Genomic DNA, 144,179 nt, shown 5'->3' on the forward strand with positions numbered 1-144,179 from the left:
ACAGTAAGTATAATCACCATCCTCCCTACACTGAATAGAAGAGGGCTAGGTTCAAATCCCGTCCATGACGTCAGGAATTTTTATAGGCTTTTTCACCGAATGACTCAGTTAGCCGGTCTCATCAAAGTTTTTCGCCCGTAAACCTGAGTTTTTCGTCCAATAAACAACCGTTGATGATTACGATGAGAGCCTTGTCAATCAATTCGGCCCTGGAGGGACTGTAGTAGTGGCATGTGATGCAAGAAAGCAAGTGTATGAGCTTATGCAGCATCAGCCAGAAAAAATAAAAAAATTACAAAACAATTCCATCTAAATGTTTGTCCAGTTCCTCCTTAAATTTATTTAACCTATCAACTTCCACAACGACAGATGGAAGTTTATTCCAGCAATTTACCACCTGCTGGATAAAGGTAAATTTCCGCACATCTATTCTACATCTGTGTTTCTTAAATTTGAATTTATGCCCCCTTAGATTCGTAATCTGAACAAGTGGAAGAATCCCATCAGAATTCAGCGTGCTCAACCCATTCAAGGCCTTATGAACCTCAACCAGATCACCTTGCAGGCGCCTAGTCTACAGCCACTGCAATTTGCAGAACTTAAGCCTTTCTTGGTAAGAGGATCCCTTCATTCCCCTCACCAATCTTGTTGCCCTTCTCTGTACACGCTCAAGCAAATCTACATCCTTCCTAAAATGAAGCCTCCAGAACTATACGCAGTACTTAAGGCGTGGCCTGACCATTGCCTTATACAGAGGGACAATCACCTCCTTTTCCCTGCTAGCAAAATTCCTGTATATCATTGACAAAACCCCATGACCTGCCCTGGCAGCCTGTCTGCATTGCTCAGAAAACTTCATATCTGACTACACAATTACTCCCAGGTCTTTTTCATTTTCTCCCACCTTGAGTGCTGTACCACGCAGTTGGTACGTTTCTCTGGGGTTACTTCTACCCATATACAGTACTTTGCATTTGTTAATGTTAAACTTCAGTTGCCACTTCTCAGCCCAAATTTTCTAGATCCTGTTGCAGTAGCCCACTGCCATTACTGTCATTAACAACCCTGCCAACCTTTGTATCATGGGGAAACTTCGATTGTGCCCTTGAGTACTGCGTACAGTTCTGGAGGCCTCATTTTAGGAAGGATATAGAGTAGCTTGAGCGTGTACGGAGAAGGGCAACAAAATTGGTGAGGGGAACAAATGGGTTCTCTTACCGAGAAAGCCGCTGCAATTTGCAGCGGCTGGAGACCAGACATCTGCGAGGTGATCTGACTGAAGTGTATAAGGCCTTGAATGGGTTGACCACGCTGAATTCTGATGGGATTATTCCGCTTGCTCATATTACGAACCTGAGGGGGCATAAATTCAAATTGAGGAAATATAGGAAAGACAATAGCTGTGTGTAAATTTGCCTTTAGTCAGCGGGTAGTTAATTACTGTGACAAACTTCCATCTGTCGTTGCGGAAGTTGATAGCTTAAATAAATTCAAGGAGGAACTGGACAAACGTTTAGAAGGAATGGTTGTGTGAAATTGTTTTTTTTTTTTTTTTTTTTTTTTTTTGGCTGATGTTACATAAGATCACATGCTTGCTTTCTTGTATCACATACCTCTATTACTACTACTATACGAAGAGGAAAATCAGCCACAGAATACACGCAGTTGACAGACATAATATATTGACGCCTCAAAGCCTTAGTTGGTTCGGCGTTTAACATACACATAACATAACCTAACCTAATACGGGAGGCTTTAGTACCCAAGAAAATGGCAACTCGTATGTAATTCTATATCTAACCTATGGAAAATCTGAGTGTCTTCAGAATATAGACTGAACCGTATTCAGAATGTACAATTCTAGGAAATTAGATATTGATTTGCTACCTCATTATAAATAATTGTAAAATTTAATAACTATTTAAAACCAATTAAAATATTGCTTGCTCTTAATATAAAATATTTACCATTTCTGTACAGTATTAGGTGGAGTCAGAAACACCATTGATTTTGAATGTCTCTTTTGGAATTTGTGAACGGTGTCTAGCTGACTAGAACTAGTAGTAGAAAAGAGTAATTTTTCTTTACCGATTTTTGTGATCAGTCTGTTGGTAGTGTTTGTAATTTATTTATACAATGTCAGCTTAAAATAACCACAAAATTTTACTGTAAAATACTAGTTAACTGTACAGTGAAAAATGTTTATCAGTGTTAAAATTTTGCAAGGAAGAGAATGCACAATTGAGGTACAGAAATTTTTCATTATCACTATTGATAATTCCTTCATTACAGTTTAATCGTGTGCAGATACAGTAAATATATTCTTTTTTTTTGACAGTTACTGTTGAAGGTGCATTTTTATATTTATAACAGATGATTAGGAACAGTACTTGAGAAAATAAAAGGGCTAATTATGTCGATGTAACGTCCTTTTTCTCTTTGCAAATTGTTCAGTCGTTACGAACCCTCGGGATGATTCAAGATCAGAAAGAATTCTTTTGGCGAATGAAAGATTACTAGACAACACCTATCCTTTATTAGTGACATTTAAAACAAATTATTATCCACTTTAGCATTAACTTTCAATTAAAAATAATTTTGTATACAAGTGAACCGTTTCAATTCGTCAACATTCGATATTTTATTGAATACAATGTATGTAATTTCATCGTTCTAATTAATCAGTGAGTAGCACTTCTAAAACTTTGTAGTGATCCCTTATATGGTAATATAATGATCACGCTTCATTTACAGCACGTATGAAAAAGGACTGCTCGTCAGAAATTTGAACATGATTCATCATTGCACTTAGTTTATTATTATTATTTAATTTTTAGTGTGTGAATAGCGTCACAAACTATACAAGAAATAAAAATAACAGACTTTATCTACCTGATGCTGAAATATAAATAAATAACTTTTTCTTCCCTGAATGGGCTCGTTACAAAATCTTCCCACTACCGAAATGCAAAAAACACTAAAAGCAACAAGGACATTAGGCCAATATCAGTTTCATCTTATGTCTTAAAACTACTGGAAAGATCAATCCTTCCAACAATTACGAAACAATTTTTCCCAATGCATAATAATCAGATTCACTATGGAATTAATGGCAGGTCCACTTTGACCAACCTACTCCGACAGTTTTTAAATTCTGTACAGTGGGATAAACTGACGATGTTACCAACAGTAAATTCTAAGTGGGAAGCATTCAAGGAATTACTCGTGGAAGCTACTAAAAGTTTCATACCTATTAAGAAATATTGTTCAAGGTTTAGCCCTAAATGGTTATCTAATGAACTAATGAGACTGACACGAACATACCTATTAAGAAATATTGTTCAAGGTTTAGCCCTAAATGGTTATCTAATGAACTAATGAGACTCGTAATAGAGAAGAAAAATGCATGGGATGCATATAAATTATCAAGCAACTCAGAAGCCTATGGCAGATATAAGCTAGTCTGTAATCAGGTGACAAAGGAGGTTAGGCAGGCGAAGGCAGATTACGAGATATCCTTGGCAAAAGATGCTAAGAAAAACAGCAAGGATTTCTTTACTTATATAAACTCTAAAAGGAAGGGGATGAATCTGATTAGTCCACTTGACATTGATGGTTCGACTGTTGATGATCCTGCTCAGATAGCAAACAAACTGAATAAGTATTTTGCATCTACATTCACACATGAGGAATTATTAAGGTTTGAAAATGGCAGAAGGTTATCAAATTGTAGCAGGATACTTAATGATTTTGTAATAACTGAAAGTAAAGTTGAGGAGAAATTGTTGAAGTTAAACATAAGAAAAGCACCTGGGGTGGATGGGATCTATCCAGTTATATTAAAGGAGGTGGCAAAGCAACTAAGCAAACCCTTAGCCATAATTATGAGAGCGTCCTTGGACTCAGGGGAGGTTCCCATGGACTGGAGATGTGCAAATGTATCCCCAATTCACAAAGGGGGATGGAAGGGTGACATGAGTAATTACAGACCAGTTAGTTTAACTTCTGTTCCGGGTAAAATAATGGAGTCACTGGTTAAAGATGCATTGCAGGATCATCTAGACAAGACTGCAGCAATAATTCAGACACATCATGGGTTTGTTAAGAGAAAGTCTTGTCTAACAAATTTGATAGGATATTATGATGTGGTTACAAAGGAACTGGATGCAAAAAATAATTTTGATATCATATATTTGGATTTCAGGAAAGCTTTTGACACTGTTGCACATAGTAGTAGTAGTAGTGGCATGTGATGCAAGAAAGCAAATGTATGAGCTTATGCAGCATCAGCCAAAAAAAAAAAAAAAAAATCACACCATTCCCTCCAAATGCCTGTCCAGTTCCTCCTTAAATTTATTCAACCTATCAACTTCCACAACGACAGATGGAAGTTTGTTCCAGCAATTAACCACCCGCTGGCTAAAGGAAAATTTCCGCACATCTATTCTACATCTGTCTTTTCTTAATTTGAATTTATGCCCCCTTAGATTCGTAATCTGAACAAGTGGAAGGATCCCATCAGAATTCAGCGTGCTCAACCCATTCAAGGCCTTATATACCTCAATCAGATCACCGCGCAGGTGCCTAGTCTCCAGCCACTGCAATTTGCAGAACTTTAGCCTCTCTTGGTAAGAGGATCCCTTCATTCCCCTCACCAATCTTGTTGCCCTTCTCTGTACATGGAAGACTATTGTACAGATTGGAGCAGAATGGTATTAAGGGTAAGTTGCTACAATGGATAAAAGGATGGTTAAGTGGGAGAAGACAGAGGGTGGTAATCAATGTGTGCTGCTCTTCTTGGACTAATGTTATTAGTGGAGTCCCACAGGGTTCGGTGTTAGGTCCACTGTTGTTTTGTATATTTATCAATGATATTGATGAAGGTATATCAGGCTTAATGTTGAAGTTTGCAGATGATACAAAGGTTGGCAGGGTTGTTAATGACAGTAATGGCAGTGTGCTACTGCAACAGGATCTAGATAATTTGGGCAGATCGGCTAAGAAGTGGCAACTGAAGTTTTTAGCATTAGCATTTAGCATTTAGCATTAGTAGAGGCATACGATGCAAGAAAGCAAGCTTATTCAGCATCAGCCAAAAAAAAAAAAAAAAACCCACTCCCATTTCACCCCTCCGTTCGTTCGAAATACCTGTCCAGTTGAGCTTTAAATTTGTTTAGGCTATCAACTTCAACAACAAGTGATGGAAGTCGGTTCCACCAACCAACCACCCGCTGGCCAAAGGCAAATTTCCGCACATCTATCCGACATCCGTCCTTCCTCAATTTGAATTTATGCCCTCTGAGGTGATTATTCTGAGAAAGATGAAGAATCCCATTGGCATTGAGCATGCTCAAACCATTCAAGGCCTTATACACCTCTATCAGATCACCTCGCCGGTGCCTAGTCTCCAGACTCTGTAATTTGCAAAACTTAAGCCTTTCTTCGTAAGAGCAACCCTTTGTTCCATTTACTAATCTTGTTGCCCTTCTCTGTACCCGTTCCAGCAGCTCTACATCCTTCTTGAAATGAGGCCTCCAGACCTGTATACAGTACTCAAGATGTGGCCTAACCATTGCCTTATACAAGGGAATAATCACCTCCTTATCCCTGCTAGAAAAATTCCTGTATATCATTGACAAGACACCATGAGCTACTCTTGCAGCTCGTCTGCACTGCTCAGAGAACTTCATATCTCCCTGCACAATTACCCCCAGGTCCTTTTCATTCTCCACCACTGTCAGTGCAGTACCGCAGAGTTGATACGTTGCTCTGGGGTTACCGTTTCCCATATGTAGTACTTTACATTTGTCAATGTTAAACTTCATTTGCCACCTCGAAGCCCATCTGCTCAACCTTTCCAGATCCTGTTGCAGCAGCATAGCGTCAGTAGTGTCCTTAACGACCCTGCCAACCTTTGTATCATCTGCAAACTTGGACATTAAACTTGATATCCCATCATCAATATCATTCATAAACACCGAAAACAACAACGGACCCAACACTGAACCTTGAGGAACTCCACTAATAACATTAGTCCACGTTGAGCAGTGTCCATTGATTACCACTCTCTGTCTTCTGCCACTCAACCATCCCCTTATCCATAGTAGCAATTTGCCTCCAATGCCACACTGCTCCAATTTGTGCAGCAGTCTTCCATGTGCAACAGTATCAAAAGCCTTTCTAAGATCCAAATATATAATATCAAAGTTATTCCCTGCATCCAGTTCTTTTGTGACTACATCATAGTATCCAATCAAATTGGTCAGGCAAGACCTGCCCTTAACAAAACCATGCTGCGTCTGAGCTATAACTGAATTCTTGTCTAGATGATCCTGCAGTGCTTCTTTAACCAGTGCCTCCATTAATTTACCTGGAACAGAAGTTAAACTAACAGGTCTATAATTACTTGTGTCAGCCTTTGATCCTCCTTTGTGAATTGGGGTTACATTTGCACATCTCCAGTCTATGGGTACCTCCCCTGAGTCCAAAGAAGCTCTCATAATTATGGCTAGGGGTTTGCATACTTCCTTTGCTGCCTCCTTTAATATAACTGGATAGATCCCATCCACCCCAGGTGCCTTTTTTATGTTTATCCTCAACAATCTCTCCTCCACTTTCCTCTCAGTTATTACAAAATCATCCAGCTCACTGCCAATGTTTACTTTACCTACATCATTCTCCTTCCTGAATAACTCCTCATGCGTGAATGTAGATGCAAAATACTCGTTTAGATTGTTAGCCACCTGAGCAGGATCCTCAACTGTTGAACCATCAATATCCAGTGGACCAATCTGATTCATCCCTTTCCTTCTCGAGTTCAAGTATGTAAAGAACTCTTTTCTGTTTTTCTTTGCATCCTTTGCCAAGGATTTTTCGTAGTCTGCCTTTGCCTGCCTAATCTCCTTTGTGACTTGGTTACAGACCAACTTATATCTATCATAGGCTTCCATGTCACCCATTAATTTATATGTATCCCATGCATTTTTCTTCTCTGCCACATGTCTCATTAGTTCATCTGACAACCATTTAGGCCTAAACCTTGAACAATATTTCTTAGTTGGTATGTAAAGCCTGGTAGCCTCCAAGATTAGTTCCTTGAATGCTTCCCATTTTGAGTTTGCTGTTGGTAACATCATCAGTTGGTCCCACTGTACAGAATTTAAATACTGTCTCAGACCATCATAGTCGCCTTTACGAAAACAAAAACCCTTCCCTTTACCTCTGATGGTAGTTACCTCCTTGAGTAAATCCCACTTCAACACACTGTGATCACTGCCACCTAGTGGTTCATTTATCTGCAGGTTCTTAATGCATGAAGAGTCACTACTGATAATCAGATCAAGAGTATTGCTCCCTCTTGTTGCCTCACGAACATGCTGATGTAGAAAACAATCATCCAATAAATCCACAAAAGCCTTGCTAGTGTGCGAGTGACCAACCCACAAATTCCAGTCAATATCTGGGAAATTAAAATCCCCCATTATAAGACTCTCTGATTTACTGGCCCACTCTATTTCCCTGTACAATATCTTATTATACTCATCAGAGTCATTAGGCCTATAGCACACTCCTACTCTCAATTTTGATTTCCCTATGCTTATGTCACACCAAACTGATTCGGCACTGCCCTGTCCATCGATGTCAACTGGCTTCACTTCCTTGGACTTTATGTGTTTCTTAATTAATAGCATAACCCCTCCTCCCCTCCTGTCCTGTCTATCCTTTCTATACACATTGTATTCCCCAAATTCCAGTTCCGCATTACTTATATCTGTGTGACACCACGTCTCTGATATCCCAACAATATCTGCCTTTGATGTTTTGAGCAATACCTCAAATTCATCAAATTTATTTACCAAACTCCTAGCATTGGTGTACACGCAGGTATACATGCACCTGTTTCTATTCTTAGCTACCCTAACACAACCCATGTGTTTACTTGTACCGCAATGACTACCAGCAGTCTCTGAAATATCCTGCATCTTGTTTTTCAGACTTCTGCTCATATCAATAGAAGCAGTGCAAGAATCACTTCCACCTCTGCCAGTGGCTACTGTTAATCTATTAGTCCTTGTATCCCCCCCAACTAGCAGTTTTCCGACCCACCTTACACTGCCTCGACAGCATCAGCAAAAATTCTTGCACCCTTTCTATTTAAGTGTATCCCATCCCTGTAGAAGCAATCTCTCCTGTTAACAAGTAACAAGTACTTGCATTTATCAAGGTTAACAAGTTTAACCTTGATAAATGCAAAGTACTGCATATGGGTAGAAGTAACCCCAGAGAAACATACCAACTGTGTGGTACTACACTTAAGGTGGTAGAAAATGAAAAAGACCTGGGAGTAATTGTGCAGTCAGATATGACGTTTTCTGAGCAATGCAGACAGGCTGCCAGGGCAGGTCATGGGGTTTTGTCAATGATATATAGGAATTTTGCTAGCAGGGAAAAGGAGGTGATTATCCCTCTGTATAAGGCAATGGTCAGGCCACGCCTTGAGTACTGCGTACAGGTCTGGAGGCCTCATTATAGGAAGGATGTAGATTTACTTGAGCGTGTACAGAGAAGGGCAACAAGATTGGTGAGGGGAATGAAGGGATCCTCTAACCAAGAGAGGCTTAAGTTCTGCAAATTGCAGTGGCTGGAGACTAGGCACCTGCACGGTGATCTGATTGAGGTATATAAGGCTTTGAATGGGTTGAGCACGCTGAATTCTGATGGGATCCTTCCACTTGTTCAGATTACGAACTTAAGGGGGCATAAATTCAAATTAAGAAAAGACAGATGTAGATTAGATGTGTGGAAATTTGCCTTTAGCCAGCGGGTGGTTAATTGCTGGAACAAACTTCCATCTGTCGTTGTGGAAGTTGATAGGTTGAATAAATTTAAGGAGGAACTGGACAGGCATTTGGAGGGAATGGTGTGATTTTTTTTTTTTTTTTTTTGGCTGATGTTGCATAAGCTCATACACTTGCTTTCTTGCATCAAATGCCACTGCTACTACTACTACTCGCAACAAAACTTAATCAATCTAAGTGCTCTTTATTCTAAAAATCAAATTGACATAATTTATGCCGATATTAGCTCTGTATTAGTTCTGCATTTGATGTGGTCTCAATAAACTCTGCTGAATCCCCTTGAACAGTTTTACCTTATCAATGGAAATCTATTAAATCTCTTTGCTAACCTCCTGAATGAAGGGGTTCTTGTATCAAACTTCAATAATACATCTTATCGCTCCGTGTGCTCTTCTGGAATCGCTTAGGGTGGGACACTAATTTTCTCTGCAATCCAACCTTTCTTATAATCATGATCATGTAATTTCTCATAATCGTGTAATTTCTTAAACATATGTTAAAATCATTGCCACCTCAAATTCAACTCGGTCATCTATCATTACACACAAGATGTTATTTGTAATACTTTTGAAGAATTCTCTTCATACCTTAATTCGTAATCTTTCTCTCAACCCCTCAAAATCTAGTCACCTTCAATTTTCTCTTAGAAAAAATATCTTTCCCGTTACCACCCCTCACTCAGTTCTTAAACCATTCTTGTATCTGACCATAAGGATCTTGGAATTTTCTATGACTCCAACTTCTTCATTTATTGAAATTATATGTTGAAACAACTCACAAAAGCCATTTGGTCTGCAAAACAAAACCTAAAACATATCCATTCCACCCATATTATCATCCAATTTTTCTTCAAAATGATCACGCCAAAAATTCTTTATGCTTCTCTTGTTTGGCCTGGTGTTGCCAATGCAAATTTCAAAATCTCTGCTCTCGAATACTGGTTTCTCAAAGGGACATTTTTTGAAATTCCGCTATAAACCTGTTTCTTCCTGGTCTTTCTTGGTTGACTGTTTTAACTATTCTGATTTTTCTCTTTCAATTTGGTACAACAATCTTTCATTCTTTGCCAAATTGTATAACTCTATCAAACCTAAACCTACCCTTTCCCCTTTATTAACCAGACTCTGTTTAACCAAAAACCACTTTCCCTTCAATACTCTTTTCTTTGTCAACTCATTGAATTTAGATCTTATCTTAATAGTTCACAATAAAACTCTTCTATCCCAGGCTGATAAACTAATACTAACAAATCTCAACCAAACGAAAAATGACCTTCACATTACATCCTTTCTCTCCTTCCGCCCAGACTTTACAGTTTAGACATTAGTTTAGTCACCATTTGCATATTGTCTTTCTGGTTTAATTTCTTTAATTCCATATCATTCATTAACAATATTTTAAACCAGTTTTTAAGTACTTTGAAAATCCTTTCAGTTCTTATTTCGTGAGACACTTCCCAAATGTGACTTAATCACTGTTTACTCGCTCAACTTCGACATTTACCTATGGGCTATTGACAAGTCATATCAATATAACATCTTGGCCAATCTTACTGTATGTAAAGGACAGGTGTACAAGTGCTGTTCCTAGGATGCTGATGTCATTTTATGTTATGCTTAATTTGTAGTCTTTTTTTTATCTTAATTACGATTGTTTTTTTCTATTCTGATATTTTGTTTTTAATGGTTATGTTGTATGGTAGCTGAACTTTGTATTTCTGTGCTTGCTTGCTTGTATAGCAGATGTTTTGTAAGATTCCTCTGGTTTTCTGTTGTTGTTGTTATTTGGTGTTTAGGAGCATTAGCAACTAAGGCCATATTGCTCCGAGGATATGCAGTGGTCATTTCCTGACCTTTCCGCATCCTCCATATTTGGTGGTCATGGGCTTGAACCCCAGTCTAATCAAGAAGCGTGTGCTACGCACTGCCACTCCTGCCCACCTGACTACGGAGGCACCCTGGTTTTCTGTGTATGGAATCACAAATGTATCTATATATATATAAAATGCCTAGGTATGCTGCCCAAATTTTCCAACTGTAATTGTTGCCAGTGCCCATTCACACGGTTCACCTCGCATGACCACCACATCGAGCATTTTTAAATTTTTGTACTAACATTTTTCGACTGAAAAAAGGCATCCTATGCCTGAAAGCTATCGATGTGTTTAATTTAACTGTTTCTTTTCAATTTTAATAAACTGTTCTAAGTTTTAAGAAGTGTAAAAATGGTTGAACAGTGTAAGAACTTTGAGAAAATGTAGAAGAAATGCTAATGAAACATGAGAGAGAGAGAGAGAAAGAGAGAGAGATAATAGACTTAAGAGACCGAAACGAGACTCTGACTACGAAGATGGACAGAAAACATTGAAGAAAGAGAAGCAAGATTGGAAATGAGAAGAAACCATAGGACTAATCAAATAGAAGTACCGGATGCAAATAATCAACAAGCTGTAATTAATGTGGAAGAGCATAACATAGGAAATATATGTTACAACTGTGAGATTGCAATGCAAGATATTGGGAACATGAGTTAAACACGTCGAACAAATACACTAAATGCTGTCGTGATGGAAAGGTTTCACTTTGACCCAGTCTGAGACACCTATTCTATTACAAGAGCTGCTTACAGGGGATATACATGAAGAAAATTACTACAGAAAACATATATGAGAGTACAACTCAGCAATTGCATTCGCATTAATGGGTGCAGAGATTAAATCACTGCCTGGAAATGGGCCATATTGTTTAGAATACACAGCCAGATTTACCATTTGGTCTCACCGCTATATCCAAACAAGGCAAATAAGCCAGGATATGGACAACTTTATATTTTTGATTCTGCTGAAGCAACAACAAAACGATTTAAAAAACAATCAAACCAAGAGCGTATGGCTGAAGTAATGCAACAATTGGACGAGATGGTTAAGAGACGATATAATGCACCTACATCCAAAACGGAGGTAGTAGTAGTAGTAGTAGTGGCACATGATGCAAGAAAGCAAGTGTAGGAGCTTATGCAGCATCAGCCAAAAAAAAAAAAAAAATCACACCATTCCCTCCAAATGCCTGTCCAGTTCCTCCTTAAATTTATTTAACCTATCAACTTCTACAACGACAGATGGAAGTTTGTTCCAGCAATTAACCACCCGCTGGCTAAAGGCAAATTTCCGCACATCTATTCTACATCTGTCCTTTCTTAATTTGAACTTATGTCCCCGTAGGTTGGTAATCTGAACAAGTGGAAGGATCCCATCAGAATTCAGCGTGCTCAACCCATTCAAGGCCTTATAGACCTCAATCAGATCACCGCGCAGGTGCCTAGTCTCCAGCCACTGCAATTTGCAGAACTTAAGCCTCTCTTGGTAAGAGAATCCCTTCATTCCCCTCACCAATCGTGTTGCTCTTCTTTGTACACGCTCAAGCAAATCTACATCCTTCCTAAAATGAGGCCTCCAGACCTGTACGCAGTACTCAAGGCGTGGCCTGACCATTGCCTTATACAGGGGGACAATCACCTCCTTTTCCCTGCTAGCAAAATTCCTATATATCATTGACAAAACCCCATGACCCGCCCTAGCAGCCTGTCTGCACTGTCAGAAAACTTCATATCTGACTGCACAATTACTCCCAGGTCTTTTTCATTTTCTACCACCTTAAGTGTAGTACCACACAGTTGGTACGTTTCTCTGGGGTTACTTCTACCCATATGCAGTACTTTGCATTTGTCAAGGTTGAACTTCAGTTGCCACTTCTTAGCCCATCTGCCCAAATTATCTAGATCCTGTTGCAGTAGCACACTGCCATTACTGTCATTAACAACCCTGCCAACCTTTGTGTCATCTGCAAACTTCGACATTAAGCCTGATATACCTTCATCAATATCATTGATAAATACACAAAACAACAGTGGACCCAACACCGAACCCTGTGGGACTCCACTAATAACATTAGTCCACGAAGAGCAGCACCCATTGATTACCACCCTCTGTCTTCTCCCACTTAACCATCCTTTTATCCATTGTAGCAACTTACCCTTAATACCATTCTGCTCCAATTTGTACAGTAGTCTTCCATGTGCAACAGTGTCAAAAGCTTTCCTGAAATCCAAGTATATGATATCAAAATTATTTTTTGCATCCAGTTCCTTTGTGACCACATCATAATAACCAATCAAATTTGTCAGACAAGACTTTCCCTTAACAAACCCATGCTGTGTTTGAATTATTGATGCAGTCTTGTCTAGATGATCCTGCAATGCATCTTTAACCAGCGACTCCATTATTTTACCCGGAACAGAAGTTAAACTAACTGGTCTGTAATTACTCGTGTCACCCTTCGATCCACCTTTGTGAATTGGGGACACATTTGCACATCTCCAGTCCGTGGGAACCTCCCCTGAGTCCAAGGATGCTCTCATAATTATGGCTAAGGGTTTGCTTAGTTGCTTTGCCGCCTCCTTTAAAATAACTGGATAGATCCCATCCACCCCAGGTGCCTTTCTTATGTTTAACTTCAACAATTTCTCCTCCACTTTGCTCTCAGTTATTACAAAATCATTAAGCACACTGCTACAATTTGATAACCTTCTGCCATTTTCAAACCTTAATAATTCCTCATGTGTGAATGTAGATGCAAAATACTTATTCAGTTTGTTTGCTATCTGAGCAGGATCATCAACAGTCGAACCATCAATGTCAAGTGGACTAATCAGATTCATCCCCTTCCTTTTAGAGTTTATATAAGTAAATAAATCCTTGCTATTATTCTTAGCATCTTTTGCCAAAGATTTCTCGTAATCCGCCTTCGCCTGCCGAACCTCCTTTGTGACCTGATTACAGACTAGCTTATATCTGCCACAGGCTTCTGCGTCACCTGATAATTTATATGCATCCCATGCATTTTTCTTTTCTGTCACGAGTCTCATTAGTTCATTTGATAACCATTTAGGCCTAAACCTTGAACGATATTTCTTAATCGGTATATAAAGTCTAGTTGCTTCCACGATTAATTCTTTGAATGCTTCCCACTTAGAATTTACTGTTTGTAACATCGTCAGTTGATCCCACTGTACAGAATTTAAAAACTGTCTGAGACCACTGTACTCCCCTTTACGGAAGCAAAAACCCTTTCCTTTACCCCTGACTGTAGTTACCTCTTTGAGTAAATCCCACTTCAGCACACTGTGATCACTGCCACCTAGTGGTTCCTTTATCTGCAAATTCTTAATACACGAATGATCACTGCTGATAACCAGATCAAGAGTGTTACTTTCTCTGGTTGCCTCTCGAACATGCTGCTGCAGAAAATAATCATCCAATAACTCCACAAAAGTCTGACTAGTGTGTGAGTGACCAACCCACAAGTTACTGCAACATTTGTTGGAGAAAACGGGGGTGGAGGGGGGGAACCAACTGCAAATAGAGACATATGCATATATCCCAAAGGAGACTGATGTAGAATTATATCACCGCTAAACAAGAATTGTGAAGACTGAAGGATCTAGATTAAACTATTTACGCCATAATCAGAAAGATGGCATATGTTATGCCGGGTACATCTAGTATGATTTAACTTATTAAAGAATTTTATTATTATTTACTGCATTATTACTATTATTCTTATTACTTTTAGTTTATTATTATATTTTAAGTTTATTTTCTGTTGTTATAAGCCCCTATAGCTGTTTCATTGGTTGTCCCGCGGCATGCTTATCATTGTAAGCTTAATTCTGGTCATTATAGGTGGTACATCCGAATAAGGCTATGTCAGTCTGTCATTATGTTAATCAGGTGTCCATACAACATATGGACACCTGATTAACAGCTAATAAACGGAATTCATCATTATCATCATAAACTTGGTCTGGCTTAGATCTTTTAAGACCTGTTCTGTTGTAGCTCTTGGAGGTGGTCTTGATCTCACCATTGTTGTCTTGGTTGACCCACATCTCTCTTGCCTGTAGGTTTGTAGTTAAAGGCTTATTTTGGGATCCGTTCTGGGTTCATTCTTTCTATGTGGCTGATCCATTTTTTCTGATACAGTTTTATGTCATTTACTATGTTATCTACTTTTAATTTTTCACGAATATCTAAATTCCTTTGGTGATCTAGTCTTGTAAAGCTTAATAATAGTCTTAAAAATCTCATTTGTGCTGCTTCTGGTTTTTGTGCATCTTTTTTATTTATGACCCAAGTCTCACAGCTGTAGAAGAGAGCTGATTTTGAAGTGATGTTGTGCAGTTGTAATTTAGCCATAATAAATGGAATTTATTATTATTATATTTGAGTATTACAAATGGAGTTAATTTAATGGTAACATCTGTCATACTTGTTTTACCTTGAGAATGAAATCGGTCTAATATGGTATGTGCAAAATGATTCTACATTAAAAAAAAAAAAGAGGCTGTTGCCAAAGGAAATGCAATTAATTATTATTAGTTCATGCATCAACTTAAAATAGTTTTCTTTATTTATAAATGAATATACATGATAAAAAAAAATAAATAGATTTAATCTGTATAATTAATGAATTTTTATCTTTGTGCTTCAAGAGTGCATCAGTTATGAATGCAGGTCAGCAGTCATATATGAATAAAAGTGCAATTTATCTGTGCAAGTAGGGTAGCATTATTGTGTTATCACATAATATTCAAATACCAAAGATATCACTACATTCATTTCATATACAGGGTGTCTCAAAAATATTAGTACAAACGTTTAGGGGAGGTAGGTAACATCTAAAGGAATGTGAATCGCATAGAAACCCATAACTGGAAACGTCACCGTAAGTTGGTACACGGCGCTGTTTATCAGTTCACGAGAGGGAAAATTTCTGGTTTACTCATTCAAGCAGTAGTCACCGCACGAAGAGCATGCATTGATATACGAACTGTGAGCTGGCAGACATGCACCTAGTGTATGGGTTAGCAGAGGGCAATGGACGAGCAGCTCAACGAATTTATAGAGAATGCTTCCTAGACAGACATGTACCGAACCACCGTTTGTTGGCGCATATGCATCAAAATTTGTGCGATTATGGGTCATTTAGAGGTAACAGGAGTGGTGCGGGCAGACCACGTTTGACACGAACTCCCGCCATGGAAGAAAGTGTGTTGAATGCCATCCAGAATAATCCTACTACCAGCACACGTGCTGTTGCCTCTGCCTTAGGAGTGTCTCGTTGCAGTGTACAGAGTGTCTGGCACAATGATTCCTTACGTCCCTTTCATCTCCAAAAGGTTCAGTTACTGCTCCCCCAAGATCATCCTGCACGTGTGGCTTTTGCGCAGTGGTTTCTCCAAGAAAGTGTTCAAGACTTGAATTTTGCAGCCTATGTTTTGGTCACCGATGAGGCTTATTTCACTCGGGAAGGCTTATTCAATCAGCACAATGCTCATGTGTGGGCTCACGACAACCCACACGGTGTGCACCCCCATGCGGCACAACATCGCTTTGCAATAAATGTGTGGGCAGGTATGGTCGGTGACTGCTTAGTCGGCCCATACCTGTTACCATCCCGCACGAACTCCGCTAAATATCAGATCTTTCTTGAACAAGTGTTTCCAGGGTTACTTGACGATGTTCCAGCAAATGTGAGACGCAACATTTCGTTTCAACATGATGGGGCGCCTGCCCATTATGGAAAGTGTGTTCGTGACCATTTGAACAGGCATTTTGGGCATCGATGGATTGGCCGTGGTGGACCCGTTGCCTGGCCCCCATGCTTACCTGATTTATCAAGCCTTGATTTCTTTCTGTGGGGGGCCCTCAAATCTATCGTGTATGAATTGCCTGTGGAGACAGAAATGGATCTCGTGGCGAGACTCATCTGTGCTGCTGCTACTGTCAAAGAAACTCCAGGTGTGTTCGACCATGTCCGCCAATCCATGCTGTGTCGATGTCACGCATGCATCCCGTCTCATTTTGAAATCTTCGAGCATCTGTTGTAACATCATGAAATGCATCCATCTCGTACTCCATTGTTAATATTATGTCAAATAAATGTTGCTACTAATTACTGTCTTGTGTCATTTCTGCTTCTTGTGCCTCTGCTAGCCGACCGGGCTAGCCATGTGGGTAAAGTGCCTGCCTAGCAACCCAAAGGTCGCGGGTTAGAATCCCGCCTCGGACTTGAATCACAGTAAAATGCAAAAACTCTGGGAGGTGCATTATGGCCACAGAAGCCGATGTGCCAACAACTAACAAAAAAAAAAAAAAAAAAAAAAAAAAAGTGCCTCTTCTACTACTTTCTCGTGACGTTTCCAGTTATGGGTTCCTATGCGATTCACATTCCTTTAGATGTTACCTACCTCCCCTAAATGTTTGTACCAATATTTTTGAGACACCCTGTATATTATATAATATTAAAAAATGACATTAACAACACCAAACTTTCCTTTTTTTTTTTTAATAAATGTTCCACATAAATGGTTCATTTACGTCTCTGATTATTTTAACAAGGACATGGTTGGTGGAAGAACCTACCTCCAACACTGTAAAGGTTGGGTAATGATTTGAAAGGAGAAGTAATGGTTTCCCCCTAATGGTTTATACACTTTCTGATGGAGTTAATTCAATGGTATTAAGCATGAAGGAGGTATATTTGTCATCCTTGTAAATTAGCATTAGCATTAGTAGAGGCATATGATACAAGAAAGCAAGCTTATACAGCATCAGCCGAAAAAAAACAAACTTCCCACATCACCCATCCATTCGCTCCAAAGGTTTCTCCACTTCAACCTTGAATTTATTTAAGTTATCATCTTCCACAATGACAGATGGAAGTTTGTTCCAACAATCACTACCCACTAGCTAAAGGGAAATTTCTGCACATCTATTCGACAACTGTCTTACCTCAGTTTCAGTTTACACCCTCTCGGGTTTGTAATTTGAGCAAGAGGAAGAATCCCATTAGCATTGAGCTTGCTCAATCCATTCAAGACCTTATACACCTCAATCAGATCACCTCACAGGTGCCTAGTCTCTAGACACTGCAATTTGCAGGCCTTTCTTCATAAGAGCACCACCCCCTTGTTTCCCTCACCAGTCTTGCCCTTCTCTGCACTTGTTCTAGCAACTCTATATCCTTCCTAAAAGGAGGCTTCCAGGCCTGTATGCAGTACTGAAGGTTTGGCCTGACCATTGCCTTATACAAGGGGATAATCACTTCTTTATCCATTGCCTTATACAAGGTGACACGGGCGTATTCAGGGGTGGGCAGAGAAAGCGTATGCCCCCCTTAACCAAAAAATTTGAAATTAAAGAAACAGAAGGCGTTTTAAAAAATCTCAAAAGCCTGGTCGTAATGCTTCTCCCCCCCTTACGATGTTACCTGGATATGCTACTGCATTATCCCTGCTAGTAAAATTTCTGTATATCATCGACAAGACCCTATGACCTGCTCTGGCAGCCTGTGTGAACTGCTCAGAAAACTTCATATCTGACTGCACAATTACCCCCAAGTCTCTTTCATTCTCGATTACCCTGAGTGTAGTACCACCCAGTTGGTATATTACTCTGGGGTTGCTGCTACTGCTACCCATATGTAGTACTTTGCATTTGTCAATGTTAAACCTCAGTTGCCATTTCTCAGCCCATCTGCCCAACTTTTCTAGATCCTGTTGCGGTAGCATACTGTCATTACTGTTATTAACAACCCTGCCAACCTTCGTATCATCTGCAAACTTTGGCATTAAGCTTTATATACCTTCATCAATATCATTGATAAATATAGAAAATAACAATGAGCCCAACACTGAACCCCGGGAGACAATGCTAATAACATTAGTCCACGAAGAGCAGTGTCCATTGGTTATCACTCTGTCTTCTCCCACTCAACCATTCTTTTATCTATTGTAGCAACTTTCCCTTAATGCCATACTGCTCCAATTTGTACAGTAGTCTTCCGTGTGACAGTATCAAAAGCTTTCCTGAAATCCAAGTATGTGATATCAAAATTATTTTCTGCATCCATTTCCTTTGTCACCACTTCATGGTATCCAATCAGATTGGTCAAACAATACTTCCCCTTAACAAACTCATACTGTGTTTGAATTATTACTGCAATCTTGTCTAGATGATCCTGTAATGCTTCTTTAACCAGTGACTCCATTGTTTTCCCTAGAACAGAAGTTAAACTAACAGGTCTGCAATTACTCATATTACCCTTTGATCCCACTTTGTGAATTGGAGTTACATTTGCACATCTCCAGTCCATGGGGTCCTTCCCCGAGTCCAGTGATGCCCTCATAATTATGGTCAAAGGTTTGCTTACTTCCTTTGCTGCATCCCTTAACATAACTGGATAGATCCTATCCGCCCAAGGTGCCTTTCGTATGTTTAACTTCCTAACAATTTCTCCTCCACTTTAATCTCATTTATTACAAATTCATTAAGCTCCCTATTAGAATTTAATAAGCTTCTGTCCTCCACTTCCCTATAGAATTCCTCATGTGTGAATGTAGATACACAATACCCATTAGTTTGGCAGTTATCTGTAATGCTGTAAACATGTCCCAAAAGTCTGTTTCAAGATATTAGACATTAATCATAAATTTACAAAACCATATAAAATGGAAAACATTTTTATGAAATTTATTTCATAAATTTGAGCACAAATGACTGTATAAAGTGAGTGTTAAACAGTACAAAGCATGCATACTGATGCTGACATGAATAGTGTTGTTCATGCCAATTATTCAGTTGTAACCAGTGCAATGGATTTCATAGGTTCCACAATGACAGCCCATTGCTTAGTGAACTGCATTTGTTAAACTGATATTCTGTATGATACTGTAAATTTGTTTACTTTTTCCAAGTTAACAGATAAGAATATTAATTTATTTTGAGGTTTATAAAACTTCCATAGCTGTTCTCATTTATGCCAAACATTCATAATGATTTTCTCCTCTGACCTTGGAAGTTTTCTATTACTATAAAGAGCAAAACATTCTGTATCAGCCAATGTAGTATGTGCTACCAACACTTAGTGGAAGTTAGATTTTGTGAAAACTGAAAGGATGCTAAAACAGACATTGGTGCACATAAATGTGAACCAGCCACCTGGAGACTAAGAAGTCTATCCAGTTATACTAAAAGAAACAGAAAAGGTGGTAATTGAACCTTTAGCTATAATAAAGAGTGCATTCTTTGATTCAGGGGAAATCATTTTGGTTGGAGATGTACAAATAACAAAGATAAATATGAGATCCTTGAAATTTTCCAGCATGCCCTTTGTTTAAAGCAGAATCTTTAAATGGGCCCTGATTTTATCTCTGTTATAGATTAAATAGGCTTTTATGGGTTACTCTAAAAAACTAGCACTATTTATAATATTGTTTCCAGGGGTTGAAATGGAAATTTTTACAAAATAAAATACCCATTAATAAAAATTTTATTTTTAATGATCAAGTATATACATAATATTACTGATGTGTATGATGAATTGGAATGGTATTCCAGTGCATCTTAATGATCAAGCCCATTCCAGGCTGGAGGGAGATAGGGGAAATATAGTGTAGCCATATAGTGCACGGTAGCCGCAAGATTTTTCTGCAGTGGCCAAAAAAAAAAAAAAAAAAAAGAGTAGATAAGAAAATACAAATTATTTGCTTCCCTCCTCACATAGATAACTATCCAGTTGACCTTTGAATTTACTCAAACTGTCAGCCTCAACTACCTGTGAAGACAACCTGTTCCAGCAATCAGTGACCCACTGGGTAACTTCCTACAATCTAGTCTAAACCTCTTCTCCTGTAATTTGAATTTATGTCCCCGGGTTCTGGAATTCTCTATAACAGTAAAAATTCCGCCTTCAGTCATTTTACTAACCCTTCTCAGATTCTTATAAGCCTCAATCAGGTCACTTCTGAAGTGACTGGTTGCCAAGCTCCATAGCCTGCATATTCGGAGTCTTTTCTGATGTGGTCACCCTTTTGCCAATCTCACCATGCGATTTGTTTGTCTTTGGACTCTTTCAAGAAGCTCAATGTCTTTTTTCAGCTGTGTCCGTACTTGAGCACAATATTTCAAATTATTTCAAATGTGGTCTTACAATTGCCTTGTACAGTGTGACTATGACCTCCATATCTTTACTGGATAATGTTCGATAAATCATCGATAGAACACTATGGGCTTCCCTGGCTGCCTGTTTACACTGCTCAGAAAACTTCATATCTGCCCATATTACAACCCCAGATCCCTTTCTTCCTCTCTACTGTTTTTAATTCTATACCATCAGGTGTATAATTTATTTTGGGGTTGCTATTCCCCAAGGTCCCCAATCTTGTATTTTGCTGCATTAAAAAATAGTTTTCACTTTTTTGACCATTCTTGCTGCCTGTTCAAGTTATCCTGAAGGAGCACTGCTTGTTACTTCTTATTAACTACTTAAGCGATCGTTACGCTTTCCGAAAATTTTGACATAAAGCCTTCTATCTCATCGTTGATGTCATTTATAAAAATCAGAAACAGTTGTCCAAGAACTGATTCTTGGAAACCACACTTCTGACTTTACATCAATCTGAAGAATATCCATTAATCACAACCTTCTGCCCTGCAGCCGGCCAGCAATCCATCTTAGAATTTTTCCAGTAATCTCAATATATTCAGCTTATACAATAACCTGTAATGAGGGACTGAGTCAAATGCCTTTCTAACATCCAAATAAACTATGTTGAAATTGTTCCTTACATCCAGCTCATCAATAACTGTGTCAAAATAGCTTAGTAAGTTAGTTAAACATGATTTTCTCTTAACAAAACCATACTATCTAATTGTCCCTGGATTACACTCGTAATCATTGCTTCTAAGATTTTCAGTTTTCTCTGGGGTCAGACTGACCATTCTGTAGTTGCCATCTTCACTCTTAGAACCCCCTTTATGTTTTGGTGATACATTTACACTTCTCCAATCCAAAGGAATCTTTCCCAAGTCCAAAGATGCTCTCATGATTAACTTCAGAGATTGCAAGCATCAATCAATATGGGGGGGGGTAATTTTCTGTAGGTCAAAGCAGCGGGTCTGATTCTCAACTCCCAAAGGAAAAAAATCCTTAGTGCACACCTGCAGTCATTTTTTCTCTGGAAAAATGCACTCAGAACAATTGGCTTAATGAATAAAGTTGTAAATACACCTAATTCTGTTTTTGCACGAACTTTTTTTACACGAATTTGATTTAACACGAATTCAAAATAAATATTTCATTCTCTTTTTACGCGAGTCATTTTGATTTAACACGATTTCAATGAATTTTTTTTGCCTAAATTCTAAGAAAATTTTTTTTTTTAATTTGTGGCATATTAGTATCATTTCTATTTTACACGCACCAATAGATTGGATAACAGCTAGTGTGTGCGTTTTGAAACGCGTGCTTTTGTTTACCAAAGTGTACGTCTAGGTATCTATGAATCGTCAACGTTTTTATTGAATTTGGTGCGCATCTACGGTATTTGTGCATTGTATCTTCGGAAGACATTTAGTAGTACACTCTATTTCAAAGTGAAAGAATCTTTAGTGAAATTTGTGCACATAAAAATTTATTAATTTTGCCGATAGTCAATAAATTGTAAGTTTACAAATTTTTCATACCTTTTTTTATTAATTATAACTGAGATATTTTTCGGTAGCCCTTATATAATGTCGAATAATTCGCCTATTACCAAAATGAAAAGGAAAGCGATTTCTTTGGAACTTAAAATTCAAATTTTAGATCGTCTTGCAACTGGACAAGGGGCTACGTCTGTAGGAAAGCATTTTGGTGTACATGAAGCTACCGTAAGAACTATTAAGAAAAATGAAGCTGCAATTAGGAAGTCGGTATGTTCTGGAACAAAAGTAAGTGTTAATTCATCGTCATATACAAGAGATATTGTCAAGGAAAAAATGGAAAAGGCTCTGGTAATATGGATAGAAGACCAGTCACAAAAAAAAGTACCAGTAGATGGAAATGCCATCAAGCAAACAGCACTAAGAATTTACAGACAGATTAAAGAAAAGGAGCCAAGCACTTCATCTCAATTAAACAGAAAGTATGAATTTTCTGCTAGTACAGGTTGGATGACAGGGTTTCTTAAAAGGAATACTCTTCATAATATAAAAATTAAAGGTGAAACTGCATCTGCAGATGAATTAGCTGCTAAAGTATTCCCGCAGGAACTTGCAAAAATTATTGAAGATGGAGGATACACTCCTGATCAAGTGTGGAATGCAGATGAAACTGGTTTCTTCTGGAAACGAATGCCGAACAGAACGTATGTAGTCAAATCGCAGAAAACTGCTGGTGGTTTTAAGGTAGCCAAGGATCGTGTGGCCTTATTATTTTCCTCTAACGCTTCAGGAGATCGTATGTTGAAACCACTGCTGGTAAATCGAGCCCTAAACCCACGTTCAATGAAAGGTGTAGATATCGATAAACTGCCTGTTCACTGGATGGCAAACAAGAAGGCCTGGGTGACTACTGCTATCTTTATAGAATGGTTCAACAAATATTTTGTCCCAGAAGTCAGACGTTATATGAATTTGAAAGGTCTCGAATTTAAAGTTCTTCTGATTCTTGATAATGCACCCAGCCATCCTGTCTTGGAACACCCAAACGTACAAATTTTATTTCTGCCACCTAATGCTACATCTTTGATACAACCGGTAGACCAAGGTATAATTGCGACAAAACATACTACGTAAAACGAACATTCCAACACGTTTTGGACAAACTGAATGATGAAACACTAACAGTCATTGATGTGTGGAAGAAATTCTCAATTATGGATTGTATCAATCAAGTTGGATTAGCATTAACTGAATTAAAACCAGCAACTTTAAATGCGTGTTGGAAAGCGGTTTGGCCACAATGTGTAAAAAGCAAAGATCCCATCATCCTTAATACGACCGCATTTCCCAACATCATTACAATGACACACAAAATTTGTGGAGAAGGATTTGGTGATCTATCGTTTGAAGATATTGATGAATTGTTAACCGACAAAGCCATCATCCTTAATACGACCGCATTTCCCAACATCATTACAATGACACACAAAATTGGTGGAGAAGGATTCGATGATCTATCGTTTGAAGATATTGATGAATTGTTAACCGACAAAGCCCTAAGCAAAGATGAAATATTAGAGATTGTCCTTGGGACTCCTTATCCCACAGAACGTAGTGATAATGAAGAAAATGATCCTGTTCTAAATGCAGATTTAATAAAAGAAGGTCTGGAACTGGCCAGAAAATTAGGTAATCATTTTGTCAAACATGACCCTAATGAGGAACGCGCTGAGAAGTTTCAACTTGAACTGAAATTGTTGACAGCCTCTTACAGAGAATTATATAACGGCCTAACCAAAACACGAACACAACGATTAATAACTGAATTTGTTCGTAAAACCGGTGAAACATCAGCACCAGGGGAGACTCGTGCTGATTTTGCTCAAGAGATCACAGAAAGAATTTCATTAATAGAGGAAGAAGACGATGTCCACAACATTTCTAGTGATAGCAGTGATATTCCAGTCGTACGCAAACGTATGCGCCGTTTATTATCAGAAAGTGAAAATGAATAAAATTTTGTTATGTGTAAAACAGATTTTTTTTGTTCATGAAGAATTCATTTCATATGCATACAAATTTACTTTAATACATTTTCATTACATATTATTACATGTGTATTTTGTTGAAATAAAATAATAAGCTTAAAAAGAATATTTTTATGTGTTTTTTTTTTTTAATTATTTTTACTGATTTTTTAGATCCGGAACCAATCTTCTTTTCTTCCATAAATACAATGTATTTTTTTACACAAATTTTTTTTACACGTATTTTTCAGGAACGTATCTATCGTGTAAAAACAGAATTAGGTGTATAATAAAATGAGAAATCTAAGCTAGAAAAAAATTTTTCAAAATTTCAAGAATTTTTGAAACCTGATATCATATCCACTCTTCATGTAAAAAACCAAATAGTTGCAAAGATGGTGGTGACTTACCTGACAAGTTCTTGAGCCCAGTTTTTATACAAAAACCTAAAAATAATCACTTTAGAAACCACTGCACTAAAAGTTTGACCATATTTAGGAAGGTAGATCAAATTTCAAGTTTTTAATCATTGACGAGGAATGCCATTTTCTGACAAGTTCTTGAGCCCAGTTTTTATACAAAAACCTAAAAATAATCACTTTAGAAACCACTGCACTAAAAGTTTGACCATATTTAGGAAGGTAGATCAAATTTCAAGTTTTTAATCATTGACGAGGAATGCCATTTTGACGATCACTTGTTAGGTGGCCTGCCATCACCAGTGGGTTAAAGAAACATTTGGGAAAGGAAATACGGATGAGGAAGACTTGTATGAGTGAAGATGGGGGAAGATTATTGAAAGTGTTAGATTTGCAGATAGATGATATAGCACTGGTGCAGATTTTGAGGTAAGATTGCAGAAATTGTTTAATAGGCTAATGGAAAGTTGTGATAGATTTGTAATAACAATAAATATTGAGAAGACAAATGAGTGGGAAGAGAAATGTGCATGTTAAATATTGAAATAGGATGAGAGAGAATAAAACAGGTGCCAGTGCAGGTATTTGGGACTCTTATGGTGGAAGCAGCAAACAGCAGCAGAGAAATAAGAATAGTGATGGGTAAAAAAGCTTTTAAGAAGTGAAGAAGAATATGTGGGAGGTTGGGAAGAGACTGATATGATGTATGCCATGGAGCGTAGTATTTTATGGAACAAAGACATGAGCTGTAGGCAGGGGTGAGAGTGACTCTTGCACCGATTCTATTGAAGTGAGCAGCAGCCTGGAAAGCAGGGTGCTGGGGATTTCCAGGACTGCTGGAAGTTATCATGTAACAAGTAAATACATGGGCTGTGTTAGGATAACTAAGAGTAAGAACAGGTGCATGTATACTTGCATTTACACCAGTGTTAGGAGTTTAGTAAATAAATTTGATGAATTTGAGGTGCTGGTCAATATCAAAGGCAGATATTGTTGGGATATCAGAGATGTGTCACACACAGAAGTGCAGAATTGGAATTGGAGGAGTACAATTTGTACAGAAAAGATAGACAGGGTAGGAAGGGTGGAGGGGTTATGCTGTTAGCTAAGAAACACAAAATTGAAGGAAGTGCATCCAGTTGACATGGGTGGACAATGTAATGTTGAGTCAGTTTGACATAAGCATCGTGAAAGCAAAATTGAGAGTAGGAGTGTGTTATAGGCCTAATGACTCTGATGAGTACAACGAACAGTTGTACAGAGAAATAGTGGACCAATAAATAAGATTGTCTTATAATTGAGGGAATTTAACTTCCTAGTGTGCAAGTGAGGTAAGATTGCAGAATCTTAGTGTGCGGACACTGACAAGACTTTTGTGGATTTATTGGATGATTGCTTTCTACAGCAGCATGTTTGAGAGGCAACTAAAGGGAGTAATACTCTTGATCTGATTATCAGCAGTGATTCTTCATGCCTTAAGAATCTGCAGATACAGGAACCAATAGGTGGTAGTGATCATGGTATGTTGATGTGAGATTTACTTAAAAGATGTAACTACCACCATCAGGAGTAAAGGAAAGGGGTTTTGCTTTCATAAAGGTGACTATGGTGATCTCAGATAATTTTTAAATTCTATACTGTGGGACCATCTGATGATGTTACCAACAGAAAATTCTAAATGGGAAGTATTCAAGGAAGTAATCTTGGAAGCTGCTAGGCCTTTCATACAAACTAAGAAATACTGTTCAAGGTTTAGGCTTAAATGGATGGCATATGAACTTATGAGACTTGTAGCAAAGAAGAAAAATGCATGGGATGTGTAGAAATTATCCAGTGACACAGAAGACTATGGTAGATAAAAGCTAGTCTGTAAGCAAGTCACAAAGGAGGTTAGGCAAGTGAAGGCAGATTATGAGAAATATTTGGCAAAGGATGCAAAGAAAAACAGCAAAGACTTCTTTACTTGTGTAAACTGTAAGGAAGGGGATGAATCAGATTGGTCCACTTGACATCGACAGTTCGATTGTTGATGAACCTGCTGAGGTAGCTGACAAATGAATGACTATTTTGCATCTACATTCACACATGAGGAATTCTGTAGGGAAATGGAGGACACAAGCTTATCAAACCCTGGCAGGGAGCTGAATGTTGAAATTGAACATAAGAAAGGCACCTTTGGTGGATGGGAGCTATCCTTATATATTAAAGGAGGCAGCAAAAGAAGTAAGCAAACCCTTAGCCATAATTATGAAAGCTTCCTTGGACTTGGGGAGGGCCCCCATGGACTGGAGATGTGCAAATTTGGTGTGACATAAGCATCGTGAAAGCAAAATTGAGAGTAGGAGTGTGTTATAGGCCTAATGACTCTGATGAGTACAGCGAACAGTTGTACAGAGAAATAGTGGACCAGTAAATAAGATTGTCTTATAATTGGGGGAATTTAACTTCCTAGTTTAACTTCCCTCGTTCACAAAGGGGGATCAAAGGGTGACATGAGTAATTACAGACCTGTTAGTTTAACTTCTGTTCCAGGGAAAATAATTGAGTCACTAGTTAAAGAAGCAGTCCAGGATCATCTAGACAAGACAGCAGTTATAGATCAGACGCAGTATGGGTTTATTAAGGAGAAGTCTTGTTTGACAAATTTGATTGGATACTATGATTTGGTCACAAAGGAACTGGATGGATAATATAATTTTGATATCATATATTTGGATTTTAGGAAAGCTTTTGATACTGTTCCACATGGAAGACTACTGTACAGATTGGACCAGTATGACAATAAGGGCAAGTTGCTACAATGGATAAAAGGATGGTTGAGTGGGAGAAGACAAAGTGGTAATCAATGGATACTGCTCTTCGTGGACTAATGTTATTACTGGAATCCCCCAGGGTTTGGTATTGGGCCCATTGTTGTTTTCTGTATTTATCAGTAATATTGATGAAGGTATATTAGGGTTAATGTCTAAGTTTGCAGACAATATGAAGGTAGGCAGGGTTGTTAATGACAGTAATGATAGTACACTACTGCAACAGGATCTTGAAAAGTTGAGCAGATGGGCTGAGAGGTGGCAACTGAAGTTTAACATTGACATATTTAAAGTACAGGCAATTCCCATATAACATGGTACTTCTACAACACGGTTTTGCTCTAACACGATTGATAAATTGCAGCAATCCTTACACAACATGGCACTTATATAACACGGTTTAGCTCTAACACGGTTAGAGAATCTCGGCAAACCATGCATCACAGGGTATTTTTGAACTTATGTTTATGTAATTTTTTAAAATTTCCACTCTTTTTGAATCCCCGCTGGTGACATACTAGTCAGAAAAAAATTATTGAGAAATCCCTGTATTTTATTTTGTTGGGAATTTCCCGTAATATGTTCTGTGCTATTGAACTTGTGGAAAAAATTCAAAGTTTTATTACTATTGGATAGCACGTTAGGCCATCCAAAAGATTTAAGTCATCCAAACGTTGAAGTTGTTTCTACCACCACTGTTGTACTAGGTTAATACAACTTCTTTCATTCAGCCATTAGATCAAGGCAATTATATCAACCTTTAAAACTCATTACATCACAAAATTGTTACAATGCATTTTGGAAAAAACTGGTTCCGAATCTATTGAAGTAATAATGGAGGCATGGAAACATTTCTCAATTATGGACTGTATCAGAATCATAGCTTTATTGCTGAAAGAAGTAAAATTGTCAACATTAAATGTGTGTGTAAAAATGAATGCCCAGAGTCAGTTCATTCAGGAAATTTAGTCAAACAAGCAGAAAAGGGAATTGGTGCAATAGTAGAACTTGCTACGTTGGTAGGAGGGGGGAGGGTTTTGATGATATGACTACTGAAGCCCTCGTGGGTAGCACAGTTGGTAGAATCGGAATCCTCCCCGCACCGGGTGGAAAAGATCTGAGTTTGAATTGATGACTGGAGGAATTTTTATGGGCATTTTTCACAAAGTGGCTGAGTTAGTCCGGCTCCGCCAAGGGTAGCATGGTTTTTCTCCTGGAAACTCTAGTTTTTCATCCAGCAAAACAGATTTGACCTCAGAACACACACATTTAATTTATAGACAATATACGCAGAGCACTGTGGCCTTATTCGGTGATGCTCCTAAAAAATAAAATATATGATTACTGAAGACGTTCAAGAATTACTGGTAGAAAAAGAGGCTGGATAATAGCAGATAATGGTGTATTTCCGCAGATGAAGATTTTAAACTTCCAAATTTTACACTAAAAAGCATACGAGAAGGCATAAAGTTACCCGAGCAATTAGAATCTTATTTTTTAAATGCAGATTCTTGAATGAAAGAAGCCCAAAGTTCAAAAGGGAGCTTCAAAAATTATTAGTTCCATACGATGAAGTTCAGAACGATTTATCAAGCAAAAGCAAACAAAACCAGATTACTGAATTCTTAAAGAAAGCAGAAGATACACAAAATCTAGAATGGTGTATTTTTGTTAGCTTTTGGAACATAATCCCTCCTTTTTGTACTTTTTCTTAGTCCTGTATAACACGGTTTTACACAACACGACATTTTAGAGGAACCTAACTATCGGGGGATTTTAACTTTCCAGATATTGATTGGAACTTGTGGATTGGTCACTCGCACACTAGCAAGACTTTTGTGGATTTATTGGATGACTGTTTTCTATAGCAACATGTTCGAGAGGCAACCAGAGGGAGTAATATTCTTGATCTGATTATCAGCAGTGATTATTCATGCATTAAGAATTTGCAGATAAAAGAACCACTGGGTGACAGTGATCACCATGTACTGATGTGGGAATTACTTAAAGATGTAACTACCATCGAGGCTAAAGGGAAGGACTTTCGCTTTCGTAAAGGTGACTACAGAGGTCTCAGACAGTTTTTAAATTCTGTACAGTGGGATCAATAGATGATGTAACCAATATTGAATTCTAAATGGCAAGCCTTGGGGGACTTAATTTTGGAGGCTACTAGGCTTTTCATACCAACTAAGAAATACTGTTCAAGGTTTAGGCCTAAATGAATGTCAGATGAATTGAGGCTCGTGGCAGAGAAGAAAAATGTATGGGATGTATATAAAGTATCAGGTGACACAGAAGCCTATGGCAGGTAAAAACTAGTCTGTAATCAAGTCACAAAGGAAGTTAGGCAGGCAAAGGCAGATTATGATAAATCTTCGGCAAAAGATGCAAAGAAAAACAGCAAAGAGTTCTTTACTTATGTAAACTCTAGAAGGAAAGGGATGAATCAGATTGGACCACTTAACATAGGCGGTTTGACTGTTGATGATCATGCTCATCTAGCTGATAGACTGAATGATTATTTTGCCTCTACATTCACACATAAGGAGTTATTCAATGAGCGGAGTGCCAGAAGTTTATCTAACTCTAACAGGGAGCTAAGTGATTTTGTAATAACTGAGAGCAAACTGGAGGAGAAATTGTTAAAGTTAAACATAAGGAAGGCACCTGGGGTGGACGGGATCTATCCGGTTATATTAAAGGAGGGGGCAAAGGAAGTAAGCAAACCCTTAGCCATAATTATGAGAGCTTCATTGGATTCAAATGAAGTCCCCATGGACTGGAGGTGTGCAAATGACACCAATTCACAAAGGAGGTTCAAAAGGTGACACAAGTAATTACAGACCTGTTAGTTTAACTTGTGTTCCGGGGAAAATAATGGAATCACTGGTTAAAGAAGCATTGTAGGATCATCTAGACTGCAGTAATAGTTAAGACAGCATGGGTTTGTTAAAGGGAGGTCTTGTCTGACCAATTTCATTGGATACTATGATGTGATCACAAAGGAACTGAATGCCAAAAATAATTTTGATATCATATACTTGGATTTCAGGAAAGCTTTTGATACTGTTGCACATGGAAGACTGCTGTACAAATTGGAGAGGTATGGCATTAAGGGTAAGTTGCTGCAATGGATAAAGGGACGGTTGAGTGGGAGATGATAGAGAGTGGTAATCAATGGATACTGCTCTTCGTGGACTAATGTTATTAGTGGAGTTCCCCAGGGTTTGGTGTTGGGCACATTGTTGTTTTTTATATTTATCAACGATATTGATGATGGTATATCAGGTTTAATGTCAAACTTTGCAGATGATACAAAGGTTGGCAGGGTTGTTAACGGCAGTAAAGACAGTATGCTACTCCAACTGAATACTGATGGCATTCTTCCTCTTGCTCAGACTAAGAACCTGAGGGGCCACAGTTTTAAATTGAGGAAAAATAGTTGTAGAATAAATGTGCAGAAATTTGCCTTTAGCGAACAGGTAGTTGATTGGCAGAACAGGCTTCCATCTTTTGTTGTGGAAGCTAATAGCCTAAATAAATTTAAGGCTGAGCTGGACAGGCATTTGGAATGAATGGAGGGGTGAAATGGGACAATTTTTTTTCCTGGCTGATGCTGCATAAGCTTGCTTTCTTGCATCGTATGCCTCTACTAATTCTAATGCTAATTTCTGTTCACTAACATTTGTGGGTGGAGGTTAAAATTTAAAGCAGTAAAAAAGATAAGCAATCAATAACAAAGAACACGGCACACACAAATTGCAAGTAACATGATACGTGCAAGTGAGAACAGAGTAATAAGTTATGTAGCTTAAAAAATAGGAATGAAGAGAAGATTCCGAAAACTTATTTTTTTATATGATTGAAGATTTCATGGAAGTGTAAACACATTTCACCATAATAACGTAAAAACCCACAGAATGTCAGTATTCTCACAAATTCAATAAGATCAAGTTTACTATCCGTTTATAGATTGCACTAACAGAAGAGCCCACTAAACCAGAAACTGCTAATTGTTTTATGGTTGTGACCTCCAGAAATATGACCGGACAATGTATGGTCGGAGGCAATCGTAGGGTAATCTCGAGAGCTGCGATCTCCTGCCCTGATTAAACAGCATGTTGTCCCAATTAAGCGAAGCAAATCCTGGCAATTTTTTCGATTTGGTTTTGTTCTTTAAGATTTTCCCCAAATAAATGGCTGCCCAGATTAACCAGTGGCCCAAATAACCGGAATCCACTGTATTTACACACAAAATTTGCTCAGGCATTGTCTGCAGTAGACGGTGAGAAAAATTTTACGTTAACAGACTTTTGGAATTCTTAAAATATTTACTACGCCATCTTAAACATTAATAAGGCCTGGGTGGGATTACTAAAAGTTGTTTAAATGGCGCATGGAAGAAAATATGCCTATTGCACGTAAAAGACTTTGAAGGATTTGAAAAAGACAAATCGTATAAAGAGGTTACAGATAAGATTGTAAAGGTTGCAGAGCTACTTCAGTTGGAGGTTGATACCAAAGACGTGGAGGAGTTAATAGAGAAAGTAGAGAAGGAATTATCTAACGAAAAACTTACTGACTTGCAGGCAGTGATGATAGTGAAAGAAGAAAATGCTGACAAAGCTCAAGATGAACCAAATGAGGAGCCAAGCCGCTTCATCACCAGAGAGATGGCAATGGCGAGGTTTGAGAAGATGGATCCTGACAGCGAATGATTCTTAAAAGTTAAAAGAGGGGTGAATTATCTGCATGCTATAAAGAAATCTACGATGAAAAGAAAAAGCCACCATCCAGTCATCCATTAATATGTTCTTTCGTAAGGTTGAGCGGTGGACCCCTTCTAAATCTCCACAGCCCTCAGCCTCTGCAGCAGCATACTTATCAGCTGAAGATGTCGATTCTGGCAGTGATGCTTAAGAGGTAAAACTTACTGACGTTATGCCTGTCTCTTCTCTCTTTTTTTTTCAATTTTATAATTTTGAAATATTTTTTTAAATTGCACACTTTTGTAATTTTTCCTGTGCATGAGAAATTGAATAAATACAATAAATAATTCTATTTGCATGTTCGTCGAACATTTCTTTTTCTGATTCAATCAATTCAGCGAGCACAGTTGCAAGTGCTGCACAAGCATGGGGGAAATTCCGACTTACGTAGAGTTCCGCGGAATGCAACTCTTATGTTAGTTGGGGAGTTGCTGTATAGTATTTAAATTTTAAAAGCATGAAGCATGGTATAGTAATTTTTATAAGTTAAATGTTACAGATATATATATCATAATTCAAATCAAGCAGATTCTGCTGGCAGATTATTTACAGATTAGGCACCTGTGATGAGATCTGACCGAGTTGTATAAGGCCTTGAATGGTTTGAGCAAGCTCAATGCTGATGGGATTTTTCCTCTTGCATGGATTACGTACCATGAAGAGGCATAAATTCAAATTGAGGAAAGACAGTTGCAGAATAGATGTGTGGAAATTTGCCTTTAGCCAGCGGGTGGTTGATTGCTGGAACCAACTTCCATCTGTCGTGGAAATTGACAGGTTAAATAAATTCAAGGAAGAACTAGACAGACTTTTGGAGGATGGATTGGTGAAATTTTTTTTTTTTTTTGGCTGAATGCTCTATAAGCAAGCATGCTTTCTTGCATCATATGTGTCTCCTAATGTTAATGCTAACCATGTTATATGAGGGTTACCTGTATTGCATATGGGTACCAGAGTAACATATGAACTGGGTGGTACTGCACTTAGGGTAGTGGAGAATGAAGAGGACCTGGTGTAATTTGTGCAATCAGATATGAAGTTTTCTGAGCAGTGCCAATAGGCAGCAAGAGTAGCTCTGGTGTCTTGTCAATGATATACAGAAATTTTGCTAGCAGGGGTAAGAAGGTGATTGTCCCCTTTTATAAGGTGTGGTACTCAAGGTGTGGCCTGACCATTGGGTCAGGCCACACCTTGAGTACTGCATACAGGTCTGGAGGCCTCATTTTAGGAAGGATGTAGAGCTGCTGAAACAAGTACAAAGAAGGGAAATGAGATTGGTGAGTGGAACAGAGGGTTGCTGTTACTAAGAAAGGCTTATGTTCTGCAAATTGCAACATCTGGAGACTAGGCACCTGTGAGTAGGCACTGGAGACTAGGCACCAGTCTCAAAATGTCAAAATCTTAATACCGGTATTTTGCTATTTTTAATTTATAAAACTGGGATACCGGTATTCCAAAAACAAACGTTTTTCTCAATAAATTTTGATGACAATTAGGTGCAATAAAGTAAGGAAAAAAACAAGTACTGTAATTACTTGAATTCATGTTTTAAATAAACTTTTATTGCAATAATAAATATTCTGAAAAAAATCATTAAAATACAGTTATTCTAAAAACAAAAAAAATACATATTGTTACTGCAAAGTTTAGTTATGTTTAAGCATCCACACTACCTGTCGGAATAAAGTGAGCTCTTAAGAAACATAAGCAATCAATAATATGATCGTTTAAAATGGATCTAATTTTGGTACATATTTGATTAGCAGCAGAAAACGCCCTTTCAGATTCTATTCTGGTACTGAGATAATCATAGGCGATCTCAGTCCGTATTTTCCAGGCTTTGAACTTTTTTAGCAAAAATAGTTAAAAGTATTTCATTACTTTCCGACTCAAGTTCATCTTTTAAAATCTCATTGGAGTCAGGCAATTTCTTATTTTGAAAGAATTTGCGGAACACTGATGTTCTGTTCCATGTTGGTCTTCCCTGGTTGAATTATGTTCATCACTTTCTGAAGAAGAAAGACGTTTTATTAAGTGAAGTATAATTTTCACTATAGTATCTTTACTGAGTCTGAGAGAGAGCAGATAGTGGGGATAAGGAATAAAGAAGAGAGCAAAGAGTGCAGTTAAGGAATTCTTCACATATATAAATGCAAAGAACAGAAGGACAAATCAGATTGGACCCTTATGTAATGGACGTGAGATAGTATTACAAATAGATAGCATAGCTGAAGTTGCAGATGAACTCAACAGTTACTTTGCATCGATATTTACATAAAAAAAACCCTTTATGTCAATGAGATATTATGGAAGTGAAGTTGAAAAAAATGTAATTAATGATGTTGAAATTTCAGATGATTATTTAATGAGAACTTTTGCACCTACAGGCAAGTAAGGCTCTTAAAGAAGGCAGCAAGTGAGTGCATTGAACCATTAAGGCTAGTTATGAGAGCATCACTGAACAGGAGAGATTCCATTGGACTGGTGTAAATTGGAACATAAAGGCGGTTCTAGGAGTGTAACGGGAAATTACTGACTGGCCAGTCTAACTTCAGTAGTAGGGAAAATCATGGAAGCAATGATCAAGGGTGGAATTCAGGATCATTTAGATGGAAATGGAATTCTATAGGATACACAGCATGGTTTTGTAAAGGGAAAATCATGTTTAACAAATCTGGTTAGCCATTTTGACAGGTCAGTCGTGAGCTGGATTTAGGGAATAATTTCGACATTGTTTATTTGGATTTCAGCAAAGCATTTGACTCAGTTCTACATGAGTAGTTACTTTATAAGTTGGAGCAGGCTGGAGTCATAGGGAAAATTCTTAGATGGATAGTATGGTGGCTCGAGGGCACCAGGCAGTTGTGATAAATGGTTATTCCTCAGATTGGGTTAAGGTAAGTAGTGGGGTTCCCCAAGGATCAGTATTGGGACCACTATTGTTTTTGATTATCTTAAATGACATCTATGAAGGGATCGAGGGCATGAGGGTCTAAACTTGCACATTATGTAAAGATCAGTAGAGTAGTTAATGATTGCCACCAAGCAGATTTTCTTCAGAGTGATCTAGATAGACTTCTGGGATGGTCAGAAAAGTGGAAGCTATGCTTTAATTCAGCAAAATGCAAGGTCTTACACCTGGGGAACAGCAACCCCAAAATAACTTATACACTTGGTGGAGTTGAACTAAAGCCAGTAGTGGAGGAACGGGACTTGGGAGTTAAGATATGGTCAGACATGAAGTTGTCTGAGAATTGTGGACAGGTTGCAATGTTGCATGGTGATTTATTGAACATTTGCTAGTAGAGATAACGACGTCATAATCACATAAAGTTGATTTTATAACCTTTATATGTGATTAAATTACAAACAATTATTTTTTTAAAGTAGTACCGAAAAACCAGTATTTTTTGTATCAATACCGCTATTTCAATATCGGAAGAAAGTGACCGGGATCCTGGTATTCGAGATCCTGGTATTGTAAGCCCTACCTGTGAGGTGATCTAATTGAGGTGTATGAAGGCCTTTAATGGTTTGAGCAAGCTCAGTGCTGATGGAATTATTATTAGCTCTATGGTGCAAGGAAGCCTGAGGCTTATGCTGCACCAGCCAAAAAAAAAAAAAAAAAAAAATTCCCAAGTTACCCTGAGAGAGAGAGAGAAGTAGAAAGGAATCACCAAAAAAGAGAAGAATGATGATATCCAGCTGAGGACCCTGGGTTTGCCAAGCCCATACTCACCAGATGTGAGCCCCTGATTCTTCCTCTTGCTCAGATTACTCACCTAGAGGATATAAATTCAAATTGAGAAAAAACAATTGTAGAATAGATGGGTGGAAATTTGCCTTTAGCCAGTGGGTGGTTGATAGTTGGAACAAACTTCCATCTGTTGTAGTGGAGGTCAACAACTTAAGTTCAAGGCGAAACTAGACAAACATTTGGAGTAGATGGATGTGTGAAATGAGAAGGGTTTTTTTTTTTTTTTGGCTGATGCTATATAAGGTTGCTTTCTTGCATCATATGCCTCTACTAATGTTAATGAGTGCTGAGAATGCAAGATATTAAAAGAAAGTTTTGAGATGTGGGTATCGAGGTTTGATGGAAAAGATAAGATCAGTTGTTAAAGTAAAAAATGAGGTTTTGAGAAGGGTAGGTGGAAGAGAAATTGGATTAGAAATGTTTTTGAGGTGAGGGATTGATGAAGGATGTGTTGGAGGGAAAAGTTGATGATGGGAATAGGCCAGAGGGAGATGAGGAAAACCGTGATAGATGAATTGAGAGGGGATGTGGGTATTGGCGAGATAAAGAGGGGAGCAGCGTTTAGGAAGATATAGAGTAGTAAATTTTCTGTTTATACTCCGGCACAACAGCCAAGTCAGTAGAGTTTACAATAAATCTTCAATACAAATATTTATTGTATTTAGTAGTCACGGGCTTGAACCCCGGTCCACTCAAGGAACTCTCACTCCTGACCACTAGGCTATGTCACCTGCCCTTTTCAGAATAGTAATGAACTGAGTGCATCACACATTTTGTGAAGGCCCTTCGCTGTAAGTATACGTCGCTATACACTTTGAAGCAAAATGCAGACAGCTGGTAATGAAGGGCCTTCAAAATATGAGATCAGTTGCATTTGGTAGTGAACATAGTTTTTCTCAGTGCTATGCACCTGACTGAGGCTATGTCCTACTTGTACATGGCATTTGAGGTCTTTGCCCAAATTTTAATTTTAGTTTGTTTGTTTGTTTGTTTCTTATTTGGTTTTTAGGAGCATTAGCAACTAAGGTCATATTGCTCCGAGATATGCAGTGGTCATTCCCTGACTTTTCCGCATCCTCCATATTTGGTGGTGACGGGTTTAATTTTAGATCAGTACCTATAATCAAAAAATGTGAAACCTGCGTTGCATGGTAACTAGCTTTGTTAAAAACCCTTGAGGTCAAAGTAATTTTTTTATCTCTTTCACAATTATTTTCAAACCAAGCTGGCTGCTGTGCAGTATCCATATTTTTGATTACAGGTTTGTTTGTTTATTTTTTATTAAAAACACACACACACACACACACACACACACACACACACACACACACACACACACACACACACACACACACACACACACACACACACTTCTTTTCCCATAAAAATTTCCTGCTGGAATGAGTACAGAGAAGGGCAACAAGATTAGTGAATGGAACAAAGGGTTGCTCTTACGAAGAAAGGCTTCAGATTTGCAAATTACAGTGTTTGGTGACTAGGCACCTGCGAGGTAATCTGATTGAGATGTATAAGGCCTTGAATGGTTTCAGCAAGCTCAATGCTGATGGGATTCTTCCTCATGCCCAGATTAATTGCCTGAGGGGTCATAAATTCAAATTGAGGAAAGACGGTTGTAGACTAGATGGGCAGAAATTTGCCTTTAGCCAGCGTGTGGTTAATTGCTGGAACAAACTTCCATTTGTCGTTGTAGAAGTTGACAGCTTAAATAAATTTCAAGGCAAAATTAGACAAACATTTGGTGTGAATGGATGGGTGAAATGGGAAGGGTTTTTTTTTTTTTTTTGCTGATGCTGTATAAGCTTGCTTTCTTGCATCATATGCCTCTACTTTTTTTTATGTAAACCCCAAACACTAGAGATATTAGAAACTATAGTACTTAGTACCATGCTTGGCTTGCAGGTTGAGAAGACGAAAGAGGATATTTGTTGACATTGGACTTGAACTTCCTGTAGATTGTAATTTTCAGGAAATATGTATGAAGGAAGGTTGTTCCAGAAAACGGCAGTTGAATGAATAAATGAAGAAGATGAAACGTTGGTTCTGTGGGTTTGAAGTTGGAAAGAAAATGGATGTTAGCTGGTGGCGGCACATGTTCGAACTGTTTTGAAAGAGAGAGCGGGAATTATAGAAGCCAATTCAGAAGAACAGTGCCCATGGAAGTATCTGTAGAAGAGGCATGCAGCAGAAACAGTAAGTCTATGAGAAAGTGAGTGGAGAGACTCTGTTAGAGATGAATCATTAATTAACCTAACTGCCCTCTTCTGAATGGAATCAAGAAGCCTGAGAGAGGTTTTGGAGGCACCACCCCAGATGTGGGAACAATATTCCATAGCAGAGCGGATTTGCGATTTATACAGAGTGAACAACTGTTTGGAAGAAAAGTAATGCCGAGAGCGAAAGAGAAAACCAAGTTTTTTTAGATGCAGAGGAAGCCATATTTGTAATGTGCTTGTGCCAAGAGAGATTAGAAGTCAAGGTAATCCCCAAAAGAGATATATCATTTTGCCTAGAAATCGGAGTGTCACTAAAGATAAGCATAGGAGCAGAAGAATCCTTTTTGTGATATATAAGACAAGACTGAGTTTTAGAAGGGTTGAAATCAACTAAGTTGTCTTTGCCCCACTGGAGAATTATCTGAAGATCGGCATTTAAGGAATTGGTAGCAGATTTTCGAGAAGTTGAAGCTGATTGAGCAGAACAAGGTTTCTCAAAGTGGAAAATGGAATGCAATGTGCTATCATCGGCAAAATATGGATAGGATTTCCAGTCAATGGAAGAAGATCATTAATATACAAGAGGAAAAGAGTGGGGGAAAGAACTGAACCTTGGGGGACACCGGCATTAGTGGAGAAGTTAGAAGACAGAGAGCCATCTACCATCACCCTCAGTGAGTGATCAGAGAGAAAACTGGATAACCAATTACTAAAAACAGTTGGCAAACCATAAGATGGAAGCTTGTTTAGAAGACTTTTATGCCAAAAACGATCAAAAGCCTTTGAGATGTCAAGAGCAACTACTTGTGTTTCACCGAGCCTTTCCATTGAATTAGTCCATAAATGGGTAACATAAGCTAGAATATCACCAGTGGATCGACACTGATGGAATCCATAATGGCAATTGTTGATCAGACAGAAGGTTTCTAGGTAGTTTAAGAGTTGGTGGTTAATTGATTTCTCCATTACTTTAGAAAGAGTAGAATTAATTGCAATGGGACAATAATTGGATGGGAGGGATTTGTCACCCATTTTAGGAACTGGCTGGATATGAGCAAATTTCCAAGCAGAAGGAAAAACACCTTTGGAATAAGAAAGTTAAAAAAAGGCAGCAAAGAATAGGAGTAAGTTCAGGAGCACAGGTTTTGAGAACAAGTGGAGAAATACCATCAGGACCTGGAGCTCTCTTAGCATCAAGATTCATCAAAATCCTTCTGGTATCCTTTTGACGGAAGACCACAGGAGGCATTGAATGGAGCGTGTTGGGAATGGTGGGAGGTGTTTTACCAAGATCATTAATACATGAGCTGGAAGAAAAATGGGATGCTAGCAGGTCAGCTTTATCTTTGGCTGAAGTGACAACAGAACCATCTGGTTTGGACAGAGGTGGGAGCAGAGATGGGCAAAAGTTGCGGCCAATAGCTTTGGCAAGAGACCAGAATGCTCGTCTACCATTGGGGCAAGAAGCAAGTTTTCTACTCTTAGCCTGTTCAAACTCTAGTTTGGACTGATTAATAACTGCTTTATAATTGTTGCGAGCTTTGGTGTAGGCAGAAAATGAAACTGAAGAATTAGAAACAAGCCAATTACGATATGCAACATTCTTCTCTTGAACAGCTTTAGCACATTTATTGGGAAACTAAGGTTTAGATAAAGGATGAGATTTTAAAGTGGAGTGTGGGAGAAAGGATTCCATTCCTGCAAGAATAATTTCACTGACACGATCTGAGCAAACGTTGACATCAGAAGTTTTGAAACAGTAATCCGACCAAGGAAAAGAAGAAAAGAAGTCTCGCAGGTCATCCCATTTTGCATTCTTATAATGCCAAACAACACGAGGTTGGGAATAGCCATAAGATAAAGGTTCCATTGGAGAAGAGACAATCACCAAGTTGTGATCTGAAGTGCCTAAAGGACCTCTCACTTCGACCGTGTACTTAGAAGGGTTGTTTGTGAGAAAAGATGCCAATGCTAAAAAGAAACTAATGCTAAATTCCTCATAGACATCAGCATTAAAACAAACCAGACTTATTGTTATTGAACCTTTTTCTATTTTCGAAATACTGTAGTAAGCAATGTCATAAAATTAACAACTCCTAGTAACTGAACTATCCTCCACCCCATCTGTATTATTTATTTTTTGACCCTCTCCATATTGACTTCCTAATTCAGTAGAGAATTCCATTTTTTGTAAACAGTATTTGACAGAGACTGCATATGTCATTTAGTGTTCAGTAACAGAGATAGATTTCAGGAAGAGAGTGAGACAATCATTTATTGTTTGTGAAATGTGTATATGTAATATATAGAAATTGGACCCTTCATTAGCCACAAGGCTAGGAATATTATGTGATATCCATACAAAGGTCAGTAATTTGAGTCATATTTTTGAAAACAGAAATCTCTGCACAACTTACGCTTTTAAGATAATGCAGTAGGATGGAAAAGATGTTTATATTTGTATGCTAAAATTTTATAATCTGTACTTTTTTTTGTGTATACATGGTTCAGTACAGAAGAACACAATTATTGCTCTCACCTCGTGTAAATCACATGGGCAGATCTAGTAGTCAATTAAGTGGGTGTTAAGCACCAAAGCAGCTGAGGCCACGAGACATTAGTATATTGTGTCTCTAATTGCGTGTGTATTCTTTGATTAGTTTGCTATATGAAAAACTTAAATTTTGGAAGAATAAATCTGAAACCTTGCAATGGTTTGAGCATGCTCAATGCTGATGGGATTCTGCCTCTTGCTGAGAATAATCACCTGAGAGGGCATAAATTCAAATTGAGGAAAGACAGATGCAGGAAAAATGTGCAGAAGTTTTCCTTTAGCCAGCTGGTAGTTGGTTGGTGAAACAGACTTCCATTCTTTGTTGTGGAAGTTGATAGCTTAAATAAATTTAAGGCTGCGCTGGACAGGTATTTGGAACGAACGGAAGGGTGAAATGAGAGCGGGTTTTTTTTTTTTTTTGCTGATGCTGCATAAGCTTGCTTTCTTGCATCATATGCCTCTACTAATGCTAATGCTTGAGCCTGGCTAACTCAGCCATTTGGGAAAAAGCCTTTAAAAATTCCTCCTGTCATTGACTGGATTCAATCTTCGACCTTTTTCACATGATGTTGGACAATGGTGATTATAACATCCTGTTATCTGTGAGGAAATATTGGCTGATACCAGATTTAGTTATTCTTGGGTCCCTTGTACACATATGTTTAGCTGCCCTAAAAATAATGTCATGTGATCCCTGTAGCAATAATTGCATTGTTCTACAATCCGCTATAGCCATTGGGACTCTAGACAAACCGTGCTCCTGTACTTTTACCTTGCTAGTGCCTGGAGCTGAGGTAGGGGATTTATTTACTTTCTACCATCTCAATGAGGTACTCCTCAGTACCTTTATACCAGGGGTAACCAGTTAATTTTCTTTGTGGTCCATATTAGTAAAAAAAAAGTAACTGACGTGTTCCAAATCCGTTTTTCAAAAGTAGCATAGTAGATTAAGGGAACTTACAAAATTCGCTACTAAAATAATTACTTGCAAAAAAAGATATTCACTTGGGTTTGGATCACTTAGTCTGTGCAAAGTCATTGGCACTGTCTACCAATTGGTGACTCCTTTTTATACATATGTATTTTTAAAATAAATAAATTTTCTGTTTATACTCCGGGACGACCAAGCGGTCAGAGGAGTTCACAAGATAGAATACAAGAAACAGCACCGTATTCAGTAGTCATGGGCTTGAACCCCGATCACTCAAGGCACGTGTACTTATGCACCTGCGCGCCTGACCACTAGGCTACAGCGGCCTTTTTTTTTTTCTTTTCTTTTTTTTTACTTGTTTTTAACACTTTGAAGATTACTGTGCTTGTTATATACAGTAATTAAAATAAATTAACAATTATTTTGCATTTTATAATACATGTTGTATTTACATTGTTTAAATGGAAAATGAAATTTTTTTTTCCCTTATTTTATTGGCATAATTGTTGTTTTTTGCCCTAACTCCATATTTTCTATAGAACCTTAGTCTTGCCAACTGCATTGTTGCCAAATGTGGTACTTTTCAGGAATGTATCTCCCGTGGTTTATGAGGGTTTTCTGGGTTTTTTTTTTTTTTTTAACCATTAAAAATATCAGTGTTTTCCTCTTTGAGCTTTATGAGATTTTATTTATGTTTTACTTGGGGAGGGAACCAGCCTCCTGCACAACCTCCAACCTGGAGGATCAGTGTGTTACTCTTCATCTGATCCCTACCCTTTGACCTGTCTGGCTAGGGTGACCCTACCGGTAGTCCAGCTACCGCCAGCATAGCTCTCTGGGTCATCAGGATACTCAAGCCTCCTCACCGCGACAAGGTGGTAACATTTTGGGGAGGTGGTATCAAGGAACAAAAATAGTAATAGATACAAGCAATAAATTACCAGAAGAAAGTATAATAAATCAAGGAGTTAGACGGGGATGTAGCTTGTCACCACACTTTATATATATCGAGGATATGATATGTAAATAGATAGAAGAAATTAATACAAGTATATATTTAAATACAAAGAATAGGATTAATACACTGTTGTTTGCAGATGATCAAGTAATTATTCAAGATAGTGAAGATGATTTACAAAGAGCAGTATTTAAATTAAACCAAATAACAGAAGAATATAAACTTAAAATATCAACGATGAAAACTAGAACAATAGCTTTTAAAGGGAAAAATACAGTGAGAACAAAAATAGTTATAGACAATAAAATATTAGAACAAGTAAAACATTTTAAATATCTAGGATGTGATATAACTTACGATGTCGAAGAAGATATGAACCAGAAATTGGTGAAATTTCAAAATATATGTGGAACAATAAAAATAACTCTGGCTAAGAAAACAAGTAAAGAAACACAATTGAATTTTACAAAGTAATAGCAATACCAACACCAGCACTTCTTTGTGGTTCTGAAACATGGATACCTAAACAAAGAGACATTAATAGAATACAAGCTGCAGAAATAAAAATTTTAAGATATGCTAAAGGATGTACAAAATTAGATAAAATACCAAATGTAAATATTAGAAAGGAATTAAAGATTTACTCAATTAATGGAAAAATTATAGAATATAGACAAAGATGGAAAGAATGGAAGATAATAGATTCCCTAAAAAAAATTAGCTTATGCATATAGAGCAAAAGGAAAAAGAGACAGAGGAAGACCAAAGAAAAGATGGGCAGACCTTTTTGAGATTGGAACAGGCGGATTGCCTAATCCATGAAGGAAGATAAGATAAAAAAAAAAATATCAGTGAAAGAAGCTTACAGCATGTTTAATTTAAAGAAGGCATAAATGATCAAAGAAATAAGAGAATGGCGCGAATCAGAAATGTGACACCAAGAAGGAGTTAGGGGTACTAGCCAGAATATTATAAGGTTTTGGAAAGCTGCAGTGAGAGTAATTCAAAAGAGATTTTATGTTAACAGTGAGGATGTTGATAACTGTCTTCTAAGTACACGGTCGAAGTGAGTGGTCCTTTAGGCACCTCAGATCACAACTTGGTGATTGTCTCTTCTCCAGTGGAGCCATTATCTCATGGCTATTCTCAACCTTGTGTTGTTTGGCATTACAAGAATGCAAAATGGGATGACCTGTGAGATTTCTTTTCTTCTTTTCCTTGGTCAGATTACTGTTTCAAAACTGCTGATGTCAATGTTTGCTCAGATTGTGTCAATGAAATTATTCTTGTGGGAATGGAATCCTTTATTCCACACTCCACTTTAAAATCTTGTCCTTTATCTAAACCTTGGTTTTCCAATAAATGTGCTAAGGCTGTCCAAGAGAAGAATGTTGCATATCGTAATTGGCTTGTTTCCAATTCTTCAGTTCCATTTTCTGCCTACACCAAAGCTCGCAACAATTGTAAAGCAGATATTAATCAGTCCAAACTAGATTTTGAACAGACTAAGAGTAGAAAACTTGCTTCTTGCCCTAATGGTAGCCGAGCATTCTGGTCTCTTGCCAAAGCTAGTGGCCACAAATTTTGCCCACCTCTGTCAAAACCAGATGGTTCTGTTGTCACTTCAGCCAAGAATAAAGCTGACCTTCTAGCATCCCATTTTTCTCCCAACTCATGTATTAATGATCTTGATAAAACACCTCCCACCATTCCCAACATGCTCCATTCAATGCCTCCTGTGGTCTTCCATCAAAAGGATGTCAGAAGAATTTTGGCAAATCTTGAGGCTAAGAAAGCTCCAGGTTCCGATGGTATTTCTCCACTTGTTCTCAAAACCTGTGCTCCTGACTTACTCCTGTTCTTTGCCGCCTTTTTTCACTTTCTTATTCCAAAGGTGTTTTTTCTTCTTCTTGGAAATTTACTCATATCCAGCCAGTTCCTAAAAAGGGTGACAAATCCCTCCCATCCAGTTATCGTCCCATTGCAATTACTTCTACTCTTTCTAAAGTAATGGAAAAATCAGTTAACTGCCAACGTAAGAGTTGGCGGTTAATTGATTTCTCTGTTACTTTAGAAAGACCTAGAAACCTTCCATGTGAACAATGATTGCCAGTATGGATTTCATCAGTGTCGATCCACTGGTGATATTCTGGCTTATGTTACCCATTTGTGGACAAATTCAATGGAAAAGTTCAGTGAAACATAAGCAGTTGCCCTTGACATCTCAAAGGATTTTGATCGTGTTTGCCATAAAGGGGTTCTAAACAAGCTTCCATATTATGGTCTGCCAACTGTTTTTTGTAATTGGTTATCCAGTTTTCTCTCTGATAGCTCACTGAAAGTGATGGTAGTGGCTCTCCGTCTTCTAACTTCTCCACGAATGCTGGTGTCCCCTAAGGTTCAGTTCTTTTCCCCTTGTATATTAATGACCTTCTTCCATTGACTGGAAATCCTATCCATAGTTTTGCCGATGATAGCACATTGCATTCCACTTTCCATTTTGAGAAACCTTGCCCTGCTCAATTAGCTCCAACTTCTCAAATATCTGCTATCAATTCCTTAAATGCCAATCTCCAGGTAATTCTCCAGTAGGCAAAGACAACTTAGTTGATTTCAATCCTTCTAAAACTCAGTCTTGTCTTATATCTTGCAAAAAGGATTCTTCTGCTCCTGTGCTTATCTTTGCTGACACTCTGATTTCTAAGCAAAATGATATATCTCTTTTGGGGATTACCCTGACTTCTAATCCCTCTTGGCACAAGCAAATATTGCTTCCTCTGCATCTAAAAAACTTGGTTTTCTTTTTCGCTTTTGGTGTTACTTTTCTTCCAAACAGCTGTTCACCCTGTACAAATTGCAAATCTACCCTACTATGGAATATTGCTCTGACATCTGGGGCGGTGCCCCCAAAACCTCTCTCAGGCTTCTAGATTCCATTCAGAAGAGGGCAGTTAGGTTAATTAATGACTCCTCTCTTACAGAGTCTCTCCACTTGCTGTCTCATAGATGTACTGTTTCTGCTGCTTGCCTTTTCTACAGATACTTCCATGGGCACTGTTCTTCTGAATTGGTTTCTATAATTCACGCTCTCTCTTTAAAAACAGTCAGAACACATGCCACCACCAGCCAACATCCATTTACTGTCCAACTTCAAACACACAGAACCAACTTTTCAACTTCCTTGTTTATTCATTCAACTGCCGTTTTCTGGAACAACCTTCCATCATATGTCTTTCCTGCAAATTACAGTCTGCAGAAGTTCAAGGCTAATGTCAACAAATATCTTCTTTCATCGTCTCAATCTCCAACCCAAGCACGGTATTAAGTACTGTAGGTTCTAATACCTCTTGTTTGCGGTTTTCATAAAAAAAAAAAAACACGGTTCAATCAAGCAAGAGTTAACATCCCAGTACTGGACAGTTTGCTTTCGTTTAAGGCTGAACCATTTGGAAAAAAGACTAGCCTTAAAACTTTGAAGCAAGTACAGGGTGGCGGATGGTTTCCAAAAAAATTAAAAAAAATTGATGTGACTTTTAAAATCTGGAAAATTGGGTTCAGGAAACAGCAACCGTTCCATGATTGATTCAGAGTTGTTAACTCCCATGCCTACTCAGGGATATGAAAGAGTTTGTTTATGTATGAGTTGCATAAATGAACTCCTTCATACGTGATGAAGGAGTTCATTCCCCAGGCCAGTGTGGGACAGCTGCAAAAAGCATGCTCCACCATAGGAGTCCCCTTCCCCCAATCCACTTCCCGCCACCCTGTGTGGCCCTACCCCCTTTTTCCTGGTGGCTCACTCTTCTACCCAATTTCAACTCCCAACCTCTGAACCAGGATGAGCATCCTGTATCAGGAGTCCCCTTACTGTCTCCCCTTTTAAATCAGGTGAGTGTCTCAGCATTGCCCCCTCTGTTTGATATTCCTTTTATCCCACCTCTTCCTATTGCCCATTATCTCCTTTTCAATAAAAAAATTTTCTTTATTTATTATTATTATTTTTTGGCTCACCTTGGATGCCCCCTGGTGCTGCCAGACAAAAAAACAATGTTAGTGTGATCGACATCTAATCAGGAAATGACCTATGTAATTATTTACCTGTGCATTTGTAGTGCACGGCATTTTCAACATTGAATAAATTTCACTGTATAATTATTTACCTGCGTTCACATAGGTCACTTAGGAAAAGGCCTTTTGCTTCAGGTTCCCATAATGCACGAAGAATATTGTTGCATCCGAAAGAGCAGGAATAAAATATTTAGCTAAAATATTTAAAATATTTATAAATGACTAAGCTACTTACAAATATACAATATTCATTAAAATACAAAAAAAAGTTACAATGGAACATAAAATGTTAGACAGGGAAGCACGTGGCATGAGGTTGGTGAAAGTTATGGAGGCAGTTGTCAATAACTAATTGCATTTTTAGTGACATAATTGCCTCGCTCTCTTCTCCCATTGGCTCGAATAAATATCGCTAGGAGGAAGACTTTTTTAATGTATAGAGAAATGACTAAACAACTTTTGTGGTGATTCAGGTAATAAACTTTTTGTATACTCTAAGACATGTTTATTCATTTATTATTTGATATTAAATGGCCAGTTCATGAAAGCAAAAGGGGAGGCCAATTCATGGAACGGACAAAAAATTTTCCCATTTCATGAAGTGGTTAAATTTCACGATTTACTTTGATGGAAAATCTTATTTCCCTAAGAGTGCTGTTGGAGTTAGAGAATCCCTGTGAGCACTTCATCTGACTTTCACATTTGTAAAACTTTCAGAAGCTTGCAATTACAGATAATGTTATATCCAGTGCCAGTAACAGTGTACTAAAAGGATTTGAACAGAACTAACCTGAAATACAAATTGTTTTATTATTTGCTAAATTGAATAAATTAAACTCTCATTAAAATTGATTTGAGACATATCTGCAAGGACACCAAACAAAAGATTGGCTGAGCTTTTATCTCCAGATAAAAATTTATTTGTATAATTTATACATTCATTTTGTTTGAAAGTTTCACATATAGCTACTTTGAATTTTTCATAGTTGTAAATTATGATCAAAAAAGCAAGTTGGAACACCTTTTCTTCAGATATGTATATTTTTTGAAGCTGTTTTTATATCCTTAATGGAAATCATTGTAAGTATTAAATGACAATAGAAACAATTTTTTTTAATATGAAGGATGAATGGAGCCAACATGGATAGTGTAGTGGTCACAGAATATAGAAAAGATTCCTTGCCCAGTGTGATCACGATTTTGCATTTTAATCATGATGCCAAAGTTTTGTAAGGGTATCTACATCAGGAAAAAAATTTGTCAGTTTCTTAGTTCATAGGTATTTGTCTTTAAATGCTACCTTTCTAAGTTAGAAAGTTGTAACATGTGCTGTGTGTATGAGTATGATAATAATCTGTGTGTGTCATGTGAGAATACTGTTGTGATAGATTAAAAAAAAAAAAAAAAAAAAAAAAAAAAGTTTGAAAACCATTGTCTTAGACAATATTTGACAATCCTTTTCCTCATTAATCTCTGCCAGAAGTCTTAACAATATATCAGTGCTTTTCATTGAATTTCTGAAATTGGTACTGATTGCAGTGATTATTCTGGGAATTTGGTATCTAGCAATCTTTATATGAGGGTTCTCCAGTGCATGCTAATACTATTTATTTTATTTTATTTATTTTTATGTGAAATGCTTGCTACAGTTGATTATACATTTTGTCAGTCTTTTTATCTTAAGACACTTGATTTCTTAAATAAAAATATTTATTAAAAAGCTGCAGATTAAATACTTTATGATATGACAGAAGAACCAAGTAAACAGTAGCATACCAAAAATTGGGTTAACCATTCTCAAGTTATAAGATAGATGTAAAAATGATCATTGTATAAGGCAATGGTCAGGCCACACCTTAAGTACTGTGTACAGGTCTAGAGGCCTCATTTTAGGAAGGCTCTATTAGTTGCTAGAATAAATACAGAGAAGAGCAACAAGATTGGCAAGGGGAACAAAGGGGTGCTCTTACCAAGAAAGGCTTAAGTTTTGCAAATTGCAGCATCTAGAGACTAGGCACCTGCAAGGTGATCTGATTGAGGTGTATCTCAATCAGGTAATCTTGCCTCAATCAATATGAATGGTTTGAGGAGGCTCAATGCTGATGGAATTCTTTCTCTTGCTCGGATTACGCATCTGAGGGGGCATAAATTCAAATTGAAGAAAGACGGTTGTAGAATAGATGTGTGGAAATTTACCTTTAGCCAGTGGGTGGTTGATTGCTGGAACAAACTTCCATCTGTCATTGTGGAAGTTGATAGCTTAAATAAATTCAAGGAAGAAAGAAGTGAAAAAACTTTTGGAGAGATTGGATAGGTGAAATGGGAAGGTTTTTTTTTTTTTTTTGGTTGATACTTTATAAGCTTGCTTTCTTGCATTGTATGCCTCAACTAATGCAGTATGAAATAAATGAGCATGTTTTCCACTTATTATATCACTAGAATTTGTCATGCCTAGTATATAGGTCTTTAAAATTTATTAGTCACATTTTAAGACATTCTGCTGGTTTATTAGGTTTCGGCAAGTTCCTCTATCAGTGCTGTAAAGAAAATTGTTGCTCAAGAACTTCAAATTCCTGTTGATCAACAGAAGCTTGTTTTCAGAGGGAAAACACTTTCTGGTAAGTAATAATGCCAAGAAAGCTTGTTAGTCATATAATAATTTACTGTGGTTATCAAAGCCAGGTTGACATTTAACTCTTGGTGGTCCAGCATTATTTCTGCTGTCTTCCCATTCTGGTCCAGCAAGAAAATTTTCTTGTTTGTTTAGACAAACAAGAAAATTCAAATAAATGAACTAAAGTTCATTTATTGAAACCAAAACCCAGTCACTCCATATGGAAGTGATTTATCTGGAATGGAAGTAACTTATTTGAAAGAATTTCATTGACATAATTATTTGTTTCATTCAAAATTTCTTCAAACAAAGAATCAGTAAAACAAACAGCTGAAAATATTCAAGTTCAGTTTTTGGAATATATGAATTACTCAAACAAAATCCACAGTTTGAAACAGAAAAAAGAAAATTTTGAGTGAAACATCATTTATCTTGCTTGGTTTCCAGTTTCCATACCAGCATTAGTTCATAGGCCATCATCGATTTCTTTGTCAATGCTACAAGATATATCATTGGGATCAAAAATAGCATCATCGTCACTATCAGATAAAAGTAAATCAAATTTAAAATGGTTAGGGAAGGACGTTACATTGTTTCTATCTATTTAAATTATAATATATCTAAATTACCATGAGTTTTGATACATTTTATTTAGTTGCTACCTAAACCAATATACATTGAGTAACGTTTCGGGTACCTTGCCGATACCCATTATCAGGCCTTGCTGTTGGGAGATAAAAAGAACTTATTTTACATTGAGCAGATCTAAATAACAATCAACTAAGCTGCATTTACATATGATCAATTCTATTTTACAGAATATAGATGAAAAGTTCTAGGTTATAATAACAAATTAGCAGTTAGCATATCTAAGTTATGATTACAATCTAAAGGACCAATTCTATGTTACAGTTTTGTTACAATGATCTATTTTCAGTTGCATTATGGTTAACCTCATCATCATCATCAGCCATTTTCAATCCACTTCAGGATGAAGGCCTCTCCGGCAACTTTCCAGTTCCTTCTGTTTTGAGCACTGGCCATTCATTTACTACCCACAAACTCATGAATTTCATCTATCCATCTCCGCCTTTGTCTTCCAGGTTTTCTTCTAGCTCCCCTTAGGTACCATTCTGTTATTTTCTTAGTCCATCTGTCATCATGTCTTCGAGCTATGTGGCCTGCCCAAGACCATTTTAGTTCTTTAGTTTTGATAAGCATGTCCTTTACTTCAGTTTGCTGCCTAAGCCATGTGTTTCTCTTCTTATCTAACAGTCTGATTCCTAATATAATTCGTTCCATTCTTCGCTCTGTAGTTCTGAGCTTCTCTTCCATTCTTTTGGTGAGTGCCCAAGTTTCACTTCCATAAGTCATGGTGGAGAGTATACATTGGTTCATTATTTTACGTTTCAGACAAACTGGGATATTGCTCTTCAGTATGTGACTATATTTCCTGAATGCTATCCATCCAAAATTTATTCTTCTCTTCACTTCCAGCCATTTATCATTATTACAGCTAATAACTTGTCCCAGATAAGTATATGACTCCACTTTTGCAATTACTGCTCCTTCAATCATTATTTCCCTTTCTGTGGCATACTTGTTCATCATTTCTTTTGTTTTAGCAATATTCATCTTTAGTCCAAAATCCTTACTAACTGTGCATAACTGATTAAGATTTTCCTCTAATTCTTTGGGATCGTGGCTTATGACCACAATGTCATCTGCAAATCGTAAATGGTTTAGGTACTCTCCGTTCACATTGACTCCTTTCTGCGACCAGTCTAATCTTCTGAATGTTTCCTCAAGGGCAGCAGTAAACAGCTTCAGAGATATTGCGTCTCCTTGTCAAACTCCTTTCTCGGTTTTAAATTTCCTACTGTCTTTGTCTGGTCTAATAAAGGAGGTAGCATTCTCATATATTTTCTTAAAAATCATATGTGGGGTATCTATGCTTTGTCTTTCCAGTGCCTGAAACATTGCCTTATGCTGTATGGAGTCAAATGCCTTTTCATAATCCACAAATGCCAGGCATAATGGTGTTTTATATTCATTTGCTTTCTCCTTTAGCTGTGATATTACGTGAAGGTGATCCATAGTTGAGAATCCTGTCCTAAAGCCAGTTTGCTCTTTCGGTTGATTCTCATCACGGTTAACCAATTTTTAATTAAATAAATAAACTTCTTACCTGCTGACCGAATCCTCATGCTGGACGCTCAGACCTAAATGGGCAAGAGGCTCGGTCAGCAGTACATTTATATGTAAGGTATTCATATAGCTAGCCAATAAACCCCAGGGGCTCACATCTGGTGAGTATAGGCTTGGCACACCTAGGGTCCTGAGGTGGATATCATCATTCTTCTCTTCCTTGGTGATTCCCTTCTACTTCTCTCTCTCTCTCTCTCTCTCTCTCTCTCTCTCTCTCTCTCTCTCTCTCTCTCTCTCTCTCTCTCTCTCTCTCTCTCTCTCTCTCTCTCTCTCTCTCTCTCTCTCAGGGTAATTCAGAAATTTTTTTTTTTGGCTGGTGCAGCAAAAGCCTCAGGCTTCATTGCACCATATGGCTAATGATAATAAGAAGAATAGTGCTGGTTGCCTATGCTGAATCCAAGGTGCTTGTGCGGTGACTTTTGTTCTCTTTCTCTGGTTCCAGGTTGCGGTGTAGAGGATACCTGAGTTGACCTTTGCTCATCAGGTGTGTAGGCTGTGTTTCTGGGGTCTGGAAGAGGGTGTAAGCTGTCTGCTCTTCTGGTTGATTCGTTTCTTTTTCTTTCCTGGAACCTTATTTCTTCACTTATTTTTTCTTTAAAGAGATGAATACACTGTGGGTTGAAATCAACACCCTGTTTTCTATTGATTGTTGAGGATCCAAATAATTTGATAAGGATGGCTTCTTTAAATTTTCTTTTGTTATACTGTATCTGTGGAAATGGTGCTTGTGTTACTGAAATTCCAGGTGTCACCACATTGGAAGGCGTGGAGAGCTGTATCGGATTGTTGAATTCTGCCATATTCCACATCTTTTTTGTACTCTTCTATTCTACACTATAGGCGTTGGTAATATATTTTTTTTTTTTTTTTTTTTTTTTATCCAGTAAGGCTCGTAGTTTTCTTTTTAATTTTTTCTTGAGGTTGCTGGTGGGATCTGTTTTTAACACTTTGTAGGTGCTTTTAGAAGCTCTTCTGCTTTCTCGATGTAGTTTTCCTTGTCAATAATGACTTTTTTTTTTTTTTTTGCATTTTACTCTGATCCAAGCCTGAGGCGGGATTCGAACCTGCGACCTTTGGGTTGCCAGGCAGGCACTTTACCCACCTGGCTAGCTCGGTCGGCAATAATGACTTGTGTTCCCTTTGTCTGCTTTAGATATGTGTATATTTCCATCTTCTTTCAGGTTTTTCAATGCTTTCCATTCTTCTGTGTGGATAGGTTGTTGTTCTTATTGTAGATCTTCTTGTAGTTTGAGCTGTATATTAATTGCATGGCTGTGATATTGATCTTATCTTTGGCTAGATTATCCTGAACATGCTTTAGACTATTGTGGATGTGAGCTAGGAAATCTAATGTGGGGATATGGTTTGGTGTCGGTTTAAAATTAAGCTGTCTGGAATCATGGCACAGATAATTTACAAAAATTCTTTGAAGCTATAACAGTCACCACCAAAAAATTTATTTCAAAATGGAAATCGAGAACAACGGCCAAATTCCGTTTCTGGACATCCTTTTTTCAAGAAAGACCAAAAAAGCTACATAGGGATGCTTTCAGAAAATCCACAGATACCGGCATCATACTAAACTATAAATCCTGCCTTTCTTTACAAAAATAGGCGTTCTAAAGTCTTTCATCCAGAGAGCCTATAGTATTTGCAATGAAGATAATATACAACTAGAACTAAATACAATAACCAAGGTTGCCTTAAAGAACGGATATCCGATTCATGTCATCAATAAAGCCACCAAAGACACCTCCTAGTCCATTACACAACCACAACCTAGCATCAACAGAAGCACCTCCATATGTATAACATACATACCTTCAATCAGCTCTAAAATAGCCAAAGAAGCCAAGAAATTTGGGATCTTCACCTTCTACAAAAGTTCAGCCTCCATCAAACAGATCATAAAGCTACAGTCCCAGATAATCCTAGAGGTGCTATATATAAGGTAGTGTGGATGTGGTAGTATATATATAGGGGAATCATACAGATGCCTGCAGTGTAGAATAAAAGAGCACAAAAATGTTGTAGAATATGGCAGAATTCAACAATCCGATACAGCTCTCCGCGCCTTCCAATGTGGTAACACCTGGAATTTCTGTAACACAAGCATCCTTTCCACAGGTAGACAGTATAACAGAAGAAAATTTAAAGAAGCCTTACTTATCAAATTATTTGGATCCTCAGCAATCAATAGAAAACAGGGATTGATTTCAACCCACAGTATATTCATCTCTTTAAAGAAAAAATAAGTGAAGAAATAAGGTTCCAGGAAAGAAAACAAAACAAAATCAACCAGAGGAGCAGACAGCGTACACCCTCTTCCAGACCCCAGAAACAGCCTACACACTTGATGAGCAAAGGTCAACTCAGGTCATTGCACAAGCACCCTGGATTCAGGATAGGCAACCGGCACTATTCTTATTGGCTAACTATATGAATATCTTACCTATAAATGTATTGCTGACTTGAGCCTCTTGCCCATTTAGGTCTGAGCATCCGGCAGGAGGATTCGGTCAGCAGGTAAGAAGTTTATTTATTTAATTAAAAATAGGTTAACTGTAATGCAACTGAAAATAGCTCATTGTAACATAACTGTAACATAGAATTGCTCCTTTAGATTGTAATCATAACTTAGATATGCTAATTGCTAATTATAACCTAGAACTTTTCATCTATTTTCTGTAAATTATAATTGATCATATGTAAATGCAGCTTAGTTGATTGTTATTTAGATCTGCTCAATGTAAAATATAAGTTATTATTGTCTCCGAACAGCAAGGTCTGATGATGGGTATCTGCAAGGTACATGAAACATTACTCAATGTATATTAGCTTAGGTAACACCTAAATAAAATATATTATAACTTAAATAAATCAAATTTGAATCAGAAAGCTCCAAAAATTTCTCAATTTCTTCATGAGATGTTGACGACATGATTAAACAGTTTGTTTCTGGTAGAGAGTAAATACATAGTGAACACTAAAAATGAATCAAAACTGTAACCACTTGCTGTTAACAATTGAATATAAACATTCAATTATTTCGTAAAATTGTTTGTACAAAGTATAAGTATAAGACAGTTCAATAATTAGTGAAGGCAGTTCAATGATTAGAGCAGGAAAACATGCTATACTTGGGAAAACAAAGGTGCATCTGATACGACATTGGACCACAAAGGGTTAATATTAGTTAGAAGATTCTGTTGTGAGTGTCTTCTTTTATTAAAGCCTGTGAAAAATAGCCATGTGAAATTGTGGTTAACCCAGCAACAATTACGGTAAATTCTTTTAAAATATGGCCTCCTTAGGAATTGAGTTGCCATATTATGAAATTTTTTGGATTTTAGAGAAGCCTAGTGGTTGAGCAGTTCTGGGGAATGTTCCGATTAATATTAAGGAGTAATTTAGAACAGTGTATGTGCATTCTTTATCGCTTTACACCACATTTTGTTTTTATTAATGTACTGTGAAGAAATTAAATTCAGTCAATTTCTTGCACTTAGTAACAAAGATCGCTGTGTTGTTTTGCCACCATTATGACTGTTCATGCAGCTGATGAGTTGTATGCTAAAATAAGCACTCTATTGTTTCTTATGTATAATTGTATATAACATGCTGATTTTAAAAATCAATTATAATTAAACAGCCCCAAGCATGAACTTATCAGATATATGTTTTGTCTGTTGATGTACATATTCACATACCAATTTGCATGTTGTGCAGGCTGAGAAACTCATAATTCAAAAGGGACACCCCTCCTTCCTCTGTCTGAGATTGGCTTGCTGCAGCCTCGACTAAAGAAGAGAAATTCTTCCAGTTGTCAACAGGAATCAAACCCAGACCTCTGGATGCAGACTACTGGCAGATGGTCATGTATCATGCCAGTTAAGCTGCCATGACATGCTGCATACCTGCTAAAGGAGCATATCCATACTTTAGGATATTATTTGTCATTATAACTCATGCAAAAGTGGGGATTATAATGGCAAAAAAAAATCTCAGAAAAAAAATATTACAGTGCTCTCTTTTAATGCTTTTGCTTATTTTGTAAAATTTGTGATTTAGTGCAAGTTGCTCTCATCATTTATAGCTATGACAGCTCGTGGAGTGCTTGCATGAGCTGATCAAGTTTACATCATTTTAAAATAGCTGGGAGGAGGGGAGGGAAAATCTAATTTATGTAAGCGATTAACCATAAATTTAATCAAGTATACATTTTTCCATCTGTACTTGGGCATTTTCTATCTCTCTTCACTTTCAGCAGTTCTGAAATAAGCATCAGACTAAATTGGTGGCCAGATCACACAAACAGTATATGACCAATCCTGTTGTAAGAGCAGTTGGAACTAAGTTATAAAGTTTACTGAATACAAGATAGCACTAAAGAAGAGAAATGTGCCCATTTTTGCATAGATTCTTAAACACAAATGAGATCATAGGCATGAGTGCTAGATTGCTTTCTTAACATTTATGAACTGTCAAATGATGATGATAGAGGGGAAGGTTAAACTTTAGAACAAGACTCTTAACCCATGGATCTTTGTAACAGAAAATGATGGCCAGATCTAGGTCTAACCTGCTGCTTTGCACCGATTGTCTGCTAATCACCACGATTTTGCATTAGAGGAATGCCATTCTGCAAACGAGTAGGGGTGGCAGAAATTTAATAGACTTTCACGTTTGGCTAGTAAAAAAAAGGTTAGTTTAATTTATGCCACCAAATTCGGGACAGATTCTAGCAAAATTTTGCAAGGTGATCTGATTGAGGTGTATAAAGCCTTGAATGGTTTGAGCATGCTCAATGCTGATGGGATTCTTACTCTTGCTCAGAATAATTGCCTGAGAGGGCATAAATTCAAATTAAGGAAAGACAGTTGTAGGATAGATGTGCGGAAGTTTACCTTTAGCCAGCGGGTAGTTGATTGGTGGAATAGACTGCCATCTTTTGTTGTGGAAGTTGATAGCCTAAATAAATTTAAGGCTGAGCTGGATAGGTATTTGGAACAAATGGAGGGGTGAAATCGGTGCTTTTTTTTCCTTTTTTTTTTGGCTGATGCTGCATAAGCTTGCTTTCTTGCATCGTATGCCTCTACTAATGCTAATAAACAGTGTTCATACTGTTTAGTATGCACAGTTTTTTGCTGAATCCATCCCGAATTTGGCTTAAACTAACCTGACCTTTTTTGATTAATGGAAATGAAAGTCTATTAAGAAAACTCCTACTACAAACAAAGTGAGATTTCCTGGCCTGTTTATTGTATTCCTGCTGGCTCTACTTGCTTGCAGAACGACATTCGCTCAAACTCAAAATAGTGGCAATTAGCCAATTAGTGCAAAGCAGTGGGTAGAGCTAGATCTGGCCATCATTTGCCATCACAAAGTCTATAGGTGAGAGTCTTCTTCTAAAGTTTAACCTTCCTCCCTATTACATTTTATAATGTTCTTTTGGTTTCTGCTATCTGAAGTTTCGAAGGAACCAGTTTTTACTAGAAGGTACACAGTAAGAACAACCAGTTTCTACTAAAAATGTTGGTAAATACTAGGAGAAGAAAACATCTCCAGAAATAGAATTTTTCAGGCTCTGTAAATTAATAAATAGATTAAAACTTTAGACAAGTGAAATGCTTTTATTTCAAGTACAGTCAGTCCTCGTATAGCACAATAGTTGTGTTCCTTGAAACCCTCATGCAATGCAAAATTGTGCAATATAAAGAATAGGCCCTATGGGAAAAATAGGATTAGGTGCCAACCACCCAAGATTGAACTCACATTTGTAACCAAAACATTACTAAACACAATAAATAATCGTAATAAAATATTGCTAATGCTTTTGCTTCTATAGTAAGCAAACTTGTTCTTTGTTTGATTTTCTATCCAAACAGATGACAGCCGTTCCATCTCTTCCAGTTCTTTGTGTCTTGATCTAATGGATTTTATTACACTTTGAGTTGTTCCTGCTATGAAAGTTGTTTTTATTTTCTCTGCATTCTTTCGAATTCTCGGCGTTGCATCATTTAGGCCTGTAGCACGTGCAATATCACATGGTCTTTCATTTCACTCAAAGTGTTTCACAATTTCATATTTTTTCTCTATTGACAGAGGTGGACTGGCCATAAGCCTTACCAGAGAAACCTTGGTGGGCCGAAGGCCAGTGTGATTTTGGCTGTAAATGCTAGTATGAGGCCGTTACAAATTTTCCCGGGTAAGAATTTTTGACCCAGTCCGCATTAATATTGCTTTTCTTTTTCTCTCTGAATCTGTAGTGTCTTCACCAGGATGCTTGCTTTTCACACTTTTTACTCTTAAGTATTAAGTATTTAATACTTAAGAGTAACTTTTAAGTAAGTATTAGGCATGTTTGATACACATAAACAAAGCTGCATGCATATAGCAACTGAATAAAGAACACCGTAAAGGCAGAGACATACTATTAACACTTCACTAGTTCACATTTTACTAAAGCACATTTCTGGGGGTTACTACATAAAACAATAAAAACAATTTCCAGTTCCGTTCCTGGTAGTGGAATCTATTATAAACTGGTAGTAAACTCGATCTAATTGCATTTGCAATAATACCGATAGCTGGAATTGTGTGGGTTTTTATGTTATTATGTTGAAATGTGTTTCCCCTTCACTGATATAAAAAACATAAATACATTTTCAGAATATTCTCTTCATTCCTATTGTGTTGTGTTCAGTTGGGGTGATTCCACATTCGACTGCCATTTCTTGTAAACACAGGTGAATCGTGCATAAGCAAATTCGGTTCCATGTTATACACAATATCGTTCTCCTATTTATAAATTGTGTATAGTCGAATTGGTGTAGTGTAAACATGTGTTATACGAGGACTGACTGTATTTTGAACATTGAATAATAGATTTTGCAGTGAATGCCTTGAGTAATAATAGCTGTTACAGCAAACTCTTTTAATAGTTAATATATTGGCATTAGTAAAGGCACATGATGAAAGAAAGCAAGCTTATATAGATGGCATCAGCCAGAAAAAAAAAAAAACTTCTAATTTCACCCATCCACTCGCTCCGAATGTGTCTAGTTCTGCCTTGAATCTATTTAAGCTATCAACCTCTACGACAACAGATGGAAGCTTGTTCCAGCAATCAACCACATGCTGGTTAAAGGCAGACTTCCACACATCTATCCTACAACTGTCTTTCCTCAATTTGAATTTATGCCTTCTCAGGTGATTATTCTGAGCAAGAGGAAGAATCCCATCAGCATTGAGCATGCTCAAACCATTCAAAGCTTTATACACCTCAATCAGATTACCTCGCAGGTGCCTAGCCTCCAGACACTGTAATTTGCAAAACTTAAGCCTTTTTTCGTAAGAGCAACCCTTTGTTCCATTCACTAATCTTGTTGCCCTTCTCTGTACTTGTTCCAACAGCTCTACATCCCTCTTAAAATGATACCTCGAGACCTGTATACAGTACTCAAGGTGTGGCCTGACCATTGCCTTATATAATGGGATAATCACCTCCTTATCCCTGCTAGAAAAATTCCTATATATCATTGATATTCCTGTATACCCCGGTCAGTGTAGTATCACACAGTTGATACATTACTCTGGGGTTAATGCTTCCCATATGCAGTACTTTACATTTGTCAATGTTAAACTTCAGTTGCCACCTCTCTACCCATCTGCTCGACATTTCTGGATCCTGTTGCAGCAGCATACTGTCAACAACCCTGCCGACCTTCGTATTGTCTGCAAACTTGGACATTAAGCCTGATATACCATCATCAGTATCATTGATAAATATGCAAAACAACAATGAACCCAACACTGAACCCTGGGGGACTCCATTAGTCCACAAAGAGCAGTGTCCATTGATTACCACTCTGTCTTCTCCCTCTCAGCCATCCCTTTATCCATAGCAGCAATTTGCCTCCAATGCCACACTGCTCTAATTTGTGCAGCAATCTTCCATGTGCAACAGTATCAAAAGCCTTTCTAAGATCCAAATATATGATATCAAAATTATTCTTTGCATCCAGTTCCTTTGTGACTACATCATAGTATCCAATCAAATCGGTCACACAAGACTTCCCCTTAACAAACCCATGCTGTGTCTTTGCTTGATTGTAACACTTTGCTTATGTTTCTTAAGGGCTCACTTTATTCGGCCAGGTAGTGTAGATGTTTAGACATAACCAAATTTGCAGTTTCAATATGTATATATATTTTTTGTTTTTAGAATAACTGTATGTTTAATAACTTTTTGTTAGAATATTTATTATTGTAATAAAAGTTTGATTTAATACATGAATTCAAGTAATTATTTTTTATTTTTTATTTTTTTTTGGGAATACCAGTATCCCGGTTTCATAAATTAAAAATACTAAAATATCAGTATTAAGATTTTTCCCAGTATTGTGAGCCCTAATTCCCACTACTTTTGAGACCTTTACTTTACTATTGTAGTCTTGAGGCATGATATTAGTCGACATTAATTTTAAAACAATACAAAACTAAAAGATGGAAAGAAATCACACTATGCTAATCCCACTTATTTAATAGCAATACAAACTCTGCACTTTTAGATTATGTTACATATCATGTAAAGTCACATTATTAAAACATGTTTTTTGAACTGTCAATATATATAGAATTCTTTTTCTCCTTCCCTGACGGGGTTACAGTAAAGAGCTTTGAATATACTATTTAGTGGCACAGATATAAAGAAAAGCTGAAATTGAAAATTTTATTATATCTTTTGGGGATAGGGGATATATTTTTCACCATGTTCTCCTTTAAAATTCTGAGACATAAGCAAACCATTAATGTGGAACATTTTTGAAATCATTGCTCCTTTTTTCAAACTGTTAACCCAACAACCTTTTGGTATAGGTTAGATAACTGTGCCCCATTCCCTTATTAAAGAATAGGAAAAATTAATGAATATCATGGATCATTTTTGATATATTATCAATGGTTTTACAAAAAATTAGCTTCCTTGGTAAAATCTGCATCACTAAACAGCATACAGTATATGAAAATGTATTGTTGTATACAGATTCTTCACTCTTCTGCTAATATGCCACCACAATTGAATAAAATACATTGAAATAATGTGCTGGTTTACAATCTCATGCCTAGCTGCTAATGGTAGTGTCAAATTAATTTTATAAATACAGTATACAGAGACAGAAATAAGTGGGAAATTTTGGTTTGAATTAGGAAGGCAAAAACTGATTGCTCTTACCAACATTTGGGTTTTCTAGTAATACCACTTGATCACAAATATAAAATCCAAAACAACTCTTGAACTCAATGTATGTATACTTGCTATGACATATACCAGGAGTGGCCGACAAGTCTGTTGCGGCTTTAATTTTGGTCGACCACAAAGAATTTTAAATTATATAAAAAATAGATTAGTCTTATATAAAAATAGATACTTTTTTGTAATGATAAAAAAAAAAAAATGTCGTTTGATTTACAATGCTTCCATGGCCATACCGAAAAAAGGAAATTTAGAAAGGCACTTCAATGCACTCCATGATAAATACTAATCGGATTTTCCACCTAATAAGGACCTTAGAAAAAATGAATTAAAAGAACTTAAATCCAGATTATTCGCACAGCAACATTTCTTCATGATACCTAATGTGATATGATACCTTCATGATTTACAGTTTAAAGCAGTAACTGTTGCATCATTTAAAGTGAGCCATCTTCTTGCAAAAAAAAAAGCAAACCATTCTCTGATGGTCAATTCATCAAAGATGTATTTTTATAAATAGCATTCTCTTTTTGAAACTTTTAAGAAAAAAAATGAAATTAAAAGTGCTCTTCAAGATCTGCAATTATCTTGAAATACTGTGATGTGACGCATCAAAAAAAAAATGACTAAAAATGTGAGCGAACAATTGCATGCTCATATTGCTAATTGTGTCTTTTTCTTTATAACTGGATGAATCTACAGACGTCAGTGATACAGCTCAATTACTTTTTTATTCATCTGGGTTTCAATGATTCTGCCACTAGAGAAGAACTGCTGGATATGGTTTCATTAAAAGAAAATCACTAGAGGTCTTAATATATTTAATGCATTCAAATTTTTTATCAAAAAAATTTAAATTAAATTAAAAATTAAATTAAATTAAAATTTTAATTTAATTCAATTTAATTAATTAAATTTAAAAAATTAAATAAAATTTTAAAAATTATTTAAGCTCGTATCAATAACAATGGATGGAGCTAAAGTAATGACGGGCCATCTTAACAGATTCATCACATTGTGCCAAAAGGATGATGAATTCCCAGATTTTTTTGAGTTACCGCTGTATCATTTTTGAAGCAAGTTTGCTGGCTAACGTGTGTTAACCAGCAAAAGACTAAATACTTAAATACTTAAAAGTGTTATGGACTTAGCTTTCAAAATTGTGAATTCCATCAGAGGACAATCTCTTCAAAGGAACCTTTTCAGAGGAACCTTTTCAAAATGCAACTCAATAAAAATTAACTAGATCTGATATTACACACAGATGTGAGGTGGTTGAGTCGGAGTAAGTTTCTACAGAGATTTTGAAATTGGCTGAATGAAATTTAAAAATTTGTTGATCAAAGGGGTGGTGATTATCAGCAGCTCCAAAATACGGAGTGGTTGTGTGATCTGGTTTTTTTGGCAGATTTTACCAGTAAATTAAGTGATCTGAATTTGGAATTACAAGGAAAAAATGAAAATGTGGGTGACATGATTAGTAGTATTTCTGCATATTAATATCAATTTTTGGCAATGGCTAAGGATCTCAAAGAAAAAAAAAAAATTCAATCATTTTGCAAAGATGCAAGATCATTTGCAAAAATATCCTGTTTTTGAATTTAATAGTGAGAAACATGTTTCTGAAATTGAGAAAGTTGTGGATGATTTTGAAACCAGATTCAGTGATTTTAAAACAATTGAAGACATTGTTCAATATATTTCCTATCCATTTAGTGTCGACTTATGAAATAAATTGCAGAAAAAATTGCTGAGTTTTTTCACAAGGAGAAAATAAAATTATTACATTGCAAAATGATATCTTCCTAAAAGCCAGATCATCAGAAAAAGACTTTTGGAAATATGTTTGTCAAGAAAAGTACCCAAATATAAAAAAATGCAGTGAACTTTTAAATTCCTGTTTTGGTTTCACATATCTGTGTGAATCGACCTTTTCGTATTTTAAACAAACAAAGACAAAGAATTGCTCTACTCTAACGGACTTGCATACAGAAGGTTCTTTACAGTTGGCCCTATCACAGTATATCCCCGATTTTGAAAGCTTGGCAGATGACATGAAGACACAAACTTTACAAAAATTAAAAATTTAAATACGTATGAATTTAAAATAAGAATTCTGAATTGTATTTAATTTTAAAATTTATAAACAACATTTTTCAATATGTGTTGATTAACTTTTTAACCATGTGCAATGTAATTCTTGAGATGGTAGATCGCGGCACATTTTGAAGAAAAAAAGTAGATCACATCACAAATTAAGTTTGCCACCCCGACATATACAATCTCTTCTTCCAGGATTAAAAAATTTGAATCACATTGAGCTGCACTACATTACATGGTGGTACTGGCATAGGCCACCAAAATGATACAATCAGGCTGCATGTTGCATGATCATATTGCTTGGGCTGTGAGTTGCGTTTGATATGCCTGCTATATACACTGATGAGCCAAAACATTGTGACCACAAGTCGTTATGCAAATCGAAGCAGCTACAGGTGAATTACGGCATGTGCACGAGTCGGGACACTGTATAAAACACACCTAATACTGAGCTCCGTTAATCAGTGTTACTCTTGTTCTTTCAGATGGAAAAGGCAGCAGACTTAAGCGAGTTTGACAAAGGCCAAATTGTAATGGCCAGACGACTGGGTCAGGGCATATCCGAAACAACACAGCTGGTGGGGTATTCACAGTCAGCCGTGGTCCAAGGAGGGGAAACCTGCGAACCGCCGGTGAGGTGTTGGACGACCACAGCTCATCGATGCTCGAGGTGTGCGAAGCCTCTCCCAGATGGTATGAGGCAATAGAAGGGTGACTGTGGCACAACTCGCCGGTAATTGGAATGCTGGTGATGGGAGTAATGTGCCACAACACACAGTACATTGAACCCTGCCAAAAATGGAGCTCTGTAGCCTCCGGCTGCTCTGAGTGCCCATGCTAACGGTTCACCAGCGACACTCCTACAATGGACACGCAAGCATAGAAACTGGACCTTGAGTGATTGGAAGAGGGTCGTCTGGCCCAATGAATCATGTTTCCTGTTGCACCATGTGGATGGCCGTGTACATGTGCGTCGTTTACCTGTGGAAGTGATGGCACCTGGATGTACCGTGGGACAAAAACAAGCCAGTGGCAGTGGTGTCGTGCTTTGGTCGATGTTCTGCTGGGATGCCCTGGGTCCAGTCATCCATGTGCCTGGCACTCTGATGTCTACTACCTACCTAAACATCATTGCTGACCAGGTACACCGTTTCATGGCAGTGGTCTTCCCCTCTGGCAGTGCCGTCTTTCAGCAGGATAATGCACCATGCCACACCACCCGGATTGTTCGAGACTGGTTCGCAGAACATGAGGAAGACTTCCAGGTATTTCCCTGGCCTCCAAATTCTCCAAACATCAATCCCATTGAACATCTGTGGTTTGTGTTGGAACAGTAACTCCGATCTGTGGCGTCTCAACCACGGACCTTACAGGAGTTAAAGGATCTGCTGGTTACACGTCGGTCTCAGATACCACAAGAGACATTTAGAAATCTTGTAGCGTCCATGCCTCATCAGGTATGAGCTGTTTTGGCTGCACGTGGAGGACCAACATCATATTAGGTAGGTGGTCATAATGTTTTAGGTCATCGGTATATCATTTACGCTACCCCCAACTTTCAACTTTGAAAGCATGGTGAAAACTCGTCATTCTCTCAGGAAAAAACCAAAACCAATGAATGTGAAAATTAACATCTCCAAGGCTATTTACTGAATTTTCCTCTATTCTAGTAAATCAAAGAGATAAGGAGATTCATATGGATGAGCAGTGGGAATCAACTGATGTAATTGTGTCATTGGTTAAGGGAAAGGAGGAACTGAAGAGAATGATGGTAATTGTCAAGAAAAAAAGGGTGCTGTTTGGAGGGCTGAGATTTGAAATTATTTCAGTACATGAAGTGACAAGAAGGTTCAGTGAATCTGCTTCTCTTTAATGTGTTCTCTTCCAGCTAGACATGTGATCTTAATAAACTAAATTGGATTAAAAGGAAAAGCCATTTTGGGCTTTTTACACATTGCGAGTTAGTCAGACACTGGTGAAGGTTGTTACAAAAATATCCAGTTTTTCTTCTGTCAAATTGGAAGAAAACGGTTCTTACAATTGGGGGTGGGATTCAGCCATGTGGTTTAAAAATCCATTCGTGCACATGTGTTAATTACAGTGAACTTGTTATCTGTTATAATGTTTAATTAAAAATTTATGTCGGATCCAAGCTTTTTAGGCACATTCTCATATGCATAGGGTACCTACTGTCTTCACCATGTCCATCTATTTTCCCACATTAAATAACTTGACTCCTAGTTGGAGTTTCATAAATATTGAGACCATAATTTAAGTATGACTATTTTATTAAAACTCATCATGCTCATCACATTAATTATTTTAAGATAATTAGAATTGAATTAAGAAATTTAATTTTATAGATAGTCTCTCTTTATGTGACTACAATATTGTGGATGGAAACAAGCTGCATTTGTTCATCAGGAAAGCTGATGAAGTCTGTCAGCAGCCAACAGAATTATGGGATCACTTGCAAAAACTTTTATCAAAGCACTTCACTCCCTCAGATGCCAAGAAAGTCTTGGAAGAATTCAAAAAGGTGAGTTGTACTGATAAAAGATTTAATATGCTCTGTAGTCTGCTTGGGTATAAGTTAATATAGATAGGCGAGGACGGTGAGAGATAAAATTTTAAAAATAATAATAAATTTGAATTTACTTGGATCTAAGCAAACAAATTCAGAAAACACTGATAATTCATGTAGTCTTTCTGCAGCTATTAATAATTAAAGTTGAATGTAATGAGTTGAATTATTTCCTTTAGTTGAGTTCACAGTAAAATGAACTCAGCTGAAGGAAATAATTTAACTGAATAAGAAAGTCTTGTATATTAATGTGAATTAATTCACATTAATATACACAAGACATATTTGCTGCTTCTATGAAATTAATATGAAATATATTTTTCCATATGTGCGAATACAGAAATATAGCAAATTAAGAAGCAAGTTGAAGCCAAGAATGCAGAGAAGTGTCCTTTATACAGATTGTGCCTTGCATGTCTTTCAATTGATATTGGATATAATAAATATTAAGTTGGTTATTATAAAGTGTGTTAAAAAGCATAATTCTGGAAATTCATACATAACGGTTGAAAATTAAAAGTTTGGAATTCATTGCTAAAAGCAAACACTTACTTTTGTGCTGAGGTGTAAACAGAGCAACTCTTAAAATTTCATGAAAAGTTTATTTGTGTATGTAAACTAACATCAATGCAAGCAAGGAACAAATAAAACTGTGTGCCAAGTCTACAAACAAAAGCTGATCATTGCTACAAAACATCCAGTCATGTGCCAATACTGAGTAGTTGTTAATTTTGTGTGCTTTTGTTTATGGCACTCGTTGGTTGACTGTTTAAGAATGCCACGCAAGTGCATTATGGCACAGTACTTGGGTGCATTTTGAATGCAGATATGCATTGCAACACATCACTCTTAGTGTCACTTTATGCTTATATGCGTAAAGGCAACTAACATGTTTACTTATACAGTCCATTCCAGTTATTTGGGACACATCGGGACTAGTGCATTTTGGCCTAATTAAGCGGCTGCCCCAATTATCCGAAGTTTCACATAAATAGTTAAAATACAATGTATCCCCTCCCTCATTTTTTACAATTGGTTCACTGTGCAATCAAATCACATTACGATAAACTCAACATAGTAAAGTGTCGTTCACTATACGATGTGCAGTAAGCACCGGTCATTGTGATCAGGTTTGTGAATTGAATTTTAATTCTATTAAACAGCGATTCTAATTAACAAAAATAGGAGGAATATTATCCACAGGCTATAAAATCAAAGATATATTAAGCAGAAATTTACCCTTTATTACCTTACCAATTAAAAAATACGTGATAATCGGAATAATTAATACGTACTGTAATATGTACATATAAACTAGTTGACATTTCTATTTACTGGCATTTGTGGGTGGGGGTTAAAATTTAAAACAGTAAAAAGATAAGCAATCAATAACAAAGAATACGCACACACAAATTGCAAGTAACACAATACGTGCAAGTGAGAACCGAGTAACGAGTTACAAAGATTTAAAAATACAAATGAGGAGAAGATCTGAAAATTAATTTTTTTATATGATTGAAGATTTCATGGTAGTGTAAACACATTTCACCACAATAACCCACAGAATTCCAGCTGTCGGTATTATCGCAAATTCAGTAAGATCCAGTTTACTGTCCGTTTATGATAGATTTCACTAACAGAAAAGCCCAATAAACAGGTGACTGCTAATTGTTTTTGTTTTATGATTGTGACCTCCAGAATTTCGACCGAACCACGTGGTACCGTCGGAGACAATCGTAGGGTAATTTCCAGTGCTGCGGTCTCCTGCCCCGATTAAACGGCATGCTGTCCCAATTAAGTGCACGATTGGTTTCTGTTTTTTAAGATTTGCCCCGATTAACTGGTGGCCCAAATAACCGGAATCCACTGTACTATGAATAATGGGTTGCTCTCTCTCTCTCTCTCTCTCTCACTCTCAAAAAAGTTTTTTTTTTTTTTTTTAAATTTACATTCATTTCAGTTCCAGACCTTAACATTGCTTTTGAAGTAATATTATGTAACTTTAATTTTGTATCTTTTGTTTATCAAAGCTGCTTTTTGTTAATCCATCTTATTCTGCTGGAAAATTTTTTGAGAACTATATTGGGGTACAGCTTATGCACTGGTGGCAAGTCCGTTGCAAGTATTTTTGCTTGGTCCGCTCCAGCATTAGGGTGATTGCAGAAATACAATATAGTTACCTACGTATCAAAATTTTATGCCCACTTACCACCATTAAACATTAAAGGAGATTCTGAAACTAGTGTTCTCTTCATCAGCTCCAATGCACTCTGTGCACCCTCTGAAAAGATTCTGGTTCACATGCTTCAGTTGTTCCCTGGATAAGTTGGCTATAGTGACTTTTCCTGGAGTTCTTCCATGTAAGGATTTATTATGTATACTATAACATTTAAAATAACCCATGAGAAAAATATTTATAGGAATGATATCCAAAGGAAGAGGCAACCATAATTCACATTGTCTTTTCACTGAACACACTTCTTTGTGCCTGCATTATGTGATTGGAGGTATGCACAATTTGAAAGTCTTGTTGGAAATGTCCATAGAAATTTTATTAATTTGGTTGCATAAGGAAGTTGCAATGCCCGACTCATATACCTTTTCAACTTAATTGTTTCTGTAAAGATCACAGTCATGATAACCCTGTTCCCATCTAAACAGAGTGCAGAGTTATCATGAATAAAAGGATTAAAGTTTACATTATGGAAAGGAACTGCATGCACAAAATGTGTTCTTAACTCCAGTACCTGTTACTTTGAGTGTTCACATGTCCATTCAAAATAAAACCATGCCTCATGGGGGTAAAAAAAATTCGGGGTCTGTTTCTGCATCACAAACTGACTGAAGGGACAGTTTGCAAAATTTTACTCTGGATATGGGATCTTGGGGTTGTAGTGCCATAGTAGTTTTAATAATTTTGTTACTGCCCTCAACAACAACACTACCATTTCTTGCTTCTTTAAGGTGATGCTTAAGAGTGAACATGCCAGATGAGTACCAGTTTGTCACATTTTGCCTCTCTCGATACTCACCAGTTTTGCTTTGAATTACTGTTTCCTAATACATCTTTTGTTCTGAGTTTTTTTTTTTTTTACACAGTTCTGAATTGTATTCCTGTGTGGAATGTGGATACTAGGAAACTTCTAAATTCCTCCTGTTGCTTCTTAGAAGAATTATGCAGCACATAACAATCATACAAGAACACTTGACGCTGTACTATGAAGTTAGCATTTTTAGCATTAGCATTAGCATTAGTAGAGGCATTTGATGCAAGAAAGCAAGCTTATGCAGCATCAGCCAAAAAAAAAAAAAAAAAACACTTCCACTTTACCCCTCTGTTCGTTCAAAATACCTGTCCAGCTGAGCCTTAAACTTATTTAGGCTATCAACCTCCACCACAAGGGATGGAAGTCTGTTCCACCAACCAACCACCCGCTGGCTAAAGGCAAATTTCCGCACGTCTATCCTACATCTGTCTTTCCTCAATTTGAATTTATGCCCTCTCAGGTGATTATTCTGAGCTAGAGGAAGAATCCCATCAGCATTGAGCATGCTTAAACCATTCAAGGCTTTATACACCTCTATCAGATCACCTCGCTGGTGCCTAGTCTCCAGACACTGTAATTTGCAAAACTTAAGCCTTTCTTCGTAAGAGCACCCCTTTGTTCCATTCACTAATCTTGTTGCCCTTCTCTGTACTCGTTCCAGCAGCTCTACATCCTTCTTGAAATGAGGCCTCCAGACCTGTATACAGTACTCTAGGTGTGGCCTGACCATCGCCTTATACAATGGAATAATCACCTCCTTATCCCTGCTGGAAAAATTCCTGTATATCATTGACAATACTCCATGAGCTACTCTTGCAGCCCGTCTGCACTGCTCAGAGAACTTCATATCTGCCTGCACAACCACCCCCAAGTCCCTTTCATTCTCTACCACTGTCAGTGTTGTACCATAGAGTTGATACGTTGCTCTGGGGTTGCTGTTTCCCATGTGTAGTACTTTACATTTGTCAATGTTAAACTTCATTTGCCACCTCTCAGCCCATCTGCTCAACCTTTCCAGATCCTGTTGCAGAAGCATAGTGTCAGTAGTGTCCTTGACAACCCTGCCAACCTTTGTATCGTCTGCAAACTTGGACATTAATCCCGATATACCATCATCAATATCATTTATAAATACAGAAAACAATAATGGACCCAACACTGAGCCCTGAGGGACTCCACTAATAACATCAGTCCACGATGAGCAGTGTCCATTGATTACCACTCTCTGTCTTCTCCCCCTCAACCACCCCTTTATCCATAGCAGCAATTTGCCTCCAATGTCACACTGCTCCAATTTGTGTAGCAGTCTTCCATGTGCAACAGTATCAAAAGCCTTTCTAAGATCCAAGTATATAATATCAAAGTTATTCCCTGCATCCAGTTCTTTTGTGACTGCATCATAGTATCCAATCAAGTTGGTCAGGCAAGACTTCCCCTTAACAAAACCATGCTGTGTCTGAGCTATAACTGAAGTCTTGTCTAAATGAACCTGCAGTGCGTCTTTAACCAGTGCCTCCATTAATTTTCCTGGAACAGAAGTCAAGCTCACAGGTCTATAATTACTTGTGTCAGCCTTTGATCCTCCTTTGTGAATTGGGGTCACATTAGCACATTTCCAGTCTATGGGTACCTCCCCTGAGTCCAAGGAAGCTCTCATAATTATGGCTAAGGGTTTGCTTACTTCCTTTGCTGCCTCCTTTAATATAACTGGATAGATCCCATCCACCCCGGGTGCCTTTCTTGTGTTTATCTTCAACAGTTTCTCCTCCACTTTACTCCCAGTTATTTCAAGATTCTGTAGCTTACTGCTAGAGTTGCGTACACCTCTGGCATTCCCCTCGCTCAATAACTCCTCATGTGTGAATGTCGATGCAAAATATTCATTTAGTTTGTTAGCTACCTGAGCAGGATCATCAACAATTGACCCATCAATATCAAGTGGACCAATCTGATTCATCCCCTTCCTTCTAGAGTTTACATAAGTAAAGAACTCTTTGCTGTTTTTCTTTGCATCCCTTGCCAAGGATTTCTCGTAATCTGCCTTCGCCTGCCTAACCTCCTTTGTAACTTGGTTGCATATCAACTTGTATCTATCATAGGCTTCTGTGTCATGTGTTAATGTGTAAGTATCCCATGCATTTTTCTTCTCTGCCATATGCCTCATTAGTTCATCTGACATCCATTTTGGCCTAAACCTTGAACAATATTTCTTAGTTGGTATGTAAAGCCTAGTAGCTTCCAAGATAAGTTCTTTGAATGCTTCCCATTTTGAATTTGCTGTTGGTAACATCATCAGTTGGTCCCACTGTATAGAATTTAAATACTGTCTCAGTCCATCGTAGTCGCCTTTACGGAAGCAATAACCCTTCCCTTTACCCCTAATGGTAGTTACCTCTTTGAGTAAATCCCACTTCAGCACACTGTGATCACTGCCACCTAGTGGTTCGTTTATCTGCAGATTCTTAATGCATGAAGAATCACTGCTGATAATCAAATCAAGAGTATTACTCCCTCTAGTTGCCTCCCGAACATGCTGATGTAGAAAACAATCATCCATTAAATCCACAAAAGCCCTGCTAGTGTGTGAGTATCCAGCCCCCAAATTCCAGTCAATATCTGGGAAATTAAAATCTCCCATTATAAGACGCTCTGATTTACTGGCCCACTCTATTTCCCTGTACAGTTCCTTATTATACTCATCAGAGTCATTAGGCCTATAGCACACTCCTACTCTCAATTTTGATCTCCCAATGCTTATGTCACACCAAACTGACTCCACACTGCACTGTCCAGCGATGTCGACTGGCTTCACTTCCTTGGTTTTTATGTGTTTCTTAACTAATAGCATAACACCTCCCCCCTTCCTATCGTGTCTATCCTTTCTGTAGACGTTGTACTCCCCAAATTGCAGTTCCGCATCCCTTATATCTGTGTGACACCACGTCTCTGATATCCCAACAATATCTGCCTTCGATGTTTTGAGCAATACCTCAAATTCATCAAATTTATTTACTAAACTCCTAGCATTGGTGTACACGCAAGTATACCTGCACCTGTTTCTATTCTTAGCTACCCTAACACAACCCATGTGTTTACTTGTACCACAATGGCTCCCAGCAGTCTCTGAAATACCAGAGTCTTCAGTTAGTCTCTGAAGTTATCCAGAGACTAACCCACAATAGGTTAAAAGTAACTGTAACAAGGTGTCATGTCTATACTATTGTGCTTCTTATTGCCAGTATTAGGAATGCAAGGAACCCTTGGCATTAGTTAGACCAGAGGTTTTCAACCAGGGTGCCGCAACAACATTCTTGGGGTGCCGTGTAATTTCGGTTTAAGTTACTTAAAGTTATTATTATTATTTTTTTGAAATTTATACATTTATTTCATTATAAAAAGGTATACGGTATCCATTGTACCGTATCTTTTTAATTTTGTGGTGATCTATAATTGATCTTTATTTAGTACCTCTATATAAAGAATAAAATTATTATATAGGTATATATTAAAAGGTCGAAAACCACTGTTAGGTATTTATTTTGGCGTAGGGGTGCCGTGAAAAAATTACTGGGACACTAAGGGCCCGTGAACTGAGAAAGTTTGGGAACCTCTGTGTTAGACTGTCCAGCTAGATAGATACCTATCCTCACATAGGTATCTATCCAGCTAACCTTTGAATTTCTCCAAGCTGTTAGCCGTAACCACCCACGGAGGCTACTTATTCCAGTAATTAATAGCTTTTTTTTTTTTTTTTTTTTTTTGTTGAAAACCCCAAACACGAAAGGTATTACAACCTATAGTACTTAGTGCTGTGCATGTGTTGGAGGTTTATTGACATTAGACTTCAACTTCTGTAGACTGTAATTTTCAGGAAATACATATGAAGGAAATTTGTTCCAGAAAACATCAGTTGAATGAATAAACGAGGAAGATGAGAAGCTGGTTCTGTGAGTGTGAAGATGGACAGTAAATGGCTGGTGGCAGCACATGTTCGAATTGTTTTGAAAGAGAGAGCGGGAATTATAAAGCCAATTCAGAAGAACGGTGCCCAAGGAAGTATCTGTAGAAAAGGCATGCAGCAGAAACAGTATGTCTGTGAGACAGGGAGTGGAGAGATTCTGTTAAATATGAGTCATTAATTAACCTAACTGCTCTCTTCTGAATGGAATCTAGAAGCCCGAGAGAGGTTTTGGGAGTACAGTCCCAGATGTGGGAAGAATATTCCATGGCAGGGCAGATTTGCAATTTGTACAGAGTGAACAGCTGTTTGGAAGAAAAGTAATGCCAAGAGCAAAAAAGAAAACCAAGTTTTTTAGATACCGAGGAAGCAATATTTGTAATGTGCTTGTGTCAAGAGAGATTAGAAGTCAGGGTAATCCCCAAAAGAGAGATATCATCTTGCCTAGAAATCGGTGTGTCTTCAAAGATAAGCATTGGAGCAGAAGAATCCTTTTTGCGAGATATAAGACAGGACTGAGATTTAGAAGGATTGAAATCAACTAAGTTGTCTTTGCCCCACTGGAGAATTACCTGGAGATCGGCATTTAAGGAATTGGTAGCGGATATTCAAGAAGTTGAAGCTGATTGAGCAGGGCAAGGTTTCTCGAACTGGAAAGTGGAATGAAATGTGTTATCATCGGCGAAACTATGGATAGGATTTCCAGTCAGTGGAAGAAGGTCATTAATATACAAGAGGGAAAGAACTGAACCTTGGGGGACAACAGCATTAGTGGAGAAGATGTAAGACAGAGCCACCTACCATCACCCTCAGTAAACAGTCAGAGAGAAAACTGGATAACCAATTACAAAAAGCAGTTGGCAAACCATAAGATGGAAGCTTGTTTAGAAAACCTTTATGCCAAACATGATCGAAAGTCTTTGAGATGTCAAGAGTGAGCAACTGCTTGTGTTTCACCAAACTTTTCTATTCAGTTTGTCCATAAATGGTTAACGTAAGCTAGAATATCACCAGTGGATCAACACTAACAGAATCCATACTGGCGATCGTTGATCAGATGGAAGGTTTCTAGATAGTTTAAGAGTTGGCAGTTAATTGATTTCTCTATTACTTTAGAAAGATTAAAGTAATTGGATGGGAGGGATTTATCACCCTTTTCAGGAACTGGTTGGATATGAGCAAATTCCCAAGCAGTAGGAAAAACCTCTTTGGAATAAGAATGTGAAAAAAGGCGGAAAAAAACAAGAGTAAGTTCAGGAGCACAGGTTTTAAGAATAAGTAGAGAAATACCATCAGGACCTGGAGCTTTCTTAGCATCAAGATTCGTCAAAAACCTTCTGACATCCTTTTTGATGGAAGACTACTGGAGGCATTGACTGGGGTGTGCTGTGAATTGTGGGAGGTGTTTTACCAAGATCATTAATACATGAGTTGGAAGAAAATTGGGATGCTATCAGGTTAGTTTTATCCTTAGGAGCAGAGATGTGCAAAACTTGCGGCCAATAGCTTTTGCAAGAGACCAGAATGCTCAGCTACCATTAGGGCAAGAAACAAGTTTTCTACTCTTATCCTGTTCAAAATCTAGTTTGGACTGATTAATAACTGCTTTATAATTGTTGCAAACTCTGCTGTAGGCAAAAAATGAAACTGAAGAATTGGATACAAGCCAATTACAATATGCAACATTCTTCTCTTGAACAGCCTTAGCACATTTATTGGAAAACCAAGGTTTAGATAAAGGACGAGATTTTAAGGTAGAATGTGGTCCTTGAGGTTGTCACAGACATTCTCCCAGATATGCCAGACAAGCTGTACTTGCTACCTGGGAGTCTAAAACACTGATGGAACTGATATTCGGGTGACACTCAAGTCAAGTGGACCCAATTTCGCCGAAGTCCGGATGGTCTGTGACAACCAAATCCTCTGCTTGCACCTTCACGATGGTGGGACTGTTAGTAATCCTGGGTATAACCTCCATGCACAAGTACATAGTGGGTGACCACCCAGGTGTGAACTAACGTAAGCAGGGGTCGAGATGTGGCGCCCACACCACACGGAGGAACGCCGCCCCTCTATGTTACCAGGCAGTACTAGGTGGTAGATGACTCTCATCAGCCGGTGAAATACCACCACTTTGCTTATTGGAGGCTTGAAGTGGTGGAACCCATGTTTAGTCTCTAGAGCTAAGTTCTCGTCACCCCTTCCCTATCTCTTCCATCATGCAGTATGATTGATGACTTTTGAGGTTATGATGAACGTCGTGGCGAGATCCAATATTCCTTACATTTCGAGGGTACAGCTCTAAAACGGTGTTCGCAGGCCGGCCTCTAGTTAGTTCTACAGACCGAACCTATTGGTAACTCTCTAGGAGGCTTCCGGATCAGCTAGTGTATAATCTTGCTACCTCTACTCTGCGAGATAGTGACTGGAGGGAGTCTGAGTAGTGTGTATGCGGTGAGCATTGTCGAGGCCACGATATGTTAAGGATCTGGGTATATTCTTACCACATGTACGCCATATCCAAAAATTTCATTACTTCATACAGCATGTCCCACCCACTTTTTCTTACTATTAAATACACCATGAATTGTCAAACTAATAGAGCAAGCATATCTGCGAAAAGATCTAAACCTCCCAAGGACTTCCTAATTCATTTCACAAATATACGTGGTCTCAGTTCTAATCTCAACGATGTCCATTTCCACTTGCAGTCTGCCAAATCCCATGTACTTTTTCTGACAGAATCTCAGTTATTCGTTGATTCAACTACTGCTCATCTCAGATGCCCAAATTATTCGCTGTATGATTCCTTTCGCCTCAAAGGTCATACTTGTGCATATGTCCATTCTGACATTCCCTGTCAGAGACTTGGCAATTTGGAATCTCCTCTCTTTGATCTTCTCTGGCTTAAAATCTCTCTACCTCATTGTGTCAAATTCATCTGTTGTCTCTACCGTTCTCCCACCTCCACTAATCACTTGGAGCTCTCTGACTTCCTCTCTTTGCAACTTGACTTTCTCCAGTTGAACTTTCCTAACAGTGAGGTAATTTTCCTTGGTGATTTTAATGTTCACAACTCCAGCTGGCTTCCGTTTTCTAGTCACACCGACCCAGCAGGTCGAGATGCTGAGGCTTTTGCAATTACTAATGGCCTAGCACAGATTAGCATTTACCTACAAGAATACCGGACAATCCTAAGCATACAGCCAATACGCGTGATCTTTTTCTCACAAACAAACCTTCTAAGTACACGGTCGAAGTGAAAGGTCCTTTAGGCACTTCAGATCACAACTTGGTGATTGTCTCTTCTCCAATGGAAACTTTATCTCATGGCTATTCCCAACCTCGTATCCTGAAAAAGGCCTCTGAGGTTGGGATAATTCATATTTTAGCATTAAATCAGATCACACACCAACCATAAGAGTAAGTATTTACTGTAACTAAAATATTTACATATTAAAATAAAATAAATAAATATTTACAAAAACTGATATTATATTAAATTAAATTATATACATATAAAACATTAAAACTGTGATAAAATCCTTGAGATAAAATACACTAAAATAAACCAGATTAAAAGCGATAAAAACGATAAAAATCTCTGGAGCTTTCGGAGGCATCCGCCTCCTTCTTCAGCAGTAACAAAACTTCCTGCAGCACGTCCATATATATGGACGTGCTGCCTCGTGTTGTCCAACCTCGTGTTGTTTGGCATTACAAGAATGCAAAATGGGATGACCTGCGATGCTTCTTTTCTTCTTTTCCTTGGTCAGATTACTGTTTCAAAACTTCTGATGTCAACTTTTGCTCATATCGTGTCAGTGAAATTATTCTTGCAAGAATGGAATCCTTTATCCCACACTCCACTCTAAAATCTCATCCTTTATCTAAACCTTGGTTTTCCAATAAATGTGCTAAGGCTGTCCAAGAGAAGAATGTTGCATATCGTAATTGGCTTGTTTCTAATTCTTCAGTTTCATTTTCTGCTTACACCAAAGCTCGCAACAATTGTAAAGCAGTTATTAATCAGTCCAAACTAGAGTTTGAACAGGCTAAGAGTAGAAAACTTGCTTCTTGCCCTAATGGTAGCCGAGCATTCTGGTCTCTTGCCAAAGCTATTGGCCGCAACTTTTGCCCATCTCTGTCCAAACCAGATGGTTCTGTTGTCACTTCGGCCAAGGATTAAGCTGACCTGCTAGCATCCCATTTTTCTTCCAGCTCATGTATTAATGATCTTGGTAAAACACCTCCCACCATTCCCAACACGCTCCATTCAATGCCTCCTGTGGTCTTCCGTCAAAAGGATATCAGAAGGATTTTGATGAATCTGGATGCTAAGAAAGCTCCAGGTCCTGATGGTATTTCTCCACTTGTTCTCAAAACCTGTGCTCCTGAACTTACTCCTATTCTTTGCCGCCTGTTTTCACTTTCTTATTCCAAAGGTGTTTTTCCTTCTGCTTGGAAATTTGCTCATATCCAGCCAGTTCCTAAAAAGGGTGACAAATCCCTCCCATCCAGTTATCGTCCCATTGCAATTACTTCTACTCTTTCTAAAGTAATGGAGAAATCAATTAACTGCCAACTCTTAAAACTACCTAGAAACCTTCCATCTGATCAACGATCACCAGTATAGATTCCGTCAGTGTCGATCCACTGGGGATATTCTGGCTTATGTTACCCATTTATGGACTAATTCAATGGAAAGGTTCGGTGAAACACAAGTAGTTGCTCTTGACATCTCAAAGGCTTTTGATCGTGTTTGGCATAAAGGTCTTCTAAACAAGCTTCCATCTTATGGTTTGCCAACTGTTTTTAGTAATTGGTTATCCAGTTTTCTCTGTGATCGCTCACTGAGGGTGATGGTAGATAGCTCTCTGTCTTCTAACTTCTCCACTAATGCCGGTGTCCCCCAAGGTTCAGTTCTTTCCCCCACTCTTTTCCTCTTGTATATCAATGACCTTCTTCCATTGACTGGAAATCCTATCCATAGTTTTGCCGATGATAGCACATTGCATTCAACTTTCCATTTTGAGAAACCTTGCCCTGCTCAATTAGTTCCAACTTCTCAAATATCTGCTATCAATTCCTTAAATGCCAATCTCCAGGTAATTCTCCAGTAGGCAAAGACAACTTAGTTGATTTCAATCCTTCTAAAACTCAGTCTTGTCTTATATCTTGCAAAAAGGATTCTTCTGCTCCTGTGCTTATCTTTGCTGACACTCTGATTTGTAAGCAAAATGATATATCTCTTTTGGGGATTACCCTGACTTCTAATCCCTCTTGGCACAAGCAAATATTGCTTCCTCTGCATCTAAAAAACTTGGTTTTCTTTTTCGCTTTTGGTGTTACTTTTTTTCCAAACAGCTGTTCACCCTGTACAAATTGCAAATCTACCCTACTATGGAATATTGCTCTGACATCTGGGGCGGTGCCCCCAAAACCTCTCTCAGGCTTCTAGATTCCATTCAGAAGAGGGCAGTTAGGTTAATTAATGACTCCTCTCTTACAGAGTCTCTCCACTTGCTGTCTCATAGATGTACTGTTTCTGCTGCTTGCCTTTTCTACAGATACTTCCATGGACACTGTTCTTCTGAATTGGCTTCTATAATTCCCGCTCTCTCTTTCAAAACAGTCCAAACACGTGCCACCACCAGCCAACATCCATTTACTGTCCAACTTCAAACCCACAGAACCAACTTTTCATCTTCTTCATTTATTCATTCAACTGCCGTTTTCTGGAACAACCTTCCTTCATTCATATTTCCTGAAAATTACAATCTACAGAAGTTCAAGTCCAATGTCAACAAATATCTTCTTTCATCTTCTCAACCTCCAACCCAAGCACGGTACTAAGTACTATAGGTTCTAATACCTCTCGTGTTTGGGGTTCACATAAAAAAAAAAAAAAAAAAGAATAAAGGATTCCATTCCTACAAGAATAATTTCACTGACACAATCTGAGAAAATGTTGACATCAAAAGTTTTGAAATAGTAATCCAACCATGGAAAAGAAGAAAAGAAATCTCGTAAGTCATCCCATTTTTCATTCTTGTAATGCCAAAAAACATCAGGTTGGGAATAACCATGCGATAAAGGCTCCAATTGGGAAGAGACAGTCACCAAGTTGTGATCTGAGGTGCCTAAAAGACCACTTACTTCAACCGTGTGCTTAGGAGGGTTGTTTATGAGAAAAAGATCAAGTGTGTTGGCTATATGGTTAGGATTGTCCGGTATTCTGGTAGGTAAATGAACAATCTGTGTGAGGTCATTAGTAATGCAAAATCCTGAGCTTCACGACCAGGTGGGTCTGTATAACTAGAAAATGGAAGCCAGCTGGAGTTGTGAACATTAAAATCACCAAGGAAAATTACCTCACTGTTAGGAAATTTGGACTGGAGAAAGTCATGTTGCAAAGAGAGTAAGTCAAAGAGTTCCAAGTGAATAGTGGAGTTGGGAGAACAGTAGAGACAACAGATGAATTTGACAGAATGAGGTAGAGAGATTTTAAGCCAGAGAAGATCAAAAAGAGGAGATTCAAAATTACGAAGTCTCTGGCAGGGAATATCGGAATGGACAAATGCACAATATTAATATTATTATTAGCCATATGGTGCAAGGAAGTCTGAGGCTTATGCTGCACCAGCCAAAATAAATTTTCTGAATTACCCTGAGAGAGAGAGAGACAAGGAAATCATCATTCTTCTCTTTCTTGGTGATTTCCTTCTTCCTCTCTCTCTCTCAGGGTAACTCAAAAAATTTATTTTGGCTGATGCAGCATAAGCTCATACTCACCAGATGTGTGCCCCTGGGGTTAAAGTACTACCTTTGAGGCAAAAGGAATCATACGGCGAATAATTTGGGCAACTGAAATGAGCAGTGGTTGAATCAGCCAATAATTGAGAGACTTTCAGAAAAAGTACATGGGGTGTGGAAATGGACATCATTGAGATTAGAACTGAGATGATGTATATTTGTGAAAAGAACTAGGAAGTGTTTCGGAGTTTTAGATCTTTTTGCAGATAAGTTTGTTCTATTAGTTTGACAATTCATGGTTTATTCAATAGTAAGAAAAATTGGGGGGGGGGACATGCTGTATGAAGTAATGCAATTTTTGGATATATTGCATACACATGATAAGAATATACCCAGATCCTTGACATAACGTGGCCTCGAAAATGCCCCCCTGCATAAACACTACTTGGACTTCCTCCAGTTACTATCTGTGAGAGTAGAGGCAGCAAGGTTATACACTAGCTGATCCGAAAACCTCCTAGAGAGTTACCAATAGGTTCTGTCTGGTGTACTAACTAACGGCCAACCTGCAAACACCATTTTAGAGCTGTACTCTTGAAATGTAAAGGAGTTTGGATCTCGCCATGGTGTTCATCATAACCTCAAAAGACATCAATCATACTGCATGATGGAAGAGATGGGGGAGGGTTGACCGGAACTTAGTTCTGGAGACTAAACATTGGTTCCACCACTTCAAGCCTCTAATAATCAAAGTTGTGGTATTACACCAGTTGATGAGAGTCATCTACCACATAGTATTGCCTGGTAATACAGAGGGGTGGCATTTCTTTGTGTGGTGTGGGCACTACACCTCAACTCCTGCTTACATTGGTTCACACCTAGGTGGTCACCCACAGTGTGTTCTTGCGCAGGGGTTGTTATACCCAGGATTAGTAACAGGCCCATCATTGTAACAGTGCAAGCAGAGGATTTGGCTGTCACAGACCATCTGGACTTTGGCAAAATTGGGTCACTTGACTTGGGTGTCACCCGAATATCAGTTCTATCAGCGTTTTAGACTCCCAGATAGCAAGCACAGCTTGTCTGGCATATCTGTGAGAATGTCTGCGACAGCCCCAAGGACCTCAAGGGCTTGCTGGCTAAAAGAAAAACTTCTTCACCTGTAATTTGAATTTATGGAATGAGCATAAATGTCAAGCAATTCACTGCTCACTGCCAGCACAGTTCTCAAAAAAATTTTCATGGGATGAAATTGTTTTCCAGGCATTTAAAATTTATCATTGTTCTATGGCCTCATCTAAGACAGTTTTGACTCTTGTGTTCTTTCTCCAAAGTCCTACAGCATTGTTTTATACTTCCATGCTAGTCAGTCTAGAGCAGTGTTTCTCAATCAAAAACCAATGGTGGGCTGGTAAAGGTTATAAACATTTTACCAAGGACCAGTAAAATTTAGTAAACTACATTCAGAATTAAAAATTGCAAAATGAAAAGTAAAAAATTTTTAAGAATATTTTAATATAATTGTTAATAAAATTGACAGAATTTAATGTCAGTCAGGCACCTGCTGACAAGTCTTATTTAGGAGGATGAAAATGGAGATTATTTATTATGTTTTTATTTCTCATTTTTCTCTTTTATTTTATTTTGAAAGAAATGTACCTTTTTTCCCTTTCCTTTTGAAATTTTTTTTTATTTATTTGTATTGTATAATTGGAATTCAAGCATAAACTTTCCTTAAGTGTTTAATAATCCTGTATTCTCAAAAATACTTTATTCAATTAAATTTCATTAATACGTGTCGTAGAAGGTTTTGATCCTATTAGAACTTCATTTCATTTCAAACCTTGTCTTGATAAATTCAGGACAAGAAACAATTGGTTAAAATGTTTCAAGAAAAAGTATATAAGGAATCTCTTGGTTTTTATCATTCAATACATTCTATCAAACTTATGCTCAAAAACACGACAATACATAAGAATTAAAAGAGTTTAAAAACATTAAATCTTTGAAAAATATTACAGTTTTTCAGATAATTAGTGTGATTGCTGCTCATCCTTGCTAGTCGATTTTTCTCTTTGGTCTTTTTCTTCGTTTGTCACTGATTTTTAAAAAAACCCACTTTTTATTTAATTATTGATTCTTCTGTGTAAATTTAATCTAATTCTTCTGAATAAACTTCTGCATTTTGATGGGAAGTTACAAAACTGAAAAAAACAAGCCTCTCATTAAAATTTATATAAGTCAAAACAAAATTAAGTGCTGGGAATAAACAGAATTAAGTGCATACCATCAAATTAATGGGAAGTTCCCATTAATTTGATGGGAAGTTACAAAACTGAAAAGAACAACCCTCTCATTAAAATTTATTATAAGTAAAAACAAAATTAAGTGCTCATAATAAATAATAAATATTTGCAATAAATTAAATATTGCAAATCTTATTTTTTAGGCAGTTTTAATTTAATTCACCAGAATTCCACTAATGATCGAAATATCATCTTCAAGCAGTTTAGCTATTTAAAAAATGACAATGCGAAACTTTAGATATCTTAAACTGTGTAGATGGACTAATAATAAAATAACAAATGCTTAAAAAAGCGGTACTCACCTTGAATAAATCTGCATGGTTTAATTAGAAAGGGTTGGTTAATATCTGGGTTGAATAGTTGAGTTAAAAAGACTAAGGAAGGGGCAAAAATAAAGTGTTATTTCGGAAATTAGAATAGGCACAAAGAAGTAGATGCAGTAGTAGTAGTAGTAGTGGCATGTGATGCAAGAAAGCAAGTGTATGAGCTTATGCAGCATCAATCAAAAAAAAAAAAAAAAAAAAAATCATCACACCATTCCCTCCAAATGCCTGTCCAGTTCCTCCTTAAATTTATTCAACCTATCAACTTCCACAACGACAGATGGAAGTTTGTTCCAGCAATTAACCACCCGCTGGCTAAAGGCAAATTTCCGCACATCTATTCTACATCTGTGTTTCTTCAATTTGAATTTATGCCCCCTTAGATTCGTAATCTGAACAAGTGGAAGGATCCCATCAGAATTCAGCGTGCTCAACCCATTCAAGGCCTTATACACCTCAATCAGATCACCACGCAGGTGCCTAGTCTCCAGCCACTGCAATTTGCAGAACTTAAGCCTCTCTTGGTAAGAGGATTCCTTCATTCCCCTCACCAATCTTGTTGCCCTTCTCTGTACACGCTCAAGTAAGTCTACATCCTTCCAAAAATGAGGCCTCCACACCTGTACGCAGTACTCAAGGCGTGGCCTGACCATTGTCTTATACAGAAGCACAATCACCTCCTTCTCCCTGCTAGCAAAATTCCTATATATCATTGACAAAACCCCCATGACCTACCCTGGCAGCCTGTCTGCATTGCTTAGAAAACTTCATATCTGACTGCACAATTACTCCCAGGTCTTTTTCATTTTCTACCACCTTAAGTGTAGTACCACACAGTTGGTACGTTTCTCTGGGGTTACTTCTACCCATATGCAGTACTTTGCATTTGTCAAGGTTAAACTTCAGTTGCCACTTCTTAGTCCATCTGCCCAAATTATCTAGATCCTGTTGCAGTAGCACACTGCCATTACTGTCATTAACAACCCTGCCAACCTTTGTATCATCTGCAAACTTCGACATTAAGCCTGATATAACTTCATCAATATCATTGATAAATATACAAAACAACAGTGGACCTAACACCGAACCCTGTGGAACTCCACTAATAACATTAGTCCAAGAAGAGCAGCACCCATTGATTACCACCCTCTGTCTTCTCCCACTTAACCATCCTTTTATCCATTGTAGCTACTTACCCTTACTTACCCTTAGCTCCAATTTGTACAATAGTCTTCCATGCGCAACAGTGTCAAAAGCTTTCCTGAAATCCAAATATATAATATCAAAATTATTTTTTGCATCCAGATCCTTTGTAACCACATCATAATATCCTATCAAATTTGTCAGACAAGACTTTCCCTTAACAAGCCCATGCTGTGTCTGAATTATTGCTGCAGTCTTGTCTAGATGATCCTGCAATGCATCTTTAACCAGTGACTCCATTATTTTACCCAGAACAGAAGTTAAACTAACTGGTCTGTAATTACTCATGTCACCCTTTGATCCCCCTTTGTGAACTGGGGATACATTTGCACATCTCCAGTCCATGGGAACCTCCCCTGAGTCCAAGGACACTCTCATAATTATGGCTAAGGGTTTGCTTAGTTGCTTTGCCGCCTCCTTTAATATAACTGGATAGATCCCATCCACCCCAGGTGCTTTTCTTATGTTTAACTTCAACAATTTCTCCTCCACTTTGCTTTCAGTTATTACAAAATCATTAAGTATCCTGCTACAATTTGATAACTTTTTCTGCCATTTTCAAACCTTAATAATTCCTCATGTGTGAATGTAGATGCAAGATACTCATTCAGTTTGTTTGCTATCTGAGCAGGATCATCAGCAGTCGAACCATCAATGTCAAGTGGACCAATCAGATTCATCTCTTTCCTTTTAGAGTTTATATAAGTAAAGAAATCCTTGCTGTTTTTCTTAGCATCTTCCAAGGATTTCTCGTAATCTGCCTTCGCCTGCCTAACCTCCTTTGTGACCTGATTACAGACTAGCTTATATCTGCCATAGGCTTCTGAGTCGCTTGATAATTTATATGCATGCCATGCATTTTTCTTCTCTGTCACGAGTCTCATTAGTTCATTTGATAACCATTTAGGCCTAAACCTTGAACAATATATCTTAATAGGTATGAAACTTTTAGTAGCATCCACGATTAATTCCTTGAATGCTTCCCACTTAGAATTTACTGTTGGTAACATCGTCAGTTTATCCCACTGTACAGAATTTAAAAACTGTCGGAGACCACTGTACTCACCTTTACGGAAGCAAAAACCCTTTCCTTTACCCCTTATGGTAATTAAATCTTTAAGTAAATCCCACAACAGTACACTGTGATCACTGCCACCTAGTGGTTACTTTATCTGCAAATTCTTAATTCACGAATGATCACTGCTGATAACCAGATCAAGAGTATTACTTTCTCTGGTTGCCTTTTAAACATCCTGCTACAGAAAACAATCATCCAATAAATCCACAAAAGTCTGACTAGTGTGTGAGTGACCAACCCACAAGTTCCAGTCAATATCTGGGAAGTTAAAATCCCCCATTATAAGACATTCCGGTTTACTAGCCCACTCTATTTCTCTGTACAATTGTTCATTGTACTCATTCGAGTCATTAGGCCTATAACACACTCCTACTCTTATTTTTGCTTTCGCAGTTCTTATGTCACACCAAACTGACTCAACAGTGCCCTGTTCATCTATATCAACTGGATGCACTTCTTTTGATTTTATGTTTTTCTTAATTAACAGCATAACACCTCCTCCCTTTCTATCCTGTCTATCCTTTCTGTACACATTGTACTCCCCAAATTCCAGTTCAGCATTCCTTATATCTGTGTGACACCACGTCTCTGCTATCCCAACAATATCTGCCTTTGATGTCTTGACCAACACTTCAAATTCATCAAATTTATTTACTATACTTCTAGCATTGGTATACATGCAAACATACGTGCTCCTACTCCTATTCCTAGTTACCCTAACACATCCCATATACCCACCTATTTCAGGATGACTGCCATCCGTCCCTGAAACCCCCAACACCCCACGCTCCAGGTCGCTACTTATTCTAATAGAAGTTGTGCAAGAATCACCTTCACCTCTGCCTACGTCTACTGTTAAACTATTAGTCCTTGTATTCCCCCAAGCTATCAGTTTTCCGACCCACCTAACACTGCCTCGATAGCATCAGCAAATATTCTTGCACCCTTTCTGTTTAAGTGTATCCCATCCCTGTAGAAGCAGTCTCTCCTGTTAACAAGTACAGTCCAAGCTGAAAAAAATTCTACCCCTTGAGCCTTGCACATTTTTTCCAGGGCCGAATTGATCGACAAGGCTCTCATCATATACTTCCTTTTATCGTGTCTGGGCAGAATTGCAGACACTTTCAAATTCAACCCTAATTCTCGGCTTTTGTTCAACAGTGACCTGTACTTGTTAAGTAATTCTGTGTACACATCTAATCCTTAGTTGTCATTATGTAATGACAACCAAGGATTAGACTTGGTCTTTTCTTGGTTGAGTTAAAAAGACTAAGGGTTAAAAAGACCCTTAGTCTTTTTAACAGGTTGGATTTATGTTGAATAGTCGAGTTAAAAAGACCCTTAGTCTTTTTAACTCGACTATTCGACATAAATATTAACCAACCCTTTCTAATTAAACCATGCAGATTTATTCAAGGTGAGTACCGCTTTTTTAAGCATTTGCTATTTTATTATTAGTCTATTTAAAAAATGAAAAATATCCTGGCTTCGCATGCATAGGTTGTATGAATATCTAAAATATGACATCTAAAATTATCACACAATCGAGCCAATATTTATTTAATTTAATTTATGAACAGATATATATTATCATTTTAAAGGTAAGCTATTAGCCAATATATTAACAAAATTATAAGTACATAAATTGGTGTACAAATCTATTTATTTTACAGGGGGGGGTAATTTTTCATACCTAACAAAAATAATTTATCAAGAAAATTTTCAACGTTGAGGTCTTTACAGCAGTTCATCAGAACATAAAAATTAATTATTTTGAATTAATCTGTTATGTTGAAATTAAATATTTTTTGTATGTACTTATTCCGTACTTGTTATAAAATGTTTGTAAAAAAAAGCTTATCATTTAAAAATGTTGTCTCCATCCCTGAAAATGCCAAAAAAAAAATGGTCACTTTACACTAGAGAGGCACAAACAGGGGCTAGTTTTCTAGCAAGCATTCACACTTGTAGGTGAGGACACTGTAACTGCTGATGTCACATGGCAAGGAAAGGGGTGTTTTCAAAGTCATATTTGGATAATACCACGTTATTGAAAGTTGGAATAATGTTTCATTAATCATTCTACCTCCATATTTCTAGAACTTAACAAATAGGTTGTCTAATCCTGGCTTATCCTACCACATGTTCACAAATATTCATCAAGGATGGTGAGGGTTAGGGGCTTGTGAATGCTGTGGTCAAACAGCAAGAAATGGGAAAAGGGTGAAGGACTATAGGGCCTTTCTGCTTTAAAATACAGGACTCTAGCGTTGTAGTGCTTTTCTTAAACTTTCCATGGGGTTTTGTGAACTGGACTGACAAGTAATAGACCACGGACTGGCAGTTAGAAACAGTGGTCTAAAGCAGTGCTACTCAAAGTGTGATTCATCCATTACCAGTCTGTGACAGGTTGGAAATAAAAGAAATTGATCCTTCACTGCAGGTAGTTTGAGAAGCACTGGTCTAGAATATGTGTATAAGTAAGTAAATAACTAAGTCTCCTTATTCTCCTATAAAAAACCTGTCATCTACATCTTGAATTGTGTTCAGTATCTTTTTGGAGTTCTTATTCCTTTACTTTCTTCTACTTTCCATTCTCATTTTATTTTTTTGATATAGATACAAAGGGGGATGGTAATTTCTCATACCTACTAAAAATAATTTATCAAGAAAATTTTCAATGTTGATGATGTCTTTACAGCATATGCTAGCAGGGCGTCAAAACAAAAATTAATTATTTTGAATTAATCTGTTATGTTGAAATACTGTTGAAATTAAATATTTTTTATACATACTTGTTATAAAATGTTTGTAAAAAAAAAAAGTGTGTCGTTTAAAAATGTCCCCATCCCTGAAAATGCCAAGAAAAAAATGGTCACTTTACACTAGAGAGGCGCAGACAGGGGCTAGTGAGCCAAGAATCCACATTCTTGGCTCACTCTTTCGTAAATCATTATTGGTTCTAATGTTGTATTACTCATTCCAGTATTTTTGATACCTTCTATATGGACTTTTGTAAAGCCCTGATTGCCTTAATTTGTTTGGGATATTATCTTGTTTTGGACTATACCAAAGTATTTCTCAATTTATGTTCTAATATACTTTTTTATAGTCAATAAACAAAAATGTGGGTAAATCAATTTCACTTTTCTCTTTTGTATTTAATAGTGAAAACTACATAAACGAAGCTTCGTTCACTATGAAGGCACATTGTTTTCAATTATTCTGTTTTTAAATTCATTTGCATATAATTTAGATGGAATCACTAATAGAGTTGTACTTCTAGTTTTCAAAGTCATATTTGGATAATACCACATGTTATTGAAATTTGGAATAATGTTTCATTCATCATTCTACCTCCATATTTCTAGAACTTAACAAATAGGTTGTCTAATACTGGCTTTTCCTACTTTTAGCTTTCCTTAGTACGTCATCTGATTTTTCTACTTTTTTTTTTTTTTTGTCAGTCATTTGTTTTTTATTGTACTCTACCTTCTTTATTTATTTGTTTATCATACCATGAGGATTTCTGTTGCATATGTCATCCCTCATTTTTCATTGAGTTTATTTTTTATTTTTCAGCCATTTGAAACTCTTTAAAGATTTCAAAGCCTAACTACTTTTGTTTTGTAATATTTTGTTTGAGTCCTGTATGGTCTTATTTTGTAGGTACATAATACCCGATACTCTCTTGTTCAAGTATGTCTTCCATCGTTTGTTATAGGTTTGGGTATTAGTTTCTTATTTTTATATTAGATTTCCCCACAGGAGATTTCTAGGTCACTTTCCATTAACCTGTGATCTCTGTGTTGCTGCTTCTAAACATATCTTATTAGTTTATTTATTAAGATATAAATCTGTTTTTGATTGAGTATCTCTTGCATTGCACATGTATTTATGTGAGTTCCTGTCTGTAAAAGTATCAATAATACTTTTGGCTTGTTAGATATGCAGAAATTGTATAGTGAAACTCTTGGAGTTGGACCAATTGCACTCACTACTGGTGCAAACTCTCTACTCTAACATTAAATTATCAGGCTTAAAATTTTGTATTCTTTCTTGTTTATTTTGTTTTTGATTGTATGAGGGTCTTTGTAAAAATTTTCTTTTCATTTCCTTTATTTTGTACAACTATTCTGATTATATTAACTATGTGGTTTATTAATTTTAGCTTAGCTTTAATAATCCTTGGGATCATCCATGTATAAGCTGTTATTTTCTGTTTCTAGTTCCGTTAATCCCCGAAGTAACCTACTGAAAATGTAAATAATGATTCTTAAATCCAGTCAATTATGAGAATATCTTGGGTTTTTTTTTATCTTTTTTTTTATTTCTGAGCTTGTTTATATCATTTGTTGTTTTTTATAGTTAGTAATTTAATCTACTTTGATGATTGATACTCTGAACATCAGGTTGCTGTTTATAAATTCTATGTCTGATTTTAAAATCTTGGTTATTTACAAGTGACATGGTTTGGGCATTTCGAATTTTGGGAGTATTTGTATTTCACACAGATAGGCTATTAGTCTTTCTTCAGTTAAGACCGGTGTTGGGGTTTCCATGTAGGCTTCTGGACCTGCCTGAAGCATTTTTCATCTGGCTCAAAATAGAAGAAGCATTTTTCATTTATTTTGACCTGTCTAACTAGGGAGGTCCTATCAGTTGCTCTATGTCAATATATTTCTGAGCTATAGTGGGGCTCATAGTTTCCTCTACCATGAATACTTCTACAACATCATAGAGAGAGGACTATACCAGAAACCATCAACAAATTCTATAGTCTGCAAAATGAAATTATCTCACCATCCCTTATCTTTCTGACATCAAAACTGTAAGAACACATGGTATTTTCATGTCTTTCTCCTCTAACCAAATTTCTGGACTATTTCCTTTATCCCCACTCATCCACACCCAACCTGAGTGACATTATCATACTGCACAGAATATTTAATATATGGCTGAATACCCACACCAGAGTTATGTGGTATGGGAGAGTAGATAAATCCTAAACTGCAGCATATGCTTTGGAATGCCAGTAAATATAGGATTTTGAACTTCTACTTTTCACTGATTCATCACATCACATGAGAATATTTAAAGAAGCTTTATTAAATGCTTCTGAACCACAACTGTCAACAAGTAATGAGGAGCCAACTGCAGTCCAGCTTAGTACAGTTTATTTTAGAACAGGATTTTTGTTCGTGCCTAAAGTTCAAGTGTAAACTCAGAGTACCTTCCAAACAAGCAACCCACATGAGCAGTCCTATCATCCAAAAAAATGCCACAGTATAATTTATATTCAACCTTACTGTCATACAAAGTGCAACATTAAGGTTGAAGAGACTATGCTGTAGTTTAATTTTACTTGGTATGACAGATTTCTGTCATTCAAAAGTAAAGAAATTGCCACGCTAGAAGTATCCATCAGTACTTCAGCGTAACCTAAAAGAGGAGGAAGTAGCTAATAATTGCATATGAATAACACACTACATTTCAGAGCAGATTAGTGTGGGTTTTCCAAAAAAGTATTCTAGAATCCTGTGGAACTGGTAGATAATCTGCAAATTTGAGAACAAATTCCAGATTCAGTTTCAGATGTCATCAAAAGTGGACAAGTTATCTATTTAATTGGAATGTTCGCAAAAATTTTATGGAATATCCAATAAACTAATAAATAGATACCACAATAAAGGAACCACTGGAAACAGTGAGCACAGTGTATTAATGTGTAATCTAAAGCAATGATTACAATTAAAGGAAAAGAGAGAGAGGTTTTGAGCAAAGAGGCCTGGTACCACAGGCCTGTTTAATTTCAAAAGAGAGGTTTTGTTTTTCATAAGAGGAATTACTGTGATCTTGGACATGTAAATTCATTTTAGTAGGACCAATTGGTCCTACTAAAATTTAATTTTAAGAGGCACCAATGCAAAATGGAAGCTACTATACTCTTCATACTAATGAAGAAGTATTGTTCAGGGTATAGACTGAAATGGATGTCAGAAGAACTGATGGCCTTATTGATTCAGAAAAAAATATGTATGGAATGATTACGTTGTTAACAGAATGCCTTGAATCGTAGGTATGGTAAGGCACAGTAAGATAGATAATGAGAAGCCCTTAGATAAGAGCGTAAAGAACAGCAGCAAGTAATTTTTTGCTTATGTCAACCATAAGCAAAAAATTACTTGCTGCTGTTCTTTACACTTTTCATCAACCATAAGAAATCAACCATATTGGTCTACTTGATATCTATGATCCATGCCTTGATGATCCTGAACTGGTTGTTGATAAGCTGAATAAATACCCTACCATTAATAACCAGATGCCTGCATATCTGAAAATGATATTTATTTACAGGAACACTCAAGTGCTGAAATCTTTAGTCTGTGGAACAATCCTCACCAGTTTTTTTGTAAATGTCCTCCAGTATTTTCTGCCACTTTGCCTTCAAAGTGGTGACCAGTTCAGCACTGCTTTTTGAGTAGTCTCTCCTCACATATACCCTACTATCCAGTTCATCCCAAATTTTCTTTGGAATTGGGTTTGGGGCTCTGGGTTGGCCAGTTCAACTTTTTGACATTCATATCCTCAAACCAGTACAATACAACATGAGTAATATGACATGGAGCCTGTCCTGCCGATACAGGTATGGGCCTTCCCTGACATGCTGCCACAATTTAGGTAATACGTTATTGCCCAGGATGTCTATATCGACCTTAGCTAATAATCACTTTCCAAGGCCTGTGTATGTGTGTTGTGATGGTGCTCTGAGTTGATGATTCTTTGTATGGTTCTCATGTCACTTTCCATCAGCTTCTGAGATTTTCCAGGTCATTTCATGCTGGTTTCAGCATCAGCCCATTTCCATTTGCAGATTACATCACCAGCCATCAGCCTAAGGATCTTCAGTGCCACTGAAATGTAATGTACAGACAGAATGCTTATGTGGCACCCTGTTATCATTCCTTGCTGGAAGCCTGCTAACCGTGTTGATCGCAGCATCTTGCATTCACAATCATATTATTAGCATTAGTAGAGGCATATGATGTAAGAAAGCAAGCTTATGCAGCATCAGCCAAAAAAAAAAAAAAAAAAAAACTTTCCACTTCACCCCTCCGTTCGTTCAAAATACCTGTCCAGCTGAGCCTTAAATTTATTTAGGCTATCAACTTCCACAACAAGGGATGGAAGTCTGTTCCACCAACCAACTACCCGCTGGCTAAAGGCAAATTTCCGCACGTCTATCCTACATCTGTCTTTCCTCAATTTGAATTTATGCCCTCTCAGGTGATTTTTCTGAGCAAGAGGAAGAATCCCATCAGCATTGAGCATGCTCAAACCATTCAAGGCTTTGTACACCTCTATCAGATCACCTCGCCGGTGCCTAGTCTCCAGACACTGTAATTTGCAAAACTGAAGCCTTTCTTCGTAAGCCAACCCTTCGTTCAGTTCACTAACCTTGTTGCCCTTCTCTGTACTCGTTCCAGCAGCTCTACATCCTTCTTGAAATGAGGCCTCCAAACCTGTATACAGTACTGAAGGTGCGGCCTAAACATTGCCTTATACAAGGGAATAATCACCTCCCTATCCCTGCTAGAAAAATTCCTGTATATCATTGATAAGACACCATGAGCTACTCTTGCAGCCCGTCTGCACTGCTCAGAGAACTTCATATCTGCCTGCACAATTACCCCCAGGTCCTTTTCATTCTCTACCACTGTCAGTGTAGTACCACAGAGTTGATACGTTGCTCTGAGGTTGCTGTTTCCCATATGTAGTACTTTACATTTGTCGATGTTAAACTTCATTTGCCACCTCTCAGCCCATCTGCTCAACTTTTCCAGATCCTGTTGCAGCAGCATAGCGTCAGTAGCATCCTTAACAACCCTGCCAACCTTTGTATCGTCTGCAAACGTGGACAATAAGCTTGATATACCATCATCACGGAAACTGAACTTGGCCTGTTATAACGTAAGATCACTCATCGGTGAGGACAGGATATTAGAGCTGGAAAATGAATTAGAAAATGTGAATTGGAATATCATCGGTTTGGCTGAAACAAGAAGAAATTAATCACTTATAAGTTTATCAAGTGGAAATCTGCTGTACACCAATGGAAACAGTGAAAGGAGTGAAGGTGGAGTTGGGTTTCTGGTCCATAAAGATTTTAAAAACAACATTTTGGAATTCAAAAGTACATCACCAAGAGTGTCAAGACTAATACTCAAGATTTCTAAGAGGTACAAGCTAAAGATTATAATGATTTATGCACCAACATCGAGCCATGATGATGAAGAGGTTGAAGAAATGTACACAGAAATTGAGCGTCTTCTAGATGAGCAGAAAACCCACTACACTATTATTATGGGAGACTTCAATTCTAAGGTTGGAAAAAGACAAAACAGCGCAGAAAGGGAAACTATAGGAAATTTTGGAATTGGTGAAAGAAATGAAAGAGGTGAAAGACTTGTGGAATTTGCAGAATCTCAAGGACTGTCAGTAATGAACATTTTTTTCAAAAAAAGGGTGAACAGAAAGTGGACATGGAAGAGTCCAAATGGATTAACTACTAATGAAATCGACTTCATCCTCACTAACAGAAGATATATTGTGAATGATGTTACTGTCCTGAATAAGGTAAATGTTGGAAGTGATCACAGAATGGTAAGATGTACACTTGATATAGATGTAGGAAAGAAAAGGAAAAAAACTGACTCGAGTAAATAATACAAAGGTCTTTGAGATAACAGAAGAGGAGAAAAAGCAGTATGTACTGGAACTTAAGAACAAGTTTGAGCTTCTGCAGACTGCTGAGGACCAAGATATCAACGAGGAATATTACAACTTTTTGAAAGTGATAAAGTCCAAGAAACCTATAGGGAAAAAGAAATCCAAAGAAGAAAAAATTAGTCAAAAAAACACTTGTCATGATGAACCGAAGACGACAAATGAAAAGCAAGAAAAACACTGAGAGGGAGAAAATTGAGTATACTGAGTATTCTTATGCACAGCCATTAGAAAGAGACTCAGAGAGGACATAAGAAGATTTAACACAAGAAAAGTAGAACAAGCATTAAGGGAAAACAAAGGATTTAAATCAGCAGCCATGAGCAGTAATACAGAAAGACAAATGATACTGAAACTGAAGAATAGCGATGGTGTACTTATAAACAGCAGAGAAGGCATAATTCAAATAGCAGAAGACAACTATAGAGAATTATACAAGGAGCAGGGGAAATGATGCCAGCAGTGGGGAAGATGGATTGCAAAATAGAAACACATACGACATACCCAATATTCTTCCTGATGAGGTAGAACATACATTGAAGAAAATGAAGAATCAGAAAGCCCCGGGGGAAGATGAAGTTACTGTAGAGTTGTTAAAATTAGGAGGAAGAGACATAACACAAAAACTGGCAAGGCTCCTCACAAAGTGCATTAGAAAAGGTGTGATGCCTAAGCAGTGGAATAATGCAATCATAGTTTTGCTGCATAAGAAAGGACATAAATCAGAAATTGGAAATTATAGACCAATTAGCTTGTTATCCCACATCTACAAGTTGTTTACAAGGGTCATTACTAACAGATTAGAAAGAATACTTGATGAGAATCAACCGAAAGAGCAAGCTGGCTTTAGGACAGGATTCTCAACTATGGATCACCTTCACGTAATATCACAGCTAATGGAGAAAGCAAATGAATATAAAACACCATTATGCCTGGCATTTGTGGATTATGAAAAGGCATTTGACTCCATACAGCATAAGGCAATGTTTCGGGAACTGGAAAGACAAGGCATTGATACCCCATATATTATGATTTTGAAGAAAATATATGAGAGTGCCACCTCCTTTATTAGATCAGACAAAGACAGTAGGAAATTTAAAATTGAGAAAGGAGTTCGACAAGGAGACACAATATCTCCGAAGCTGTTTACTGCTGCCCTTGAGGAAGCTTTCAGAAGATTAGACTGGTCACAGAAAGGAGTCAATGTGAACGGAGAGGACCTAAACCATTTACGATTTGCAGATGACATTGTGGTCATAAGCCATGATCCCAAAGAATTAGAGGAAAATCTTAATCAGTTATGCACAGCTAGTAAGGATTTTGGACTAAAGATGAATATGGCTAAAACAAAAGTAATGATGAACAAGTATGCCACAGAAAGGGACATAGTGATTGAAGGAGCAGTAATTGAAAAGGTGGAGTCATATACTTATCTGGGACAAGTTATTAGCTGTAATAATGATAAATGGCTGGAAGTGAAGAGAAGAATAAATTTTGGATGGATAGCATTCAGGAAATATAGTCACATACTGAAGAGCAATATCCCAGTTTGTCTGAAACGTAAAATAATGAACCAATGTATACTCCCCACCATGACTTATGGAAGTGAAACTTGGGCACTCACCAAAAGAATGGAAGAGAAGCTGAGTACTACACAGCGAAGAATGGAACAAATCATATTGGGAATCACACTGTTAGATAAGAAGAGAAACACATGGATTAGGCAACAAACTGAAGTAAAGGACATTCTTATCAAAACTATAGAACTAAAATGGTCTTGGGCAGGACACATAGCTCGAAGACATGATGACAGATGGACTAAGAAAATAACAGAATGGTATCGAAGAGGAGCTAGAAGACATCCTGGAAGACAAAGGCGGAAATGGATAGATGAAATTCATGAGTTTGTGGGTAGTAAATGGATGGCCAGTGCTCAAAACAGAAGGAACTGGAAAGTTGCTGGAAAGGCCTTCATCCTGCAGTGGATTGAAAATGGCTGATGATGATGACCATCATCAATATTATTTATAAATACAGAAAACAACAATGGACCCAACATTGAACCCTGAGGGACTCCACTAATAACATTAGTCCACGATGAGCAGTGTTCATTAATTACCACTCTCTGTCTTCTGCCACTCAACCATCCCTTTATCCATAGCAACAATTTGCCACCAGTGCCACACTGCTCCAATTTGTGCAGCAGTCTTCCATGTGCAACAGTATCAAAAGCCTTTCTAAGATCCAGATATATAATATCAAAGTTATTCCCTGCATCCAATTCTTTTGTGACTACATCATAGTATCCAATCAAATTTGTCAGGCAATACCTTCCTTTAACAAAACCATGCTGTGTCTGAGCGATAACTGAATTCTTGTCAAGATGATCCTGCAGTGCTTCTTTAACCAGTGCTTCCATTAATTTTCCTGGAACAGAAGTTAAACTCACAAGTCTATAATTACTTGTGTCAGCCTTTGTTCCTCCTTTGTGAATTGGGGTTACATTTGCACATCTCCAGTCTGTGGGTACCTCCCCTGAGTCCAAGGAAGCTCTCATAAGTTTTGGCTAACGGATTGCTTACTTCCTTTGCTGCCTCCTTTAATATAACTGGATAGATCCCATCCACCCTAGGTGCCTTTCTTGTATTTATCTTCAACAATTTCTCCTCCACTTTACTCTCAATTATTACAAGATTATGTAGCTCACTGCCAGTGTTTACTTCATCTATGGCATTCCCCTTCCTGAATAACTCCTCATGCGTGAATGTAGATGCAAAATATTGATTTAGTTTGTTAACTACCTGAGCAGGATCATCAACAGTTGAACCATCGATATCAAGTGGACCAATCTGATTCATCCCCTTCCTTTTAGAGTTTACATAAGTAAAGAACTCCTTGCTGTTTTTCTTTGCATCCCTTGCCAAAGATTTCTCGTAATCTGCCTTCGCCTGCCTAACCTCCTTTGTAACTTTGTTACAGATCAACTTATATCTATCATAGGCTTCTGTGTCACATGTTAATTATATGTATCCCATGCATTTTTCTTCTCTGCCATATGTCTCATTAGTTCATCTGACATCCATTTAGGCCTAAACCTTGAACAATATTTCTTAGTTGGTATGTAAAGCCTAGTAGCTTCCAAGATAAGTTCTTTGAATGCTTCCCATTTTGAGTTTGCTGTTGGTAACATCATCAGTTGGTCCCACTGTATAGAATTTAAATACTGTCTCAGACCATCGTAGTCGCCTTTACGAAAGCAATAACCCTTCCCTTTACCCCTGATGGTAGTTACCTCCTTGAGTAAATCCCACTTCAGCACACTGTGATGACTGCCACCTAGTGGTTCCTGTATCTGCAGATTCTTAATGCTTGAAGAATCACTACTGATAATCAAATCAAGAGTATTGCTCCCTCTAGTTGCCTCCCGAACATGCTGATTTAGAAAACAATCATCCAATAAATCCACAAAAGCCTTGCTAGTGTGTGAGTGACCAACCCACAAATTCCAGTCAATATCTGGGAAATTAAAATTCCCCATTATAAGACTCTCTGATTTACTGGCCCACTCTATTTCCCTGTACAGTTTCTTATTATACTCATCAGAGCCATTGGGCCTATAGTACACTGCTACTCTCAATTTTGATCTCCCAATGCTTATGTCACACCAAACTGACTCGACACTGCACTGTCCAGCATTGTCGACTGGCTTCATTTCCTTGGATTTTATGTGTTTCTTAACTAATAGCATAACCCCCTCCTCCCTTCCTATCCTCTCTATCCTTTCTGTAGACGTTGTACTCCCCAAATTCCAGTTCTGCATTACTTATATCTGTGTGACACCACACCTCTGATATCCCAACAGTATCCGCCTTTGATGCTTTGAGCAATACCTCAAATTCATCAAATTTATTTACCAAACTCCTAGCATTGGTGTACAAGCAAGTATACATGCACCTGTTCTTTTTCTTAGCTACCCTAACACAACCCATGTGTTTACTTGTACCCCAATGACTCTCAGCATTCTCTGAAATATCCTACATCTTATTTTACAGGCTGCTGCTCATTCCAATAGAAGCAGTACAAGAATCACTTTCCCCTCTGCCAGTGGCTACTGTTAATCTATTAGTCCTTGTATCCCCCCAATCTAGCAGTTTTCCGACCCACCTAACACTGCCTCGATAGCATCAGCAAACATTCTTGCACCCTTTCTATTTAAGTGTATCCCATCCCTGTAGAAGCAGTCTCTCCTGTTAACAAGTACAGACCAGGCTGAAAAAAATTCTACCCCTTGAGCCTTGCACAATCTTTCTAGGGCCGAATTGATCGACATTATTATTGTTTCCTTGAAGGCCTATGAGCACATTTATAGTTGTGTCTGACACGTGGCACTTGGACAGGACATGATCAGCTATCAACAGATGAGTGTCTGGATATTAATGGTAGAGCAATGTATTTTGCATTTATATTAACATCTTGAAAGTTTTTGAACTTGAAGATACCATCCTAATACTGGTGGGAGTTGAATGACTTTATTATTACTGAAAAGGGACTAGAAGTGAAGCTATTGCAATTAAAACTGAACCTGACACTGGGAACCGAGGGATACTAGCCACTTACATTGATGATGGGAGCAGCTAAAGGGGTAAGGAAACCATTAGTTATTAGAATGATAGTATCTTTGGATTCACATAATGTCCCTTATAGATTGGAGATGTGCAACATCTGTTCTAATCAAAAAAAGGTGGCTTAAAGTTTGAATTGCAACCACAAACATATAAGTTTAACCTCAATGCCACAGGAGATTATGGAGTCCTTGCTTAAGTACAGTACATAATACAGGATCTGGACACCATATATTTGTTAATTGGAGATCATGTCTGGCTAATCTAATTAGCATTTATCTTGAAAACAGTTTGGTTTCAACATCAACCCAGTAAGAGTCAGATTGTACGCTCTTCTCCCTGAAGAAAAACTCAGCTACAATCTCACCCATGCTTGGAGAAGCTTCGATTCCAGCCATATTCACTCACTGTGATTTAGGGTCATCTTTGATACCAAACTAAGATTCAACCATCACAATAACAAACTTCTTTAATCACTCTGCATGCCTCGAGTGGTAAGAAAAATAGCACTTGCTTACACCTCACATAAGGCTACAACTGTGAAATATGTGAAATCAATTATATGCCCCACTACTTTATGCTATAGTGATCTGTGTATTGGCAGCACTGATGACATTCAAACAGATATTTAAAGCAGAATTATGTTCCTCAAGTGGGCAGTCTACAAACATAGGATCCCACCCTAACTCCATACTATAGTGATGGAATCTCTGTGGCTGGAGGGTTCTTCGTCCTTGTCTTAGAGCAATCTCTCCCCCTCCCTCCCTCTCACACCTGCTTCTATCAGATCACTTCATCTCTCACCAGATGTTTAAGTATAGGAATTTGATGCTGACATCAAAAAATTTGCTACCGATTGCCCTTATAGGAAGCGCATCTTTTGACCTGTGGACCTCTGTGCCACCCATTCATGCACCAAAAACAGTCCCATACCATATTCACTGGCTACAACTACCACCACACCATGACATCAGATTCTAAACAGATCCTGATTCTATTTGACAGCCTTCATGTGATGGCAATGTTCCAGCATGCACTATCCACCCTCAGTCATCTCGATATCAGACTGGACTGTGTATTTCTCATGATGAGGATATATCATAAATGGTCACTATTCAAATCTCATAATGTTTGGTTAGGCCTCACAGACACCATAAATGTTCTACTACCCTGGAACGTTTATGCACAACTCAGACTTAACATGAGCTGTCAACTCTGGTGGTGTGTACCATTTGACCGCAAAGAGCTCTGGATCTTAATGTTGAGCTTTTCTTGGCCATCCCTTTCGTTTTTCTGAATTGAGTAGATGGCTTCATATATTCTTTGTCTCTTCAGTTCTCATTTTTAATATAACAAATTACTTTGTAAACCTAACCCATTCTGAACTAAAAGTTATATCTATGTTAACCTTACGTTTTAATGATTCTTGTTTAGTTTATAATGTTTTTAGTCTCTCTATTTGTAAACTTTGCCATCCACTAAATCATGAAGGGCTTTGGATTACCATTCTGACTAAACCAAAAAAAAAAATAAAAAAATGTCTGTGCCATTTGTCTTGGTTAGGGGTCAGCAACATGGATGGAACACTCGTCGTTCCTCCATGTTGATATGCCCAGCTAAATTTTTACAAGCCGTCTGGCAAGGCCTGATGCTCTTGGTTTTATTTTGGTGTTTCCTTCATCCACCGTCAATGCAAACGGTTATTGTATTTAGCAGTAACAGGCTTGAACCCCCATCCACTCACAAAGAGTGCGTGCCACTGCACTGTCACTACTGACCACTCAGTTACGTCATACCCACCCCATTCTGATTGAACAGTTTGCAATAAAGATTCTCTCTCTCTCTCTCTGCTATGAGGCTGTTACTAAAGAATTAAATGCAAAGCTTAATTTTAATATTTCCTCTGATTTCAGTGAAGTGTTTGATACAGTTCCATATGAATGATTGTTATATAAATTGGAAATTTTTTTTTAGTTAATGTGGCATTAGATGCAATTTAGTACTGTGAATAAAGGGATTGTGAAGTGTTGAGAGACAGAACAGTTATAAATGGCTGCTGCTTCTCATGGGGTAATATTATGAGTGTTGTCCTAAGTTTTGGTGCCCTTATTGTTTCTGATATCACTTAATGATATTGATGTATTCAAGTTAATGTTTAATTTTGCTGATGCAAATTTAGACTTAAATTTTAATCTAATTTTATACAGTTCAATATATAGTATATTTCCAAATCCATACTTCATGTTCTTATGAAATTAACTTCTGTGTAGTTTATTTAAAACTAGTGCATAAACCCATCATATAATAATGAGAAATGTTAGTGTGCAAAAATATCCTATGACAGACCTGTTTTATTAGACTTTTGCTTTATGTGTATGGTTTTTGAAATTATTTTTATAAATAAATATAATAGTAATATAATAATGCATATGTATTTATGCCCAGACCTGAAAGCTCATTCAATAACTGTGGTGGACTCACTTCAGTCTTCTTTATGTCAGCTTCGTCATCTTTGTTTGTTGATAATTTTCAAGTGCATGGGGTGGTTGGTCGTGTCTGGTTACTATAATTATTGTTACTGTTGGTCGGGAAACTGTCTTACTATCTTACAGGTGTTCAGGATTTCAGCCTTTTGGAGTTCCATGTAAGTGTTCTCTGGGAGGCCTATTTTTGCTAGGTTCTTATGGAGTCTCTTTGACACCATGCCAGTGGCTGACATGATCAGGATGGTAATTACTTGCTCTGTCGATCAATCAAGCAGGTAGTCATTTCCTTCTTGTCAATGAGAGTTATGTCTGGTCTGTTGTGTGGAATTGTCTTGTTTGTCATTATGGCAAGATCCTGGTATAGTCTGAGTAGAGGTCTCTATTACAGCTTGAGGCTCATACTTGTAATACAGTAAACTTTCTTTGATCAGCTGGTATTTTTGCACTAGCTTCTGATGTATTATTGTGGCCAGCTGGTTGTGTCTGTGAGTATAATCCATCTGGGTGATCGCTCTGCATCCTGCAGTGATGTGTTGGATTGTTTCTAGGGCCAGGTGGCATCGTCTACATGTGTCATCTGTTATTCTGGATTCCTTAGCAATGCATTTCCTGTAGTTCCTAGTGTTGATTACCTGGTCTTGGATGGCATGAATCCTTGGGTCTCTGGGAAGAGCCTTCCATTCATGCACCAAGTGTTGGAAGCCATCTTTATCTGTGTAGTCTTGGTGGAGGTCATAGTGTCTACCATGGAGTGTCTTCTTTGCCCATCTTTCTGTCTTTGTTTCTTCTGTGTCAGTGTGGTCTCCTTGTTGAGGTTGAGTCTTGTGTGCCATTTGTCTATCTTTCTTATGGCGTAGCAGACTGGGCTGTGTCTTTCTGGAAGTAATTGTGCAGGTTCTTGATTGCTGCCTTCTGTTGTTCAGTGAGGTCAGTTTAGTCCCCTCCCTCCTTCTTTTGGGCTGTGGTCATCTCTTGATGGCTGGCTTCGGATGGCGTTTGGCATCTCATAATCTCCTCTAGTTCGGTATTGGTCCAATCTATGATCCCAATGGAGTACGTTAATACTGGGACTGCATAAGTGTTTATGGCTGTGACCATGTTCCTGCCAGTCAGCTTTGATTTAGCAGGCTTCTCAGTCTCTGAGGGTATTTTTTTCAGTCAATAGGGCCTTGTGATGTGATCTCCTTGTGTTCTAACTGGTGGGCCTGTATCATCCCCAGATATTTGTATGTCCGTCTCTCTCTGCCATGGCTTCATTCTCTTCACTGGTCTTCAGCTGGTAGTTTTATCCAGCTTCGTAGTCCCAAGCAGGACTACAAAGTAATTGACCAGTCCTGACACTTTCACCACCACCTCCTCTGGTTAGAGTCACTCAATATATTATGTAATGCTGGAGCCATGAACTGGGCACATTATAGCCTTAGTTGCTAATGCGCCAATAAAACCCAACAACAACAACAGCCATGAACTGCAACAAAGGCATAAGACTACACCCCCATCTTAGAGGCAACTGTTTTAAGTCTAGATAAACTCTGGTGGCAAAACTACGCATGTCCATGCAGCAACAATGATCACCAGTTTAATGATTGAATGGCTTACCTTGTGCCCTCGCATGGCTCACTGCACGCACAACTCTGTGTCCGTTAAATAATTTTATCTGTAAAGTTTCCATTTGTTGATAAAGAGGCACATTCAGCCCTGAAAGCTCCAAAGTCAATTAAAATATTTCACTGGATCTATGCATTATTATTTGTATCTTGATTCAATCCATTGGTCTTGCATTTGTGTTGGCCAAATTGCATCCTGATAACGGTGCTGAACTCTTCAGTGATCCAGAGTAGCTGTTGAGTTGATTCTCAGTTGTGACATAGAGGTTGATGTCATCCATGTACATTGGTTGAGAGAGGGTGCACAGGTTATTCCTCCCTTCTTCACCCATTTGTTCCAACGGGTGAAGGTTTGCCTTCACCCGTTGGCTGAAGGCAAACCTCCTCACATCTGTCCTGCAACCATCCTTCCTCAATTTGAATTTATGTCCCCTCATGTGTAGTCTAAGCAAGAAGAAGAAGAATGCCATCAGCATTGAGTTTACTCAGTCCATTCAAAGCCTTAAAAACCTCAATCAGATCACCTTGCAGGTGCCTCATTCAACACATTCCTATATGAAGAAGCTGACTGACAACTATCAGTTAGGTTCTTCATATACAAATCACAGTGAATATGTCATTGGATATACGTTAAGACTTTTAAGATATTTAAATTTAGCAGTTTATTTGATGCTTTTCTGGGATAAATTCAGAGATCACGCTGGAATGGCAGCTTTCTATCACCAGTTTTAAAAACCACTGCTACCTCATTCCCTCTTGGTTCATTATATCATTTCTGACCTGATTGATGAATGCTAAATATCCATATTTACTTTCAGCTTATAAGTCGCTTCAAAAGGATTATTTTCTCATATGAAATGCTCAGAGTTTTGCATTATGAATGTCAGACTATGCTATTAGAATGTCAATTATTTTGCTTCAACATCTTTTGTGCTATCAACCACTTATGATGCCCAGACATTTCCAAGAATCCCCATTAGTTGGATTAACCTTTCAAATAGTTGATATGTCAACTTACGTTATGAAATAACTTGTATTGAAAAACTTTCTGTGGTACGTTTATGCAAAATTGCATTAACTTGAATATGCTGAAGGATACCTGAATGCAAACAGTATGTTAAATGCAGTTGTTAATATTTGAAATAACATAAAAAAGTTTTATAATCATAAAAAAGTTCTTTTCACTCCATATGCACAATAAAATTACTTCAGTCTGTATTGAACTTGTTGTAATTGACTAAGGCTGCATAAGCAAGGCTTTGCATACCACAAGGCATTATTTGAATGTTGCATATCATGGCCGTTCACTGTGTTTGAACAGATCATTAGCAAAGTTCCGGTTGTTGCAAACTACACAATTCCAACTTCACAACACTATACCAATAAATATTTTGGCTTTTTATGGTATATCAGCAAATCATTTTACTGTTGCTCATTTGTTACTTCATTATTTAATTTGTCATTTAATCCCATTTGTGTTACGAAAATCATGATTCATTTTGCTGTTATAATCTCTGTGTTAACCCAAAAACCAATAAATCTGTATTTCATAAAAATTGTTTCCATCGTTTTAATGATATTCAAATTAAATTTCAAAATGTGAATTAGAGTGCAATAAGAAGTAGATCACTGTAACCTGAATATTCAGCACATCAAAATTCCCAAACACAAGACAAAATTTTGTCTTGTGTTTGGGAATTTTGAGTGGGTAATGACTTTAACTGCTTAAATTTATCTTGAAAAAATTCCCAAAGTTAGATCCATTGACAAGCATGTATTTTGAGCTTACCTTTTAAAAAGGTAGGAAATAAGCTTAATATTTTATCTAATTTCTACTTCAGCAACTCAATAAACAACAGTTACTGCATAAATAACATGCAGTTGAGTGTATAATTTCTTAATTTTTGTTTAGCAGAGCAGTCATTTTCCATATTTGAATAACTCAGTAACAAGAATTTAGAAAATTCTTGTTACTGAGTTATTCAAATTCAGCATTAGATTTTTTAAATATTTTTCTATATTGGTGACAAAGGCATTATTCTTTGGACATCCATCAAATGCAGCACAGCAGAACATGTGGTCAGCATTTCCAAGGATGTATTCTGATGTGATGTGCAACATTTTGACCCACCTGTTTGCTTGCACAATTCTAGCCATCCTCCTCTGACCTCTCTCATCAAGAAGCAAATTTCTTCCACAGGAGTGCCGTTGAGAGGATGTTTTCTGTTTGTTGCACCATTCTCGATACACCCTTGAAACTGTGGTGTGGGAAAAGTTCAGGAGAACTGCCATTTCAGAGATGCTTTGTCCGGCACGTCTTGCACCTACTACCATGCCACGTTCAAAGTCTGTTAGATCACTCCTTTTCCCCATTCTTGCTACGGTTTGTATTCTTAACCGATACTAGAAAGGTTGTTCTGCTGCATTTATATCCACAACTGTGGTCATGTGACTTGCAACGTTGTGGGACAAACCATTTTTGTGCACAGCAGGGATGTACCTAATGAAGTGGCAGCACAGTGTACATATGGGTCCGCAAACTTTTTTTAATTTTTGAAGGAATCCGTAGATCTCGGTAGTTCGGGAACCACTGCAATACATTAACACCTCACAGCATCAGTTTCTTTGGCTACAAAATAAACAAACAAACCTATCTGTAATTATGATTATTCTATAATTTTATAGACTTTTCTGAAGAACTTTTTTTCAATAATTTTTATTAACTTTTTAATTACAGAGAACAGGAAAAACTATATACGAAAAAAAGGACACAGTTTCTTTCATTGAAAATGATTTCTCATTGCATGAGACAAGACATCATTCAATTTTATGGCTTTGTTTTTCACAACATGGCTAAGTTAATTGATCTCAGCATGTTTCCCTTCTGGATATTCGGTTTTTTATACAGCAATAGTGAAAGCTACCACAGAATAAACTCAATTTACAGACACTGCACTACTGACTCCTCATAGCCTTCGTTGCTTTGATGCTTTATACATATAGCTGTTCTTATATTATAACCCGTATCTGACTATAACGCTGTCACAGATCACTATAACGCTCTTTTACAGATTGAATTTTTGGCATATTTAAACGAAATCGTTTCATTTGTTGGAGTTGATAGCTTGAAAATGAATAGCAAAACAGCATTAAAAAATTTCCCATGCCGACTTGAGAAATTTTCCCACGCTCCGTGAAATTTTCTCGCACGCTAATTTAATTGCAGTACAGTTACTTGTTAAGTAGTTCCGAGATAAACATTTTAAAAAATGATCAAGTATATTGCTTGTAATATATTTGCGTTATATGCATTTATCCGAAGTCTACTTATCACTCAGTACCGTATTAGACATCGTGCGAAACGGACAGTTCACTTGAACATTGTATCGTAATTGATGCAACCAACGCAGTTATATTTTCGAAGAGTTAATAATGGCCAATAAGAATGAAAAAGCAACAACGTCTGAGTGCAGTACGAAGACTATAAATGTAAGAAAAAGACTGAATTTGAAAATTAAATTAGTCGTTTTGAAGCGAATCGATTCCGGTCAAAGACAAGCGGATGTGTGCCATAATTTAGGACTTGCAAGTTTAACTGTAAGAACAATTATTAAAAAAATAAAGAATTAATTTTAGCAGCAGGAAAGATAGCTGTTCCACTGCAAGCAAATAGGGCTAGGCCGGCTATTAGGATTGAAATGGAAAGACTTTAACTAATTTTATTGAAGATAATATCCAATGCAGAATTTGGTTAATATTATTAAAAAAAAAAAAGAGAGAGAGAGAGAGAGAGAGATTAGCCAATATGATCTGAAGAAAACTAACCTAAAAAAAAAAAAAAATGTGGTACCAGTTAAAACTACTAAGGGATGGTTGAATAGATTTAAAATTCATGGAGAAGCTGCAAGTGCAGATTAAGGAGCCGAAACTTTCAAAAAAGAACTTGTTAAAATTGTTGAAGAGGGGTATTATGTGTTATACTTCTCAACAAGTTTTTAACATAGATGAAGCAGGACTTTTGTGGAAACGAATGCCTAAAAGAAGTTTCATTTTGAAAGAAAGAAAAAAAAAAACATGCCAGGTTTCAAAGCAGCGGAGGATCGGTTGAGTTTATTGTTGGGTGGTAATGCTGCGGGGGATTTAAAATTAATACCCCTTTTAGTTTATTTGGAAGAGGGCCAAAGTTCAACCCAAAATCGACACATTTTTCTTGATTAAATTCATCAATTAAATTAAATCAATTAAATTCATGATTTTAATTGGAATTTTAATTTTAAATTTGATACGTAGGTAGTTACCACATAATCATATACGTATGTAATGCAGAATATTTTATATGTACAAATATTTGAATATTAAATATTTTGACCGACATTTGTGCATCTTTTCACTAGTTTATGTGCATCTTTTTCGTTTATTATTGATTAGGAAATATCCTATGGCACCTACTGCAACTCACAAATACATATGTTACCTTATGGGAATGTGGCACTTGCTTAGCGTGGATTCACTTAGTGCTCTGTTTTTACGGAACCAATTATCAGCATTAAGCGGGGGTCACCTGTATAGCATCGAATCAATTTCCGGATTTATGTAATCTGGGATACTGGCACATATATTTTTAGAGGCCATAAGGTTGCATCTCCACAATAAAGACACATTAACATTTTCCACAGTAAAGACAGTATACTACTGCAACAGGATCTAGAAAAGTTGGACAAATGAAGTTTAACATTGACAAATGCAAAGTACTGCATATGGGTAGCAGTAACCCAAGAGAAACGTACCAACTGTGTGGTACTACACTCAGGGAAGTGGAGAAAGAAAAAGACATTAGGGTAATTGTGCAATCAGATAGGAAGTTCTCTGAACAGTGCAGATGGGCTGCCAGAGCAGGTGATGGAGTCTTGTCAATGATATATAGGAATTTTACTAGCAGGGACAAGGAGGTGATCATTCCTTGTCCCTGATTGTACTAGGCAATGGTCAGGCCACACCTTGAGTACTGCGTACAGGTCTGGAGGCCTCATTTTAGGAAGAATGTAGAATTGCTAGAACGAGTAGAAAGAAGGGCAACAAGATTGATGAGCGGAACAAAGGGGTGCTCTTACCAAGAAAGGCTTAATTCTGAAAATTGCAGCTTCTGGAGACTAGGCACCTGCGAGGTGACCTGATTGAGATGTATAAGGCCTTGAATGGGCTTTGATGATTTCTTGCTCAGATTACAAACCTGAGGGGGCATAGATTCAAATTAAGGAAAGTCAGTTGTAGAATAGATGTGTGGAAATTTGCCCTTAGCAAACGTGTAGTTGATTGTTGAAACAGATTTCCATCTCTTGTGGAAGTTGATAGCTTAAATAAATTTAAGGCTAATACTTGGAGTGAATAGTTGTAGAACATGGTGATGTAGAAAACAGTCATCCAATAAATCCACAAAAGCCTTGCTAGTGTGTGAGTGACCAGCCCCCAAATTCCAGTCAATATCTGGGAAATTAAAATCCCCCATAATAAGACTCTCTGATTTACTGGCCCACTCTATTTCTCTGTACAGTTTCTTATTATACTCATCAGAGTCATTAGGCCTATAGCACACTCCTACTCTCAATTTTGATCTCCCAATGCTTATGTCACACCAAACTGACTCGACACTGCACTGTCCAGCGATGTCGACTGGCTTCACTTCCTTGGATTTCATGTGTTTCTTAACTAATAGCATAACCCCTCCTCCCTTCCTATCCTGTCTATCCTTTCTGTAGACATTGTACTCCCCAAATTCCAGTTCTGCATTCCTTATATCTGTGTGACACCACGTCTCTGAAATCCCAACAATATCTGCCTTTGATGTTTTGAGCAATACCTCAAATTCATCAAATTTATTTACTAAACTCCTAGCATTGGTGTACACGCAAGTATACATGCACCTGCTCTTCCTCTTAGCCACCCTAACACAACCCATGTGTTTACTTGTACCCCAATGATTCCCAGCAGTCTCTGAAATATCCTGCATCTTATTTTCCAGGCTGCTGCTCATTCCAATAGAAGCAGTGCAAGAATCACTTTCTCCTCTGCCAGTGGCTACTGTTAATCTATTAGTCCTTGTATCCCCTCAATCTAGCAGCTTTCTGACCCTCCTAACACTGCCTCGATAGCATCAGCAAACATTCTTGCACCCTTTCTATTTAAGTGTATCCCATCCCTGTAGAAGCAGTCTCTCCTGTTAACAAGTACAGACCAGGCTGAAAAAAATTCTACCCCTTGAGCCTTGCACAATCTTTCTAGGGCCGAATTGATCGACAGGGCTCTCATCATATACTCCCTCCTATCGTGCCTGGGCAGAATTGCAGACACTTTCAAATTCAACCCTAATTCACGGCTTTTTTTCATCAGTGACCTGTACTTGTTAAGTAATTCTGCTGTTCTCCTACTCTTAATATCATTAGTGCCAACGTGTACAATTATATCACCTTTTGTGCCCTTAAAAGATGATATCCGCTCTACAACGTCATCAACCTTTGCCCCTGGCAGCCATACCCTGGTCCTGTTCCACCTATCATGTTGTATGTTGTAGTTCAGACTTCCTCTGACAGATTGGTGGTACAGAGATTGTCCAGTAGGCTGACAGGTTGCAGGTAACAAGTTTTGTTAATAGCATTAATGTTCTGTGTCATGATTTTGCAGTGGAGCAATGAATGAATCAAGTTTTGCTTTAAACTGGGAAAATGCAACAGAAATGTATGAAATGTTAAAAACCGTTTATGGTGATGAAACATTAAGTTGTACCAATGTGTTTGAATGGTACAAGCAGTTCACCGATGAATGTGAAGATGTCTGCAATGACCCAAGAAGTGGGCATTATTCGATGTCTCAAAGTGAGGACTGAGTTGCAAAACTTTGTGGAATTGTGGCAAGAGATTGTCGTTTGACCCTCAGAATGATGGCTGATGAGTTGGCAACAATATGGTGTCCTCTGTAACAGAGGACACAGTATTGCCTTCTTGTGCAGTTCTGGTGGTTGACACTTGGAGATGCCAGGATTGTGTGATATGCAAAAATATAATTTTATATAAGTTGTCTACATATTCAATAACTAACGTGAAATTTCATTCCCGTAGGTGATCGTACACTAGAGATAGAGCTCGGAATCTGAGGAAGAATGCTATTGTTGACAAAGTGGAATATTGAGCAGTGATCAAGTTCCTGCATTTGCAGGGCAAGAAAGTTCAGGAAATTGATGAAGAAATGAAAGCTGTGTATGGACAGAATTGTCCATCCTATGACACTGTAAAAAAGTGGAAATGGCAGTTCCAATGCAGTCATAGAAGAGTGTTTGACAAGCCAAGAGAAGAAAGACCATCAACATCCACAGATGGTGAGACGGTTGCAAAGGTTGAGCAGCTGGTGCTGAGTGACAGACGTGTGACAATTCATTGCAAATGCAGTGGGAATTAGTTATAGGTCTGCCTGCCCACAGCATTTTACATGACCATCTGCACATGTCTAAGGTCTCCGCATGATGGGTTCCAAGATTGCTTGATGCCTTTGCAGAAGCCATTACCACCACCAACTTTTGTTGCCCGGTGCACCGTCAGACTGCTTGTTTCGAGAAATGAAGAAACCATTACTTGGATGCCGCTTTGATTCACCTCAGGAAGTCACCAATGAAGTGCCAATCGTGGTTTCAGGCAAAAAGTGCAGACTTCTGTGATCAAGGCATTAAAGAACTGATCCATAGATGGGAGAAATGTGTTACTATACATGGAGAGTACATAGAAAAAGATTAAAGTTCCTGCGAAGTTTCACTTTTCTAGGACTGTTATTTCTAAGTAAGGGTACGAACTTTTTGATACCTCTCGTAGGTATTTATTTTTGTATAGTGTTTAAAATGTGTTAATTTTTATTTATTTATTTTTTTTACCTTTTTTGTAGCTATGCTACCTAATCTTATCTTTCCTCTTTTTTTCTCCCCCCCCCCCCACTTTTTTCTTCTCTCAATAGTTATTATTTATCTATACATTATACAATTATGATTGTTGGGTGCTTTCTGTCTATCAGTGGCCATAATATTTTTTCCCACTCTTTCTTCCCTTTTCTTTTCATATAACATATATATATATATATAAATTTTGAGTCCAGTGTCAAATTTCTATAAATTTTGGCTATAATTATTTTGTTTAGGGTGTTTACTTTAATATGTATATAAGTTAATGCACTTATTGCATATTTGCATTAACCAAAGTGATTAAAAGAAAGGTTAAAAAATAAATTAAAATCCCAAAGAATGTTAATGAGCGTTAGTGAGTACTAGCAGAAGTATAAACCATGTGAGCAATCATAAAGTAATGAGACTAATTTTATAAATATCCTTATTAAATATCCTCATTAAACTTTATTATTTTCAAACTGTAAATTTTAATCAGTGATGTTCCACTGTTGATAACATTACTAGGATTCAAAATACCCTTCAGAATATCTATTAACATTGTGTTTAATATCATTGGCGTTTGAAAACATTTTTCTCCCCTTCATTAAGATTTTAAAGATTATAGAGAAGTAACAAAGATTAGACCTCAATTAAGCTGCAACCCTTTTTTTTTTTTTTTTTTTTTTTAACTTTCCATAAACCGGCTTGTAGAACACAGCTGATCAGCTTCCCTTATGTTCAAGTTTATCAAAAATGCATAACTATTTCTTTATCTAAATTTTACTCCTCTATAATGCAAATAAGCTGCTTATGTCAGTGACCAGATCTTTCATCCTTTCAGTATTTTAATCAGGTGGTCTTGAGCTGAACATCAGTTTCATATAGGCGCCTCCGTAGCCAGGTGGGAAGGAGCAGCAGTGCGTAGCACACGCTTCTTGATTAGACCGGGGTTCGAGCCCGTCACCACCAAATACGGAGGATGCGGAAAGGTCAGGGAATGACCACCGCATATTCCCGGAGCAATATGGCCTTAGTTGCTAATGCTCCTAAAAACCAAATACTGTAACTGTATCAGTTTCATATGTCATTATTGCCATATTTTCTGCTTTAAACTTATCAGAAACTCTTACTGTAGATGTAACTTCATCCACATAAAATTGGTTCATTATCCAAGTTGCCTCACTTGCTGATTTCTCCAAATATTGATATTTTACCATACCACGCCATGCCAAAAGATATTTCTACAGGAAACATTGCCAATTCCATTGTTGGAAGTTGCATAATAAAATAATTTTCATTACTTTATGTTTAAAATACTGGTCGGCATCAAATATTTTATTTTCCAGTATTTTAAATGAGTAGATTTAATTATAATTTTGGGGTACAACGATTTTAACCTGCCTCAATAATGTGGACACTTTAAATTATATATTTGGAATTCCTAACAGAGCTCCTTTATATCAGAGCTTTTTAGAGTTTTCATAAAAATGTAACTATGAAATAAAAATTGCAACTTTTATATTTTTCATTTCAGAACTTTGTTTCTACAATAGCAAGTCTCAGTCTTGATGATATAGAAAGACTAGCAATTTGCAATCTTGAATCAGAGGGTGTGAAGTCTTGCCAAGGATGGACACATATGCCACAAAAGATTGAATTGTGAAGCACTAATAATGTTTTAAATATTCATTCCATGCAAGAAACTCCAATAATGTGACTTGCAAATTTATCTAAAAACACTGGTCTGCTACCAGTTGAAGTCATCTTTGTGAATTGTAAAATGTAGAGCGTTGGCAGAAGAAATTTTTTTTTTCCCCCAATCTTGTCATCTTCAAAATGTATTTAAAATTTGTAGCTTATAAGTGCATCATACTCTTATAATAAATAGTAATATTCATCCAGTTGCTTAATCCTATGTAATGCTCGATTCTAGAAAGATCTCAGTTGTTATTTTTAATTTTGTATTTTATCATTGCATGCATTTAATGATATGGTGGCATAGACATTTGATCTTATTTCTGATCATGCAAACTTTCTTGAGAAATTTTATTTATAATATTTGTAAGCATATTGCTTTGGAGTGAATTCACAGAGTGGGCAGAATTTTTATCTCCCCTACAACAAACAGCAACAAAAAATGCCACTTACCCTTGTGTTTGTCAGTAGAAGATACTTAATCCTGAACAGTTTATCGAATCTAGTAGATATTGGTTATGCTGACATTTGGTAGGTTTCAAGTTGTGTGTATAAGTGGACATTCACATGTTGTTGCAGTGTATTTAAATCAGACTTTTGTTCAAGATAAAAGTACAATTTTAGAAGAAAGTAATGTTCTTTCCATTTTTCTTTTGATTTTTACTCATTGTCATCTTTGCTTTAAACTGGTAGTCTGCAAACTGGAGTGTGCACCCTTATGATGCAAAAGGAATGGGGAGAAGTGGGGGAGAGAGTAAGTAGTCATTTAGATTTAAAAATCAGGCTCGCCCACCACTGTTTTATAAAATAAGATCCAGTATTGACAATATCTATAAATTCCTACCTAAAAATTTTTTTATTGTAAGACCTGCTAGACACAAAAAGGGATAGAATAAAAAATTAGTGGGGACAACATGATATATTTTGGAGGGGGGTGCACATAGCCAGAAAATTTGTAGACTGATCTTTGTTGCTAAGCTGTCTTAGCTGTGCATCTTATGTAACAGAGTTAGTTGCATAACTTCAAGTTTATATTACATAATCTCAAATGAATAGGGAAAATTACTTTCACTGCCGTTATTATAACAGATTTAGAAACTTAAAATTTGTTATCCACTGTGATCTAAAGTGCCTGTGGATGTTGCTATCATGTATGAGTAAATACCTCAGAATCCTTCATAAATTTAGCAATTTATATCAAAATAAATTAAAGAAATATATAACCACTAACTATTTAATGATTTTTAAATTAATCTTTGGGCTGCATTTCTAGAAATAACTGTATTCAAGTTGTTGAAATGTATCATATAGCAATACTAATCTTTAAAATCATTATGGTTTATTAAGTAAAATGGAACAGAAGTTAACAGAAGAAAGTATTGTTAAAACAAATTCTCCAAATTTTGCAGATTTTAGTGTATCATTTATGAGGATAGAATGCCAGTAGTATAACAAGGTGCTCTCTGGGCAGAAGAGAAGTGTATGAAACTTTAAAAAAATCATCATGAATAAGTCATTTAGATTTTAAAGATGAGCATTTACTATATAATGCAAGTTTTAATGTTACTTTAATATAGTTACCTAATCCCCCAAAAAAGCTTAGTGTTTTTTTTTGTTTGTTTTTTTTTTTTACAGCAAGGTTAATTAGTGTATTAAATTAATATAAATATAACTGGGAATAAATTTAGGTTTTAATTAATATGAAAGCATGATGGATTTTTTTCCCCCTTTTGACTAACTGGTTACAGCAAAGTTTCCTTTAAAAAATAAGATTTTGGATATATTGCTTCCTTGTGCTCTCTTGCATTAATATTTATAAATATAGATTTAGAGTTGATACAGTGAACTCTTGATTATCTATGGTGTGCAGTCATGAATTTTATAAGAAATTAATTTTATCTTTATTGTACAAATACCTTTCTTTAGACATTGCCTAATTGAAGAAAAGTGTTATTGTGTGGATTATGAATGTTTGTTATAATTGGATCTCGTGTATTTACTAATTTGTGCGTTTTTTTTTTTTTTTTTTTTTCACTCTTTCTTTTCATATTGTGATAATCAAGAGATAATTGTATCTATAATAGTATTATCTGAAATAAAAATGATCCAGTTTAAGTAATATAAGTGGGCAGTAAAACCAAGGAATAACCATTCAGGAGTTTTGAGGGTCATGTTCAGTTTTACAATTATATTTCTTTATAAGGAGGTTTAAAATAATTCAACAACCATTCATGCAAAATAAATATTACCAAATGGCTTGTTTCTTTCACCTCTTTATTTTTCCCTCCACTTAAAGTTCTTTTTACCATTCTTTACTTTTCTTGTTTGTTAATTGCTGGCTTGTTTTTATATTCTGTAATCTAAATTATGTATTTGTGAGAAAATTATGGTAATTTGATTTTGAGTGACATAATCACTTTCTTACTTATGGGTGTTAAACATCCAATATTCAAATAAATAATGGCACTGAATGCCACAGTATAATCAGTGTATATTCTAAACTTCATTTTGAAGAAATTAATGAAAATTCAGCATCTGTAAAAGCAAGATTCAAAATACCAAACACTCATTAAGAGCATGTCAAATATATTGAATTTTAAAGTAATATATTATATAATTTTTTATTATTATTTTTTTAATGGCACTAGAGCTTGTTGCTGATATCCATATGCTGTATTTTGCAGACAGAAAACCCCAGAGAGGGATTCCCCCCTCCCCCTTGTGTGGGGAGACTCCTGCCTGACATCAGCTGACTGTGGTCTTAGTTGAAGAAGACTAGAAATTCCTCTGATAGTCGTTGACCCCAGACTTCACCAAGCAGGTGGTAGATGCCAGCATATCCATGCTGGCTAAACTGCTACAGAGGAATTATCTAAAGTAACAATTAGACATTGTCCTGTCTTTGCCACATGCTTTTGGGTCTTACATCATTTCAGCATATTTGCATGCTGTACTACCTCATCAAAGCTTGATATTAATGGTATTGTCAGTTGCCAGTGCAAAGTGCTTTGCTCTTATTTAAATATACTGTGAAATGTATTATCACAAGATCTTATGTGAATAGCATGCAATATCTTTCTTTAATGGGTGTAATGTTTTTAAATTTATCATTCAGTAATTCATTGTTTTCAGATAAAATATCTTGTCCTGATCCTGGCCATATTGTGTGATTTTCAGGATCCCCCCCCCCCCCCCCCTCTGATGCAATATTAAATAGAAACCAAGGTAAATTGCAATGGGTAGGGGTGGCCAGGGATATAAGATCAAGACCAAAGACATTGAACTTTCCATGGGACAATGTTATATGTTGAAATGACTTATAAGGGCTTGAAGGGTGCAATACAAAGAGAGAGTGATGTCTGCGTTTGTTACTTTACAGTTCAGTGTATTCTTTGTTTGTTGTGTTTTTTATATTTGATATCTTTGCTTATAGATGTAATTTTTTTTCTTAACTAAACATCTTGGAGATAATATTTTTTTTCTTTTTTTTTTTATACTCAACATTTTGAAGCAGTGCCACTTCCTCCTTCAGATTTAGCTGATGGAAGAGGAGGCATTACCTCCAAAATGCTTTTAAAAACAGCATGGCAATTACATCCTAGCATATAGTGTCATTACTTATATACATATATATAAAGAAAAACATAAGGTAAGTAAAAATTTAATTATGTAATCAGACTTCACCCACTGTGAATATACTATATAATTGCACTTAATTATATTCATTGTTGTACAGTTCTTCTGTGATACTTAATTTTGTGAAAAGCCCAAAATAAACCCTCCCCCTTTATAAATCCAGAGAACCATGTAACAATGAGCAAAGAAAGTCAAAGAAATATTTGTTTATATAATTTAGTGTCTCAACCAGTGGCAGATTTATCACTAGGCACAAAAGCACATGCGAAGGGCCCTGATTCAGAAGAGAACCAGAATATTAAATTAAAAATGTCGAATTACATACATATATATATATATATATAAGAAACATTTTTATGAGCAAGTTAGCCAATGCTTAACATTTGAACCAAACCTTGGAGTTATGTCCAGAGTGGCCAAATCAGCCACTGGTCTCTCTACACAGGTATATACCACTGCAACTGTTGTGTTCACCAATTTTCTTGCCATTTTGTACAGTGCTCCTATCATTAATGTGGTTTGCCCATAGTGTTACCAATGAACATAACTGAATAGATTTTAGCAGCTTGTATATGTGTGAATGTCTGTTAAATATTATTTCTCAGCCTTGTATTCAACCTTATTGTAGTCTTTTTTTTTTTTTTTTTCTTTTTCTTTTTTTTTTTTTTCTTTTTTTTTTGTTGTTGTTGTTGTGGACTGTGGATTTAGTATAAAACAAGTAGTACAATGAAAGTTATTCAACTTATTTTTCCCACCTCTTCCCAAACAAATTTCCATATTGTAACCAGTTATTCATGAATTAACGTGTCGTTATATCAGTGAAATTCCATTTAATCCCGTGCTACCCCACATAAATGCCAATGCTTAGAACATGTTCCTTAACACCTATCTTCAATACTGTTTGTTGATATACAGAGCTACAGAATAAACAGATCATGCTGAGTGTATTCAACTTCATCTTACTTTAGTATACATATCAGATTAGATTGTCCTGTTGTTTGAAATTTCAACTTAAAATCTGCTGATGAATGTGAATTTTTGTACAGTTGTAAAATGTATTTATGGTATCATACGGTAACATTGTTTCTGAAACTGTAGAGACAATTGCAGCACAAGAATTGTTTGTAGACAAAATACAAATTTAAGATTCACCTAACAAGATAAGTAATTAAAAATAAATGGATTTTTTTTTTTTTTTTTTTTTTGTCTTCAGTTCCATCAAAGGCACTTGAGATAATGGTCTTCTTGAAACCTTGATGATCCTGCCATCACCCATTTGATGCTTCAACTCCAGTTACCAATAGTTATTACCAATGCACACCAATAGTTATTCCACAGATATCTGATTGTTTTTAGTATCTTGTTGCTTATGCTCTTATAATTCCATTAAAAAGAAAATGAAAGCATACGTGGAAGTTGGTAATCGAATCATGCAGCTAGCGCTAAAACGGTTTACTTTTAATTCATATAAAAGTATCAATTTTTACTGCAATTACAATGGTAATTGAAAATTAAAAGAATATGATTTTTATGTGGAGAAATAAAAATTTACATACTTCTGAGCCAGCACCTCCGTAGCCAGGTGGGAAGGAGCAGTAGTGCGTATCACATGCTTCTTGATTAGACCGGGGTTCGAGCCCGTCACCACCAAATATGGAAGATGCGGAGAGATCAGGGAATGACCACCGCATATCCCGGAGCAGTATGGCCTTAGGTGCTAATGCTCCTAAAAACCAAAACAACAACAACTTCTGAGCTATGAACTTGGAGTAATCATTATGCAAGAACAAAGAATATTCATGTAAATACAGTATTATGAGGACCTAATTTTACTTTCTCTGAATATTGCATAATGATCACTGCTTCTACTAGAAATACTGGAAAATAAATTGTGAGATCTATATTTATATAGAAGGAATTTTTGTAGTCATTGGCAAAAATTCTCTACAGATCTTTTTTTTTTTTTTTTTTTTGTCGTGAGTTCTATCAAACATATTAGAGATGACTCATTTTCTGAAACCTGGGAGATCCTGCCATTACCAGTTTGGTTTCATCTCCTTATCAGTCATATTATCAATGTGCACCACCAATAATTATAGAGCTGACTTCATCCCATACAAATATCTGGTTGTTTCAAGCATCTCAATGCTTATGCTTTTGCACTGTCAGTAAAAGCAAAGCATAAGACAGCATAAGTAGAGGTCAGAAAACTGTGAAAGCTTCAATTTCAAGAGAAGGGATTATAATGAAATGAGGTATTTCTTGGTCTTGATGAACTGCAGAGGCCATGTTGTCAGATACAAATATGGGTATGGAAACTATTTGAGAGATTTATTCTTGAGGCATGTTCATACCAGTGGTCAAGTTCCAAAAATAGAAGATGCCAAATTCAATGACAGGTAAGGTTAAGAGTTTAAACCTTTGTTGCCCAATGTCGTGGTGGCCATACCATCGTAAAATTATGCTCCCTATTCAATGTCGCAGCAATTTCAATAGTTGATGTTGCTGATGATGAAATTTGTTTTCCCCACTGTGCTGGTAATTACTTTCTATTGCCATCTGCTTATACTTCATATAAACAGTGTGAAAAACTAGACTAATGTTTATATTCGATTTTTAAATTTTTAATAACAGGCAGCTGTTTTTTGTTTTTTATTAGAAGTGAGTATTTAGACATGGTGTCAACATCTCGTATTTCTTTCTGATGAAGAAATTGAGAAATTGTTAGAACTTTCAGTTGTTAGCATTTTTTGGTGTTAACATAGGACTAAATGAAAAAACTAATATCAAAGAATATTTGTCTGAAGAAATGACGGACAGAAATTCCATTTCTCAAGAATGTATTTAGCAGGAAGAAATTTCTGCTTATATTTTAAATGTTGCATCTCTGCTCACCAACCAAACAAGAAACAACAAGAATTCAAACTGGGGAATCTGAAGTGAATATTTTCTTCTAAGAAGAAATATTGTATTAGACAAGAGACAAAAAATATTACATTAGACATTTGAATGACATCCTACCTTGAAACCAGCAGTAGATTGTTTCAAGGTAGAATTTCATTCAAATGTTATGATCCTTAGAAAACAATAAACTGGGCCTTCATGCATTTATTTTTGCTGACTAGAACCTGATTACCTGTCAGCTATAATGCCATATTTTAGAAAGCATGCTACTAATTAATAAGATCAGGCTTGACTTTCCCCTCAAGGATCTTGCTTCATCTCATCCAAAAGTTGCATCATAGTATTTGAAGGTACTGTGAAACAGTTTTTGGTTGGGATGGTGGAGGAAATTGTTTTTCTGGCTTTTAGAAGTCCCAATTATGAACAGTTATATCTTGACGAAGGTTTCAGATCCATTTCAAAAGAACCTTCATCACAAGCAATTTTGAAAGGAGTTGTCTGTTCAAACTAGTAGGGGATTTCTGAAATAAGAATATTATTTCTAGAAAAGGCTGTCGAGTTAAGTCCAGATGCAGAGGACAAATTGAATGTCTGTCCTCATTTTGTGATCACAGATGAGAATCAAAATAAAAATAAAGCATGAAATATGTAGGTGAAGAAGAGTGTAAAGTACATAAGGGGTAGGTCATTAATTAACCTAAGTGACTTCTTTTAAATGGAGTATAAAAGCCTGAAAGAGATTATGGGAACACTGCCCCAGATGTGGGAACAGTATTGTGTGGTGGGGGGATTTGAGATTTTTTCAGAGTGAGTCGTTGTTTAGAAGAAAAGTAACACTAAGAGTAAAAGAGAAATCCCAGTTTTTCAGAGGTAGAGGAAGCAATATTTGTGATGTGCTTATGCCAAGAGAGATAGAAGTTAGGATAAACCCTAATAGAGATATGTGATCTTGTCTATAAATCTGAGTGTCATCAAAGATAAACACAAGAGCAGATGAATCCTTTTTGTGAGAGATAAGACTGGAGTGAGTTTCAGAAGGATTGAAATTAACTAAATTATCTTTGCCCCACTAGAGAATTACTTAGAGATCAGCATTTAGGAAATTGTTAAATGAATATTCAAGAAGTTGAAGCTGTTGGTACAAGACAAGTAAATTCTCAAACTGGAAGGTGGAATGCAACATGCTGTTGTCAGCAAACCTATGGATAGTATTTCCAGTCAGTGGAAGAAGGTCATTAATATACAAGAAGAAAAGAAAGTACTGAACCTTGGGGAATACCAACGTTAGTGGAGAAGTTAGAAGACAGAGAGCCATCCACCATCACCTGCAGTGAGCAGTCAGAGAGAAAACTGGATACCCAGTTGAATAAACAGTTGGCAAACTGTAAGATGGAAACTTATTTTGAAGAACTTTATGCCAGACAAAATCAAAGCCTTTGAAATGTCAAGAGCAACTGCTTGAGTTTTGCCAAACTTTTCATTGAATTTGTCCACAGATTGGTAACATAAGACAGTATATTACCAGTGGATTGATGCTGACAGAATCCATACTGGTGATCATTAATCAGATGGAAGGTTTCTAGATAGTTTAGGAGTTGGCAGTTAATAGATTTCTCCATTACTTTAGAAGAGTAGAAGTAAGTGCAATGAGATGATAATTGGATGGGGGGGTTGCCGCCCTTTTTAGGAACAGGCTGAATATGAGCAACTTTCCAAGTAGAAAGAAAAACGCCAGTGGAATAAGAAAAGAGTAAAAAGGCGACATAGAACAGGAAAAGCTCAGGAGCACTTGTTTCTAGAACAAGTGGAGAAATATCACCAAGACCTGGTGCTTTCTTGGTATCAAAACTTTTGTTCTTCTGGCATCCTTTTGATAGAAGACCACAGGAGGGATTGACTGGAGTGTTGTGGGAATGGTAGGAGGTGATTTACCAAGATCATCAATACGCAAGTTAGAAGAAAAGTAGGATGCTAGTAGGTTGGTTTTATCTTTAGCTCAGATGGCAATAGAACCATCTAGTTTTGACAGAGTTGGGCAAAAGTTGCAGCAAATAGCTTTGGCAAGAGACCAGAATGCTTGGCTACCATTTGGACAAAAAGCAAGTTTTCTACTCTTAGCTTGTTCGAAATCTAGTTTGGAACTGATTAATAACTGCTTTACAATTGTTTTGAGCTTTGGTATAGGCAGAAAGTGAAGCTGGAGATTTGGATACAAGCCAATTGTGATATGTAACATTCTTATCTTGAACAGCCTTAGCACATTTATTGGAAAACCACAATTTAAATAAAGGATGAGATTTTAAGGTGGAGTGTGGAATAAAAGATTTCATCTCTACAAGAATAATTTTGCTGACACAATCTGAGCAAACATTGAAATTTAAAACAGTAATCCAATCAAGAAAAATGAATAGAAATCTCAGATCATCCCATTTTTCATTCTTGTAATGCCAAACATCATGAGGTTGAGAATGGACACGAGGAAAGGCTCCATTGGAGAAGAGACTATCACCAGTTTGTGATCTCACCTTGATCTTGTACTTGGAAGGATTGTTTGTGAGAAAAAGATCAAGTGTTGGCTGTGTGGTTAGGATTGTCTGGTATTCTGATAGGTAAATGAACAATCTGTGTGAGGTCATCTCAACCAGATGGGTCTGTGTGACTAGAAAATGTAAGCCAGCTGGAGTTGTGAACGTTAAAAATCTGCAAGGAAAATTACCTCACTGTTGGGAAAGTTAGACTAGAAAAATTTGAAGTTTCAAAGAAAGGAAGTCAAAGAATTCTAAGTGATTAGTGGAGTCGGGAGAACAATAGAGGCAACAGATGAATTTGACAGACTGAGGTAGATTTTAGCCACAGAAGATTGAAATGTTGAATAAAAGATAAAATATTGAATAAAATTGAGATTAGTAGTGGTTGAATTAACTGATAATTGAGATTCTGTCAGCAAAAGTGTGTGGCGTGGCAAACTGTAAATGCAAATGGATAGCATTGAGATTGGAACTGAGGCAACATATATCTGTGAAATGAATGAGGAAGTGTTTTTTAAACTATTTAAATAATATGAAGTATTATTTAAATAACACTAATGATTTAGTCTAATGTGAACTTTTCTATACAGTGTAAACACGTCGTTAGGAAGGAACACAGTGTCCTTTCCATGGTTTATAGGATCTTTGGTAGTGGAAAGAAAGGTATAAATATCTCTTTTATACAAGACTATGGCTAGATTGCATTTGGAATATTCAGATATTGAAGCTGCATCTAAAAAAACTTCTAGAAGGGAGGGGGGGGTGTCCAAAGAAGGCCATTCAGATTAGTGATGAGTGCAAATCAATGCACATATGAAGAATAGTTAGAAGGTGTGGACTGCAAAGTTTGGCAACTAGACATCTAAGGGGAGATCTGAATGAGGTTTATTAGGCATTGAGAGGGTTGAATAAAATGAATTAGGAAGTCTGTTCTAACTGGTAAGTGAGACAACAACCAGGAGGCACAAATATAATAGAGAATAATGGAAGAGAATCTTGTGAAGTTCACATATGGGCAGCAGGTTATCAAAAATTAGAATAAGTTTCCTCCCAATGTGCAGAGGCTGTGAGTCTGGCTAGGTTCAGAGCAGAATTGGATGGTTATCTTGTGTTAAGAATGGGAATAGCTTGAATATTGTTTTTATATTGACTGATGCAAAAAATACAAAAAAAAGTCACTTCCTTGCATCCTTTAGCTATACTAAAATTAAAATGATGTGACTTCATTGAGAAATAAAATGTACACACTTCTCAGCTATAAACTTAGTGTTGGCTATTATGTGAGTGCAAAGAGTGTGCATGTAAACAGCATTATAAAACCGTAAGGCCTAATTTTAGTTCCAAAAATTTAAATGTTATAAATTGAAAGTGGAAAAATACATCTGAGATTACTGCAGAGAATAATGCAAAACAGGTTAAACAAGTGGTTTACATTTAAAAAGCAAGCATTTCTGGCTAAACCTGTGTGGAAGAATTTGACATTCATGAATTAACACAAGCAGTAAATTTATAGCATTATTCCATTGTTAGTAAAGTTATATGTAGATAACAGGCAAACATAGCATGTTATATTTCTTAGTATTGTGTGTCACAAAAAATAACTAGTCAATTTGCATTGCATGAATAGAAAATCTGATACTAGGATCATTTATAACTAAGATTACACTAATCATTCCTCATATCCTACTATTAAAAAATGAGAAACTAGGTAAGTCTATAATTCATAGTATTTTAACTGTTAATTATTAATAGTCAACCGTTTCTTCCAGCAATGCTAGAAATTTAATGCAATTTATTAACCATTTACATAGCTTATCCTGCTGTGGAGACTACTTGTTTTCTCTAACACTGCACAGTCGTTGAACAGTCTTGGAGTAAACTTGATATAAACTAAGCAGGTGTAAGAAAAGAAATAACTTTGGCATTATGTACTTTGATGGTAGTAAAGTGTTTTATGTACCGCATGAATTGCTATTGTTCAGGAGCAAGTTGGAATTATAGGCAAGATCCTTTGATCCATATGAAGATCTTGCATAGTTATAAATATTCATTCTCCAGGATGGACCAGAGTTGCAAGTTGGGTCCTTCAGTGATTAGTGATAGAGGTTGTTGTTGTTTCTAATTTATAAAAGGATGCTTGATGTTAATAAAGTCATACAGGGAATGTTAAAATATTCAGATGATAAAATAACAGTTAGATTGTGCTACTTCATATTTATCTGAACTGGCTTCAAATTATCATGAAGATCGTAGCTGTCTAATGCTGCTAAATATGTGGTCCTGTTCCCCAGAATAATAACTCAAGATCAACTTACCTTATAGGTTATGCGGAGAGGAGCAGAGGGCAGTTCAATAATGAAGACTTGGAGGTATGAATGTGCATTCATGAAATTCTGGTTCCCCATGAAGTGAAAATAGGCAGCCAGAAAGCATGTAGGGAAAAGGAGGTTATAATCTGTTATATAAGTTAGTTTTAAGGTTTGGGTAATTTTGTATAGTTGTATCTGAAAAAAGACACTGAGCTTCTTAAATGGGTTTCAGAAAAGGGAAACTGGAATAAGGAATGCAAAAGAATGTAATTTGCAGAGATTGTAAACTAGACACCTACAGGGGAAATTGATCATGGTATTTAAGGCCCTAGAGGATATTAGTAAAATGAATGAAAGCAGCATATTCTTGCTGGGAGAGCAAACAAAAACCTGGGGAACATAAAATAAACTAAAGGGAAATCAATAGACTAGATCTTGAAGTTTGCACTTACCCGGTGAACCTGTCAGCTTGGAAAAGTTCAAGGAATAATTTGATGTGTGTGGAAGGTCCCCACAAGATGCAGCATAAGTTGCACCACTGAACCGTACTACTACTAAACATTTATGATTTCATTTGTCACTTTTTCTTGATAATTTGAAATTTTTCTTACAGTGGGAGCAAGAAACCTATATTTCCAGGTGTAAAATTAATTTATGCCATACAACCAGTTGCAACAGTGCAGTATTGGCTTTTGTTTTAAGCTAAAAAGATTTCTATATATTAATAGAAAAGAAGTTGTATCGATTATTTGTAGTTTGACAGAGCCAATTTTTTTGCAGGTCTCAAAATCCCCCAATCCTAAAAAAATTAATTCAGAAAGTAATAAACAAGATGCTCGTGACCCATTGCATAAATTTATCAATAGATGAGTGCTGTTTTTATATATATAATATCTAAATCTCTGCCAGAAGGAACATTAAAATGTCTTCTCCCAGGAAAATCATTTCATGTCCATGTTTACCAGGCAAATTCATGACTAGTATACACAGAATGACTTTCATATATACACTACAGAAAGGACCTACCTCACTTAAAGCTGTATCTCTCTGTGAGGGAAAGAATCTGGGTCACCGATGAAACAGTACGTGGAAGAGAAGGCACCTCCGTAGTCAGGTGGGAAGGAGCAGCAGTGTGTAGCACACGCTTCTTGATTAGACCGGGGTTCGAGCCAGTCACCACAAAATACGGAGGATGCAGAAAGGTCAGGGAATGACCACCGCATATCCCGGAGCAATATGGCCTTAGTTGCTAATGCTCCTAAAAACCAAATAACAAACAAACATGGAAGAGAGAGAAGTCTTTCAGCTTATTCAAGCTTCAAGCTTTTAGCTTAGAGTTGAATAAGCTTCAAGCAGTAGTCCGGTGTATTTTCCAAAAGCATGTCCATTTTAAAGCTTATGAGGTGTGAAGTTAGGACTGACATTACTGAATGACAAACTCAGTAAGTTTAGCTATGAATTTTAACAACTTGAAAGGAGCATGGAAGCATAGCCTGTTTTCAGTAAGGAAGCCACGTTTCAGAGTCAATAAGTCAACCACCATAATATTTGGATGTGGAGCACAGAAAATTCTTGTCAAGTTAACATGCATGAATGGGACTATCCAAAAATAAACCTGGTTTTTGCCATTACCCATCAGAAAATTTATGGCACTTTCTTATTTATGGATAAAACGATTGGAAACATTTATCTGAAAACATTAAATAACTGGCTTACACTTTAGCTTCATGAAGATTCTATTGATTTTGTTTTTCAGCAAGGTGATGAACCCATCACTTTCATGTGGGTGTGCAAAAATATTTCAATAACATGCTACCTCGGCAATGGATATAATTAGGTATTGAAGAACATGTGATGCTCTGACTCCCATCACCAGACCTAATTATGTGTGACTTTTTTGTAGTGTAAAGGATGCTGTGTTTGTTCCACTGTTGCTAACAGACATTCCTGAACTGAAATGCAGTTCACTGAAGCAGTGGCAATGATTACCACAAACATAGTAACAGAGGTCTGAACTATCAAATTAACATCAGCTACATTATTCGTGGATATATTTGGTGCCTGTAGGGTTCATAAGAAACTTTCCCTTTCCATCTGTGCATGTCTCAACGATAATAAATTCCTTTTTCATTTCTGTGACTTTTTGAAACTTTACTTCACTGTATTATGCTGTGAATTCACTGAATTATACAAGGTATTGCAATTTAAAGTTCTATGAGTCTCTTGCATATTTTAGATTTAGATTTGTCATCTAGATCTTTCCTTGTCATGTGCTGAAATTTTTGATGTTAAAATCAGGCTAAATATTAACACTTAACTTTAATATTTGCAGAACTTTTTTCTTTCCCTCTCTCTTGAAAGTTGTTCCCTCTTATTGGTTTAGTCTAAAAACATCAGTGTATTGCACCATTAGGAATGGTTCAATACACTGATGTTGCACAGTTTGTGTTGAATAAGACTGGTTTAGTATATATTAAATAATTTCTCACTAGTTGAATATTCATGGTTAACTATGACCCAAAGTCATTAAAAAATGCAATATACACTGTATGACCAAAAGCATTCAGACATCCCTCCCCATATGTACTGTGCCAGAACCCTCCATTATCTGCTTATCGGCTTTGACATAACAATATAAAACAATATAAATAACAATATGTTCAAGCAGTATATTTGAAACTAGTGTGGGTGTGGAAGAGCTGTTTATTTCAATGCAAGATAATATTTGGATACCACATCAGTAACTAAATGGATGAGTTGCATGCAACTTATCTGAACCTCCCAAAATCCAGTGTGGAGGATGTTATTTAAAGATGGAGACTGTAAGTTGTACCTTACTGAGAAAATAGTTTAGGTGGCCTTGCAAAACTCACTGAATGTGTTCTGTGAATCACAAAGTAGGTAGTTTGTGCCTTGAGCACATCATCTATCAAAAACATCATGGAGGATCCAACAAGCTACAAGAATGTCTTTTAGTACATTAACCATCTGTGGAGAGCTGCATAGTCTTGGGTTTAGTGGTAGAGCAACTACATAAGCCTAGAATCACAGTTACCAGTGCAAAATGGTTGGAGTAATGCCACTGAATTGAATCTTGCTACACATTTTATTACAATGAATATGTTTGGGTGTTGGAGCCTGTACATAAAGTACTTGTTGTTGGATTGTTGTCTGTATCATGAAGTTTGATAGAGGCAATCTTATGGTATTGACCTGGTTTGGACTTGGTAGTGCCTGAAACCCATGGAGTCCATGACCTACTTGGATTTTGTGAACAATTATATACTATTAGACTGCGGAAATGGGCCTCTCAGTATTGGCATGACAACACTTCATGTACATCAAGAGTCACATAGAACTGATTTGTGAACAGTGACATCAAAAGCTGGAATAGATAGTCCAAGAACTCAGACATTAACCCTGTTGAACACCTGTGGCACTGAGTTAGAGTACCAGATGAGGCTGTAGCCAAAGCAGCCTTCCAATTCCACATCCCTTGAGAAAGTATGCCCAGGATGGTTGAGACTTATATATAGTCAGAGGTGACACTACTATATATTAGGTCCTACTATGAATTAAAAGTTCTTTTTGCAACACCTATGTATATCTGAACACTTTTGGTCACATTGTGTATGTCTTTCAAGTTATAACAAAAATGCAAAGCTTATTTAGACAAACATCTAAAATTCACAACAAATCACTTAACCACAGGAAATGCTGGATGCCATTAGTGTCCTGCTAATGTGCCAGAGCTCTCCATTTGCTTTGTACATAAGGAAAATAATGTTCCCAGAGGCTTCCCCCCCCCTTCTGAAAACTAGTTTATCAGCAGTATTATCAGCTAAAATTTTCTTTTCTGTAATTATTTTATAATTCAATTTACATTACAAACTTTATTATTGTACAAAGTAGTTTAATTTTTTAAATAAAAATTATCAATACACTTTCACTATTTCAATACACTAAATTTCACTATGCAAACCATTAGTTTGCATAGTGAAATTTATTCCTCACTATTTTGAAACTAAAATTTTGGTTTAAAATTATTTTAAATAATATATATATATATATATATTATTGAACTGGCTGTGATACTTCACAATATTTCATTCATAGTGAACTAGAAAGTAGCATTAGCATTAGTAGAGGCATACGATGCAAAAAAGCAAGCTTATGCAGCATTAGCCAAAAAAAAAAAAAAGAACCCTCCCATTTCATCCCTCCATTCATTCCAAATGCCTGTCCAGTCAGTCTTAAATTTATTTAGGCTATTAGTTTCCACAACAAAAGATGGAAGTCTGGTCCACCAATCAACAACCCACTGGCTAAAGGCAAATTTCTGCACATCTATTCTACAACTATCTTTCTTCAATTTGAAACTGTGCCCCCTCAGGTTCTTAGTCTGAGCAAGACGAAGAATCTCATCAGCATTCAGCTTGCTCAACCCATTCAAGTCCTTATAAACCTCAATCAGATCACCTCGCAGGTGCCTACTTTCCAAGCACTGCAATTTGCAGAACTTAAGCCTTTCTTGGTAAGAGCACCCCTTTGTTCCCCTCACCAATCTTGTCCTTCTTTGTACTTGTTCTAGCAACTCTACATCCTTCCTAAAATGAGACCTACAGACCTGTACACAGTACTCTAGGTGTGGCCTGACCATTGCCTTGTATAACGGGATTATCACCTCCTGTCCCTGCAAGCAAAATTCCTATATATCATTGACAAGACTCGATGACCTGGCAGCCCTTCTGCACTGCTCAGAGAACTTCATATCTGATTGTACAATTACCCCAGGTCTTTTCCTTTCTCCACTTCCCTGAGTGTAGTACCACATAGTTGGTACATTTCTCTTTGATTATTGCTACCCGTATGCAGTACTTTGCATTTGTCAATGTTAAACTCCAGTTGCCACTTCTCAGCCCATTTTCCCAACTTATCTAGATCCAGTTGGAGTAGCATACTGTCATTACTGTCGTTAACAACCCTGCCAGCCTTTGTATCATCTGCAAACTTGGACATTAAACCTGATATACCTTCAACAATATCATTGATAAATATGCAAAACAACAATGGGCCCAAAACCGAACCCTGGGGAAACTCCATTAATAACATTTGTCTACGAAGAGTAGTGTCCATTGATTACCACTCTTGTCTCCCATTCAACCGTCCCTTTATCCATTGTAGCAGCTTACCCTTGATGCCATACCTCTCCAATTTGTACAGCAGTCTTCCATGTGCAACAGTATCAAAAGCTTTCCTGAAATCCAAGTAAAAGTAAAAGTCTTCTTGCGAAATCCAAGTATATGATATCAAAATTATTTTTGACATTCAGTTCCTTTGTGACCACATCATAATAAACAATCAAATTGGTCAGACAAGACCCCCCCTTTTGACAAACCCATGCTGTGTCTTAACTGTTACTGCAGTCTTGTCTAGATGATCGTGCAATGCTTCTTTAACCAGTGATTCCATTATTTTCCCCCGAATACAAGTTAAACTAACAGGTCTGTAGTTACTTGTGTCACCTTTTGAACCTCCTTTGTGAATTGGTGATACATTTGCACACCTCCAGTCCATGGGGCCCTCCCCTGAATCCAAGGAAGCTCTCATAATTATGGCTAAGGGTTTGCTTACTTCCTTTGCTGTCTCCTTTAATATAACTGGATAGATCCCGTACACCCCAGGTGCCTTCCTTATGTTTAACTTCAACAATTTCTCCACCACTTTGCTCTCAGTTATTACAAAATCACTTAGCTCCCTGTTAGCGTTTGATAAACTTCTGGCACTCCCCTCATTGAATAACTCGTGTAAATGTAGATGCAAAATACTCATTCAGTTTATCAGCTATCTGAGCATGATCATCAATAGTCAACCCACCTACGTTAAGTGGTCCAATCTGATTCATCCCTTTCCTTCTAGAGTTTACATAAGTAAAGAACTCTTTGCTGTTTTTCTTTGCATCTTTTGCCGAAGATTTCTCATAATCTGCCTTTGCCTGCCTAACTTCCTTTGTGACTTGATTACAGACTAGTTTTTACCTGCCATAGGCTTCTGTGTCACCTGATACATTCTTCTTCCCATACATTCTTCTTCTCTGCCATGAGCCTCATTAATTCATCTGACATCCATTTAGGCCTAAACCTTAAACAGTATTTCTTAGTTGGAATGAAAAGCCTAGTAGCCTCCAAAATTAAGTCCTTGAAGGCTTCCCATTTAGAATTCACTGTTGGTAACATCATCAGTTGATCCAATTGTACAGAATTTAAAAACTGTCTGAGACCTCTGTAGTCACCTTTACGAAAGCAAAAGCCCTTCTCTTTAGCCTTGATGGTAGTTACAACTTTAAATAATTCCTACATGAATACATTGTGGTCACTGTCACCCAGTGGTTCCTTTATCTGCAGATTCTTAAATGCATGAAGAATCACTACTGTAATCAGATCAAGAGTATTACTCCCTCTGGTTGCCTCTCGAACATGTTGCTGTAGAAAATAGTCATCCAATAAATCCACAAAAGTCTTGCTAGTGTGCGAGTGACCAATCCACAAGTTCCAGTCAATATCTGAAAAGTTAAAATCTCCCATTAGAAGACATTCTGATTTACTGGTCCACTATTTCTCTACACAGTTGCTCATGATGCTCATGTGATTCATTAGGCCTATAACACACACCTACTCTCATTTTACCTTTCCCAGTGCTTATTTCACAAGTAGTATAATGAATGTCATCGATTTAATTGTATATTGCGACTACTTTCACAATGAGTTACCATGATATTGCACTACCTCGAATAAGTAACGCTTCACGAATAGAAAAGACTATTGTTACTTATTCGAGATAGTGCAATATCGTGGTTATTCATGAATGTAGTCACAATACAAGATACAATTAAATCAATGCCATTCATTATATTACTTTGTAGTAATATAATGAATGGCATTGATTTAATTGTATCTTGTATTGCGACTACTTTCACAATGAGTTACCATGATATTGCACTACCTCGAATAAGTAACGCTTCACGAATAGAAAAGACTATTGTTACTTATTCGAGATAGTGCAATATCGTGGTTATTCATGAATGTAGTCACAATACAAGATACAATTAAATCAATGCCATTCATTATATTACTTTGTAGTTCACTACGAATGAAATATTGTGAAGTATCACTGCCATTTCATTAGTGAATTATCAAGCGTAGTCTTATGCCTTGTGCGATCATTTTCTTAGTTTATCACTAACGTACAACATCAGGCATTTCTCATTGTGGAGTTATACTTCATAACTGAGTTGGCATAATTGCAACACCAGGGTACCTACCTGCCCACCTATGATAGGCCAGCCTTGGAATGGTGCAGCCTGGGTGGTGGTATCCACCGAGAATAAGTAACTAATAGTCTTCTCTGTTAGTGAATCGTTATCTATGCGAGGTAGTGCAATATCATGGTAACTCATTGTGAAGGTAGTCACAACGTGAGATACAATTAGATCGATACCATTCATTATACTACCTTGTAGTTCACTACGAACAAACTACAATAGACTGTCGAAGTAATAGCACCCCAAATAACAACATTCAAGCTAACGGCACATTGAGACCAGATGTTACTTACAGCAGAGATGTCTTGCAGTGCCGAAAAAAGAAAACAGTAAGTCATGTGATTACTGTATTTGTTAATACATTTTCCATTTTGAAAGTGAATTCTGTACTGATATCATGGATTATACCGCTGCTTTACATTTATTTTAAATTAAAAATCCCTTCATCGTGCCTCCTAAAGTTAATAAACCTCATATATAGAAGAAAAGAACAACATTAAAGCTTATTGACAAACTTGATATAATCCAAACTATTACATTAGGGTCACCCAGAAAGATAATTCATATATCCATGTGTATTGTGTCAGTAAATTGTGTGTTCTCTGGTCAATTTGCCTGTTTTGTTGGACGAAAAACCCCAGTTCCTGGGGGAGAAACCTTGCTATCTACTCCTGAGACTGATTAACTCAGCCACAGAGTGAAAAAAGCCCACAGAAGTTTCTTGCATCTTCGACGGGATTCGAACCTGGACCTTTTCCATCACTGTCCTCCCCACCCAGTGTGGAGAGGATGGTGACAATACCACTGTGCTAGCACGCAGACTAAACTTGATATAACAAAGAAAATAGAATGGGGGCATAAGCAGGAGTGTATTAATGGCAGAATGTCAACATGTTTTGCTTTTTAAGTGCAGTTAATAAAATTGCATTCTTAATCTATTTCTTATTTAGCCTCATTATTTCTGTATTAAATATATTAAACATAAAAACTTTCGAAAAAATCTAAATAATGGTACCTTGAATTCCCAAAGCTGCTGTTATTCTGAAAGTCTGCTGTATTGTGAAGTATCATTGCCAGTTCAATAGTGAATTGTCAAGCATGGTCTTATGCCTTGTGCAATTATTTTCTTAGTATATATATATATATATATACTATATATAATATATCTAACCATAGGCGCCTATGGTTAGAGTCCCTAAACATATTTAGCTGTCACGAAGTTTTAAATCTCAGTAGAGGTACAAGACTACACCCAATTTTGGAGTCTGTAGTGTTAAAGCACGACAAATGCTGTCAGTCATCCCATATACGCATCAGGTACCAACAACAATCACTTGATCTGACATAGTAAGTGATTGAACACTCTCATGTTCGTGTGCATGCTCTCCCAGCAATCTGAACACACACTGCTTATTTAGTTTATTCCATCCCTAATATTTTATGTTATTTTTACATTTCTGTGTGTATGTACTTAGCTGAGGAAGGGGCTCGTTACCTCGAAAGCTTCTTTACTGTATTAAAATTCATTTAGTTCCACTGATTCTACTGTATTCTTTTGTAAAACTACGGAAACCAGTGCCACAGGCCCATTCTCTTTTACTTAAACCAGTGTTTTTCAGCTGATGTTCCTAAAGTACTACCCATATCTAAAAAAATTTCATGATTCAATTAATTTGAATTATTTCTTTTCTAGTAAAAAAAAAGTTTTTTTACAAATATTGTAACATATTTGATGTTACAATATGGAGTTTCTTATCCATTCCAAAGTATTCCATTACTCAAAAAGGTCAAAGCACACTGGCTTTAAACTGAGTTATTTGTATTGAAATTAAAAAAAAGTGTGTGAAAGTTGGAATCCTCATGAGAAAAGCTGTTATAACGGGTTAGTTTTTTTTTTTTTCTCATTTAAAGCACTTTAAAAAAGGCTTATTGTTCAAAAAAATAATTTCTCACTTTATAGTCCTTACACGACCAAAAATCACAAGTTCTCTCTTTTTAAAATTGTTAAAGATTTTTCCAGTTCATTGAATTTTGAATAGGGAAATGTTTTCCTTTATACAAAGGCTATATCACAATAAATTTGCATGTCATAAATGTTGGATAATTTTGGCTGTTGAGGATTTAGATGTACATGTGTACATGCTTGTTGTACACATTTGTCTCAGGCACTGGTTCAGATTTGCACCATTTTGTAGTAATGTATTGTGTGTAGTGATCGATAGCAGTAAACTGAACTGTAACTTTGCATAGCACTGTCATCCTCAAATGGAACAACATTAAAGACAAACCCCATGATCCAGGAAGCAATACATTAATACATGCAATGTCTAAGCAAAGAAATTTTTTGCCAAACTTTATTTTATAGTATAAATTAGTCTGCAATCATTATTTAGGAGAGGGGGGGTTAGTCATGCGAAAGGTTGAGCAGTTTGGGCTAAAAGTGCAAAGAATTCTTTTTTTTTTTTTTTTTTTTTTATGTTAACAGATGGAAAGAGATTAATCGCATTGGGCCACTTGATATGAATAGCACACCCATTGATGATCCTGTACAGGTTCTTGATAAACTGAATAAATATTTTGCATCTACATTCATGTTTTTAAAGATGGGAATACCAGAAGACTTGCTTTTATTGGTAGTTAAATAATTTTATGGTAACTGAAATAAAGCTAGAAGTGAAATTTTTTGCAGCTAAAATGAATGCTTAGCCATCTCCCTCTCTGGTCCTTAATCCTTGTGACTTTTGGTTATGGGTATATCTCAAGGACAGTTTATCAAGGCAATATTCAGTCTCTAGCTGATTTAAAGAAAGTATCACAAGGTATGTCACTACCATTCCAAACACATGTTTCAGACAACTAATAGCTTTACTGCACTTCTAGCACATTTGCAATATAATGACTACCAATATTGAGCAATTTTATTTTTACAAACCCATAGCTTCCTCATATTGTGCCATAACTTGGTCAGATAAGTTCTGTGCGACTGAATGCAGTCCCAATTGTAGACTGGCATCAGTTTTTGGTACTAATTTTTGTGTGTGCATTTCATTTCCACATGCATCTGGGCAGCTCATTGTTTGCCATCTGCAGGCACCCAAAGTGATACACTTTAATTATAACCACCCATATATTAACAGTGTGCAATGTTGATAAGCAGGAAAATGTAATAGGTTTGTACCTATTACATTTCTACCTTAGTACCGTGCTTTAACCCAAGCACGGTACTAAGTACTATAGGTTCTAATACCTCTCAGTTTAGGGTTCACATAAAAAAAAAAAAAAAACAGATGTGCAATCACATCTGGTACAGAACCAATAAATGCATGCAGATAAAAAATTAAATTAAATGCCTTGCTGGGAGTGAAGGTTATCATTACAAGATTAAGGAATTTGCACTTTGATTTTTCTAAAAGTAGTTTTTGAAACCATTACAATATAGTGAACATGTATTATGGATGAATATACACCAATGGTTGTGGGAAGGGAAAAAGTCAACACAAAATTATGTTGGCTAACCAATGCCATGGAATTTGTCACAGAAAGCAGACCTCTACTGCACCAACCAAAAAAAAAAAAAAAAAAGTGATAAAACAAAACAGAATATATTATTCACATTCACATATTTCTTATTCCCTGAGATTTTATATTTGAGCCTTCTGGTTCTATTTTTATCTGTATGGGAGAACAGACCTCTCTCATTCGTTTTACTCAGTCCCTTCAGACTTTATATATTTCAATCAGATCTCCCCTTAGATGTCTAATTGCTAAACTATGCAGTCCAAACCTTCTAAGCCATTCTTCACGTGCATCAATTTGTATCCCATACTAATATGGTTCTCCTTTGAACCCACTCCTGAAGTTCTCTGTCTTTTTTTAGGTGCAGTCTCCAGAACTGTTTAATCATCATCTTGTATAGAGGGATAATAATATTCTTCTCTCTAATTGTAAAGGTCCCATAAATCATGGACAGGATACTCTACCTTTCCAGCCACCTGTTTGAACTGCATGAGAAAATTTTATGTCAGATTGAATTGTAAAACTCAGGTAATCTTGAACCACTTTAAGCTTCTTTACTTTTATGTATGCTTGCCATTTTTCAGACCTTGTATGCAACCAATCCAAGTCTTTCTGAAGCATCATGGCTTTGTTTGAATTGTTAATCACCCTTCTTATCTTTAAATTATCAGCAAACTGACACTCATCATTTATGAAAATAAGGTGATTTCAGAGAAGATTTTGATTATTTAAGTGCTTAGGACCATTTAATACAGTATGAAGATTAGGTAATATCTTCAGTAGGTAAATTAAGTAAGTAAATTTCATAGATACTTGGAAATATGAAGAAACAGAATTGTTGGCAGTAGAAACTGGTGCAGGTGAAAAATTTATAGGTGGAGAGGATCCAGGCTTTAAACATGTTTATGATTCTTGTTTGATCTGTGCTCCATGCTTTGTGTTTATGGCTGCAGATTAGGAAAACCCATAAAAATTATGATACAATTTTTTTGGTAGGTAGAACTGAAAAGGCACAAAAATTCCAGTAGTGATATTTTATGTGTGAATTAATAAGGCCAAATGACGTAAGAAAGCAGACCTCTACTGCACCAACCTAAAAAAAAAAAAAAAGTGATAAAATAAAACAAAAGAGAAGATTTATATATATTATTCATTTCTGTATATACAAGGCATTGCAGTCTGAAGTTTCCAGGATCTGTCTTGCTTATTTGTAGTTTCTCGAAGTTTTATTTAGTTGTCCCCCTTGTTTTTTTTAATCATATTTGTTCTGAAATTTTTTAATTTTATGTTCAAATTTGTCCCAATGTTGCCATTTCAAAATTGCAGTTTCTAACTTTGTGTAATCAACTGATATTTTATCAATGGAGAAATTGTTACTCATCACTAGACATCAGATTATATACACTAAAATAAATTAAAATATCCCCCAAAACACTAATATATGCAAATATAATTTTTACATTTATTACTTGTTTATTACAATTAATTGAACCACAGTTACTTTGTATTCAACATTTTAAAATAATAAAACTGTTTATGAAAAGTTTTAACATCTTTTTTAAAAGTTTTCCATTTCAAACTCACACCTGGAATAATTTTTGTTACAATACACAATAACATATTTCTCAAAGTGACCCATTGTAAATTTGTGGCCTTACAAGAAAGTAAATACAAATGCAATGGTCCTGCATCTAATTTTCCAGATATAAAATGTGCAGTATAGCGGCCATAAACAGCTGCCATTTTGTCAGCGAACATCCAGATGTTTTCTCTAATATTTCAACAAATTTCACGAATAATGTCATAAATAGCGTTGATATTTCCGGAATATTTTTTCAAAAACTGCTTGAAGACTCGATTGTTTAACTTATTGAAAGGGATACTGCTGCTTACCAGGGTGAGACACAAATCCTTTGGTAACTGCTCTGGAAATTTTTCCTGTGCAGTGCTGTTTTCACATGTTGGTTGATCTGGAATTTTTTTCTTGCATGGAACATTCTTTTCACAAGTAAAGCCATCTTTTGTAAAATCTTTTCCATGATTGGCAATCCACGATTCCATATGAAGTTTTGTAACAGATTTAATTTTTGGCATGTTTAACAAAACATTTCATCTGATAGCAAAATAGAATTAAAACTGTGGGGTATTTATACATTTATTTTTTTTTCCCTTTCATTTGATAGCACTATTTTCTCAATTTGCACATTACCCACTCTTTCCGGGACCTTTTTCCTGAAGAACTGCCAGTTGTTTTGTATCTTTGCCACCTGCTGGGCAATGCTCATCAGTGGCCCTTTTATCTACCATTTTCGACGCATTACCACTGTCCTCCCGCATCTCTAGAACAAAGGTTCTCCACTAGAGACCTCTCCGTCTATCAGATTTCCACTCTGATAAGAGGTTTTTGCATCTTTACATTATGATCTGAAATTTCTCTATCTCTTTTGTCTCATTTTCATATATTGCTACTACTTCCCCTGCTTGAAGGTCCTTAGATGGTACATTTGGCTCAACAGTTATAATTCTCATGTTTACTACATACAGTGTGGTTTACTCTCAAAGTGCTTATTTCCTTTCCCCTTTAATGTCATCCATTACCGGCTCTCTCAACAACCCGAAATAAACATTTTCTTCCATTTTCCAAAATTACAAGGACTCCGCTGATTGCCTCCCCTTAACACAAACCTTTTTCTTCTATCATATTCTTCCTTTCTAAAACAAAAAAAAATAATAATAACAATATATACATATATAAAATATCAACTTTATATAATATTTGGATCTTACAAAATGTTTCCCACACTGATTTGAGAAATTTTCCTACACAGTGAAATATCCCACGCTAATTTAATTGCAGTACAGTGACTTTTTTCCATAGTTCTGAGATCAAGTTAAAGAATGCACAGTATTGCTTGTAATATATATGTTATATGCACCGATGACTACAATGGCCACAATATGTATTGGCATATGCAATTGCATATACTGTAATCTGAAGTCTACTCATCATCATCAATTTAGTGATGAGGTAGCTGAGTGGTCTATGTGGGAGTTTGTTAGCATGGGCATTTGAGTTGACCATGGTTCAAGGCCATGTGACTTAAATATGATAGCAATTATTTTAAGAAGAATGCAGTCATTCTTAAAAATGATTATTTGTAAACTCCTGTGACCTATGTGTGGTCATATTAGGGTATAAACAGGACAAAGAAACATTGGTGTACTTGTAAGGTATTCGAATGTAACCCGGTATTATAAAAAAAAAGTTCCATAATATGAACTTACTGCATTTAATGTTTCATCAAAACACAACCAGTGTTTTTTTTTTTTTTTTAATAAATTAATTTAAAATATATCACAAGCAGCTGTTAGGGTGCTAGCTCTAAAAATATACAGTAGATGTAATTTTTCTGAGATCTTGGGACCTGAAGTAGCCATTTACTCTGTTTTTTGCTTAACACAGCAGCAGCATGGTGCCTTGATAGTACTACTCTCCCTTCTCTTGAATTCTGGGAGCGGAATCATTTTTCCACATCCCCCCCCAGTTATCACTTTAGGCAATTTCAGTTTACTAACTATGAGGTACCTTTCAATCTAATAGCTGCCATGCAAATACTTCCATCCATATTTTTTAAATGTTTGGGCATTTACGGGACAAAATCAAATGAAACAGGGTATGTACAGAATGAATGGCTATATATGCCCGTATTCTCTTAGGCTGTAAATATGGATGTCAGATATTCAATTCAAGGTTAGAACAGTGACTAGGTTATACTCAACTTGCTAACATCCTGAACAAACAAACCGCAGCCCAAAATGTAGTAATGCAGTGTTTGGGTGCAGAGGATATATAATCAGTGAACATTTATCACCATATGTGCTGCAAAACTTATCCACCTCCACCACAGTCTTTCAATAATATAAGTTTACACACAGATGGCAGTCTACCTAGGACCTGCCATGTCCAGGTCAAGCACATAAGGCCATTAATGACACAGTCATTGGCTTGGTGGATATATTGAAGGTTATCAGCATGTACCCATGAGTGTGGGTGCCAGCAGGATATTTTGCAAGGCGGTGCATGTGGGAATAAATTTTTTGTTCACCAAATTTTCGAATACAGGCAGTTCTTGCTTTACGAGTTCCCAGGTTTAAGAGTTTTTTTTTTTTTTTTTTCAAGTATCAAAAAAATCGAAAACATGAACATTAATTGCAAAAAATGAATGTTAAACATTCATAAATACCGCATTCCAAACCATGTGCATAGCTATACAATACAGTGTACCTTGCTTTATGATATTAATCAATTCCAGAGACACCATCATATTTAAATGTGAACCCAATAACACTGTTTGTTGGTAATGTGTTTCAAGATCTCAGAAGTTTAGAAATTTTCGCGGTATAACTAAGTTATTTATCTCTCTAAAATGTCATTTTTAGGTCACGAACGTGACCTTAAGGCCATATAAAAGGTGAGCGTGGTTTGTAAATTGTATTAGTTACCAAATCAAATCATTAAAATGCACTACACTTTCATTGTTATATGTTCTGTTCTAAGAATCAGTTTTAAATGCCTTTGTGATATTTTTCTAAAGCACATTTCTGGAAGTCACTACCATAGAACAATAAAAACAATTTGCAGTTTTCAATTTATTGGGTTCTTCTGTTACTGCAAGCAATTATAAACAGGTAGTAAACTCGATCTTGCATTTGCAAAAATACTGATAGCTGGAATTGTGTGGTTTTTTATGATATTATGGTGAAATGTGTTTCCCCTTTACTGAAACCTTCAAGCGTATAAAAAACAAATTTTCAGAATCTTCTCTTCATTATTTTTTTTAAGCTTCGTAAACTTGCTACTCCATGCAAATCGTGTTCGTTGCAATTTGTGTGCGCCATTAAAAATGCTTATGTATGAAATTGTGAAATTTATAAATAAAAGAGAAGATTATCTTGGAAGCAAACACCTCTTGAAACATTGTGCAACAAACCAACGAGTGCTGAGCCAATAATGAGTGATCAAAGAGTGTGCATTTAGTCGATGGTGATGAATAAACATTCTTTAACATTTGTAAGTTGTAAATAATTCTCTATTATAATTTGCTTGATTTTACAGGCTACATTTTAATTTCTTTGGATAAATCGATCATTGTTTAAACAAACTAATTAGCTAACTAATTTCATTGTTGAGAACTAACCCCTATTTTTAACCTTATGTCTATGGGAAATAAATACCAACTTTACGAGCGCGCGCTAGGAACGAATTAACTCGTAAAGTCGAGAACTACCTGTATATGCAATTGCAATATCTTAAGTCAAGTTTGACTGATTTATATGCCAACATTTTGTGATTAGTGGGAGAGAGTACTTGTATTTTGAAAGAATTCATTCATATTGTTTTAATGTTTCAATAAATTAATGAAAATATTAAAAATTGTGCATTACTTCGAAATCCAAAGGTGGTGCACTTGCACCATGCTGCCAGCACCCATGCCTGTGAGTGATGTCAGCAAGTTCAGTATAAGCAATTGTAGTATCCCACCATATTGCAGATAGCCAGAGTTGGGGGGCTCCAGTGCTGCAAGACAGTAAACATAATGCATGTAGAGACTTTGAGTGGGATATAGTGCCCACCATGAATAGAATATCTAGTGTACCATTATAAGAAGGTTGAACATTTCCTAGACTGTCAGAAGATAATGTTGACAACATGTCAGCAATGGAAAAAGATCCACTCCGTACCCATGCAGGTAAGGTGAAAACATTCTTTTTTGGTTAGCATGGACCACTACTAATTTCCATGTGGTGACACAGTTAATGCCCATCACTACAGCATTGGAGCAGTTACAATAGATCATAAAAGCAAGGTAGCTGTGAAGCTTAATGTGTGGCATAGTGCTGCTCCATTATTATGTAAAACCCATCCTACAGCCCTGATCTTTTGCTTTGTAGCTGCTACACTTTCAGACCCCTGAAAAATTAGGGAATGTGTCTTGTCTGGTGGTACAACTAGATCAGTGTAGGTCCTTTTAATCAAGTGTGTCTTGAATATTCCAAAAGCTTATTTCATTAGTATCCCTTATAACAAATGCTGTAAAGTGAATGTTCCTGTTGGGTGGATGAATAAGGGGAGAACCCCTGTACTTATGCACTATAACTGGGTCCATTGCATTTGCTATATATTTCTCTGCAATTCCAGAACTGTTGGCCACCTATACTGATATTAGTGGAAGTTGGGTCTGTCTTCCTTGAACTGTACAAATAACATTCACCTAGTTCTAAAAAACAATTTACACTTCTGATCATAGTAAAAGACAGTTCTCAGTTTAACAACAAAATGCTGACAGTTATACTTTTTGGTGAAAATCACAAGTGTAATAGATGCAATGCCACTGCTCCTGTGCATTACTGCAAACTTCCAGTGTGGTACCTTGCACATGAATATTAAATACAGAAACAGTAATGAATACTGATTTATTATTGGGTAACTCTGAGAAGTGATTGAACAGCTGATAAATAAAAATGGGAAGGTCAGGGTGTGTTCACACAGAAAAGTGGGGGGGGGGAGGAAAAGAAGGATGAAGTAGTATTGTGAGGTCAGTGAGTCAGGTAATTAGCCAATTGGTACCACTCAGAGGTAGAGAGCAAAATTTATAATGATACATCAGAGTCAAGACGTCAACATGCATGATAAAACTGCATGCTAATCTTTTATAATTTGTAGCTTAGGGTCAATCCTGAAAAAATACTAGCAATGAAGTGTTATCGTGTAGAAAAAAGCATTGCTAGCAAATGTTATAATGTTAAAAATATACCTAACTAGGAAAAAAATTATACAATGGACTTTGAACAAATACACGAGGATGAGCCAAATGAAAATGCTAATTTTTACCAATAATATCGCCACAATTTAGACACATCCCATCTGTACATATTTTTTTATACTCTCTTCATAAGTCTTGGTTAATCTTAGCACAATTCTGTGAAAACGTCAGTTATCTGTATAATATCAGTGTAGATACGCCATAGTTAACCCATAAATTAAACTAAGTGCGTAGTGTGAAAGGCATTGTGGCTACCTTCACGAGATACCAGGTATTGCACTACTTCGAATAAGTAACACTTCTCTAGTACAGAAGACTAGAGAAGTGTTATTATGCCTTGTTCATTTAATCTTCAAATATTGTTATTTATCTGTATATGCTGTGGTCTGTTGGGCCATGAATGGCCACACATTGATAAAGTGACACCATTGGTCAAAATATAACATGCCATCAAAAACAGGTGTTGTATTTGCTGGCATGTCACATAAACTTTGAGGGGTTTATGAGTTGAGTTGACTATTTCACCTCTACCTGTGAAATGGCATGGTGAAGGCCTTATATGTGTTGAAGATTGTGAACATAATCTTGCTAATTGCTATGTAGTTTGTGTCCCTTTTTTTTGTGTGTGTTTTTGAAAGTTTTGGATTTCTTTGGCTGGTGATGATTGATGTTCTACTGCAGCAGTTTCCAACCGGTGGTTTGGGAAAGTGTTCCAGGGGGTTTGCACTAAAAATTCTGTAATGGCATCTTCTTAGATTTACATAGGTTAATAATTATTGTAAACTGCAATATATAACTAATAATAAACAATAAAGTAAAATAATATATATTTTTTTTCATTCTCAAGGATCATTGTTATGTATAGGTATACCTATAGTACATAGTAATGTGCATGGTTTGAAGGTTGAAAAGATGAAAGAAGATACTTGTTGACATTAGACCTGAACTTCTGTAGATTGTAATTTTCAGGGAATACGTATGAAGGAAGGTTGTTCCAGAAGACAGAAATTGAATGAAGAAGAAAAGCTGGTTCTGTGGGGTTGAACTTGGACAGTAAAAGGATGTTTTACTGATTGCGGAACGTGTTCCGACTGCTTTAAAAGAGAGAGTGGGAATTATAAAAGCCAATTCAGAAGAACAGTGCCCATGCAAGTATCTATAGAAAAGGCATGCATCAGAAACAGTCTATGAGATATTAATAAACCTAACTGCCCTCTTGAATGGAATCTAGAGGCCTGAGAGAGGTATTGGGGGGACTTTTCTTCCAAAGATCTGTTTGGAAGAAAAGTAATGCCGAGCACGAAAGAGAAAACCCAGTGTTTTAGATGTAGAGGAAGCAGTATTTGTAATGTGCTTTATGCCAAGAGAGATTAGAAGTCAGGGTAATCCTCAAGATCTTGCATAGAAATTGTCATCGTAAATAAGCATAGGAGCAGAAGAATCCATTTTGCGAGATATAAGACAGGACTGAGTTTTAGAAGGATTGAAATTAAGTTGTCTTTGCCCCACTGGAGATCAGCATTTAAAGATTTGGCAGTCTCGAGAAATTGAAGCAGTTTTAGCAGGGCAGGATTTCTCAAACTGAAAGGTGAAATGCAATGTGCTAGCATCAGCAAAACTATGGATAGGATTTCCGGTCAATAGAAGGTCATTAATATACAAGAGGAAAAGAACGGGGGAAAGAACTGAACCTTGGGGAACACCAGCGTTAGAAGACAGAAAGCCGTCTACCATCACCCTCAGTGAGCGGTCAGAGAGAAAACTGGATCCTCAATTACAAAGATAGCTGGTAAACCATAGGATGGAAGTTTATTTAGAAGACCTTTATGCCAAACACTATCAAAAGCCATTGAAATGTCAAGAGCAATGGCTTGAGTTTCACCAAACTTTTCCATGGAATTTATACTGGCAATCATTGATCAGATGAAAGATTTCCAGATAGTTTAAGAGTTGGTGGTTAATTGATTTCTCCATTAATTTGGAAAGAGTAGAAATAATTGCAATGGCACGATAATCAGATTGAAGGGATTTGTCACCCCTTTTTAGGAACTGGCTGGATATGAGCAAATTTCCAAGCAGAAGGAAAAACACCTTTGGAATAAGAAAGTGAAACAAGACCACACCAAACAGGAGTAAATTCAGGGGCACAGGTTGTGAGAAAGTGGAAAAATACCATCACGGCCTGGAGCTTTCTTAGCATCAGATTCATCAAAATCCTTTTGACGGGAGACATTAAATGGAGCATACTGGGAATGGTTTGGGTTGATTTATCAAGATCATCAATACATATGTTGAAAGAAAAACAGGATGCTAGCAGGTCAGCTTTATCTTTGACTGACGTGGCAACAGAACCATCTGGTTTTGACAGAGATGGGCAAAAATTGTGGCCAATAGCTTTGACAAGAGACCAGAATGCTCAGCTACCATTTAGACATGAAGCAAGTTTTCTACTCTTAGCCTGTTAGAAATCTCGTTTGGACTGATTAATAACTTCTTTACAAAGTGTATATAATACTTTATAATAGTTTTTATTATTACCCAATGTCGCTTATAGAAATGTGATACTGGAAATATTTTATAACAAAAATTCAGAAATATACAATTTCAGAGAATATAGGCTTAGTGGATCGCCTTAAAAATATTATGTTGAAAGGGGTTCGTGATAAAAAATATTATGTTTAGAGGTTCGCAAATCAAAAAAGGTTGGGAACTGCTGTTCTACTGCATACCTGACATATCTTAACTAATCTGGATGTTGTAGGCATACATGTAATTCTGTTCACAAAAGTTCCCATTCATTGTTGAGACACTGGGAAATCCATTTTGCACAGAACCTTTCTGTACTGTAGGTTGACTCACTTGCAATACCCATCAATTATCGTATACGAATTTGCCTTGTGATCCCTGCAAAGACATTTTCTTCTGTGAAAACAGCTTCCTTGGGTCACTGTCCAGAGTTTTCTTCCTTCATTGTAACAATTTTCTCAACATACACTTTTGCCATGTGCCAGTGATTTTTTTCCTGCAGTTGTAAGAAACTGAACATGTGTTTTGTAATATTTTGTACACAGTTGATGGCAAATTAATGATAACTAGATATTGTTTGTCACTTTGGGACCATTCATAAGAATAGAGAATCCTCTTTGCAAAGGAAGATTCTGAAGTTGCATCAAAGACCACAGTACATTTTTTCAGTTATTGATTCCTCAGTAATTCTCTTCAAAGCATGCAAAAGGGAGGATTTATTTACTTTGTGCAATGGCATCATGTCCACACATAGCGAACTACGAAGTAATTACAAAGTGGCATCATTTAGTATACTTTCACGAGTTACCATGATTGCAACATCATGTCATCATTGCAACACCAAGGTGCCTGTGCCATTTGGACGGTGGTATCTGCCAAGAATAAGTAACAGTAGTCTTCTCCATTGGTGAAGACTACTGTTACTTATTCAAGGCACTGCAATATCATGGTAACTCATGAAGGTATTCACAATATGAGATATACTTAAATGATGCTGTTGTTGTTTGGTTTTTAGGAGCATTAGCAACTAAAGCCATATTGCTCCGGGTATATGCGGTGGTCATTCCGACCTTTCCACATCCTCCATATTTGGTGGCTCACGGGCTCGAACCCCGGTCTAATCAAGAAGCACG

General features: G+C 36.9%; 1 protein-coding gene across 1 annotated transcript; it reads left to right on the forward strand.

The window, feature by feature from the left end:
• The first annotated feature begins 2,087 nt into the window (after nt 1-2,087).
• Nucleotides 2,088-112,703, forward strand: LOC150086731 (ubiquitin-like protein 4A-B). Its single transcript, XM_090371547.1, has 4 exons — nt 2,088-2,246; nt 49,444-49,549; nt 65,473-65,648; nt 111,322-112,703. Exons 1-4 carry the CDS (start codon nt 2,199-2,201, stop codon nt 111,448-111,450), a joined length of 459 nt encoding a protein of 152 aa, XP_090227673.1. The 5' UTR covers nt 2,088-2,198; the 3' UTR covers nt 111,451-112,703.
• The last annotated feature ends 31,476 nt before the right edge of the window (nt 112,704-144,179 follow it).

Source organism: Mastigoproctus giganteus, chromosome 4 (genome assembly GCF_048544385.1).
Source record: "Mastigoproctus giganteus isolate SK-2022 chromosome 4, ASM4854438v1, whole genome shotgun sequence".
NCBI classification, from domain to species: domain Eukaryota; kingdom Metazoa; phylum Arthropoda; class Arachnida; order Uropygi; family Thelyphonidae; genus Mastigoproctus; species Mastigoproctus giganteus.

Coding starts and splice junctions, on each gene's coding strand:
- LOC150086731 (XM_090371547.1), top strand. CDS start 2,199: ATGTTTATCAGTGTTAAAATTTTGCAAGGAAGAGAATGCACAATTGAG. Junction 2,247..49,443: donor GAAGAGAATGCACAATTGAG/GTACAGAAATTT, acceptor CTGGTTTATTAG/GTTTCGGCAAGTTCCTCTAT. Junction 49,550..65,472: donor CAGAGGGAAAACACTTTCTG/GTAAGTAATAAT, acceptor TTAATTTTATAG/ATAGTCTCTCTTTATGTGAC.